The following is a 107215-nucleotide window of genomic DNA, read 5'->3' as shown; positions in this document are numbered from 1 at the left end:
GGGACATGAGGAGTCTGGTCACTAGAACCTCAGTCCCTCTGTCCTGTCCTTCCACCATTCCTCCTCCAGCACAGAACCATGCCCACTCCCTGCTATCTCTCTGGTCGGAGTGGCCATGGCTGGTGACCTCCAGATAAGCCCTCCCTCCATGACCTTGTGGGGACCCCCTACACCCTGGTGTCCTCTCTTTCTTCAGCCTGGAAACCTTGCTCTGGCCTGGAACCCCTCTGCTCCTGGCCCTCGCCCCCCGTATGCCCTCCTCCCCCCACCCCGCCCAGCTCAGCTTCTGCCCACCTTTACCCCCTCCCTGTCGCTCCCTCAGGCTAGACCACCCATGGGGTCCAGGACACCCCAGTAGCTCGGCTTCACAGGCTCTTGAATCTGGGATCCACTTCGATTCCTCACCAGATGGCAGGCTCAGAGATGTAAGAGGAATAGGAGGAAGCCAGGAAGGAAACTGTCACACAAAAGGCCTGCCAGGGGGGTTGGGCACCAGCAAAATAAGCTCTGAGCTCCCCAGGAACCAGTGCAAGGAGGGAAATAGGTGCCCCACAAGTTCTGTGGAAAGGACACCCTGCTGGAGGGAAACTGGTGTCTCAATGCTGAGGCCAGGCATCTTGTACCATAATAAAAAGTGGGGACCTGTTTCACCCGAGGCCTCCCCTTTGATGGGACTCGGGCTCTGACACACACACACGTAACCACCCGGCAGCCTCGGGATACGGCAATGACCATGAGGACGCTACCGCTGCTTCTGCACGGGGAGCCCCCCCACCCGGTGTTCCTGTCTCCGTTACCACCAGGTCACCATGGCCCCGCGGGGCGGGGGTGGCTACCTACTTACAGTCCCCTGATTTGGCCCAGTGCGGCCCAGCCAGGCAAGCTCCTGCCCCTGGATCCAGAATGGACCCTTGGCGCCAAGTCACAGCGCCCTGCACCCGCTGCACGTCCAGCCCACGCCCCCTCTGCCTGATGGCCCCTTGGGTATTCCAGGGCCCGTGCGCCACTGTCCCGCTCGTGCCCCAGCTCTGCCGAAGAAAGATGGGGAACTGTCTCAGATGTGTGGCTCAGAAAGTCACCTGCCATCTTCTGGCGGAGGGGAAGGCATCATTTATTCCGAATTCTCTCCACCCAACCCTGAAAGTCACTGGGAAAAGCAGGGTCAATCTGGGGACTTTCTGGGTGGCGCCGTGGGGCTCCGGGGGCCTGGGGTTCCGGCCGCTCTAGGACATAACGGGTCGCAACTGGACCGGGCCCCTGCGCCCTCAGCCCTTTGTGCTGGGCCGCTGGGCTCCCGCTCCCCGCTGCACTCTGGGGGGCTACAGGGGGTGGGCCAGATGTGTCACCACTCAGTGGCGGCCACACCAAATGTCCTGGGTAAGTCGCTCCCTTGGCTCCTTGCGTTCGTTCCCTGTGTCTGCTGTCACAAATCACCACAAACTTAGCTCCTGAAAACAACACACACTTATTCTCTTACAGATCTGGAGATCAGAAGTCTGAAATGGGTCCCGAAGGCAGAAATCAAGGTATCACAGGGCCACTCCTTCTGGGGGTTCCAGAGGAGGATCTGTGCCCACATTCCTGGGCTTGTGACACCTCCTTTCTTCTTGTCAAAGCTGTAGTGGCATATCTAAGTCTCTCCCTTTCTCTCTGACCTCCGCTTCCATGCCACCTCTCCTATCTCTCTCTGATCCCCCCCCACCCCACCGTATCCCTCTTCTCTTAGAAAGACCATACCTGGGGCCACCCGCATAATCCAGGATCACCTCCCCACCTCAAGGTCCTTAATTCCATCACATCTGCAAAATCTCTGTTGCCAGGTAAAAGAACAGGTTCTGGGGGTTAAGATGTGGACACCATTGGGGGCCTTATTCAGCTGACCACAACTCCATTACCCCATTCCCGGGCGCAGGGGGCTAGAAAATTTCTCCCATGTTCCTCTGCATCCTGGCCACTCCTGGGGCCTCCTCAGCCCAGGCTCACCTCCCTTTTTCCCTGGCCTCCTTCAGCCCCTTCTCTTCCTGGGGTCACAGGAAAGGAACTTTGATTTTAGCTATGGCTTTGAGGGCATTCTTTCCAGGTGGTCCCCAGCTAAATGCTCTCTAGGCCTTACCTATCACCATCTTCTGCACTTGGAGGAAGATCCTATTATGACCCTTGTCCTATATGGAAACACCAAGGCCCAGAGTGACTTGCCCAAGTGACTTGCTTAAAGTGAGTGACCTACCCAAGGTCACAGCAGGGAGTGAACCTGGACACCCCATCACCACCTACTCCAGATCTCAGCTCCTGACCCCGGGCCCCAGGCCACCATCAACACCCTGCCCATCCCAGCCAGGCCCTCCTGATTTGTCCAGCTACCTCCCTGGAGAGCTCTGAGCCCCCATGAACTCAGGTCCTTGTCCCAGGACCCACGGCCTAAGGGGATAGAGGTGTGGGGGCCAACGAGGGACTGAGGAGGACAGAGCCTCAAGTCAGAGTGTCTGGATTCCTCATGCCCCTTCACCTTCCTCTGGGTGAAAAATCAGGGGAGGGGCCAAGAGAGGGGCCAAGAGAGGTTTCCTCCTGGAGACCCCACCTCAGTCTCAGTTCTGGAAGGTGAGGGTCACAGCAGGGCTCACCCTTGGTTGCCCCAGCACCAAGAGAGTCAGTCCCTGGCAGTTGGCTTCTCCAGCTCGATCCCCCAACTCCCTCATCCCAGCTGCTCCCCCTCAGGATCCAGGGATTCTCTGTAACATCTTCAGTCAGGGGGATGATCTCCCGAGGGAAAAACACACTAAACTCTTGGCATGGGGGTCTGGGGGGAGGGGGTCCAGTGCCAAGCATAGCAGCTGCCAAATGGCGCCGTTGACTCAAGTGGCATGCTCCAGGTAGCAGGCCAGGACAGCACAGACCCGAACAGGTGAGGACACCGGGCCACTTTCCAATCTGTTCTTGACCCCCACCCCACCCCGTCCACTTCCACCCCTGCCCTTTCCTGCCGAGGACCTTCCGGGGTTTCCATTTCCTCCAGGATTGGTCTGCTGCCCTGAGATGTCACCAAAGCTCCAGGGGAAGGTGCAGAAGGGCATCCAGCAGAGGAGACGGGACTTCTGGAACCCTCGGACCCCAGGATGGACAGACACCCTGTGAGGAAGTATGGGGCCTTGGGGGGTGGAGGGGCAGGGAGCAGAATGCAAGGCTTTGCCCTCTGGGACCCACCTCCCGAAAACTCCCCTACGCATCCCCCCAGTGAAATGCCAGGGACACCCATTTCCCTGAGGTCACTACAATTGCATGCCACTCCAGTCCCCTCCCCCTGGCCCTGCCTGGTCCGGCTGCAGCAGTAAGTCAGGGCTGCCTCAGGGCCCCCGCTCCATCTCCATCACAGCGCAGTCTCTTAGGCCCAGCACCAGCTTTCAGGCCTCCACATCTCCACGTGAGGAGCCACTGTCCTTGCCAATGGCCACGACAGGACCACAGACATGATCCCGGGGGAAGAAGTAACCCCGGAAGTAAGGAAATGCCTGGACTCGGGGATAGCCCATCTATGACCCAACAGACTCTTGAGGATTCTATTTCCCAATCAGAAAATAATGGAGCATCTGGGTGTGGACCCATCCTCTAACAGATTGTGTGGGAAAGGCCCCCTAAAGCTAGGTCACTGGGCACTCCATCAGGGCCTCTGACCTCTGACCTCCCTCAGTTATTGGGCATCCCCAGTGGCTTCCAAGGCACTTGTTCACTCCAGAGTAGACCATCTGGAGCCCCAGTCTGCCCCTCCAGGCGCCCCTGCCCCATGCATGCTCTGACCCTCCAGGATGGCACATCCAGGCCAATCCACCTGCCAGTCACATTTTCCTGTCCTTCTGGCCATAAACCTACTCTTTCTCCCACCCTCAGAACTCATCTTGGATGCCACCTTCTCTCCTGTTGCCACCTACCTCTCCCCTGCGCCCTACTCCAGGGCTCCATTGTCCCCCTTTACCCTGTCTCAAACTAGGTGGTCTCCTGTCACCCCAGCTGTCCCCTGCATTTGCCAGGGCACCAATGGCCCTCAGGTGCCCTGATCCAACCGTCTCCTCACTCTCCTCCTCTCTGCCGACCTCTGGGCAGACTTGAGCACTGCACACCATTCTCCCCATCTTGAACTCCTCAGGCCCCCAAGGCCCAACTCCTGAGTCCTCTTTTCTGTCCTCTATCCTCCTCCACCCGCTTTGTTCTGGTGTCACCTGTCAGGGCCATGGGGAGCTGGCCCCATCGGCTACTCTTTCTTTCTCTTTGTAAGTCATAAACTGGATCTAAAAAGGTCTTGTTTTTTTACCAACCCAATCTCCCAGCCTGGCCTTGGGCTCAACAAGCCAACAGGCTGCTGACCTCACTCCGGATGGTGGCGCCCTGCTCTAGCAGAGCCCACCAACCCGAGTCAGCTTAACGCGGGACACCCTCCCTTCATCCCTTGGTCCGCACCTCCCTTCGTCCCACAGATGCTTGACTGGGGGCCGGGCCCCTCCATGACTGCTGCCCCATGGTGGGACTGTCCCCTGCTCCGCGGAGGTGTCATCCCACCGGCCATATGGACAGTGACCCACGCTTGGGACTGAAGCCTGACACTCTTGACCTGTGTGATTCCCAGACCACCCCAGCAGGCAAGTGCTAATACCCCCCTGCACACACACCTTAAGGATGAGGAGACACAGGTTCCCAGAGCTGATCAGGGTCACACAGATGGAAGATACCCAGGACTCCTGACCCAAGGTCACCACACCTCCCCCACGCCCACGCGAGACAGGAAGCTGTGCCTGCCTGGGTCCTGCTGGTGTTCAGGGATCCCCAACCTGAAGCCACTGTCCCTTGTGAGGAGGCCATGCCTGTGTCAGACCAGGAAAATGTGCTAAACATATAGAAGCCCACAACCTCCAGAAATCAGAGGCATCCTGAAGGCTCTGTAGGACCTGAGTTCCTCATTCTATATTGATTCAAGGTGGGCAGGAGGCAGGCAGGACGGTAGTCATGGGAGGACTCTCTGAATCCACAAAGCAAGGCAGGGACTGGTGTTGTATACCCATTTCACAGATGAGAGAATTGAGGCTCTGGCGGTGAGATGGGCAGGGGTACTGCCAGGGTCACATGGCTGGTTGCTGCTGACTTGCTCCCCAGACTCTTTCCACAGCAGCTCAGCCCAACATGACACATCATTCATTCATTCACTCACACAATGCTTCATTCAATAATCCCTCAAGCGAGCGCCGCTGTGGGCCAGGGCTAGGTGCAAGGGACAAGGACCACGTGCCCAGGAAGAGCTCATATGCTGCGAAGAAATGGCTGTGGAGACTGCCACTGACCCCCACCCTCATCCCTGAGCCCCCCACATCAGCTCCCAGCCCAGGGAGCATCTGATGCAGCAGATTCTGCTCACTTAAGATTGAACCAACAGAAACATCAGCAGAATGCCGTCACAGTCCCTCATGGACACTTGGAGTCCCAGTTAGGGCTGTCATAGCCCATTTCACTGAAGGTCACTGACTATGAGGATCGCACTGGGGCTGCCTTGCCCAGCTCAGAGCAGGGTCATCCCTCCCTGGAAGGAGTGATGGCCCCAGGGCACCAGGCAGGCAGGTGCACCCAGGATGGAGAAGAGTGACAGGTCCGGGGAGGAGGGCTTGACCTGGCCCCGCCCTGCCTAGCTACAGGACCCAGGGCAGCCTCTTTCGTTTCAGGAGGCCTCCTTTCTGCTGGAGGCCTCAGCTGAATGACTGGACTGGGACTGAGTCAGATGGGGGAGGGAGGCTGTGACTTCCTTCTCAACCCAAAAGACAGTGCCCAGAATAGCCTCAGGCAGGGGAGGGCCCAAGGGAGGGGAAGAGAGGTGTCAGCTCAGGGCCCTGGGGGAGGGTGGGAGAGGGAGGTGTCAGCTCTGGGCCCTGGGGGAGGGGAGGGAGGGGAGGGGGGGGAGGAGAGGTGACAGCTCAACAGTATGGGGGAAGCCTAGTGCTCCTACTGAGCTGAGCTAAGTGACTCCCCCATCTGCCCAGCCCCCATCTGAGCCTGCACAGGCACCAAGACCCTGCTTCCCAGCCAAACCTGGGCAGGAGGACACCCTAGTCCTTCACCCACTGGTATTCACTGAGCCCAGCAGAGGTGGGAATGGGGTCAGACCTCAGCCTGTGTCCTATGGCGATATAGACACTCACCAAGAAACGCTCATTTCCCAACACAAAGATCCAAACCTAGGTTTCCAGGCACCTGGAAAATACAGCTTCCAGGGGCGTCAGTCAGCTGCCCCCTGGAATGCCCATTGGCTTTAGCGAAACAGGACATAGCACAGTGACAAGTCCGTATCTCAGAGTGGGTTCCCCTTCACCCTCCCTCCCTTCCCACACAGCAGTGTCCTCTCCAGGGCCTCTGTGGCCCCCATCAGGTTCTGCATCTCCCTGTGTGATCCCACATCTAACCTCCCACGTGTGGCTCCTGAACAGGACATGCAGGAGGAAAGGTGGCCCTGACCGCATGCACAGGAGCGTCTCAAACCAGCATCCGCAGAGTTGGCCAGGTCTTTCCCAAACACACTGCTGTCCAACGTCCCCAGGGGCACCTCACACAGGACCCCTTCGTGAGGACTCACTCCCTCTAGGGTGATCTGGGAGAACCTCTGCTCCCATTCAGGCAGCTTGAGCAATTGCAGATGGACCGAGGGTTACAGATGTCACAGAGGGTAATGGGGTTGGGGCAGGGCCAGTTTTTCTAAAAAGCCGGTTGATCACTTGGGACTACAGCAAACCTTATTTGGCCAGGAACCCCATAAGTGCCAGTCACCCCAAGAACAGAACACCTGTGCCTAGAGCAGGGTGGGGGGGTTGCGGGGGACCTGTGTTCTGGATGTTCCTGGACATTCCCAGTTCGGGCCTGTGTCCCGGTGTAATTATTAATAGCACTCCTTCCACTCCCAGAAATGTCCCAGTTTGGATGGTAAATTTTGATCATCTGAGCCCATAACTGTTTGCTGAAAGAAATGATGCTCCTTATAATGAGTTATAATGGGGGGGCACTAAGGCCAGCCCCAGGCCCCATGGTCGCGCATGCCACACTCCCGCAGCACAGCCCCGTGCCTTGGCAGAGGCACCACGATGGGACCCACAGTCCCCCGGCTAACCTCACCAGGGGCCACACCTGGTGGTCACCATGGGGTTCCTGGTCTCCGTGGGCCCCACCCAGAGCCCCCGGGTGTGAGCTCACACCAGCCCAGGCCTGAGAGACCCGGGTGTGACCCGGACTCTATTTCCCACCCAGTGACAGTACAGCGTGTGTGGGGACCAACAAGGGGCGGGTCCTCTGGCAGCCCTGTCCCCAGGAATCCAGCAGGAATCAGGGAGAATGTCTTGAGGAACCAGAACAGGGCCCAGAGACAGGGCTGGGTGACTTCTATCACAGAGCTGGGGTCATCCGACGCCCCTGTGTCCACTCTAGGGACAGAGTAGCTGATGGTCAGTATGACCCACCAGGGCACACCTTTGTCATCACACCCTCTTCCTGTGGCCACATGAATGCCCTTGACTTGGCCCCAGGTCCCTCCTGCTCTTCAGCGTCCAGCCCAGGGACATCTGATGTCAGGGCTGATGGCTACTGAGGGACCACTGAGCATCCACTGTTCCCCTTTGCTTTGTGGTTGGAGCCTGGACAAGCCATGTGTCCTCACCAGGAGCCCATCCTTTGTGGGGAGATGTGGGGTCTCCCGACCACCCTGGGAGGAGAGAGGAAGCTGCGGCCAGACCCGGCCTGACTCCCAGCAGAGGACAGAAAGGCTGCCGTGGGCCAGGCGGTGGAGCGCGGCTCTCTGAGGAAGGGGTGCTGGGCCCAGGGCCGCAGGGCTGGAGAAGGTGGGACCCCAGACCAGCCAGGGGAGCCCCATCCTCAAGGGTCCCTAGTCAGACAGGGGCTCCAACTCAGTTCTAGTGTGGACCGAGGCCCAGCATGGATGTGGCCTCGGTGTAGACACGACCCAGAACAAAGTCACCTGCTCAGCATCTCTCCCCTGGGCACCTACTATGTGCAGGCCCATGGCAAGGGCAAGGCAGGCACAGCCCTGCTCACAGCACTCATGTTTGGGGGGGATGGAAACAGGCCTAGCAGGTACATGGACGGTATGGCACAGGAGATGGGATTTGCCCCTTGGAGAAAATAAAGTGGGGTGAAGGAGCCAGGCAGCATCAGGCCGGGGTCTCCCACCCACGCAGCTGGAGGAGGCCAGGGGCCAGGAGGAGCCCTGACTGGGGGCCGGGTCCCCATAGCTGGGATTGGCTGCTTGGGGCCTCAGTTTCTCTTCTGTGCAGCCTGGTTGACAATAATGAAACCTCACCCCCGGAGGGGGGGAGGGAAAATCAGATGGAAAATGGATGTTTTGTTTGTCTCTGTGGCTGTTGTTGTCATTATCGTTGGGCTGTTCCAACCCCAGCCAGCCTCAGGCCAGCACCCCGGCCCGCAGCTGGGCTCCCCGCAGGCCTGGCACCCTCACCCCAGTGCAGCTGGCCTGGTGAAACCAAAAGTCTCTGATGCCCAAAATAGCTGGGGAAACCCAGACCGGCCCCAGCCCCAGTAGCAGGTGCCTCTACCTCTCAGAGGGGCAGGGGTTCCAGCTCCAGAAGATTCCACAAGCCCAGCTGGAAAAGGGGCCTGCATCCCAGCATCAAGGCCGCCCAAGGCCCTGTGCCCAGGCCTGAGCCAGGCAGAGTTCAAGATCACGATCAACATCAGGAGCAGTATTCTGTCCCAGAATACTGTGTTCATGTCAATCCTGCCCCCTCCTTGGGATGCCCCATGAACCTTCCTAAGTGCCATGCATGGAGCTACAGATGATTGTGGGAGACGGCCAGACACTTGTTGCTCAGAGGGCCTGAGTGGGCATGGCTGGTCAGGGCTGGATGTGGGACACTGGGTCACACCTCACCTGCTGCTCCCAGACCTGAAACTCTGGGGATTGGGCCAGGGGCAGGGGCGGAGGGGTGGGGATGTAGACCCTCCCAATTGTTGCCCTGGGAGTCCAGGGTCTGGGTAGCCTGGAAGCACAGCTGTCCCTCAAGAGGCCTCATGGGGTCCTTCTTCAGTAGTCAGGACCTCGGATCGGTCAGTCACTCATCTATCTGTCCATACATCCATCTGCTCGTGTGTCCATCCATTCATCATCTATCCACCCATCCAACCACGAAAGCTTTCTGGGGGCCTGGCCTGTGAGGGGCTCTCAGGGGCCCATGTCCTAGGAGAGGTGGGACTGGTCTAGCCAAGGTCAAAGTGAGACCTGGAATGTACTTGCTTCACCTTTGGAAGAGGGGCTTCAGGTACCATTCACTGCCAAGTCTGGCCCTGTACTGGGAGCTAGGTCTAGATGCCAGGGGCAAAGGTGGCCAGCATGATGAGGTCCGATACGCCCCACTTAGTGGGTAACCAAACTCCCCAAGCTCCCTCCCACCCCCCATTATAGGCCTTCTTGATCCACCCTCCAGGCTGACCTCCCCTACTCTCCTCTCCACCACCACCCCCGCCCCCATCCTTCTCCAATCAGAGAGGCTCCCAGGACATTCCAGGGCTCTGAGGTCTTTGGTAGGAATGGAGGATGGGAACCCATTACCCAGCATAGTTACCCCCAAAGATGGTAAATCCCTTCCACCAGCTCATTCTTGGGGGGCACCACCAGTAACTCCCCCAGCCTGGGGAAGCCAGGAGCCAGGCCTACTGGCCTCAGCCATAACACCATGTCACCTGACACATGGGATGTGAAGTGTCCCATGGGCAGGCCTGGGGCAAGTGTCCCTGCTGATGAGCCCAGGGGAGTGTGGCCCTCACCCCAGCCATGGCCAATCAGCTCATCAACCACTGCTCACTCACACCACCCCTCACCTGCCCCACAATAGACACATACATGCCTGGCTCAGGCCTGGGGGTGAAGCTAAGACAGTGGACACTCATCCCCACCCAACCTGGAGCTCACAGTGCAGATGAGACTCTCCTTCCCAACAAACATTAGTGGAGAAGACAGGGACTGGGGTGTTCTGGGGGTCCTGCACAGTAAGCAAGGGTGGTCTGGCAGCAGCAGTGACTTCGATAACCTCAAAACAGAACCTGGGAGCCGGACCCCCAAGGCTGGAAGGACAGAGGTAGGGAGGGCATCCTGGGGGGAGGGCAGCATGAGCAAAGGCGCAGAGGGGGACCGTAGCACCCCTCAGCTGGTGCTCTCCAGCCCCACTGAAGCCCCCTGACTCCTCCACCTTGAAGACCCGAGACTCCTGTCTTCCATGCCGCCTGGCCCGCCATCCTGCTCACCACCCAGAAAGCCCTTGGATTCTGTGCCACGCGGCTGGGTCCTGCCCTGGGGAGGAAGGAGAATCAGACCCAGACAGTGACCACGGGGCAGGGGATGCTGGGAAGCCGGCCAGGGCAGGGTTGCAGGGGCATGCAGGAGTTCTCCGGGGTGGACGAGTGGTCAGTGCCGCACGTAGGGGACAGCAGGGCGAGGGCCTGAACGCGCATGCTGAGCCCAGCCGGCAGACTGGAGTGTGCAGAGCCCTGGAGCCTAGCAGAGGGCCAGGGGCAGGGCCTGAAGGCCTCAGCACTGACTAGATCCTTGATTCCAAAATCAACTGATCCCTGAGACCCTAGTGAGTGGCCTATTGTCCCTGTAGCACTTACAAAACATGGGGACACATGGTATTCAGCTGAGCCACTCAGGGATTCTGTGAGGCTAACAACCAGGATCATCATCCCATTTCACCGGTAGAGAAACTGAGGCTCAAAATGGTTAACCTCCCAGAGTGAGCTGGAGCAGTGCCTGCATGTCCTGACTCCCAGCCTGGGGCCTCCATCTGATGGAGGGGGAGACTGAGGCCAGCAGAGGACGGGGAGAGCTGCCCTCTGCCAGGGCCCAGACATGCTCACGGGGGGTGACCCCCCTCTATCATTCTGCGGCCCCAACTCCGTTTCAGGGGTGCAGAAAGGAGGCCCAAGAGTGGACATCAGGCGGAGCCAGGACTGCAGACCCCTGAGAGGAGAGAGGGCCAGCTGGCGAAGGGCCTCAGGGAGACTTCGCTGTGGGAGCCCAGACCCCGGGGTCCCCACCCACACACAACCCTTCTCCGTCCATGACCTTGGGTGATTTGTGTCCCCTCTGTGGGCCTCAGTTTCCTCATCTGTACAAGGGGGAGCTAATTCGTCTGTTCCCCACAGGGTGGGTGTGGGGATTCAAGCCTGTGACGTGCCTGACCCATGGTGACCCTCAGCAACCACCAGCTATTGCTGTCATCTCCTGGGCTCCTGCCCAGGGAACACCTCTGACATGCTCTGTGACCCTGGGCATTTCCCTTCCCCTCTCTGGGCCCCAACCTTCCTGTCTGCTCAAGGAGAGCTGGGCGAGGAGCCCCAAGGGCCAGAAACTGTGAAGAAACTAGGATTCCGGGATGAAGGGTTTGCTCAGGGAGGCCCCGGATCTACAGGGGCAGTGAGGCCCGGGGTGGGAGCTAGGTGGGGGAGGGGATTCAGGCAAGGGAGGCAGAGTGGTGGCCCTGCCTACAGCTGGCCACCCCTGGGAACCCCCAGGCTAAAGTTAACCCCACGTTGGCTGAAACCAGAACTCAGGGTAACCAAAAGAGAGAAGTAAGGGGAAGAGAAACCCAGCCTGCAGCCAGCAGGGCGTGGGACGTGTGACAAACAGGGCCAGGTGTGGTTGGGGACTAGGACAGGGGCAGTTTCAGGGCTATAACCGGATGTTTGTGCAGCTCACAGGTGGGGGCAGCAGAGCCCTCCAGCCCGGCCCCACTTGCAGCCCTGACCCGGTCACAGTGCTGCCCCCTGGCTGCCTCCCCGAGCTCCACCTTGAGTCCTGGAATCCTGGAGGGCCAGGCCCCAAGGGATCTCAGAACCAGCCAGTGGTGTCCTCCACTGCCCGTAGAGCCCCAAGGAAGGGATGACCAGGGTCACAGAGGGAATCAGCGCAGGAGGGAGGGCCTGGGCTCTGTCATTACCTCAGTGCCCCAGGTCCTCCTGGCAGCAGAATGAACAGATGAGGGGAGCAGTGGGTGAGCACAAGCATTCTGACTTCCCAAGACCCCATGATTCCCAGGGGACTCAGGGAGACACAGTCCAGCCTTTCCAGAGGAAATTCGTCCCCTGTGTCCATGGCCTGTTAAAGCACTTCCCTTTGATCCCAGAGTCCTGCTGGTAGAAATTCATCACCAGGATGGTGCACCCCGTGGTGTGTTTCTAACAGCCATATGTTCAGACAGCCTAAAGTTCACAGCTCCAAACAGCCTCAGATAAGAGCCATGGGCACTTCCACACTGGGGGACCATGGGACACAGGCAGATGATAAGAAAAGGTCCCATCTGAGCCCGTCTTTGTGAAAAGGACATGACTGTATGTCGAGGAAATCTGGAAGCATACACACCAACATACCAGCTGGAGTCCTCTCTGGTAGTGAGATCAGATGTTTGCTTTATTTTCCTCTTTATTCTTTTCTGTATTTTCTGATTCCTCAAAGAACATGTGTTACTTTCGTAATCAGAAAACAAAACTATAAACTGATTTAAGATCAATGATCTTCTGAAAATGGTGTCTTGGAAGACCTGAATGGCATCTAAAAGAGGCATCACAAGGAGGTTGCAAGACAAGATTGTGACGTATGTGAGCATGTGAGCCTGTCAAAGCACCCATATCTGTATCCCTGAGCTGGAGCTACCTGTGGCTGGAAATACAGGTAAGCTTGGTTTCCATTTTGCACATTTGACTTTTCTGATTTTTCTACAAAGATCATGCATTTATTGTGTAATTTTGAAAAATGAGCATATTTATTCCAATCACTTCACATCCAGCAAATATGTCCTGCTTATCTGCTACACCCATGATAGGCCAGGTGCAGGGTTTGGGATGACATTAATGGAGAGACAGAGAGCTGTCCCTCTTGGGCAGTGGTACAGTGGGCAGAATGTATATGGAGAGAGGTCATTTCAATACTAACATGGATTCTTATCCCCAAATCTCAGGCCCTGTCCACAGTCATGAAACTCTGTCCTAGCTCTGGCTCCCCACAGAGACAGGAAGCAGAAGGGAAGTTGCTGGACCATTAATAAAAGAAAGTATTCCGGGTGTGGAGAAGAATTAGCAGGAGGTATTTGGCAAGGAAGATTGGAGGAAAGCAATGTATTTCAAAGGCAGTTGAAGGGGCACGTGGGTGGCTCAGTTGCTGGCATCCGCCTTCGGCTCAGGTCATGGTCCCAGGGTCCTGGGATCGAGCCCCACATCGGGCTCCCTGCTCAGCGGGAAGCCTGCTTTTCCCTCTCCCACTCTCCCTGCTTGGGTTCCCTCTCTTGCTGTGTCTCTCTGTCAAATAAATAAATAAAATCTTAAAAAAATAAATAAAGGCAGTTGAAAACAGAAGAATGAGCAATCGCAAACCAACAGTTTAAGCAATTTCTGCAAATAGTAATAAAATAGTAATAAAAAGCTTCCTACAAATAAAACAGATTAGCATGGGACAAGGTTAGTCCAGAATTGGCAAATGTGAAGGAAAGAAGCACTCTCTGAAGCAGACCAGAATAAACTTCAAGAGTTTTCATCAGTTCCTTAGACAGGAAGGTCAGAGCTTGGTATGCACAGGTGGGAAGACCTAGGTTGACAAATTTCTCTGCCACACAGATGACAATTACTCCCTCTCCCCATATTCTGATCTAGTCCATATTGATCATACTAGTTGCTATCTCCTATGTCCATTGTGAGGAATGCACAAGAAAATGTGCACAAAATCCCTTCCCAGAAAGCCTGCTTCAATGAATCATTGAAACAGGTTAGAAATTGTTGCTGGAGCCTCACTCTACAGTACCCATAGTTGGTTAAATCTGATCTTGTTTATATTTAGTAATATAGTAAGTTGTATAGATGTCATTTCTCTTCTTACATTCTCAAAATCTCGAAAGAAACTCTCCACTTAAGGGGCCCCTGCATGGCTCAGTCTGTTAAGCATCTGACTCTTGGTTTCAGCTCAGGTCATGATCGTGGGGTCATGATCTCAGGGTTGTGAGATCAACCCCCACATCAGGCTTGCTGCTCAGCTCAGAGTCTATTTGAAATTCTCTCTCCCTCTCCCTCTGCCCCTCCTGCTTGTTCTCTCAAACAAACAAACAAACAAACAAATAAACAAATAAATAAATAAATAAATAAATAAATCTTTTTTTTAAAAACCTCTCCACTTAAGGTCACTGCAATCCATCTGTTCTATAAGTAACAATGAGGACAGCCACCATGACTTGGCTGTTCACTCCTCACTTTTTCCCTAGAAAAATACAAGTTTTTAGCCCATGTTTTAGTCAGGTGCTGTGGCCTAGGGCTCAAAAGAGCAGGAATTCAACAGCCACCACTCCAATTTGCCTGCCTCCTGCCTCAGCTGCTCCTTCCAGGACCCTCATTGACAAAGGGAAAGATGCTGCCCCCAAGAGATGTGGCTCCCTCCTGGGTCTGCAGGCCGTTCATTTTATCCCCAGCTCAGTGCCTGGGAACTGCAAGGCTCTCAACACACAATTTGAATGAAGGAAGAAGGAAAGAAGAGATGGATTGTGTACGGGGTGAATGATTGATGAATGGGTGGATGGGTGGATGGATAATTGATGGATGGGTAGATGAGTAGGCGAAGTGATGGGTCATGGATAGGTTGGTAATTAGATGGGTGAATGGATGGACAGATAGTTGGGTGGGTGGGTAGATCCTAACCGTGAGAAACACAGATCCTTGGTGCCTGGCAGCTCTGTGCAAAGCAACAACTGAACCCAACTCTTGGGTTCTGATGCTGATGCTGACTTGAGTATGACCTTGGGGCTGTCATTACCTCAGTGTCTCTAAGCCTTGTCCTCTCACAGGCAACGAAGATGTGGGTCAGTACCTGCCCTGCCCACCTCAACAGCTCAGCTGCTAGGAAATCAGCTAAAAGGATAGACAGGCATGAAGGTGCTTTAGGAACTCTAGAGGGCTTTCCAGGTGCGCTCTTGGTATGGAAGGACCTTGCAGGTCATCGAGCTGACTCCCCCCGGAGTTGGATCACAGCTTGTGGGAAGAGCCTGAGCTTGGAGCCCAGACAGACTCGGTTCTAGTCCTGACTCCACCACTCCCCAAGTACATGACCTTGAGTGTGACTGTCTTCTCCATGTCCTCCTCTGTGATGTGCAGGTGATGATAGTGACAGCCATCCCTCAGGGCTGTGTAAGGATTCAGGGGGATAGTTCTGCAAAGTGCTCAGCAGAGCACCTGGCAAGGATAAAATAATGGATCTAAGGTCTGCTGTCTGGAGTCACAAAAAAGAGGCTCAACTGCCCCCTCCCCACAGTAGGATGCCCTGGAGGCCCGAGATATTCTAGGATATCTAACTCAGGAGTTCACAAAACCCTGAAATGTATCTGTATAAATGTGCATTGTGGGGAGAGGTTCGGGCCTTTGTGCAGAAAGAGGCCATGACCCATTGAGGGTTAACCACACTGATCTAATCTATAACCTTCATTTAGGAAACTGAGACCAGAGACATGCCCAAGAGCACTTTGTGGGTCAGGGGACAGCAAAGCACACAGGAATTCAGTCCACTGTGAGGACTTTCCTGCCCAGGAGCAGGGCCTTGCCTTAAAACACAGCCCTGAGATCGTATTACCGCCACCTGGAAGCAACGTCCACCAGGCAGAGGCTTCCAGATCTAGGGGAAGTGGGGATAGAAACAGCAGGGACCACCATTTGGATGGAATTTCAACTTTCTTTTTAAATTTGTCTCTCAAGGTTGTTAGAAGAGGACTTGAACAACAAAGTAAAGTTGAGGGAGAAAGAGGTAGTGGCTTGTGGAAAAACAACTCGACCGGCCCCCCAGGGGACCTGCAGTTCTAGTTCATGAGCTCATGTTGACAAAAAACCAACAAAACCAGAGTCTGAAACAAAAAGAATTTCTCAAACACAAGCATGCCGGGGAGTCAGCCAGAGGACGTGGAGCAGAGAATCCAGGGAGGGGATTGCTGAGCCTGGAAGGGATTTCTCTCCTACTTCAGGGCCATCCTAGCAGACAGATTCGGGCACCTCGGGCGGCGGGGGGGGGGCGGGGGGGTGTCCAAACTCCGGGCTCAGGTGGAGGCAACAGGATGTAGACGAGCAACAGGAACACAGGTGTCAGCTCCACCTAAGGAAGAATCACCTTGTTTGTTTTCGGAGTTCCTCTGAAAATAGAGTTTATTGGTCTTGGTCTTTAGTTTTCAAATAATAAGTGCTCACTGTCAACAACATGAGAAATACAGAAAAACAAACCAGAGGACAAAAAACCAGCCCTCGTACTGCACCCAGAAGAGCCACTGCTGATATTTTGATGGAAGTCCTTCTATTTTAATCCTATTTTCATTGTAAACTGTAACAACCACAAAATAAATAAAGTGCATCTGTAAGTTTGATAAGTAACAACAATAATGGTGATAGCTGCACAACATGGTGAATGTACTAGGCGACCCAATTGCTCATTTTAAATGGTGAACTCTTTATGATGTGGACTGTTCATTAGTCAGCCTCGCGGGCTCTGAACATGCCCGGGACCTCAGCGGCCCCCGGCTTAACCGCCCCTTCACTCTTTCCCGTAGTTTCGGGGCTCTGTGTGCCCCTGAACCAACTACTGCTCAGCTTCGCCTGGTTTTGAACTTCCCGTAGAGCCAGTGAGACTGCGTGTGTTTTCTCTCCCGACGCCGCATCTGTGCTATCCGGCCCCGCGGACCCGACCAGGCTCCTCTGCTCGGCCGGCGCCCACGAGCCACCGCCCGGTCGCGCCCGGTCCTGGCGACACTGGGCAGCTCTGCCCCCCGGGGCCGGCCGCCGACACCTCTGCAGCCCGGAGCGAGGCTTTCTCCGGGGCCCTGGCCCCGGGCAGCGTGTTGTTTTCGTTTGTTCTCTTTTTAAAAATGGAGACAGCTTAGGTTTTTTCCTGATTACAAAAAGAAATTCAAAAATCCTTTTAAGAGAAAACAGAAAAAAAGTAGAAAGAAGTTGCCAGCGCAGCCTGGAGACTGTGCTGGTCGTATGTGGTGTATGTCCTTCCAGGCCTGACCTTGCATGTCACACGGACAACAAATAGATGACAGACGATAGACGACGGACAACCGACGATGGACAAGAGATGATAGACAAGAGCCAGGAGAGAGTCAGAGAGCTTCTTTTGTCACCGAACGGGACAGCCACACAGGGGTGGGGAAACCTGGGCGCGCGTCGCACTTGTGAGCCCGAGGTCCCAGTGACACTCAGGCAGCCTGTCCCGGGTCCCGCCAGCGCCACCGTTCCACACAAGACGCAGCCAACGCCCCGGCCTCCATCCCTGTGCATAAGTACCGCCACGGACTTCGGGCTGCCCGTCGCCGCATGGATCGAAGGTCACGCCTGTCCGAGGCTCTGGAAGCACGTTACAGGCCGACTTCCAGAAAGGCGGCACATCCCTCAGAGCCCAGAAGTCCCGCCCGGGTCCTAACAGCCGGGGCGTGGACAGAGAGGCACCCGAGGACACTGTCCTCCCAGCAGTCCCACTCTGACCTCAGCTCTACTCTGAGGCAGAGGGCACGGGGGCTCCGAGGACTCTTCCCAGCTCCTTGGCGCCCCGCCATGGGGTGGCCCCTCCTCAGGAGGACTCAGACCCCTCTCCGCAGTGGTTACTCTGTGTCTCCTTGGCAGCACCGAGCCCCGGGTGGGAGGAGAAGGCTCAGGGCTCTGAGCTCGGCCTCTGGCAGCTCTGAGGGGGCTGGGAGGGCGTGAGTGCTGGAATGGGGGGCTGTGGGCCAGCGGCTGTGAACCTACATGTGTGGGGCTCTGGGAAGGCACCAGAGGCCCTGCTGGTGGTCCCCACAGTCAGGGCCCCAGGAGGGGATTTAGTCCCCTCTGCCCCAGATAACACATGGCCCCTCTGTTTCTGAGGCCAGAGACCCATCTGGCCTTCTTGGGGCAGTTGCCCTTGATGTGGAGGTTGGAGGGGAGACCTCCAGCAGCAGGGCCTCGTGCCTCCACCCTGGCGGGGAGGGTCTCAGAGCCTGGGCTGTCAGGCCCATCAGGGGTCCCAGCTGCCCAATCCAGTTGCCCCAGGAGCCAGAGGGAGCTTGAGAGGGGTCGCTGGGGAAGAGCAGGGACCTTAGAGACTGGGCTCCACCCACTCAGCTTTCACAGGAGAAACTGAGGCCTGAAGGGGGCAAAGGAATTCCCTGGGTAACACTGTAAGCCTGGCCACCAGACTCAAGATCAGTGCTCTCTCCCACATGGCACTCACATGTCCTTGGCCCTGAGGGCCCCCCTTTCCACTGGGCTCCAGCTCTGTGACCTGTACCCTGAAACTCAGCATTAACTACTCTGGGCTGAAGATCCCTCAAAGTCCGCAGTCAAATCCAGAAAGTCAGCATTCCCCATTCCAGGCCTCCCAGACTCGGGCTCCTCTCTGGTCAATAGGCCCCAGCCTGGCTTAGCTCATGCAAACCCCATGCCTGCCTGCCTGCAGGTAACATGGAGCTCTGGCCCCTGACTCCCAGGCCAGTGTTCTCTCCCCACTTCCACGAGGCCTAGGTGCTCAGATTCCAGTTCATTCCAGTTCCCAGCGTCCTGCCAGAGCCCAGAGACTGGGTCTTCTTCTCCCAGGGGAGGGACAGGGGCAGAGGAGTTGAGGGTCTCATACCCGCACTTCCCTCACATGCAAGGTGCATGACCCACCATGAGGGAAGAAGGTACCTTGGGGAAGAGGAATTTCCAGACCAGAGGGTCCTGAGGAGTGGTCTCCTCTGTGCCAGATGGGGAGGAGTTGGGAGGGGAGGAGGCTGCACTTTACAGAAACACAAAAATACCAAGAACACTGAAATAGACCTGGCACACAGAAGCAACACGTGCTAACCTGTGGTCAACTAGCTCACATCTTTTATTGAGAGAAGAAAACCAACTGGTCATGCTGGACTCCCCTTGTTTCCACCCCCACCCCCCGAGTCCCATGCTTTCCCTACTTCCTGGAAAGAAACGAGCACTATTCATTCCCCAGGTAGAAACTGATCTGCTCCAAAGCCTGGCATTGCTTTATGCCCTGGGGACAGGACTGTGGCCTCAGAGACCAAGTCCTGGAGCAAAGTCCCAGTGGGTGACAGAGGCCAGAACAAACAATACGTTCTGCTGTAATATGTGGTGTGATGAGTTCCTTAGGGAAAGGAAGGGGTTAAGTGGGAGAAAGGTGACAACTGTGGGTTTAGATGGATGATCAGGAGAGGCCACCCATGAAGGAAGCGAGAGGAACAGCCCAGGTAGGTGACTAGAGAAGAGCGCTCCGTGCAGAAGGTACAGTAAGTGCAAAGGCCCTGGGGTGGGGTGTGCCTGACAACTTGCAGGAACAGCAAGGAGGCCAAGGAAGGGCGGGAGGCAGGAGAGGGAGCCAGCATGTCCCTGGGGCCTTGCAGCAAATGCTGAGCACCTTGCATTTTGTTCCAAGTTTTCAAATGCACCCGAACATCATGGCAACATACTGTTTTCCTTCTAACTTGCTACACAGATAACAACTGGGATCTAACCACTGAGCTGGATGCCTGTGTGTGTGAATAGACCGCACGGTACTGACCATCCCGGTAGATGGATGAACACTGGGGCAGTTCCGGTTCCTCCTTCACAAACACTGGGCCAGGGAACCCCGCGTCCCCGGTGCATACACCAGCGCTTTGGGGGGCGCACACCAGACCTGGAACCACAGGAACCCAGGGCGTCTGTATTCTTGCAACTGCGGGGACACGGGGCATCTATGGTCACTTTTATTCTGAGCATCACCCGGCTCTCCGGAGCAGCCAGACTCATTTGCAGCCCGGAGACAGGCTCTGTCTCCCATGTTCCCCCTTCCTTGGATTGTTGACGCTCGCAGGTTGCTGCCCCCGCGGTGCGCATCCCCCCGCGGCATTGAGAACCCCCGGCAAAGCCCCTAGGCGTCAATCGGCGGTCACTATGCCCCGCCATCCTGGTCTCCATTCTGCCCCGCCTAGTGTGACTCTGGACTCTCGAGCCTCAGTTTCCCCTGGCATCACTCGGAGTTCCCTGAGCCCACCCCACTGTTCTGTTCTCCGCTTGTTTAGGTCCGCGCGCGGAAGCCCCTCCCTGAGCTTCTATAGAGGGGACAGAGACCCCTGGTGGCCCATGAGGTGAGGCGGGTCCGGGAGCCCTGGCGAGATTGATGGAGGCTAGAGCCAGATGGGGCGAGGCGGCCCCGGGAGAGCGCAGGGAGCCTGAGAGCATCTCCCTGGGACCCACACTTTGAGCAGAAGCTGGGCCAGCGGTGTGCCCATAGCAGGGACCCCACCAGGTCCTGGGTTGGGGAAAGGAAGACCCAGGTTCTAGGTCCTCCAGGACAAAGAGGGAGAATTCTGAGTGGGCAATGGAGGGAACCACAGGTCAGGTCCTTGACTGTAACCTTGAAGTTGCCCAGATGACTGGGAAGAAAAACATTCATCTCAGGCAAGAGGGTCTGAGCTTCTCTTAATTAGAGTCAGCTTCCCTGACTTCTGCCCGCCTAAAAAAGGTACAGGTGTTTTGCACTTTGAACCAATTCTCAGGGGACTTAACCAATCAATTTGGGAAAAACTGACAGCTTACCACATTGAATCTCTCAATCCATCAATATCCTCTCCCTCTTCGATTAATAGGTTTTAATAATTCTCAATGAAGTTGTATGTAGACTTCCCCATAGACAAATGGCGTGGACATCTCTTTAGATTAAATCCCTAGTTAGCTGATATTTTTAATGCACTTGTAAATTGTATCCTTCTTAAATGTCATTTTCTATTCATTGGCTGATATACGGAGATATAATACATTTCTGTATTTGAAATTGGATCTGGTAAATTTGCTACACTTTTTGTAGGTTCTATTAATTTATCTGTACATTCTGTGGGACTTGCTACATACCTAAACATACCATCTGTGAATAACAACAATATTGTTACCGTTTTCTCAGTTCCTACACATTTCATTTCTTTGCCTTGCTTACTCCCTCTGCTGGTAACACAGGTGCAACAGCAGGAGAATAATGAGCATCCTTGTCTTGTCCCAAAGGGATGTTTTTAAACATTTCATTATGAAACATGACGCCTGGTAAAATTTTCTTTAAAGATTCTCTCATAGATCAAGAAAGTTCTAGGGGTGCCTGGGTGGCTTGGTCAGTTGAGCATCAAACCCTTGATTTCTGCTCAGGTCATGATCTCAGGGTCGTGAGATCGAGCCCCACATTGGACTCTGCACTCAGCTCAGCAGGGAGTCTACTTGAGATTCTCTTTCCCTCTGACCCTCCCCCAACTCAAGCATTCACTCACTCTCTGTCTCTCTCTAAAATGAATAAATAAATCTTAGAACAAAGTTCTGTTATATTCTTTGTATGATGGGTCTTTTAAAGTCATTTGTTGGATTTTATTCAAAAGAACAATGCTTTTTCTGCATTTTATTATATGGGGTTTTTTTAATGTTGGAAATCTGCATAGATTTTTCTAGTGTCGAACCAATCTTGCCTTCTTGGAATGCATGAACCAGACTTGTCCTTTATGTAGTATCCCACACTATAGCTGGAATTCAATGTGCTAATATTCTATTTAGAATGTTTGTATCTATATTCCTGAGTGAGAGAGAGCTGTAATCCTTCTTTTGCTGCCCTTGTCGGGTTTCACAATCAAGGTTTTGTCAGTTTTATAAAATGAGATATTGTTTATTCTGGAAAAGAATTGTTTTCTCCTCTGGAAGAATTTGTGTAAGGTTAGAACTGCTTATCAGTGAAGCTCTCTGAGCCAGTTTTCTTCGTGGGAAGATATTTGGCTACTGATTCAATACCTGTAGAAGAACTGAGATTTTCTATCCCTCCTTGAGTCAAATATATATGTTGGATTAGATTTTTCTAGGAATGTTCTCATTTCATGTTAAATGATCGACAGCATGCTGTTATAATAGACTGTCATTATCCACTTTGGGTATTCCATGTCTGGGAAAAAAAAGTCCCCTTTTTCATTCTTGATTTGGGTAACTTTTGCCTTCTTTCTATAGTTCTTGATAATTCACCAGGTCATTTTCAATTTCAGCCATATCATAAAGCAACCAACTCTCTGCTCTCTCATTTCATCATACCCACTGAATATTTATTATCCATTTCTTCAGTATTTGCTCTCCCCTTTCTGTCTGCCTTCATTCTATTCTTCTTTGAGATTATTTTATTCTGTTCTAGCTTTGCAGAATATATACTTGGCTCATTAATTTTCAGCCTTTTTACTTTCTATCAAATTTCAATATACATTTTAAGGTTATTCATTTCCCTCTGTGTACTACATTAGCTGTATCCCTTAAGGTTTTTATGTAGGGGTTTTATTATTGTTCAGTTCAAAATGTCATCTTAAATTTTGAGTTCTTTTCTAAACCACAGGGAGCATATTTATTTATTTCCTAACATAGGAGGATGTCTAAACATCATACTCAGTGGTGAAAAACTGAGAGCTTTTCCCCTAAAATCAGGAACAAGACAAGGATGTTCATTCAAACCACTTTCATTCAACATAGTACTAGAAGTCCTAGGTAAAGCAATCAGACAAGAAAAAGAAATAAAAGGCATCCAAACATATAAGGATACCTAGTATCTCGTTGTCATTTCTAGTATTTTGCTTAGAGAACATATGCTGAATGATTTCAGTCATTTAAAATTTATTTAGGCTTGCTTTATGACCCAGTATGTGGTCAGTTTTTGTCAACGTCCCTTTTCTGCTTGGAGGAAATATACATACTGTAATTTTAGATTCATGTCCTATAAATAAATCCATTAGTTCAAGTCATTCAAGTCTTCCAATCTGCTATCTTCTTCTTCAAGTTATTTCAGCTATTTCGAGTTATTACCTAGCCCACCATTCCTGGAAATGGAAGCTCTTCTCTAAATGACTTTCTTCATGCAACATTCATTTGTGAAATGTGTACCAAACATTCATGTTGTACAAGAGTAATGTCTGGGCTCCTTACATTTCCAACACTTTAGTTGCCTTTGTATGATGGAACTTCTTGGCCTTTCCCTGCAATATTTGAGGCTGGGGCAGAATTACTGGGCAGCTCTCCATGCTTCCAGAGCATGTGTGCAGACCTCTGTTATAGGTGGTGTCAGTCAGTGATCCTGTGGAGCGCATCAGAAAGTGGCCTCAAACAAGGAAAGAATTATTGGCTCACGTAACTGGGAATCCAGACATGGGACACTTAGGGCTGCCTGAGCGCAGAGGTCCTGGCCCTGTTCCTCGAGGATTCTCCCTGCTCTGCACTTGTCTCCCACATTGCCTGGCTTCCTTCATTATGGCAAAAAAGCTCCAGCATTGCAGTACTTCACCCCTGCATGTGACACATCCAAAGAAGGAGAGGTCTTAAGCTTGGTTTTTTGATGGGTCTGCACCATACGCTGGTACCATCTGAAAGTGGCCAGCTGCAGCACTACAGTCCCACTCAGGAGTGACCCTGAAAGATAGCAGTGAAGACAGCTTTCCCAGAAACAGAAGACTGGGAGGTACATTTCAGGTCTACTTGGCCTGGATTGAGAGATGGCAAGAAATATGTACCCACAGCAATTTACAGGAGTTACCAGTGGTTTGGTTGGATGGTCTGTGTTATGGGCTAAATGTCTGTGTCCACCCCCAATTCATATGTTAAAAGCCTAACAACCACCAATATGATAGTATATGGAGGTGGGCCTTTGGGAGTTAGGTTCCAGTGAAGTCATGAGGGGACACTTGTGATGGGATTATAAGAAGAGGAAGAGAGAGCTTGTGCTCTCTCTTTCTCCCTCTTCCTCCCTCTCTTTCTCTCTCCTCTTCTTTCCCTCCACACACACATGCACATATCAAGGAAAGGCCATGTGAGCATACAGTGAGAAGGCAGGTGTCTGCAAGCTAGAAAGAGGGTCCTCATCAGGACCTGAATCTGCCAGCGCCTTCATCTCAGGCTTTCCAGCATCCAGTAAGACATAAATGCCGGTTGTTTAAGCCACCCAGTCTATGGTATTATGTTATAGCAACCAAGCAGACTGAGACAGTCAGGGACTCAGAATGATCAAGAGTCACTATCTGAAAATTAATGAAAAGGAACGAGTAAGAAGAGGTATAGGAATAGGCCTCTTGGAGTGGATAGAATGTGAAGCCAGTCCCATCCCATATCACCAAGTGACATGTGAACGCTCTCTGCAGAGGAGAGCTCAATAATCGTGTGGACAAAATGGCACACTTCACAATGTCAGTCAGCTTCATTCCCAGCCATCTCAGTGTTTGCCCAATGGGCTCATGAACAAAAGGGCCATGGTGACAGGCTTGGAGGCTGGGCATGAGCTCTTCAGATATACGGTCTATCAAGGCTGACCTAGCTACTGCTGCCACCTAGTAGCTACTTTGCCAAGAGCAAAGACCAACACAGAGCCCCCATGATGCACCTTTCCTTGGGGAAGCAACCAGCCACCTGGTGGCAGGTTGATTCCATTGCACTTCTTCCCTCACGGAAGGCGCACAAATTTTGGATATGGATTTGCCTTCCCTGCCTGTAATCTTTCTTCCAGTAACACCATCCCTGGACTCTTGGGATGCCTTAACTACCGTCATGGCATTCCCCCAAAGCAGTGTCTAATCAAGGAAATTATCCCACGGCAAAAGAAGTGTAGCATGGAAATAACTGGTCTTAACTCATACTCTGTTACCCAGAAGTGGCTGGCCTATTTAAAAAGGGAGTTGTTTGGGGGTGCCTGGGTGCCTGGGCTGGGGGTGCTCAGTCGGTTAGGTGTCCAACTCAATTTTGGCTCAGGTCTCCATCTTAGGGTCATGAGTTCAGGCCCCACACTGGGCATGGAGCCTAAAAAAAAAGTGGAGTGGCTTACTAAAGACTCAGTTATGGCACAAGTTGAGAGATAACACCATGAAATATGGGCTTCTGTCTTATAGGATTCAGCTTATGCTTTGAATCAAAGGCCCTTATATGATGCAATCTCTCCCCAGAGCCAGAATACACGAGTCTGGGAATCAAGGGGTAGAAGTGAGAGTGGCCTCTCCCACAATTAATACTAATAATCTACTCAAAGAATGTTTTCTTCCTGTGCCGGCAGCTTTGAGCTCTGCTGCTTTGGAAAATTGAGTTCCCAAGAAAATAATGTTTCCACCAGGGCACACTACAATGCTTCCATTAAATTAAAACCCAACAGGCAGAAAAGGGGGCTACTCTACTAGTTGAACAGATTGGTCTGGATTTCTAAGGAGAGATCAGGTTGGTGCTACACAGTGGGGGCAGGGAGGGCTTTGTCTAGAACCCAAAGTACTAAGCATCTTAGTACTTCTTAGTATTCAGAGCCTTTAAGAATGAGGGTTTAGATCTTCCCCTCAACCACCAGGTGAAGATCCATCACCAGCTGAGGTTCTAGCTACAGACAAGAAAAATATCAAATTGGTAGAGGGAAAAAAGTCATAGATATCAACTATGGCCTCGGGACTAGGGTCACCAGACTTAGCAAATAATGTCAATGCCTGGTTAAATTTGAATTTCAAGTAAACAACAAATAAGCCTTTTAGTATAAGTATATCCTGTGCAATATTTGGGGCATACTTATGCTAAAAATTATTCAGTGCTATTCCTGTATTTTATCTGGCAACCCTATTCATGACCAATGGAAAAAACTTGCACTGTTTTTGTTTTTGTTTGTTTGTTTTGTTTTGTTTTGGTTTTTGCTTGTTATATGTATGTATTTGTATTAACCATTTTTTCTGCTTCTCATTAACATTTTATATATAAGTTGTGGAGGTTAGCAGAATATTATTTAGTGGAACTGTGATTGATTTTGAGGAGAAATTAATATAATTAGCTGTAGATACGATGTCTCTTGGGAGTATATGTCTCCTCGTTTGGGAGGGGGAGTATAGAGGTAGCTGCATCTTAATTTGTTAAGTTAGTTGTTTTGCCAGCTGGTGCAATGCTAAACATTGCCAATAGAGGGTGCTAGAGGAATGCTTCAAGGCCCTCGCAACAAAAGGGCACCTCATTCATTTTCCAGCTTTCCTTCCTTTTTATCGAGTACAGATGTCAGTGGGTAGATGTGTAGATGGCCCAGTTTCACCCCAGCAGCCCTGAAATGACCAGCTCCGGCCTCACACTTTCTGGCCAGGGTGGGCCATACACCTGCCCTGGCCTAGGCCCTCTGACAAGATTCTGGCTTGCATTGCCTGAGACCAGCTGATGTTACACAGCCTCCCCTCTCAGACTACATCTTTTCCTTTCCCTGAAATACTCATTCATTCATTCATTCACTCAAGTATTTAATGATTATTTACTATTCCAGGCAGTGTTCTAATAAACATTTGTGTATGAGTCTTTGTATAAACATATGTTGTCTTTTCTCTTGGGTATATCCCTAGGGATGGAATGAGTGGATAATACGGTAGATGTAGCTAGTTGCTTAACCCTTTTTTTAGGATGGGGGGGCAGAGGGAGAGAGAGAGAATCCCAAGCAGGCTCCACACCCAGCCCGTAGCCTGACGTGGGGCTCAATCTCACAACCCTGAGATCAGACCTGAGCCGAAATCAAGAGTTGTACACTTGGGGCGCCTGGGTGGCTCAGTCGTTAAGCATCTGCCTTCGGCTCAGGTCATGATCTCAGGGTCCTGGGATTGAGCCCCGCATCAGGCTCCCTGCTCACCAGGAAGCCTGCTTCTCCCTCTCCCACTCCCCCTGCTTGTGTTACTGCTCTCACGATCTCTCTCTCTGTCAAATAAATAAATAAAATCTTTAAAAAAAAAAAAAAAAGAGTTGTATACTTAACCAACTGAGCGCCCCAGTTGCTTAACTTTTTAAGCAACCACCAAACTGTTCTCCAAAGTAGATGTACAACTCGACATTTCCACGAACAGTGTGACAACAGACGTGGACACAGAAATGAACACAACAAAGTGCTTGCCTTACATTTAAAAGAGGGAGAGAGATCATACACAAATAAATTTATACATGTAAATAACAACAGGTCACGTTAAGCTGTGACAAGAAATTTGAATTTGTTTCCAAATCTTAAAATTTAAACGAATGGATTTATGTCATACATATTATTTATTTTTTTAAGGATTTTTTATTTATTTTACAGAGAGAGTGCACAAGTGGGGGGAGGGGCAGAGGGAAAGGGGGAGGGAATGCAGGCTCCCTGTTTAGCACAGAGCCCCATGCAGGGGCTCAATCCCACACCCTGAGATCACAACCTGAGCCGAAACCAAGAGTTGGACACTTAACCGACTGAGCCACCCGGGTGCCCCTGTACATGTTATTGAGCTACATTTTTTTTTACTTAACATTATGTTCTTGAGATCTAGCCATGATAGTAATATAAATACATCTAGTTTATACATCATATTAAAGTACCAATATATATATATACCTGTCCATATATACATATATATATATATTTTTTTTTTTTTTTACAAATGCACATACCTTTGGGGTGTGCTAAATAATAATATATTTATTATCACACAAACTAGAGCAACATGAGGCATTATTCTCCAGGTTGCATGACTGGAGGCTAGAAAAATTGTCACAAGCATCACCTGATATATATGTATCACTATATACATATACATATCCCCATATACATATACATATCACTATATACATATATACCACTATACACACATATATATCACTATACGCATATATACACATAGGTATATATACTATACTAGTATATAGGGTATACACTAGGCATTTAGGCTTCCAGCTTTTTGCTGCTACGAAGAATGCAGCAGTTAGCAAATAATGCTATTCCAAATATACCCAGAGGTGGAGCCACTGAGTAAAAAAAATGCATACTTATCAGGTTTACTGCTCCCCCTTGTGGCCACACTAATTTACACACCCACCAGCAGAGTGGGGGTCCTACTTCCCTAAGTCTTTGCAACACAAGATATTGCCAGGCTTTTTCGTTTTTACCCCTGTGCTCTTACAACAACCCTCCCTTACGGCTCTGAAATAATGCAGGCAAAATGTCACTTGTGTGTGAGATGCCAGGTAAGAACTCTACTCCAAGAACATGTCGAGTCTCCCTCTTCAGAACGGGCAAAGGTGAGGGACTCACCGACTCTTGTTTTCTCCAAGCACACCTAACGTGGTGCTTCACACACAGTAGGGTTCTTTTCCAGTTCTGCCCCTAATAAATTCCCCGAGCCTCAGTTTCCCAGTCCGTGTCTCTAAGCGGTCACTACACCCAGTGGTGTGCTGGTGAATGCTGACAACCAACACAGAGTGTGCATGTTGGCAGGGGGGACGGGGGAGCCCCAGTTTGTAGCATTTGCCATTTCCATGGTTGATTTTGAGCTACTAAGGTGCATCACAGAAGAAATATGTTCAATCAATAATTCTCACGAGCTGGTGCAAGCGGTCTCCGACACAGCACTAACTCTGCGGACGCCTGGTGCTTGGCTCTCTGGTCTGGGCGGCCAATAGTCGGGCTCCCTTTGCTGCTGTCCGAGTGGACAGCGACATCTACTGGTAGAGCCAAGCAAGCCCCAAACCACATAGAGAAGGGTCTAGAGCGTGCGGAAAGAAATAGGAAACGGCATCCCCACTCCACCTCCCAAAGGTTTCTCCCCTTTGTCTTGTTCAGCCTAGGGGTTGACCATCCATCTCCAGAAAAGACTCAGTGCCTGGGAGGAACCATGCTGTGGACCCCTGCAGGTCTTCCTCCCTCTTGGGTGGAAGTAGCTCCAAGGGTTGGAGTAAGAAGTGACCTTATAGGGCAGTAAGTTCCCACGTCATGCCAGCAGGTCACCACTGCAGATCAGCAACCTACCCCCGATGGAGAAGTACCAGAAGAGTGTATCGCCCGAAGCAGTCACCACAGCATCCCTAAATGAGAGTCACCCAGTTAGCATACCCGGAAGCATTTGTTCATGATGAGTCTTCCCTCCTGGGACCTAGAATTTGGCCCCGAAACTCAAGGCTTTTCTTTGGTCCAAGACTTCCCTGATTCCATGTGTCACCCTTGGCTCCCAGATCTCAGAGCCTTATATCCCCACCTGTGGTAGGATAGGTGGAGAAATGAGGGTAGCTTCTGGAAGAGGAAAACCATTATGCTTAACTCTTGACCATCCCAATCCCCAACAGATTGCTGACTCCTGAAGGTTTATATTTGAATCCCTTCAGTAGTGTACTCTTTTTTTTTTCAATAGCATATTCTAGAAAGCTTCTGCTTAGTCCAGGACTCCATTTTTTTTCCAGATCCCTGGAGGGCCAATGAGGGGGATTATTAATTCAAACATAAATCCCTGGCTGCTATTTCTACAGACCTGCTCTGGCTGCATCCTCAGGCAGCTGTCTCCCTACCCCAGGAGCTACTCCTGCAGACCTGTCCAGCCTGCACCCCACCCCACACACACACACCCTCTGCAATGGTGAACCACTTCTAGGGACCAGCTCTGGCCCACACCCTGTGACACATTTCTTTCCCTCTGGCAGGCTGTGTATCTCTGCAAAGTCATGCCCTCTTGGGAAAGGTCTGGATCTCAGCCCTGTATGGAGTCCTTCTCCTAAGCTCTTAGTTTATTCATTGTCCAGCCTCGATTCACCTAGAGGTAGTGGGTAGTAAGTACATGAGGGCACCTGTCAGCACCTTCTTTTACCCTTTTGATGAGTTAATTCTTTATAGTAAACATTTCCTGATCAAATTACTGGTGCGGTTTGTCTCCTGGCTTGGCTCTAATTGACGCAACAATAGAACATCAAAAGATGGCCTGAAAACAGAGTCATCTCCCAACCATTGTTATTGTTGATCTAAAAGCCAAAACCAAAATAAAAAACACCTTCTTCCAGAGGGAAGTGGGAGATGGGAAAGGGGAGGTACCATGAGGGAATTGGACCAGGGTATGTAGTGACCCCTCACTCACCTGTGACCCCGTGTAATCAGATAAAACCTAAAGGGGCCTGGGCATGGGGGAGTGGGAAAGATTATGAATTCAAACGTAACCCCCCCAGTACAGGTAGAAATCAATTACCATTAGCTAAAAAAAAGAAATCCACTTTGTAGGAGATAAGGCTGATCATTTTGGGGCTATCTTTATCAAAGACTTCTTGAGAAAACTGCCTTCCTACAGGATACAGTCCAATATTTTGCATCTGGCTTTCCAAAACTTCTGGGCTCATCCCCTCCACTCCATTCTATGTCCTCTGAGTTCTAACGGGTGCAGCCTCCAGGCACCGGGTCCTGCAGAATGCAGACAGCCAACTGCCACAGGGAACAGCAAAAGGCAAATGCGGTGACCGAAGAACCAAACTGCTGATCAGCCCAATCCAAACTGGGGTTAAACCAGACAGGACAGATCAGCCAGTGAGAACACAGGCAGCTTTCTTTGGGGCTGCCATTGAGGGGAGGGAACCAAGAATGGAGGCCTTGCCAATGAGCAATGTCAAGTGCAAGGTCTCCTAGGATTTGTGAGATTTAATCCCAGGACAGCTAAGTTAGAGCAGCCTGTCCAGGGGTATATAAGTCAGAAATTTCTGATGGACTCAGATTCTGTGACAGCTTGGAACCAAATATAAACACTCTTGCAAATGCCTGAGGCCTAGCTCTAGTTAAGGACGGTGGGCCGGGCATGTGTCCAAAAGCACATACAAGCTGTGTCACATATCAAAAAAGAGGGAACAAATTTTCTTTTACCCTTGCCCTTCCCAGAGGCTTCATACAATGAGACCAAGGCTAGATGTTCAGCTTTCTCTCTCTTTAAACATTTCCCTGTTTCCAAGTCTCATGGGTGGAGGAAATTATTCTGTCATCTCTCCATACTCTTAATGATGTCTCAGAGTGTAGAATTTCTGACTGCAGGGATGGCCTCATACAGGATGGCCCCCAGTGTCATGTTTTTATAAAAATGATTATTCCTCGATCAGTTGTAGGGCTTTTCATATGGGAAAGCTCATGGAAGGTGAGACGGCAGAAGAGGTTTGGCCTGTGACAATTAAAACCAACATTCCAGAATAAACTGCTACCAAAGAGGTTGGATTTTGTTTTTTCTAAATGATCTAAAGGAATAAAATAAGGAACCGGAGTCCCTGGACTGGTTGTCCAATTAAGCTAAACAGAGCACAGGTTGCGGGGCGCCTGGGTGGCTCAGTCAGTTAAGCGACCACCTTCAGCTCAGGTCATGATCCCAGGATCCTGGGATCGAGCCCCGCATCGGGCTCCCTACTCGGCGGGAAGCCTGCTTCTCCCTCTGCCCCTCCCCCTGCTTGTGTTCCCTCTCTTGCTGTGTCTGTCAAATAAATAAATTAAATTAAATTTAAAAATTAAAAAAAAAAACAAAACAGAGCACAGGTTGCAGCTCAGGAGTACAAGATCATAGCTTTGGAATGACCACAAGGACAACAGGCTTCTCAGCCGTGGGGTCACAGATTCAGGCAATTTGGCCTGACAACCGATAGAGAGTGGGCTGGGGTGGTAGGACACATGCAGTTAGATCAATCCCAATGGATGCCTTCTCTGCTGGAATAAAATGGATGGGAATAAGTGGTTCTCAACCATTAAGGTGATCCCCTACTGTTCTGTGGAATGGGGGAAAAAAAATCTGGAATCATAGGAACCCCAACAAAGGAGGGGCATGGTTGTGTTTTGTCCTTTGAAAGTCTAGGTGTAAAACAATAAGCCCCAGACCAGCCTCTCTTCTTCGTCTTTTCACCACTGGCCAGCAAAACTGGGAGGAGGACCATACTGGGACACTGCCATTATCCTTCGTAGTTACTGCAAAAATCTACTGAGCTAGCTGCCTGAGTCCAAAACCATAGGGTAACTCTGGACACTGACCTCAGGAATACTGGACTAGAGACTTAGGAAGCACATGTCTTAAATGTCCTCACAATGAGCCCAAACCCGACTCACGCCCACGGGAAATGACAGCCAGCAACCTGTGGACGTGCATACAGGTTGCTTACTTTGGCCCCTCAGCTAACTCCAAATTTGCTTCCTTGCTAAGGGTGATCATACTCACTGGGTCAAAAATCACTTCACCACAAATTAAACATGATCAAAACAACCAGAAATGACTGCGCTAACACGTTTTATCGCTGGAGGGCGCCAGAGACCGCTAAATCTAATCCAGGCTCAAGGTAGTCCATACAAAATTTGCCCACTAGGCGGCGAGCATGCTGGAAGAGGGCTGGCACCCTGAACAGGCTTGTTTCCCATGTGCCCCAGTCCCCCGCCAAGGCGGAGAGAATGAATCCAATCCTAAAAGAAGACTACCTTAGGAGCTAGCTAGATTATGAGTGCCCTTTCACACCAAAAGAGCTAGGAAAATTAAATTTCAAGATAACAAGAGTTTTACTCTACAAATTAATGTGTGCCTAGCAAAAAAATTTTAATTAAGAAAGAAGGTGGGAGGTTTGACTCACTGGGGCATCTATCCTCAAGTCTCCTCTGCAGTGGAAGTTGTGTAAGCATCCAGCTGAGCATCCATTTCCAGAGTTTCAAAAACCACTGGGGGAGAGGAAAGTTTCACTGACCCTGCCCCAGGCTCATAGCTATGGCTTAGAGATTTTGCCTCCGGAGAAAGGCAGGACAAAACAAAGATTTCTGAAGCCCTTCCCAAGCGAACTGGTTTTATTTGCAACAGTGTGAGGAAGCTCAAACCTAAAGGCACTCTCACAACAACGGGGCTTGTGGTGAAATGCAATTAAGAGAAGACTGCTAACTTTAGAGATATCACCTAAACATAAGTCAGCTAATTTACAGGGAAAATCAGGAAGACACAACTTAAGAAGAGGCCTCCTGGGGTCAGAACAAATCTCAAACAATGACCTCAAAAACTATCCTGGCAAATGAGCCTAAATTTAATTGGATCTGTGAAGCAATGTATGCCATGTTGAAAATGACAAAGCAATCAGCTGCAATTTGTGAAGTTTATCAGATGGGCATGGTCCAGGAAAGAGGTTCTAGCCAGGGCAATTAGGCAAGAAAAAGGGGGTGGGGGAGGCAGCCAGATTAAAAAAAAAAAAAAAAAAAAAAACAAGTAAACCTACCTCTATTCACAGATGACATGACCTTGTATATAGAAAATCCTAAGGAATCCACAAGAACACCACTAAAGCTAACAAGTTTGGCAAAGTTGCTGGATATAAGATCAATATACAAAAATCAGTTGTGAGATGTTGATCAAAGGGTACAGAGTTTCAGTTATTCAGGATGAATAAATTCTGGAGATCTAATATACAGCATGATAGCTATAGTATACTATATCATATACTTAAAATTTGCTAAGAAAACATATCTTAAATGTTCTCACCACACCCAAAAAAATTACAGCTATGTGAGGTGATGGGTATGTTAATTGGCTTGATTGTGGTTATCATTTCACAATGTATACATGTATTAAAACATCACATTACACACCACAAATATATACAACTTTTTAAAGATTTTATTAATTTATTTATTTTAGACAGAGAGTGCAAGCAAGGGGGGAGGTACAAATGGGGAGGGAAAGGAAGAGGGAAAGAATCCCAAGCATCTCACAACCCTGAGATCATGACCTGAGCCAAAACCAAGATTCAACACTTAACCAACTGACCCACCCAGATGCCCCAATTATATACAATTTTTATTTGTCAATTATCACACTAAAGCTGGGAAAACTCAATTGTATTTCTATTCACTAGCAATGAACAATCCAAAAATGAAAGTAAAAAATTAATTATATTTACAGTAAGATCAAAAAGAGTATATACTTAGGAATATATTTAACAAATGTAATAGAAAATGTATATTCTGAAAACCACTAAACATTGTGGGAAAAAATTAAAGAAGACCCAAATAAATGGAGATATATCCTATGTGCATGGATCAGAAGACTTAATATTGATAAGATGAAATGCTCTCCGAAGTCTACAGATTCTTATAAGAACCCCATCTGGTTTCTTTGTAGAAATTAGAAAGCTGATCCTAAAAATAACATGGAAACTCAAAGGACCCAAAATAGCCAAACAACTTGAAAAAAACAAGGATGAAGAACTCACAATTCCCTATTTTAAAACTTACTACACAGCAACCAATAATCAAGACAATGTGGTAGTGACAGAGGGATAGATATATAGATCAGTGTAACAGATTTAAGAGTCTAGAAATAAACCCATATTTCTATAGTCAGTTGATACTTAAGGTTGCCAAGAGTACTCAATGGGGAAAGAATAATCTTCTCAACAAATGGTGGTGGGAAAACTATATCCACATGTAAATGAATTACACTGGACCCCTACCTCACCCCATATATAAAAATTAATTCAAAATAAGTCAAAAGTCTAGATGTAGGAGCTAAAACTATAACACTCTTAAAAGAAAACATATCGGTAAATCTTTATGTAATCTTGGATTAGGCAATGATTTCTTAGATATAACACCAAAAGCATGAACAACAAATGAAAACAATACATAAATTGGACTTCATCAAAATTAAAAACTTTTGTGCTTCAAAGAAGCCATTAAGAAAATGAAAGACTACTCACAGAATAGGGAAAATATTCACAAATCATATATTTGATAAGAAACTTGGGTCCAGAATATATAGAGAACTCTTACAACTGAATAATAAAAAGACATCCCAACTAAAAAAATGTACAATGGACCCAAATAGACATCTCTCCACGAAAGATATACAAACAGCCAATAAGCAAATGAAAATATGTTCAACATAATTAATCATTTAATTTATATTAGATTAAAACTACAATGAGATACTACTTCAAACACATTAGGATGGTTATAATCAAAAAGACAATAACAAAAAGTGTTGGTGAGGATATGGAGTAATCAGAACTCTCAGACACCACTGGTGGGAATAACCCTGGTGCAGCAACATTGGAAAAGAGTCTGGAATTCCCTCAAAAAGGAAAACATAGAGTTACCATATGATCCAGCAATCCCACTCATAGGCATATACTGAAGAGAAAGGAAACCATGTGTCCACACAGAAACATATACATGAATGTTCAAAATAGTATTAGTGAGGTGCCTGGGTGGCTCAGATGGTTAAGCGTCTGCCTTCAGCTCAGGTCATGATCCCAGAGTCCTGGGATCAAGTCCCACATCAGGCTCCCTGCTCAGCGGGGAGCCTGCTTCTCCCTCTGCCTCTCTCTCTCTCATGAATAAATAAATAAAATCTTAAAAAAAAATAGTATTAGTTATAATAGCCCAAAGTTGTGAGTTTTATTTTTTTTAAAGATTTTATTTATTTGAGAGAGACAGAGACAGAGACAGAGCACAAGCAGAGGGAGCTGCAGGCAGAGGGAGAAGCAGGCTCCCCACTGAGCAGGGAGCCTGATGTGGGGCTCGATCCCAGGACCCTGGGATCATGACCTGAGCAGAAGGCAGACACTTAACCGACTGAACCACCCAGGCATCCTTTTTTTAAGATTTTATTTATTTATTTATTTATTTATTTATTTATTTATTTATTTATTTATTTGACAGAGAGAGAGCACAAGCAGGAGGAGAGGCAGAGGGAGAGGGAGAAGCCGGCTCCCCATTGAGCAGAGGGCCCAATGCAGGACTCAATCCCAAGACCCTGAGATCATGACCTGAGCTGAAGGCAGATGCTTAACCAACTGAGCCACCTAGGCATCCCCCAAAGTTGTGAATTTTAGAGCATTTTATCAATTTTAGAACATTTTCACAAACTTGAAAACATTATATTAAGTGAAAAAAATCCAGACACAAAAGGCTACATATTGTATGGTTCTATTTATATGAAATGTCCAGAACTACAACTCTAGGTCTGGGATGGTATGAGTGGATTAGGGGAGGTGGGGTAACTGCTAAAGGGTATGGGGTTTTTTGGGGGGGTGATAAAAATGATTGTGGTAACATTTGCACAACTCTGTGAATGTACTAAAAACCACTGAATTGCATACTTTAAATATTTGGAATGTATGATATGTGAATTATATCTCAATAAAGCTAGGTGTTTTTCCTAAAGAAAAGGACATTCTGGCCAATATATAGTAGTAGGAACCAGATTTACTCTCCTGCATGAAACAAGGAAAAAAAAACAACACAAAATATATGAAAAAAAATGGCTGTTGAGTCACTGGACATCAGGCAATGAAAGAAGATAGTCCATGAGGAATGAGAAACAAATAAGGTGAGCACTACAATTGTCCGAGACTACTCTATGGAGAGAGTTTCCAGGCTGAGGCTCAGAGTGGGGAGAATACAGGCAGAGCCCAGTGGTCTTCTGAGTTAAAGAGATAAAGGTGCTCAGGGATCCAAAAGAGCTGGAGTTCATAGGGCATAGTGTCAGAAAAGAGAGAGCTGAACAGAAATAAATTTGGCAAATCTTCAAAGGGTCACCCTCAAGTATTCAACTAAATAGTGATCAGTGCAAGCATTTGAGGAAATTACCTGAGGCCACGGAAAACCTACCCAAAACAATTACAGAGACCAATATCCAGAGAAAATGCAGGGCTGAAAATAATGCCTGTTCTCACCAGCGAGCAGGAAAAATCTCATAATTATAAAGCTTGGATGGAGTATTCAGATTTGCCTGAGTAGTAGGGAAAATTAACCTTAACTTCAATGCTCCTGTGGTCTCACCTAAAAAAAATATCTCAAGAGCAAGTCTGGAATTGATTAAGCTATTTCCAAGTAATTTAACCACATACCAGAACAAAACTCAAGAATGTTTGTAGGAATACAAAAATACCTAGCACCCAACAAGATAAAATTCACAATGTCTGGCATTCAACCACAAATGACCAGGCATGCAAAGAAGTAGGAAAACATGATCCGTAATAAGGAGAAAATCAACTAATCAAAACTGACCCAGATTGACACTGAAAATAAATGAATAAACAAGGACATTAGAGCAGTTGTTATAATGTTATTTCATATGTGCAAGAAGCTTGAGGAAAGATAAAATATGTTAGGTAAATACATGGAACTTATTTTTTTAAACAAACTTCAAGAACTACAATATCTGTGATGAAAAATATACTAGATGAGATTGATTACAGATTAGAAATCGCAGAAGAAAAGAGTTGAAATTTGTAATTGAATTGAATTTAGATTGAAAAAATAAATAAACAGAACATCAGTAACCTGGGGGATAACTTCAAGTGATCTAATATGCACATATTTGGTATCTCTGAAAGAGGGGAGGGGGAGCATTTTAAAAAAAAAAGGCAGAAAATTTTCTTAATTTGATAAAAACTATATACTAACACATGTAAGAAATTCAACAAACATAATCACAAAAACACGAAGAAAACCCTATCAAGGCACATCATAATCATCACATTTCTTAAACCAACTCATTTAAGAGAAAATCTTAAAAGTGACCAGAGGAAAAAATACATATTATGTACAGAGAAACAAAGATAAGGATGACAGCAAATTTCTCATCAGAATTAATAAATCTAGAAAACAGTGGGGCAAGATCTTAAACATATTGAAAGACAAAAGTGTCTTCCTGGAATTCACCTAGTAAAAATGTCTTTCAAAAAGAAAGCTAAGTAAAGATTTTTCAGACATATGAAAGCTTAAAGAATGTATCACCAGCAGACTGCACACAAGAAATGTTACAGGAAGTCACTCAAGCAGAAGAAAAATGACACAAGCTGGAAGTCTGGATCTACACAAAGGAATGAAGAGTGTGAGAAATGGTAACTTTGAGAGTAAAGATTTTTTAATTATTATTTAAATCTCTTTCAAGGATAATAAACTGTTTTTAAATGAAATAAGATGTATAAATTAAATTTTAAAATTTATAACAAATATAAAGTACAAAGTATGACAATATCACAAAGACTGGGGAGGAGAAATAGAAGCATACAATTATAAAGTTCTTATACCATATATGAAGTGAAATAATATCACTTGAAGGAAAACTGGGTTGAGTTAAAAATGTATATTATAAGCTCTGAAGCAACCACTGAAATAACACAACTAAGAGTTATAGCCAATAAACCAACAAAGGAGATAAGTATGCACATGCACACATGTGCACACACACGCACACACACACATTAATCCAAAAGAAGAAGAGAAAAAAGAACATATGAGATCCAGGCGCCTGGGTGGCTCAGTCGGTTAAGTGTCTGCCTTCGGCTCAGGTCATGATCCCAGCGTCCTGGGATCGAGTCCCACGTCGGGATCCCTGCTCCACAGGGAGTCTGCTTCTCCCTGTGCCCCTCCCCCAACTTGTTCTCTCAATCTCTCTCTCTCTCAAATAAAAAAAAAATTATATGAGATAAATAGAAAACAAAAGCATGATGGTATATTTAAACACAACCACATCAATGTTCACATTAAATGTAAGTGGCTTAAACATGCTAAGTAAAAGTAGAAATTATCTGATTAAATAAAAAAGCAGGACCCAATATATACTGGCTATAAGAAATCCACTTTGGGGCGTGTGGGTGGCTCAGCCATTAAGCGTCTGCCTTCGGCTCAGGTCATGATCCCAGGGTCCTGGGATCGAGCCCCGCATCGGGCTCCCTGCTCAGCGGGAAGCCTGCTTCTCCCTCTCCCACTCCCCCTGCTTGTGTTCCCTCTCTCGCTATATCTCTCTGTCAAATAAATAAATAAAATCTTTTAAAAAAGAAAAGAAATCCACTTTAAATATAGACACAAATATACTAAAAGTAAAAATGATAGAAAAAGATATACCATGCTAACACTAATCAAAGAACTTGAAGTGGTTATATTAACATAAAAATAGATTTCAGGGCAAATAATATTACCTGGCACAAAAGGGGTCATTGCATAACAACAAAGGGATCAATTCACCTCAAGGATATAATGTTTATGCATCATGCTATGGCAGAGCTATTTGTTGGGTATGTAAAAAATTTAAATAGAGTAAACAATATTAAGAGGAATTTTCAATAACTACACAGTGAATTTTATTTTTTTTAAAGTTTGCTTTCAATGGTTAAAACAAAAGTTATAACATTAGTTACCTGAAATCAGAAACAAATGTCCCAAAAAACTGCAATAGTTTTTAACAAAATTTGAGTTTGCAATTTTTGCCAACTTTGAAACAGCTTAGATTCTTGCCCTAGAAAGAAAAACATTTTAGATGGAAAGATGACAAAAGGAATTATTACTTTAGCTGTGGTAATTTGTTATAAAATTATGAAAAAATGTTTTAAAAATATATATTACAAAAAGTGAAAGATTTTTGGGGCGCCTGGGTGGCTCAGTTGGTTAAGCAGCTGCCTTCGGCTCAAGTCATGATCCCAGGGTCCTGGGATCGAGTCCCACGTCGGGCTCCCCGCTTGGCGGGAAGCCTGCTTCTCTCTCTCCCTCTGACTGCCACTCTGCCTACTTGTGCTCTCTATCTCTCTGTCAAATAAATAAAAACCTTAAAAAAAAAAAAGTGAAAGATTTTTCAATTAAGCCCTGAAACAATTGCCCATAGAAGGTCTTTCTAACAATGCCAAAAATGAATAGATTCAAATTCTGAAAATCTGCAAGTACCTTTCCTTAAGTCTAGTTGACCCATGTGATATGAGACCATGCTCAATTAATATTTTGCGTTTTGGGGTTTTTTGTTTTGTTTTGTTTTGTTTTTTAAGTAGGCTCCACACCCAGCATGGAGCCCAATGCAGGTCTTGAATTCATGACTCCAAGATCAAGACCTGAGCTGAAATCAAGAGTCAGACGCCTAACCAGCTGAGCCACCAAGGCACTCCTCAATTAATATTTTGAATACATTTTGTCTCAAAGGATATCCAAACCTATAAGAAATGTTGCTGGTTCACGACCCAAAAGATCAAACTTGAGACGTAGATATTTTTAACTTTTTACACTTATCAAAGAAGAATTTCAGCTAAATATGAAAAAAAAAAGTTGTTATTGTAACAGAAAGTGCTCCAGCTATGTTAGTTAGGTCAAACTCCAGATTTAATGGGATTTTTAAACAAGAGATTGATGTTTCCCTTATTGCTTTATTTCATGCTATGATACATATTAAAAATACTTGTGCTTAGTTTTTATAGCAGACTCTGTGGAAAGTATTGTGGTTGGATACAGTTGTTAAAATCATTCAATTTATATGTGCAAATAATATGAATAATCATTTTATAGAACTGTTGGAAGAAATAGAAAGAAATGAATTTAATGATGTGCTTTTGCCAATGCTCATTGGTTGAGTCTTGGAAATTTTACAAGAATTACTGTAATGTCAACTATAATTCGATTTTCTTGAAACAAAAGGAATGCTTATAGTCAATATCCAGTAATCGAAGACCAAAAAAATGGCTATCTGAACTTATACTTTTCACTAATATGTACAATGCATGAATTAGCTAAATTTGAATACTCAGAGAAAGGAAAAGCTTATTTGTAACCTAGCTAGCCAAATATTAGAATTTATGTTGAAACTGGAACTTTATGATACAAATCAGTAATAATGATCTTGGGGTGCCTGGGTGGCTAAGTCAGTTGAGCTTCCAACTCTTGGTTTTGGCTCAGGTCATGATCTTGGGGTTGTGAGATCAAGCCCTGTAGCAGGCTCCATGCTCAGCAGGGAGTCTGCTTGAGATTCTCTCTCCCTCTCCCTCTGCCCTCCCCCATCTAAAATAAATAAATCAATAAATCTTTAAAAATAATAATGATGATGATGATCTTATGCATTCTCCTAACATGAGTCAGTATGTCAAAGATTTTAATTGTAAATTGGCTATGTTATGTAATTGGCAGGCAAATCTACAAAAAATTTGAAGAATGCTTTGTGCTATTCATCAATTTAGAAATGTTTATCAAACTACGTAATGCCTCTTTGAATTCAATGTTAATAATACTGAGTTGAGGGGCGCCTGGGTGGCTCAGTCGTTAAGCGTCTGCCTTCGGCTCAGGTCATGATCCCGGGGTCCTGGGATCAAGCCCCACGTCGGGCTCCCTGCTCTGCGGGAAGCCTGCTTCTCCCTCTCCCTCTCCCCCTGCTTGTGTTCCCTCTCTCGCTGTATCTCTCTCTGTCAAATAAATAAAATCTTTAAAACATAATAATAATAATAATAATAATAATAATAATAATAATAATAATACTGAGTTGACAACAGAGTTAGTGAATTACTTAACTTGGACATATAATTTTGAAAATGATATGCTTTTGCTTCCAAGTCAAATAAATTCTTCTAAAAAGATGAACCACTTTTGTCATTAACTTAAAGGAAAATGAAATTTTGTACTTTAATTCAGTTACTGTAAAAATTTTAAGTAGGTTTAGAACAACTTGTTACATGAATCTACTTTTTCAACTGTAAATTTTATTAAATCTAAATACAGATCAAGTACTTCTGGTGAAAAGTTAACGTGTGAACTGAGATGTGCTATAAGTGTAAAATATATATCAGATGTTGAAGACCTAATGTGGAAAAAAAGAATATATAATGTCTCAACAATTTTGACATTGATTACATATTGAAATGGTAATATTTTAGACATAATGGGTTAAACAAAATATATTATTTAAGTTAATTTCATCTGTTTACTTTTTTTAATGTGGCAAATGGAATATTTAAAATTATATCTGGGATACACAGCAAAGGAAACAACAAAATGAAAAAGCAACCTACAGAACAGCAGAAAATATTTGCAAATCTTATACAAGCAGACCTCATTTTATTGCACTCCACTTTATTGCACTTCATAGACCCTGCATTTTTTGCATATTGAAGGTTTGTGGCAATCCTGAGTTGAACAGGTCTATCAACACCATTTTTCCAATAGTATTTGTGCACTTCATATCTCTCTGCCACATCTTGGTAATTCTCACAGTATTTCAAATTTTTCGTTATTATTATATTTGTTATGATGATGTGTGATTAGTAATTACGTTTTTGAATCTGAAAGCTCAGATGATGGTTAGCATTATTTAGCAATAAAATATGTTTTGATTAGGTTATTTGCATCTTTTTTAGATATAATGCTATTGCACACTTAATAGACTACGGTATGTTGCAAACATAACTTTCATATGCACTGGGGAACCAAACAATTCATTTGATTTGCTTCATTGCAATTTTCACTTTATTGCAGTGGTCTGGGGCTAAACCCTCAGTACCTCCAAAGGTATGCCTGTATCTGATAAGGGGTTAATATCCAAAATATATAAGGAATTCATCCAATTCAATATCACAAAAACAAATAACCCAATTAAATATTGGGCAAAGGCCCTGAATAGAGATTTTTCCAAAGAAGACGTACAAATGACCAACAGGCACATGAAAAGATGCTCAACATCACTAATCATCTAGGAAATATAAATCTTCTTCAATATTCCCTTGGCGATTTGGGGTCTTTTCTGGTTCCATACAAAGCTGGGGGCATCACGTTGCCTGACTTCATGTTATATTACAAAGCTGTGATCACCAAGACAACATGGTATTGGCACAAAAACAGACACATAGATCAGTGGAACAGAATAGAGACTCCAGAAGTGGACCCTCAACTCTATGGTCAACTAATCTTTGACAAATCAGAAAAAAATATTGGAAAAAAAGACAGTCTCTTCAACAAATGGTGCTGGGAAAATTGGACAGCTACACACAGAAGAATGAAACTGGACCATTCTCTTACACCATACCCAAAGATAAACTTTAAATGGATGAAAGACCTCAGTGTCAGACAGGAATCCATCAAAATCCTAGAGGAGAACATAGGCAGTAACCTCTTTGACATCGGCCACAGCAACTTCTTTCAAGACATGTCTCCAAAGGCAAGGGAAACAAAAGCAAAAATGAACTTTTGGGACTTCATCAAGATAAAAAGCTTTTGCACAGCAAAGGAAACAGTCAACAAAACTAAGGGGCAATCCACGGAATGGGAGGAGATATTTGCAAATGACACTACAGATAAAGGGCTGGTATCCAAGATCTATAAAGAACTTCTCAAACTCACCCCCCAAAAAAACAAATAATCCAGTCAAAAAATGGGCAGAAGACATGAACAGACACTTCTCCAAAGAAGACATACAAATGGCTAACAGACACATGAAAAATGTTCAACTTCACTAGCCATCAGGGAAATTCAAATCAAAACCACAATGAGATACCACCTTACACCAGTTAGAATGGCAAAAATTAACAAGGCAGGAAACAACAAATGTTGGCGAGGATGTGGAGAAAGGGGAACCCTCTTACACTGTTGGTGGGAATGCAAGTTGGTACAGCCACTCTGGAAAACAGTATGGAGGTTCCTCAAAAAGTTAAAAATAGAGCTACCTTACGAGCCAGGAATTGCACTACTAGGTATCCACTCTAAAGATACAGATGTAGTGAAAAGAAGGGGCACATGCACCCCAATGTTCATAGCAGCAATGTCCACAATAGCCAAACTGTGGAAGGAGCCGAGATGCCCTTCAACAAATGAATGGATAAAGAAGATGTGGTCCATATATACAATGGAATATTACTCAACCATCAGAAAGGATGAATACCCACCATTCTCATTGACATGGATGGAACCGGAGGGGATCATGCTAAGTGAAATAAGTCAATCAGAGAAAGGCAATTATCATATGGTTTCACTCATATATGGGACATAAGGAATAGCACAGAAGACCATAGGGGAAGGGAGAGAAAACTGAAGGGGGGGAATCAGTGAGGGAGACAAACCATGAGAGACTATGGACTCCAGGAAACACACTGAGGGTTCCAGAGGGGAGGGGGTGGGGAGATGGGGTAGCTGGGTGATGGGTATTAAGGAGGGCACGTGTGTGAGCACTGGGTGTTATATGCAACTAATGAATCATTGAACACTACATCGAAAACTAATGATGTACTATATGGTGGCTAACTGAACATAATAAAAAATAACAATAATAAAATAAATAAAACAAATAAAATGTTAGAAGCTTAAAAAAAAGAATATAGATCCCAAAATAAAAAAATAAAATGAAATAAAATAAAATTAATGTAAACAAAAATACATAAAGTATATATGTAAAATAAAAATTAAAAAATAATAAAAGATAAAAAGGAATTGGGAAATATAAGAAAATTAATGAAAAAATCATTAAAAATATAGAATAAAAGTGAAAAAAATAAAATGTCTTTTAAAAAAGGAAATATAAATCAAAACCACAATGAAATATTACTTCAAACTTGGTAGGATGGCTATTATCAAAAATACAGGAGATAACACGTTTTGGCTAGGATGTAGAGAAAAGGGAAAACACTACTGGTGAGAATGTAAATTGGCACAGCCTCTGTGGAAAACAGCATAGAGATTTTTCAAAACATTAAATATAGAACAATTACCTGATCTAGCAATTCCACTTCTGGGTATACATCCAAAGGAAATAAAGTCACTATCTCAAAGAGAAATCTGCACTCCCATGTTCAGTGCAGCATTATACAGTAGCCAAGATATGGAAGCAACCTAAGTGTCCGTGGACAGATGCATGGATAAAGAAAATGTGATATATATGTACACAATAGAAGATTATTCAGCCTTACAACAGAAGGAAACCATGGTATTTGCAACAACATGGATAAACCTGGAGGACATCATGCTAAGTGAAAAATACCGGGCACAAAAAGACATTATATGATCTCACTTATATGTGAAATCTAAAAAAGAGAGAGAGAGAGAGAGAGAGAGAGAGACAAGAAAAAAAGTCAAACTCATAGTAACAGAAAGTAGAATAGAATGGTGATTACCAGATTACCAGAAGCTAGGGCAGGCCTGGGGGGGGGGGGGGGGGGGAGGAGAGATATTGATCAAAAGGTACAAACTTTCAGTTATAAGATGAATAAATTCTAGAGACCTAGCATACAGCATGGTGGACTATAGTTCATTATAATGTATTGCGTACTTGAAATTTGCTAACAGAGTAGATCTCAAGTGTTCTTAATACACACACACAAAGTGGTAATGGTGATTAATATGTTAATTAGATCATGGTAATTATTTCAAATATATACATTTATCAAAATCATCTACACCTTAAATATCACTTACATCTTAAATATGTACAATTTTTGTCAATCGTACCTCAGTAAAGCTGGAATAAAATAAAATAACATCTGTGATTCATAGTACATTTCTTTTGGATAGCACTGAACTTAAACTAGAACTATACACTATATACGCTGTGATCACAGACCTGTGACTGGCTACCGGTAGGTACAAGCCTCCCCCTCCTTGTGTTCATAAATTCAATGTGCTAATTGCAAGAATCAAATGGGTTAACATGTGCAAAGTGCATAGAAGGGGGTATGGTACCTAGCAAGAACTATTAAGTTAGCTATTATTATTGTTATAAGCATTTTTTGGTGTTATTAGTATTATTAACCAAAATTTCTAAAAAGACAGTTTAGCAGAAAAACACCTTTCGCAGAGAAATCAAGTAGAGTAATGCTTGGCCCAGATGAAATAATGCTCACAGCACCAGTAAAAGACCAAACTGCAAAAGGCGGGGGCCCTCTGGAATCGGTCCAAGCAGGACCCTGACTAGGGTGAGGCGAGTGAGGCATTTCCCGTGGTGCAAAATTTAAGCGGGCACTGAAAAACTCAGGACTCAGGAGGAATAGTATTCCAATGTACTTGTTTCGCTAAATCCAAATTAACACAGGTCCACAGCGAACCAAATACGAAAATCGTAAATAAAGACCGAGGCAGGACCACTGGCTTCTCACTTCGCCCCAGGCTTCAAAGTGGCTCAGAAAGATACACTGTGAGCTGATCCTGCCTCTGTAGCCTCACGCTTGGCCCCACCTCAGCCCAACTCACAGTCTCCGCATAAAGGGAGCGCAGTCCACACAGCGGGGGCGTTGTGCCTGGAACAGCAGTGACGAAAGGCTTTCGGTTCTCTCACGCAATAGACCAACCGCTAAGGAAGCATCCGCAGCCTGGCGGGATCGGGCGCGTGCTGGGACCCGGGGCCTGCAGGGAACTCCCAGGCTGCCCTGCAGCCCTTACCGGGATGCTCGGCGGCGGCGGCGGCGGCGGCGGCGGCGGCGGCGGAGTCACAGCCAAAGCCAAGCCAAAGTCAAGGCCGTTGCCAACTCCTCTGACGGCCCGCAGTGCGCGTCTGGCAGAAGCGCCACCATGGGCTTTTCGTGGAATGACAACATCTCAAGCTGGAGTGCTTTGGGCTCCGCTGTCAGTGGCGCCCTGGACATCCTGGTGATGGTCTCGTCCTTCCTGTTGGTCCTGGGCATCGGGCTGTGGGTACGTCGGGGCCCGGAGGGGAGGGCAGGGCCCTGGACACCAGGCTGGGTGTGACCCGCTCCGTGCCAGTCACCTGGCCCCCACCTCGCGTCCCGCCCCACCCCAGTACCCCCCCCATCCCTGTCCTGGCCTGTGCATAGCCCACCGAGGAGACCTCTCCCCGCTCCCTCTGCCCAGCTCCTCCCCTCCCTTACAGCCAAGAGTAAATAAAGGCAGGTCCTCAGAAACGGAGCCATCCTCTACTAACCCCACGTTTCCTCACCGCCTCCCGAATAAACAAGCAGGCCCAAATCCCCCTGTGCCTGCTGCCTGGAACCTAAGCGGTGTTTGGCAAGCAGTCACTGTTAGGGTGGTAATAATGACAGCTAATGCTGATTAGGCCCTTAAGTGCCAGGTCTGTCCTGAGTGCTTTAAGTTCATCGCATCCTCACAACCGTGCTGTGAATAACATACTGTCATTCCCTCCAGTTTCACAGTTGAAGAATCTGAGGTTCAAAGAGGTTCAGGAGCAACCAAGGAATGATTGTGTTCAGGTTCAACCCTAGAGTTGCCTGATCTGACTCATGAGCTTAACCCCTTTGCCTTGCTAGCAAAATCTCAAAGGTCACATGTAACTTAGGGCTCTAAGCATTCCCTCTAAATTTGAATGAAAAGTTGTTGTTGTTGTTGTTTCTTCCTACAGGGTTCTCTTAAGAGGGCGGAGAGCATGTCTCCTTTACTGCCATATGCCCACTAGGGCTTAGCATATAAGCACTCAGGGCTTTTAACCATACTACCCAGAGACAGGCCCTGCCTAGGAGGGGCCTGCCTGTGTTCCAGTTAAAGCTCGGATGGATATGAAAGCTTTGGCTGGTGTCATGATGTCACCCCTCGGGTAAGCTGTTAGCAGTCAGAAGCTTCTGCCGGGCCTGCTTCACCAAGCAGGAGTGTCTGGTGACTGCCACCATTCACTAACCAGTGGGAAAGTCCTCATTCTGGGTGGCCCCCACCCAGCTGAAGCTTTTCATGCCCATGTGACCTTCACTTTGAGACATTTCACCAGATCATGAACAGGATCTTACTGTGCGGAGTCTGGCCTTTCAAAGTGCAATCATTGGACCCTCCTTTTGAGGGCTTACAGTAAGTCATTATGCTGCTAGTAAGCAGATAAAGGAATGAAGGTCTCCATCCTATTAAGAGAATTTTATACCAGGAGAGAAAATATAGGCCCTTTATTCCAAACATAAAGGAGAAATCCGGGGTATTTATCCAGATCATTCGAACAAAAGATTTTTTAAAAATTGGCCTCAATTATGAGAAACATATTTAAGTGGCCTATGGACACAGGGGCTCTGAGTAATGGGTACTTGTTTTGGGATCCTTCCCCTAGTGTTCGTATTGAATGAGGAAGCCCCCACCCAGCTTTCTTCCAGGCCTAGTTGGGGCCTAAGTCTGGTCAAGGTCAGAGGACTAGTAAGCCATCTGGTCATTTCCAAAAGAAACCTCCTGTTCCCTTCTGTTCTTCTGGGAGCCATAAAACATGCACAGTTATCCAGAATGCTTCAGTCTTTTTCCCTCTTTATATTAGTATCTTTCCATTTGTTCTTTTTGAAAATCATATATTGTTTTTAATTAGGAAAGTATTACATGCTTACTGTAAGACGTAAAAAGATGCATAAATAAGGAATGTTACTATTCTTCCCCCAGCCATGCCCATCCTTCTGAGGTAACCATGGGTCGTGTATCCTTCCTCCCCTTTCTTGATGCGTATGCAAGCATGCAGATACATACATAGAGTTTTTGTCTTTTGTCTTTACAGAAGATGTGATCATATCATACACATCACACTGCAGCTCACTTTTTTCCCCACTTACTATATATGGAGAGAGTCCTATAGGTCAACAGATAGAGATTCAGCTTATGTTTTTATTAGCTGCCTAGCAGTCCTACAAACATGTGTACTCTTAACCTCTTCCCTACTGAGACTTAGATTGTCGCTGGGTGTTGTTTCTGATGTACTGGTGCTTTTAATCTGTGTAGCGTGGGTTCCCGAAATTAGAACTGCTGGATCAAAAGTATACGTTTACCTGAAATTTAGTAGATATTACTAAATGCCAACCCCCAAAGCTTATTGAGATTTACTTTACTTTTCTCACAAGCAGGATATGATCATGCTCTTTTCCCCAAGATTCGCTTATTACTGCTTGTGTGTGTGTGTCTGTGTGTGTGTGTGTGTTGCCAGCCTGATGGGTGAATAGTGGTTTGTCGTTGTAGCTTTGATTTGCACTTCCTAGACTCCTGTTGAGGTTGAGCATCTTTTTCTTTTTTATTCTTATGTTAATCCCCTACATTACATCATTAGTTTTAGATGTAGTGTTCCATGATTCATTGTTTGTGCATAACACCCAGTGCTCCATGCAGAATGTGCCCTCCTCAATACCCACCACCAGGCTAACCCATCCTCCCACCCCCCTCCCCTCTAGAACCCTCAGTTTGTTTTTCAGAGTCCATTGTCTCTCATGGTTCGTCTACCCCTCCGATTTCCCCTGCTTCATTCTTCCCCTCCTGCTACCTTCTTCTTCTTCTTCTTTTTTTTCTTAACATATATTGCATTATTTGTTTCAGAGGTACAGATCTGAGATTCAACAGTCTTGCACAATTCACAGCGCTTACCAGAGCACATACCCTCCCCAGTGTCTATCACCCAGTCACCCCATCCCTCCCACCCCACCCCCCACTCCAGCAACCCTCAGTTTGTTTCCTGCGATTAAGAATTCCTCATATCAGTGAGATCATATGATACATGTCTTTCTCTGTTTGACTTATTTCAGAGGTTGAGCATCTTTTTATGAGTTTATTGTCCATGGATTTTCTTCTCCTGTGAGTAGCCAGTTTATTTGTCATTTTGTATTTGGGTTGTTTGACTTTGCTTTTATCAACTTCTCTGTCATTTCACTTGCTCATATGTTTTCCCCAAGCTATCATTTGTCCAGACCAGTGTCTACCACTGATATTTGGGACCAGATAATTCATTGTGGGCATCTGTCCTATATGTTACAGGATGCTTGGAAGTATCCTCGACCTCTACCCATTCGCAACCAAAAATGTCTCCAAATATTGCCAAACATTCCCTGGGTGGATGGGGCAAAAATCACCTCTGATTGAGAACAGTGGTCTGAACTGTTAATGGTGTCTTTCTGTCATTTGAGGTTTTGTTAACTTTGAGGAAGCAACTATCTCTCTTTTCCTTTGTATCTTGTAGATTTCCTGCCTTGCCTAGGAAATTTTTCTCCCATTCCAAAGTCATACAAATATTATCCTAAATTTCTTCTAATATTTTATAGTTTTTTTCATATTTAAGTCTCTAGGACATCTGAAATTTATTTTTATGTATGATGTGATGGATGAGTCTAGCTTTCTTTTCTTCCAGTTATTAAACCACCCTTTTCTCACTGAACTGATTGCCCACATTGGCACAGATGGGACTCCTTTCTGAAAGCATTCATCAATTCCTGTCTGCTGAGGCCCCAGGGAACTGAGAAATCTTAGTCTTTGCTGCTGGTGCCTTGGCTCTTACAGGATGGTCAAGGGGGAAAAACTTACACTTTTTTTGGTTTGTTTTCTCTTTTATCAGTGTCAGCCCAGAGATCTTTGAGAAAGTGTTGGCAGTATCTTCTTCCCCACCAACCTGGCTACTGTGGTTATGTTTTTTTTTTTTTAAGATTTTTATTTATTTATTTGACAGAGAGATAGAGAGAGAGCACAAGTAGGCAGAGTGGCAGGCAGAGGGAGAGGGAGAAGCAGGCTCTCCGCCGAGCAGGGAGCCGGACATGGGGCTCGATCCTAGGACCCTGGGATCATGACCTGAGCCAGAGGCAGCCGCTTAATCGACTGAGCCACCCAGGTGCCCCTGTGGTTGTGTTATTATTCCAGAAAGAGAGCACGGAGGAAGGAGGAGGCAGGGACAGATGCCTAAGCCACCTTCTTCCCAGGATCTCCTCTTCTTACTGTCTGGTCCTCTCTTTCCATAAAGAGAGGATACTTTTATTCATGGAAACTCCTTTTAAAAGTTTTACTGCTGATACCTTCCTTAGAAAAGTTCAGCTCTGCACATAACAAGCCTTTGATAAATATTTAGTGAATAGATGAAGTGAGACTAACTTAAAGCGTCTGATTTGGAGGGTTGTTTCTGTGGCTTAAGGCTTTATGATGCAAGGGGACCCTACTATAATGCAGATACCTCAGATGGCAGTTTTTAAGTTCACTCTTCCCATGGAAACACTGTCAACTAGCTGTCATCCTTAGGTCGTGCTGGTTCTACCCAATCCAGGAAATCCGCAGGATTGTCTTTTGACCACATCGGAGTCTGGGAATCAGAGCTGGGAGCCTGAGTAAAGAGGACATGGATGTGTTGGAAGGACACCGTAGTAATGGCAGAGTGACTCCTTTCCTGGGAGAAGCTAGGCACATGTTCAGATTTGCCATTCCTGACTGATCCAGACATTTGCTAACCACTTATCTCCCAGACTCCGCTGGAGACTATGGCACTGGTTAACTAGTTGGGAAAGACTAAAGCAATATTATTTTCCCAAGAGTGTAGAGAAATGGAAACGTCCATGCAATCAAACCTGAAAGAGACTGTAACCTCCAGCTAGGCAGCCATGAGCCTTCGCTTTAACTCAGTGGGTAGGGGCTTCTATTCCTAAAAAGGAAGAAGGGGAGAATGGATTTGGGGATCTCTGCTAAAGAGAAGTGAAGGTGATGGTTTGAGAGATCGGTGTCTTTGGAGCAGTTTGTTTCTTGTATTCCTTTGTTTGTTTTTAAGGCTATCCTGTCAAGCAATCGCGGGACAGTAGAAGACTTCTTCCTGGCTGGCCACAATCTAGCATGGTGGCCGGTGAGTAAGCCTCGAGTGTGGCAATCCACGTGGGGGTGCCGCACGTGAATTTGTCTGTTACTTTAATGTAGATGTCTCATACCCAAAATAATTTGAAGTTGCTCAATCGGGAAAGTCATTCCATTAGAGTTTGCATAACTCTGAAGAAGTTTCTTACCAACCTGTTTCCATTCGATTCAGTTTAATTTACTAACCATTTATGAGGTACCTCATACGTACAAAGCATTGTTCTAGGTTCCAGGATACAGGTTGGAAATAGACAGCCTTGCCCTCTGGAAACAAACACTCTGGAATGGGAGTTGGGTGTGTATCCAGCAAATCATAGCAGGTTACAGTGCAGTACAGTGAGTCTGGTGGGAAGTGCGCAGGCCAGGTACGGATGACAGGTAAACTGAGGCTTGCTGGGCGGCAATGGTGCAAGACAGGAAAGGCCTTACAGAGGTCGGGTTGTTCGAGCAGGATGTGGAGGTGGAGTGGGTGTTTGGCAGGTAGAGTGTGAGGGTATTCCAGGCAGAGGGAACAGCATATGCCAAAGCTTGGAGGTGTGGAACTGCATGATGCTGGATGGAGGGATGTGGAGTAGAAACATTTTTTGTCTTTTATGTATTAAATAATGTATTCATTATTCTGAGTGATTCTATCCAAGAGGAGTGCCTCAAAACTCCCCCAGCAGCAGAGGCAGCTGCCTGTCCATGACCCTGTGCCCATGATGGAGTGGGTAGGGGTGCCCCAGGGAGGAGGAGGATGTGGGTAACTAGCCGGGCCCAGAGTTGAGGACCCTAGTCAAGCCTGAGCCAGGACTGTTTTATAGCTTATTATGTAAAAAATGTGCATGCATTTCCTACACAGGAGTGTAAGCTACATTTAGAGCATTGTGTAAGAATTGGGCCCTTACTCATTAATATTCTTTGCCCCCAAATGTTAACCAGTCTTATGGCAAAGATTTGGTTTTTCACACTAGGGTAATGCTTCAAAGAGAGAAGTCTTGTCTCAGGAGGAGAAGGTGCCTTTATTCAAAGGGACGAGGAAAGTACACTTATTAACTCTGATGGATCCAACAACCTAGCAGAAATGGCTTCGCCTCTTAGCTGGGAGATTTGGGGAAAAGTGGTTTCCTGAACTCTCTGAATTATACTTGAATCTTCTTTTTTTATATATAAACCTGGTTTAGAAGGAGATTGAATGCAGCAAAGAAATATTTGCAATGGGCCTCCTGCCTTAGTTTATTTTTCTGTGGAGGATTCTAGCAACACAGTCTCTTCCTGGGCTGTAAGGCCCCAGTCTTTTGCCTGAGCCTCCCTTAGACCTGAAATCATGTTTTCTGTACCCAGAGAAACAGCAGTCTGCTTCCCACATTATTTTGTGTAACTGACGCTTGTAATGGTTTTCAGGAGACGCTAACATGCTTTGGCCTCCCAATGTTTATGTATGTTATGATTTATTAATTTCTTTGCTGTGGGTTCTCTTTTCATTGTTAGGATTATTGCTTAATGAGCAAAATATATTATGGTATTATTAAAGGAAATTGAATTAGAAGAATGATTTTTGCCACTCTGGCTTTCTTTTTTGTTTTATATTCTCCTTCAATTAGCAGATATCTGATGGGTATCAATTGCTCTTGTCAAGGCCCGCCACATGACTTTTCTTTTCTTTCTTTCCTTTTTTTTTTTTTTTTCAACTGTACATGGCTTATTCTTGTGCCCGGTTCCCAGTCCTCATCTCAGCTGGTTTGGCAGTGGTGAAACTCTGAGACTCTCCGTCCTCCCTCCCTCCCTATTTTGTCGCCTTACTCTCCTCTTTTCCAGCTGCCTCCCCAGCTGCTCATGGTCAGTCTCCCTGGCTGGCTCTCCCCCATCTCTCTTGCTTCTTAACACTGGTGGTCCCCAGGGCTCACGCCTGACCACTTCTCTCCAATTACACTCACACACTTGGCAACTCCTCTAGCTCATGGCATTGAATACCAGTTACATGTTAACAAATCCCAGGTCCCTCCCATGAATTCCAGACTTGCTTGTGACTCCTGCACTATTCAGGACCTGCACTCAAGAAGTCTATCAGGTATCCCAAACTGAACAAGCCCCAAAGGGAGCTTTGGACCTTCCTCCACAAATCTGCTCCTGCCACCATCTTCCCTGTCTCCTGAATAGCAAGTCCATCCTTCTGGTTGCTCGGGTTGACAAACATGGAGTCTTGTTAGACGCTTTAGTCTCTCTTATACCCAATATCCCATCCATCAGGAAATCCTCTGACTCAGTCTAAAAGATAAATTTCAAATCTGACCACTTCCCATCAACTCTGCCTCCAGGTCTGTGCTGCTACTGTCTCTCACCTGGATTCATTATAACAGCCTCTTGGACCCCCTCTTTCTACCTCAGCTCTTGTATATCCAATCTCAGCAGAGCAGCTAAAGGGAGCCTATTAAAACTCAAGTCAAACCATGTCACTTCTCTGCTTAAAACCGTCTTGGGGCTCCCATGTCACCCAGAAAGAAAGCCCCACTGCTTACAATGGCATATAGTAGGGCACAGATGATCTGCACCTCGTTAACTCTCTGAGCTTGCCTCTCAGGACGCCTGTCCCCAGCTCTATCCAGTGTCCTTGAACAACCCAGCTTCTGCCTCAGGGCCTTTGCCCCTGCTGCTCTATTCAGCTGGTGCGCTCTCCCCAGAATCCCCATGGCTTGCTCCCCACCTCTTCTGATCTTCCTCAGCTCTTCTCTCAGACAGTCTACCCTGACCACCCTATTTCCCAGTACTTCCTATCCACTTCCCCACCTTTTTTTTTTCTTTTTAACTCTGTAGTACTTATCACTGTCTATCATGCTATAAAATAATCCTTGGAGTTCTTGGGTGGTTCATTCAGTTAAGTGTCCAATTCTTGGTTTCAGCTCAGGTCATGCATGATCTCAGGGTTCTGGGATTGAGCCCTAAGTTGGGCTCCGTACTCAGCATGGAGTCTGCTTGAGATTCTTTTCTTTCCTCTCTCTCCTCTTCCCTCTCCCTTCCCCCTCTCCCTCCCCCTTTCCTCCTCCCCGCCCCCCCCCCACTCAGGTGCATGTGCATGCTCTCTCTCTCAAATAAATAAATTAATTAATTAATTAATAGCTTTAAAATAATCCTCTAATTTATTTTGTTTATTCTCTTTTTCCCAAAAGAATGTTAGCTTCATGAGGGCAGGGATTTTTTTTTAATTTTATTTATTTTTGAGAGAGAGAATGACAGAGAGAGAGAATGAGAGGGGTGAGGGTCAGAGGGAGAAGCAGACTCCCTGCTAGGCGGTACTCGATCGCGGGACCCCAGGATCATGACCTGAGCCGAAGGCAGTCGCTTAACCAACTGAGCCACACAGGCGCCCCGAGGGCAGGGATTTTGTCTACTTTACTCACTAGTGTATCCCTAATATCTAGAAAAGTGCCTGGACATAGTTGGCAATGAACATTTATTAGTAGTTATTGAATTAATGAATGGTGCCTTTTGAACCTACCTTTTAATTTAATCATGTGCTAGTATCTTCCAACATCTATAAAGCATAGATAGGTGGATTTATTTTATATTTATATGCAGTGGCATAGTGTTACATCATATGAACATTCCATCATTTATACACTATCTTGTTGGGCAATTTAGATTGTATATAACTTTTCACTGTTATGGTAAACGTAGTGAACTTTTTTTTTAGATTTTATTTATTTATTTGAGAGAGAGAGAGAGAGAGCAAGAGAGAGCACAAGCAGGGCGAAGAGGGAGAAGCAGGCTCCCCGCTGAGCAGAGAGCCCAATGTGGGGCTCAATCTCAGGACCCCAGGATCATGACCCAAGCCGAAGGCAGATGCTTAACCAACTGAGCCATCCAGGCGCCCCTGTAGTGAACATTCTTAATAACAAAATAACTAGTATTACTTGAGTACTTACATGTGCCACTTCTAAGACTTTTTTTTTTCCTTACAATTGTCGCTGTTAAGGTATTTGGTGTCTGTATGTTCTCAATTATGTCTTATTAGTGCATTTTACCTTTTATAGTTATAAAAAAAAAAACCCTCTTTGTCTGTTTAATGCTTTTGGTCTTGAATGTTACTTTTTCTTATGTCAATATTGTCAATGCTGGGGTGTCTGTTTGTTTTTACCTAAAAGGTTTTGTTATTTGCAGCCTCTCTTGATAATTTGGTTTTAAATCTATCTCATGTCAACAGCATAATTGTTGGATTTTGATTTTGAACGGAGTGGCTATCTCTACTCAACTAAAAAGCTGTTATTGGTTAGGAGAGATTTTGCTCATTTAAATACCTCTAGGATTTTTTCTTTTGAAAGTAACAGATGTTGATTGTAAAAAACCCAAAAGTTACAGTCTAAGTATAGAACTTGAAATTTTCTTCTCATTCCATCTCTATAACCATAATTCCAGAAATATTTTGTTATATGTCTATATATATATATATATATATAGCCAGAATCACTCCCATGCATATTTTGCACACGTGTAAGATGCACACATAAAATTTTAATGAGATTATATCATACATACTGCTTACCTTATTGTTTAATGAAAATTCCTTTATTCTTTCCGTATGCTACATTGTATTTCTTTTTTTTTTTTAAGATTTTATTTATTTATTTATTTGTCAGAGAGAGAGAGAGCACAAGCAGGGGGGGTGGCAGGCAGAGGGAGAAGCAGGCTCCACACTGAGCAGGGAGCCCGATGCAGTACTCGATCCCAGGACCCTGGGATCATGACCTGAGCCGAGCCACCCAGGCATCCCGCTACATTGTATTTCATCATATTAATGTACCTTAGTATTTTAACCAGTCTCATACAGCTAATCAATTAAATTGTTGATATTTTTAAATTATTTGAAACAATGATGAAATCACACTCTGCTAATATTTCTGCAGTAGGGAACCGCAAGGAAGCTGTTAGGGCAGGTGAAGGGTGATTCCATAAGAATGGCCATCCTTCTCTTTTCACTTTCTCCCTCCTCACTGGGCTTCTAATTTATGGTTAGGGTTTGAGTAGAAGAAACACAAAGGGGAATTCTGCCCAGGGAATAGTCCCTCTTGAGAAAGTGGAAAATTCAGTTTGAGTTTACATTTGTGAAAATGATTTCTTGGAGTTGGACTGAGAGTTCTGATAGGTGATCGCCTTTTGATTTTCAGATAGATGCTTCTCTTTTTGCCCTGAATATTGGCAGCAGCCACTTTATGGGCCTGGCTGGAATAGGAGCAACTTCAGGGATTGCTACTGGGGCCTTTGAGTGGAACGTAAGTAATACCTTGTACAGCCACTAACCTCCCTCTTTACCGTTGTCCAAATAAAACTCACATGCTTTCAACCTCCAGTAAATATTGAAGACTTCTGGAGAAGACATGGAAGAAAGGAACCAAGTCTTTGATTTCTCGAAAAGACTGTGTAATTATTAAAGTTAATGAAGAGACAGAGAATGTTTACATTCCAAGGGTCATAGCAACACAGTGAACAAAGAGCTATTAGGAGACTAATCAAATATGGAAAAGAGAAAAGATCATATTAACATTTAAGTATATGTATACATATACATTTGTGCTTAGATATACATACAGATATATATGTGTATATGTGTGTGGATATAGACACACAGCTCTATGTAATGTATGTGTGTATGCATATGCATGTGTACATATATGTATGTCTATATTTGCAGTATATATTGAGAATAGGCTTAACTGAGCTCTTCGAGATATTCAACTAATTATGGCAAAACTCCTAACTGACCTCCTAAGAATACCAGGTTTCAACTATAAAACTTATGAATGGATTAGTTATTTAATCTGTGGGATATGTTTGTTGTAGGACATAGAATTTGTTCACTATATAAGTTCAATATAAGTGAATTTATAAGTCTTGGGCTTATTAATTTATCTCTATATAAGTCATCTGACTTTTCTGGATAAATCAGAAATTTCCCTACTTTCTGAGTCTCATCTTTCTACAAAAATAAAGGATACTTCTAGCAGAGTCGATTTCAAACCTAGCAAGAAGCCCTGATTTTTACCACAATTTACCTCTCAGAATTTACTAGCATCTGCTTTATATATTCAGCTTACCTTCCCCTGTCTTTGTAAGAAAGCCAGAGCCAAATTTATCACTTAATTTCAGTAACTTATGTGAAATTTTGGTAGAGCTTCTCCCCCATTTCTCTGAATGGTTTCTAATTTTTTTTCTTTTTCTTTTTTTTTTTTTAACTATCCTTATATATATAAGCCACCTTTAGTCCGATTTGGAAGTAGGCAAGCAATAAATTAAAAATAAATCCACTGAAAACTGGTTCAGTTAACCCCCCAAAATTAAGAATGCACTCTTTCATAGGCAAAGATCAAGTGCCTGTAAGTAGTTTGTTATACTGGAAGGTGTGCACTTGGGCTTTTGTTTGTAAGTTTCCCCAGTACTGATACATTTGTTAGTCTCAAAACAGATAGTCACTGAGATTGCATCTCATTTAAGAGCTTGGCCTAGATGAGACCCTGATGTAATTCTTCTTGGTTTCAGGCTCCGTTTCTGCTCTGTATTCTCGGTTAGGTATTTTCTCCTATTTACATTAAAGCTGGGGTAAGTGTCCATTATCAGTTAATCTGTTCTCTATAATATTTTTTCTTACAAATACTGCCTGTGTACATAAAAACATCCTGGAGGACAAGTTAAATTTCTCAGCCTTTTGATCCTTGTACTGATTTCCCTAAATCCTGAGAAATGCCTGAAATAACATCATTCTGCCTTGGGTACACAGATACCAGTAATTGTCCACTGCTTCACTCCGGGCCTTATTCAAGGGTCCACTTTTCAGGACTTTTATAGAAAACGTTTTAAAACTTTATCTAAAAATAAGACCCAAATAAATGAAGAGAACAAATATGTTAATGACTGGAAGACAATATCCTAAAAATGTTAGTTCTTTCCAAATCGGTCTGTACTTGGAATGAAATTCCAAACAAAATCCAAACAGAATTTTTTAGGAACTTGACATGATTCTAAAATGTATGTAGGAAATAAGGGGATAAAGGCATGTCAGTGTCCAGCTGAGAGAGACAGAGACCATCTAGGCTGCACATCTGTGAAGACATGTGGACTGACATCATCAACATGGTGGAATAAGAGCTTTCTACTGTCTTCCCTCAAAGAACACCAATTTAGACAATCACCCATAGATAAGAGGGCCTTTGTAGAAGTCCAGAAGTCCACTGGAGAAGTTCTAGCACACTGCTGGAGAAAAAGAAAATCCAAGATTAGACATATTAAAGAAAGTGAGAGGAACAATTTCAGTGTACCTATGTCACCCCTCCCCCAAGATGGCACAGCTTACTGCCAAGAGAGACCTTCTCAGCCTGAGATTTCTCCCACAGGGGAAATTGAGAGCATGGGAGTAAATGTCCAGCTATCCAGTTGTGCAGGAATCTGCCAAGAAGACCCACTTCTTTCTCACCCCATCCAGAATATAGAGGTGTGCTACACATCTGGGGGAGCAGAGTAGGGAGTGGCTGAGAGAACAGCAGCCAGGGCTCTCAGATGGCATCAGAGGAACACAGATCCTACTAACCACTTTGCAGAGTTATCAGGAAGCCTGCCAGTGAGCTACTGGGGTCTCCTCACCTACAGATGCCCCCAGTTGGCCCAAGGGCACCCTGACATGCCACACACCTCACCCACATACACCTCCATCCTGTGGCCAGCTCCTTTTGTGCACCCCTGATGGTGGAAAGAACAAGTCTTTTATTTGCAGAAAGTTAGTGAGCATTCACAGAAAACCAGACTGTGTGAAATTGGGAGAAAGCACAGAAACTTGAGCATTCAGCATTGCCTTAGGGAAAGCAAGCAAAGGAGAAGCTGTCAGAACTTGGCCTGGCTTTGCAGGATCAAGAGAAGATATATAATCTTAAAATCCCCCCCCCCCCCAAAAAAGAAGCAAGAAGTGTGGAGTAGGTGTATCCATAGAAAAGGTCTGAGAAACCTTCAGAATTTCTAGCAAGGCTTACAGAAGGTATTTCTCTCCAAAACCAGTCAGTAAAGACAAGGAGGTGACTGCTTCCTCAAATGCAAAGACAGTAATACAAAATTTGAGGAACATGAAAAATCAAGGAAACATGACACCACCAGAGGAATAGTTTTCTGGTAACCAACTCCAAAGAAACAGAGATCTGAAATCTCTTTGACAAATAATACAAAATAGTTGTTTGAAGGAAGCTTGGTGACTATAAGAAAACACAGAAAGACAATAAAATAAGGAAAACAATATGTGACGGAAATGAGTAGTTTAACAGAGAGATAGAAATCATGAAAATAAACAAATTCTGGGGTGGGAGAATACAATGGATAAAATGAAAAGTGCAATACAGAGCATAAGTAGCAGACTGGATCAAGCAGAAGAATCTATGAAGTAGAAGACAGGTCATTTGAAATTATTCAGTCAAGGGGACAATGAAAAAGAGTTATGAAAGCCTATGAGACTATGGGATACCATTAAGAGAAACAACCCACACATTATAGGGCTCCCAGAAGAAGAAGAGGAGAAAGGGACAGAAAGTTTATTTAAAGAAATAACTTCTAAAATCAAGGGAGAGATTTGGATATCCAAGATCATAAAGATCATAAGTCCCCCAATTTCAACCCAAAACTATATTCTCCAAAACACATTATAATAAAATTGTCTAAAATCAAAGAGAAAAAATTAAAAACAACAAGAGAAAAAAATCCTCACATACAAGGGAACCCCCCCATAATGCTATTAGCAGATTTCTTAGCAGGAGCCTTGCAGACCAGGAGAGAGTGGGATGATATATTCAAAGTGATTAAAAAAAAAAAAAAACTACCAACCAGGTATACCTTATGTGATAAAGTTGTCCTTCAGAAATGAAGGAGAAATAAAGACCTTCCCAAACATACAGTAGCTGACGGAGTTCATCACCATTAAAGCTGTCTTATAAAAAGTGCTGAAAGGAGTTCTTCAAGCTGAAATGGAAGGGTGCTAATTAGTAACATGAAAATAAACCTGATACCTGATACATGAAAATACCCTGATAAAGGTAAGTATATAGTCAATTTCAGAGTAGTAAATATTATAAAATGATGGTATGTTAATCACTTAACTCCAGCTTAAAGGTTAAAATACAAAAGTATTAAAAATAACTATAGGGCGCCTGGGTGGCTCAGTTGGTTAAGCGACTGCCTTCGGCTCAGGTCATGATCCTGGAGTCCCAGGATCGAGTCCCGCATCGGGCTCCCTGCTCAGCAGGGAGTCTGCTTCTCCCTCTGACCCTCCCCCTCTCATGCTCTCTCTATCTCATTCTCTCTCTCAAATAAATAAATAAAATCTTTAAAAAAAATAAAAAATAAAAATAAATAAAAATAACTATAGCTACAATTATTTGTTAATAGATACATAATATAAAAAGAAGTAAATGGTGACATCAAAAACATAAACTGTTGCAGCGGGGAGTAAAAGGGTACAGGTTTTGTATGTGATCAAAGTTACCACCTTAAAATAGACTGTTATATCTATGAGAAGTTTTATGTAAACCCCATAGTAACCAAAAAGCAAAAAGTTACAAAAGATAAATAGGGGGAAATGAAAGCATACTGCTAAGGAAAATCATCAGTTCACAAAGGAAAACAGCAAGCGAGGAAGAAAATAAGGGAATTACAAAACTACCAGAAAACAATAAGATGGCATTAGTAAGCCCTTATGTGTCAATAATTACTTTAAATATAAATGAATTAAATTCTTCAATCAAAAGTCAGAGTGGCTAAATGGAACTGAAAATTAACATGGTGACTATCATTGACAATACTGTATTATATACTTAAAAGTTGCTAAGAGAGTAAATCTTGAAAGTTCTCAGTATTAAAAAAAAAAAGATAATTACATGAGGTGTTGGATATATTAACTAACCTTACTGTGATAATCATTTCACGAGTATATGTATATCAAATCATGTTGTACACCTTAAATTTACACAGTGTTATATGTCATTATATATCCATAAAGCTGGAAAAAAGAAATAAAATGTATGCAAAAATGCAAAAGCATAAGAATAGCAAAGATACTCCTATCAAAGAAAAATAAGGATTGCCTTACCAAATATCAAGACTTACTATAAAGCTGTAGTAATTAAGACAGTATGATATTGATAAAAGGATAAAAACATTAACAAGTGAAAGAGGAAAATAACCCACAGAGACTCATATATATGGACATTTGATTTATGATATCAGTGGTACTGCAGATCACTGAGGAAAGGAGGGTCAATTGACTATCATATGAAAAAGATCAAACTGGATGCCTATTCCACACAAAAATAATTTTAGATTGATCAAAGACTTAAATAGGAAAGGTAAAAGATTTTAAACTTCATAAGGAACTATAGGATGTCTTTATGTCTTTGAGATAGAGAAAGATTTTAAAGTGAGATGGAAAAAGCTTAAATCTCTGGCTGACCACCAATGTATGCATGCATGCATGAGAACCCAGGGAACCAAAAAAAAAAAAACAGAAACTAGAGGGAGCTCTACCCTGCAGAGACAGAGCTGCACCTGTGAGATCTGTGACTTTATAGTGCCTAGGACTGGGTACATTCCCCAGCCCACACAATGTAGGCAGTGGATAGCAGAAGTCTTGCTCATAACAGAGGACTGACAAAACAACATGAAATTTATGTGGGAGCTCTAAATACAAAGGTACCAAAGAGAAGCTTAACCTCCAAATATGCATATAAATTCTGCACAAAACCCTGACTGACTGCCAGACTACTCAAGTGCAGGGAAAACCTCTAGACCAGGCTAAATTAGCAGCAGCTAAAAGCTTAAAAAAAAAAAAAAAAACAGAGACATCAGCTGCTACACACTGCAGGATGGGGGTGGGAGGTGGGATGGCATGAAAGATGTTGCAGTTTGAATCCAGGCAGATTAATTGCCTACAAAAACAAGAAACAGCAATCCTCAGAACAAAACAGATTCTAGAATGCAATATCATATGATTGATGATGGCCAGTATGCAACCAAGAATAATTAGACATATAAAGAAATGGAATTATAAATGTGACCCAGATTTCAAGAGAAAAAGCAATAAATAGAAACTGACTCTGACCAGGCCCAGATGTTGATTTAACAAAGACTTCAAACCTACAATTATAAATACGTTCAAAGAAGTAAAAGAAAGTGTGATACCAATGAATAAGCAAATAGGGCCTCTCAACAGAGAAACTGAAACTATAGAAAAGAACCAAATGGAAATTCTAGAGTTGAAAAGCACAGTAGCTGAAATGAAAAATTCACAAGAGGAGCTCAACAGCACAAACAAGATGGCAAATGAGAGAAATCAGTGAACTTGAGGATAATAGGAATTACCCAGGAGAAAGAACAGAAGGGAAAATATTTGAAGAAAAAGGAAGAAAACCACAGAGACCTATGATAAAATATCAAACAGTCCAACATGCATGTACTTGGTATCCCAGAAAGAAAAGAGAGAGAAAGAGGCAGGAAAAAAATTTTTTGAAGAAATAATAACTGAAAATATTCCAAGTTTGGAATTTACTGATATAAAAAGTTTAACAAACACCAATAAACACACAAAAAGCTACACTTAGGTTTACATCATAGTCAAACTGCTAAAAGCAAAGATAAAGAAGAAATTTTGAAAGAAGTAAAAGAAAAAGAACACATTACATGCAGGGGAGAAATGGTATGGTTAATGGATAAGATATAGATGGAAGATATAATGGGTATCAGGTATAATGGAAGCCAGGAAATATTTGAATGACATATTCAAATGCTGAAAGGAAGAAAAATCTGTCCACCAAGAATTCCATTTCCAGCAAAAGTACTCTTCAAAAATGTAGATGAAATGTATATAAATAGCAAATTGTTATTTGTATACCTAAAACTAATATTTATATGTCAATTTTACCTTAATTTTTAAAAACTTAGTGAAAAAAAAAAGAGGGTGACTAAGTAGGGAAAGATTTCTCAACTAGGACACAAAAAGCATAAACCACACACAGAGGAAGAAATTGATGTGTAGGACTTCAAAATAAAATTTTAAACTTTAACTCTTTGAAAGATATTTTTAAGAAAATGAAAAGTCAAGCTAGAGATTGGGGGAAATATTTTTAGAACATATTTACAATAAAAGACTTACATCCACAATATGTATTTTGTCTATAAAAAAAACTCTTAAAACTCAGTAAAAAAATTTTTTTTGAATAGCTGTTTCACCAAAGAAAATAGACAAATGGCAAATAATCACATGAAAAGATGCTCACTACAACTGATCATTCGGAAAACACTACGTAAGATAAGATACCACTGTACCAGAATGGCTAAGAGGAGAAAGACTGACACTAGCAAGAGCTGGAAAGGGTGTGGGGCAACTGGGATTCATACATTTGTCGAGGAAATGCAGAATGGCACAGCCACGTCTGGGAGGACAGTTTGGCAGTTTGCTCACAAATTAAACCTGATCATCCAGCCAATATTTCCCTAGATCTAGAGCTTTACATACCCCAGAGAAATGAAAACACATGTCCACACACAAATTTGTACGTGAAGCTTCATAGCAGTCATGTTCCTACTAGCCAAATCTAGAAATAATCTAGATTGCTGCAGGAGAGTGGACAAACAGCACACAACGTGGTATACCCAGCAGCACTAGAAAGGCATTCTGCAACCATGTGGCTGAGTCTCAAGAACATCAGGCCAGTGAAAGAAGCAGGACATTAAAAAGTACATAGTATATGATTTTGTTTATTTAAAATTCTAGAAAAAGCAAATCAGTGGGGACAGCTGATACTGGTTGTCTGGGACCAAGGGTGGGGTGGAGGCCTTGACTGCAAATCCTAGGGGGCTTTGGGGGGGCTGTTAAGAACGCTTAATATTTCGAGTATGGTGGTGATTACATAACTGTGTACATTTTCCCAAACGCATCAAACTTTACGCTTAAAATGGGAGAATTTTACTGAATAGAGCTATCCTGAGACCCAGCAATTGCACTACTAGGTATTTACCCAAAGGATACAAACATGATCTGAAGGGGCACCTACATCCCAATGTTTATAGCAGCAATGTCCACAATAGCCAAACTATGGAAAGAGACCAGATGTCCATCGACAGATGAATGGATGAAGAAGATGTGGCATATATACACAAAGGAATATTACTCAGCCAACAAAAAGGATGAAATCTTACCATTTACATCAACGTGGATGGAACTGGAGGGTATTACGCTGAGTGAAATAAGTTAATCAGAGAAAGACAATTATCATATGGTTTCATTCATATGTGGAATTTAAGGAACAAAACAGAATCATAGGGGAAGGGAGGAAAAAATAAAATAAGACGAAATCAGAGAGGGAAACAAACCATGGGAGACTCTTAACTATAGGAAACAAACTGAGGGTTGTTGGAGGGGAGGGGGGGGGAAGGATGGGGATAATTGGGTCATGGGCATTAAGAAGGGCATGTGATGTAATGAGGACTGGGTGTTAAATGCAACTGATGAATTACTGAGCCCTACATCTGAAGCTAAAGATACACTAAAAGTTAACTAATTTAAATAAAATAAGTTAAAATAAGTTGAAAAAAAATTTTTTGTTAAAGATTTTATTTATTTATTTGAGAGAGAGAGAATGAGGGAGAGAAAGTGCACAAGAAGGGGTAGGGTCAGAGGGAGAAGCAGACTCCCCACTGAGCAGGGAGCCTGATGTGGGACTCGATCCTGGGACTCCAGGATCATGACCTGAGCCGAAGGCAGTCGCTTAACCAACTGAGCCACCCAAGTACCCCAAGTTGAAAATTTTTAAATATTTGTAGAGAGGCATTAAAAATGTGGAAGGCTTACTTGCCCTACAGCCTAGCATCTGCAGTGGTGAAACCATAAGCCCAGGAAAATTACCTCAGATTGGGACTGCATATTGGGATAAGGTCTTTAAAGAAGTAATTAAGTTAAAATCAGATCATTAAGGTGGGCCCTAATCTAGTAAGACCTTATAGGAAGAGAAAATTTGGACAGAGACATATACAGAGGACAGAGGGAAGGAAGACACAGGAGATGACAGCCATCAACAAGCCAAGGACAGAGGCCTGGAATGGCTCCTTCCCTCATGGGCCCCAGAAGGAAACAAGCCTGCTGACGCCTTGAACTTCCAGCCTCCAGAACTGTGAGACAGTAACATTTCTATTGCTTAAGCCCTCGGTCTGTCACACTCTGGGACGGCAGCTCTAGCAAATGAATTCAAGCCGCAAGTGTAAAACAGCTTAGAACATCACTGAAAAAGAGGCATATTTGGCAGTATATGATTAAGAACCAAACAGAAGGTGAAAATATTAAAGTCCTAGGTGTTTAGGAGAGGACACGTGGTCCCTGTGAAGCCCACAGGTAAGTTTTCATAAAGCAGATGGAATTTGAGGTAGAACTTAAAATAGACACATGTGAGCAGGTGGACGTGAGGATACTCAGGACAGGCGGTGGAACAGTATACATTTAACTATTATTCATTCACCTACCATGAGCCAGGCACTGTGCCTGGGTCCAGGAACCTAATGAACAAAGAGGCACACTCCCTGCCATGGGGTGCCACAGCCCGAGACAATGGAAGTTAAAATGAACAGGATTGTTGCGGACAGCCAGCACGTGCACGAGAGCATGGGCACAGAGGACCTGGTCCAAGAGCTGTTGAGTCAAGTTCTGTCTCTCCTGAGCACTTGTTACCTTTGTAGTATGTGATAAGGCATTTACTTTTGCTCTGCGGATTATTTCATAAAAGTGATTTGTCATCATTAGACCTGTTCAGTTAGCTGGATTTCCTTCTGCATTCAGGAGATTACACAGAAAGCTAGACTCCAGGCTTCTTGAAGACAGTACTATTGCTTCTCCTTTCTTATTTCCCCCATCCTAACACGTGCCATGCAGTATGAAGCCAGAGTGGATGACCCTGCCCCATCTTCTATTCCTGGGCTGCTCCTACCATCAGCTGTGTCTCGGTGATGACCAGCATATTGTGAGCAAGGCACATCCTTGTGGGTCCGCCTCTTCTGGCACTCTACCTGGTGGTGACTTCTCTTGTTGCTTGTACAGGTGATGACAATGCCAGAATATTTGAGGAAGAGGTTTGGTGGCTTTCGGATCCAGCTCCTCCTCGCTATTCTGTACTTATTCCTCTATATCTTCAATAAGATCTCGATGAGTTGTGTAAAAGCCAGCCCAAGAAACGAAACAAAAGTAAACAAAAATTCAGTGGGCGGGACAGTACTAGATTGGTCTCAGCAGTTCACCCTGGGGCCCCATAAGTTACTTATGGCCTCTGCTGTGTAAGCAAGAGGAGAGAAAAAAATAGCTTAATAATACTTGCAAAAAATAAAGGCAGAGGCGTCTTGTTTTGTCCCAAGCCTAGGTTATAGGTCCCTCCTTTGTATTTCTAGAGAACCTTGGGCTTACCTGTGTCATGTCATTAGGTGATGTCATTCCTCGCTTAAAACAATCCAGGAGTTTTCCACCACCCTTACAAGAAAACCTAAACCCCTTGTTATGATCTGTAGAGATGTCCTGTTCTTGTCCCTGCTCTCGGCCTTGTCTCCTAGTCTCCTCCCTTGTTCTCACCAGGCTCTGGCCACACTGCCTGCCTTATTGTTTCTCAAACCCAGCAAGGTTATTCCCTTTTGAAGCCCTTAACACTTGCCCTACATTGTGTCTGGAATGTTCTCCCAGATTTTTTAAATATCACTTCCTTGGAGAGGCCTTCCATGAGTGTGTCCAGTCAATCTCTACTCCATTACTGGGTTTTTATTTTCTTTGTAATACTTGTTACCAAGTGAGAGTAATTTATCCATTTCCTTGCTTTTTATCTGTCTCCTCCACTTCAGTGCAAGCTTCTCGAGGCCCAGGGCCTTGCCTGGCTTGTTCACTACATTACCCACTGTGCTGAGAAAATGATTAACACTTAAGGTACTTGACACATGTTTTGGGGTTTGGTTTGGTTTGGTTTGGTTTGGTTTGGTGACCGAATGAGTGTCACTTACCACACTCTGCATAGAAATTGCCTATTTAGTCTCTGTCACTAAATATAAGGTCCCTGAGGACAGCAGTTGAGTCTTAGTAACTCTTGTGTCTTCTGAACCCTATTGAGTATCTACTATGTTGGTGCTCAGTAAACATTTGGTTAATAAATGAATAGATGAATGTTGGGAGGATCTCTGCCCATTATATCCCTAGTTTGGAGACCACAATAACAAAGTTAGAGATTAGCCAGTTAAATGATGTGCACATGCTTTAAAATCAGTGCCAGGTAAGCCAAGGATCAACAAATCTGTCCTGCAGGCCAATCAGCCTAGTGTTCTCCTTTGTACAGTCCTTGAGCTAAGAATGGTTTTTTACAGTTTTAAATGGTTGTGGAAAACAGGGACAGTATGTGGCCTGCAAAGCCTACAGTATTTACCATCTGGTCTTTTAGAGAAAAAGCTTGCCAGCCCCTGATGCATGAGCTGTCCCCTTTGCCATTTCCCAATGGCAGAACTGTAGGAACGGCTCTCTCTGGGCACACTCCCTGCTCCAAATCTCCAGGAAGGAAGAGGCTAAGTTTCGTCTGAACTGAATTAATTGGATTAACCCAAGCCCTAAAGGTGCTGACCTTGCTGAACTCATGGAGTACAAGCCTTTTTGCCCAACAGAACTTGGGTAGACCTCAGCCCATGTCCATTAGTGATGGAGTGGATGTGCTAACCATAGACCACTTCCTGCAGATGGCTTCTAGGGTCTTTATGATATTGCTGTTGAATGAGCTGGAAATGAAAATGCAGCCTGTTGCCTTTGTACTCATTTCAGGTGGAGATCTGTACTGGTGCCAAGGTCATGAGACTGGTTTGGGGTTAGATGTCTACCTGGCCACCATAGTCTTGCTGACAATTACTGGCATTTATACCATCGCAGGTGAGGTTACTGTAACCACACACATATTTCTATTGACACAAAAGCTCTCCTTCTTATAGTGGAGTGCTAGTAGACATTGAGGCGGGGGGTCTCCAGCTTTTGCATTTTCTCTAAGTCTGTAGATCACATTGCTAGGCCCCAGGAGGTGGAACAGTGAAAATAATTGTGGTGGGGTGCCTAAGTGGTGTCCTACCTCTAGAAATCAGGTCAGGCCTGTGGGGGCTTTCCAAGGGCACTGGCAAGGATAGAAGTGATCATGTTTGGGGTGGGCCACAGCCTGACACTACAGGCTGCCAGGTAATGGAGTAGAAACAGAAAGGGAATGAGGGAGAGGCAGCAGCTAGAGGCATCCTGGTAACCTGGTCAGGCCATCAGATGGGATCTTTTATGTAGGCGGTTCTGTCCCAGAGTCTCTGCCTAAGGTTTTGAGAGTGGAGCTCTCATCAATTGTTTTTTCCAGCCACAATGCAAATCTTGGGTGCTGGTGAGTGTCCCTGGTAGTTCACCACTGTCTGAGGGGGGGAGAAACAGGGTGGGGAATGGAATGCACTCAGTCAATGGCTGTCAGTGCACAGGGGAGTGGAAGCTGGGCGTCTCTTCCCAGGGGACATTTGGTAATGTCTGGAGACATTTTTAGTTTTCACAACTGGGGGGGTTCTACTGGCATCTAGCAGGTAGAAGCCAGGGATGCTAGTAACCGTGGCTTCCAAACGGAGATTTTATGATTAAAGATGTACTTTTTTCTTTAGGAAAACTACCAGCTTTTCATCCATCCAAAAAAGGGGAAGTAAAGGGAAATTGGGACATAGAAGGGCAAGATAAGAATCCAACAAAAGATCGTGAGGGATATTAAAGAGAGAAAACAGGACGTATAAAGATTAAACATTGTATTGTAAGACCTACAGACTTAAAGGTACAAAAGATGTGAATGGAGCAATCTGAGAGGAAGCAAGGATGTAGAATAGGGACACAGAAGTGACTTTCAGCAGAGAGTCTCAAATGTGGCTTTTGTTTCTTTTTCTCCTACCTATTCAGGTGGTTTTGCAGCTGTGGTTTATACTGATACCTTCCCTGCTGCTGTTATGGTTCTGGGATCACTCTTGTTAATGGGCTTTGGTAAGTCAATCTTGGAAGACTGGGCACCATGAGTGGAACCTTTGAATCTGATTGTTGCCGAGGGCCACTCCAGCACCTTCATCTCACAGATGATGAGGCTGAAGCCCTCAGAACCCAAGAGCATTGTCTCACATCACCCAAAAAGTTGGGGATGGGCAGTGGGGGGGAACTTCTGCTCACTTCAGAAGACAGAAGAGTCGAGAAATAGGAGTGACAATGAAAAACTCTAGTGCTTTGGGACAGTGTCAAGAGGCCCACCCCACTCACCCCACCTCTGTGCCTCTGTCCATGCTCTTCCTCTCTAGTTAGAAGCCCCTCTCCTCTTCATCCATGTGGTTAAATCCACCCAGCAAGGTCAACAGAAGATCCACCTCCCCCCCAAAGGTGTGATTCTATGATTATTCTATCTACATGTCTTTTTTCCTGTGGACTCACATCACTACCACATACCACTTAATATTTTTGTGATACATATCTTGATTGTTCATTGATTGTGTCACATAAGAAATTATACCTCTTAGCTCCAAAACTTCTTAAGAACCAAAACCATTGTATCCTGCACATAATGTGCAGTCTGAGGCACATAGTAGGTGCTTATTAAGTAGTAAGAATGAAAATTATAGGGGGGAAAGATGGCGGAGGAGTAGGGGACCCTATTTCAACTGGTCCCCGGAATTGAGCTGGGTATCTACCAGACCACTCGGAGCACCCACAAAACCAGCCTGAGATGTAAGAAGATCTGGATCTCTACAAACAGAATATCGCAAGCAGCTGGTTTTCAGGTACGAAGCGGAGAGCTGTGATTCCGCGGGCAGATATCAGAGGATAAATGGCAGCGGGAGGGTGCCTGGACGTGGGGATCCTGCACCACTGGTGAGTGACAGCCTCGTGTGCTGCGGACGGGCACAGACTCGCACAGGCACAGACTCACAGACCGGTAGCGTTGGGAAGGACCTTTAGGGCAGCCCCCGGGGTGGAGGACCAGACCTGCGGGGTCGTGCACACGCAAACTGCAGCCTCCGAGATGGAACCCCGGTGCGCCGGGGTCCCGCTGGTGAACTGCAACCCCCAGGGTGGAAACCCCAAGCGGCAGAGTCACACACACACAAACTGGGAGCGGCTGGCGGTTTTAGAAGCACAAAGGGCAGAGATGTGCCCCGACCTGGAGGCAGGACTGGGAGCGCTGCGGAGGGGTGCACAACCCAGGATGCTGAAGTTTATAGCAGCACGGACAGAAACGGAGACAGTGTGGCCTGGCTAGCTCACTGAAGAACAGACTGCTGTCTCTCTGCTCTGAGGCAGAGGGTTGGAAATGGTCTCTTCTGCTCTGACTCGCGGAAGAGATGCGGAAAGCCGCCAGGGAAAGGCACCAGAGAACAAAAGCCCCAAAGACTGATTCCCACTGAGCCCATCCCCCACCACAGGGGGGCAGGGCAACTCCGCCCAAACAGGGTTGCCTGAGTAACAGCGCGGCAGGCCCCTCCCGCAGAAGACAGGCTGGGAAAACAATAGGCCAGCAACCCTAAGGTCCCAAGAAAACAGGTGCATCTTGCTTGGGTTCTGGTCAATAATTTGGACTCTATACATTCCCTCAAACACCCATCAACAGAATGACTAGGAGGAGGAGCCCCCAAAACAGAAAAGACTCAGAGATTATGACTTATGCTGCAGATTTACAAATGGATGCAGATATAACCAAGATGTTGGAGATGGAATTCAGGCTAGCCATTGTGAAGACAATGGCTAGAATGGAGAAATCAATTAATGGCAACATAGAGTCTCTAAGGGCAGAAATAAAAGGGGAATTGGCAGAACTTACAAATGCTATCAATGAGATCCAATCCAATCTAGATAATCTAACAGCTAGGGTAACTGAGACAGAAGAGAGAATAAGCGACCTGGAAGACAATATAATAGATAAAAAGGGAAAAGAGGAGGACAGGGAAAAACAACTCAGGATCCATGAAAATAGAATCAGAGAAATAAGTGACACCATGAGGCGTTCCAATGTCAGAATAATTGGAATCCCGGAGGGAGTGGAGAGAAAGAGAGGACTAGAAGATGTATTTGAGCAAATCGTAGCTGAGAACTTCCCTAATCTGGGGAATGAAACAAACATTCGAGTCCTAGAGGCAGAGAGGACCCCCTCCTAAGACCAAGGAAAACAGGCCAACACCCCGGCATGTAATAGTAAAACTTGCAAATCTTAGAACCAAGGAAACCATCTTAAGGGCAGTTAGGGGGAAGAGATTCCTTACATACAGAGGGAGGAACATCAGAATAACATCAGACCTATCCACAGAGACCTGGCAAGCCAGAAAGGCCTGGCAAGACATATTCAGGGTACTAAAGGAGAAGAACATGCAGCCAAGAATACTTTATCTGGCAAGGCTTTCATTTAGAATGGATGGAGAGATGCAGAGCTTCCACGACCGGCAGAAGTTGAAAGAATATGTGACCACTAAGCCGGCCCTGCAAGAAATATTAAGGGGGGTTCTATAAAAGGAGAAAGACCTCAAGAGTGATCTACAGCAGAAATTTACAGGGACAATCTATAAAAACAACATCTTCACAGGCAACATGATGACAATTAATTCATATCTTTCAATAATCACTCTCAACGTGAATGGCCTAAACGCTCCCATAAAATGGCACAGGGTTGCAGATTGGATAAAAAGACAGGACCCATCCATATGCTGTCTACAAGAGACTCATTTTGAACCTAAAGATACATCCAGACTGAAAGTGAAGGGATGAAGATCCATCTTCCATGTCAGCGGACCTCAAAAGAAAGCTGGGGTAGCAATTCTTATATCAGACAAATGAGATTTTAAACTGAAGTCTGTCATAAGAGACACAGAAGGACACTATATCATTCTTAAAGGGTCTATCCAACAAGATCTAACAATTGTAAATATCTATGCCCCCAACATGGGAGCAGCCATCTACATAAGCCAACTGTTAACCAAAATAGTCATATTGATAACAATACGTTAATTGTAGGAGACCTCAATACTCCACTCTCAGCAATGGACAGATCATCTAAGCAGAAAATCAACAAGGAAACAAGAGCTTTGAATGATACATTGGACCAGATGGACCTCATAGATATTTACAGAATATTCCACCCTAAAACAACAGAATACTCATTCTTCTCGAGTGCACATGGAACTTTCTCCAGAATAGACCATATACTGGGTCACAAATCAGGTCTCAACCGATACCAAAAGATTGAGATGATTCCCTGCATATTCTCAGACCACAATGCTCTAAAACTGGAACTCAATCACAAGAAAAAATTTGGCAGAAATTCAAACACTTGGAAGCTAAAGACCACTCTGCTCAAGAATGTTTGGATCAGGGCGCCTGGGTGGCTCAGTTGGTTAAGCGACTGCCTGCCTTCGGCTCAGGTCATGATCCTGGAGTCCTGGGATCGAGTCCCGCATCGGGTTCCCTACTCAGCAGGGAGTCTGCTTCTCCCTCTGACCCTCCTCCCTCTCATGCTCTCTGTCTTTCATTCCCTCTCTCTCAAATAAATAAATAAAATCTTTAAAAAAAAAAAAGAATGTTTGGATCAACCAAGAAATCAAAGAAGAACTTAAACAATTCATGGAAATCAATGAGAACAAAAACACATCTGTCCAAAACCTATGGGATACTGCAAAGGCGGTCCTAAGGGGGAAATACATAGCCATCCAAGCCTCACTCAAAAAAATAGAAAAATCCCGAATTCACCAACTAACTCTACACCTTAGAGAACTAGAGAAAAGGCAACAAATGACACCTAAGCCATGCATTAGAAGAGAAATAATTAAAATTAGAGCAGAAATCAATGAATTAAAAACCATAAATACAGTAGATCAGATCAACGAAACTAGAAGTTGGTTCTTTGAAAGAATTAATAAGATTGATAAACCACTGGCCAGACTTATCCAAAAGAAGAGAGAAAGGACCCAAATTAATAAAATTATGAATGAAAGGGGAGAGATCACGACTAACACCAAGGAAATAGAAACAATTATTAGAAATTATTATCAACAACTATATGCCAATAAAGTGAGCAATCTGGATGAAATGGAGGCCTTCCTGGAAACCTATAAGCTGCCAAGACTGAAACAGGAAGACATTGACAACCTGAATAGGCCAATAACCAGTAACGAGATTGAAGCAGTGATCAACAACCTCCCAAAAAACAAGAGTCCAGGGCCTGATAGATTCCCTGGGGAATTCTACCAAACTTCAAAGAAGAAATAATATCTATTCTACTGAAGCTGTTTCAAAAAATAGAAACAGAAGGAAAACTTCCAAACTCATTCTATGAGGCCAGCATTACCTTAATCCCCAAACCAGGCAAAGACCGCATCAAAAAGGAAAATTTCAGACCGATATCCCTGATGAATATGGATTCCAAAATCCTCAACAAAATCCTAGCTAATAGGATCCAACAATACATTAAAAGGATCATCCACCACGACCAAGTGAGATTTATCCCTGGGATGCAAGGGTGGTTCAACATTCGCAAATCAATCAATGTGATAGAACACATTAATAAGAGGAGGGAGAAGAACCATATGGTCCTCTCAATTGATGCAGAAAAAGCATTTGACAAAATACAACGTCCTTTCCTGATTAAAACTCTCCAGAGTATAGGGATAGAGGGAACATTCCTCAAGCTCATAAAATCCATCTATGAAAAACCCACAGCGAATATCATCCTCAATGGGGAAAAGCTGAGAGCCTTTCCCTTAAGATCAGGAACACGTCAAGGGTGCCCACTCTCACCACTGTTGTTCAACATAGTACTAGAAGTCCTAGCAACAGCAATCAGACAACAAAAAGAAATAAAAGGTATTCAAATTGGCAAAGAAGAAGTCAAACTCTCTCTTTTCGCAGACGACATGATACTTTATGTGGAAAACCCAAAAGACTCCACGCCCAAACTACTAGCACTCATCCAACAATTCAGTAATGTGGCAGGATACAAAATCAATGCACAGAAATCAGTTGCTTTCTTATACACTAACAAAGCAAATGTAAAAAGAGAAATTAAAGAAACGATTCCATTTACAATAGCACCACGAACCATAAGATACCTCGGAATAAACCTAACCAAAGAGGTAAAGGATCTATACTCTAGGAACTACAAAACACTCATGAAAGAAATTGAAGAAGACACAAAAAGATGGAAAAATAGTCCATGCTCATGGATCGGAAGAATAAACATTGTTAAAATGTCTATGCTACCCAGAGCAATCTATACCTTCAATGCCATCCCGATCAAAATTCCAATGACATTTTTCAAAGTGCTGGAACAAACAATCCTAAAATTTGTATGGAATCAGAAAAGACCCCGAATCGCCAAGGAGATGTTGAAAAAGAAAAACAAAGCTGGGGGCATCACGTTGCCCGATTTCAAGCTATATTACAAAGCAGTGATCACCAAGACAGCATGGTACTGGCACAAAAACAGACATACAGACCAATGGAACAGAATAGAGAACCCAGATATGGACCCTCAACTCTATGGTCAAATAATCTTTGACAAAGCAGGAAAAAACATGCAATGGAAAAAAGACAGTCTCTTCAATAAATGGTGCTGGGAAAATTGGACAGCCACATGCAGAAGAATGAAACTCGACCATTCTCTAACACCATTCACAAAGATAAACTCAAAGTGGATGAAAGACCTCAATGTGAGACAGGAATCCATCCAAATCCTAGAGGAGAACATAGGCAGTAACCTCTTTGACATCGGCCACAGCAACTTCTTTCAAGATACATCTCCAAAAGCTAGTGAAACAAAAGCAAAAATGAACTTTTGGGACTTCATCAAGATAAAAAGCTTCTGCACAGCAAAGGAAACAGTCAACAAAACAAAGAGGCAACCCACAGAATGGGAGAAGATATTTGCAAATGACACTACAGATAAAGGGCTGGTATCCAAAATCTATAAAGACCTTCTCAAACTCAACACCCAAAAAACAAATAATCAAGTCAAAAAGTGGGCAGAAGAGATAAACAGACACTTCTCTGAAGAAGACATACAAATGGCTAACAGACACATGAAAAAATGTTCATCATCATTAGCCATCAGGGAAATCCAAATCAAAACCACACTGAGATACCACCTTACACCAGTTAGAATGGCAAAAATAGACAGGGAAAGAAACAACAAATGTTGGAGAGGTTGTGGAGAAAGGGGAACCCTCTTACACTGTTGGTGGGAATGCAAGTTGGTATGGCCACTTTGGAAAACAGTGTGGAGGTTCCTCAAAAATTTAAAAATAGAGCTACCCTATGACCCAGCAATTGCACTCCTGGGTATTTACCCCAAAGACACAGATATAGTGAAAAGAAGGGCCATATGCACCCCAATGTTCATAGCAGCAATGTCCACAATAGCCAAACAGTGGAAAGAGCCGAGATGCCCTTCAACAGATGAATAGATAAAGAAGATGTGGTCCATATATACAATGGAATATTACTCAGCCATCAGAAAAGATGAATACCCAACTTTTACATCAACATGGATGGGACTGGAGGAGATTATGCTAAGTGAAATAAGTCAAGCAGAGAAAGTCAATTATCATATGGTTTCACTTATTTGTGGAACATAAGGAATAACATGGAGGACATTAGGAGAAGGAAGGGAAAAATGGGCGGGGGAAATTGGAGGGAGAGATGAACCATGAGAGACTATGGACCTGAGAAACAAACAGGGTTTTAGAGGGGAGGGGGGAGGGGGGATTGGCTAGCCCGGTGATGGGTATTAAGGAGGGCACGTACTGCATGGAGCACTGGGTGTTATATGAAAACAATGGATCGTGGATCACTACATCAAAAACTAATGATGTATTGTATGGTGACTAACATAACATAATACAATTTAAAACTACCAAAAAAAAAAAGAATGAAAATTATACCTAATATGAATCAAGTATCAGGTACTACTAGATAGCCATTTATCCATATTGCCTCATTTAATCACCACAGCCACCATGATGCATAACTGCTATCGTTATCCCCATTTTACAGATGAGGAAACTAAGTTATTCAGTTAAGTAACTTGCTCATGAGACACACCAAGAGCAGAACTCATAGCTGGGTCTCTAAACACCAAAGCCCAGTATGTCAACTAATATATTACAGTATCTGTAATGGCAGGTGCACTTACCTTAAAATGGAAGTTTCCTTCCACTAGCTAAGATAATGACCTTAGTGAGGTTGGTGTTAGACACTGCTCCATGGGTCAGAGATTGGTCTTACATAAATCTAGAAGGAAAAACTCTTGGCTCAGGTATTGAAAAATTATTGAAATGGTATGTGAATACAGTTGAAGGACTATGGCTCCATAGAGCATATTGTTGAACCCCATTAAATGAGAAATGATAGAATCAGAGTCTCATAATCCTCAGTTTAGTAAGCATTAGTGTGCAGTTACAGGGTAACTGGGGGGTTACTCAGGGGTACTCAATGCTTTATTGCTGGAACACAAAATACATGTCAGGCATGAGCCAAGGAATTTTTTAATAAGCTGGGAAGCAATGACTAATTTGAGTGACAAAACTCTCTAAACTATAAAACACACTAAGCCATTGTGTTTAATTGTGTACTATTATTAAATATTAACACTTTTTAAACCTACCAAGTTCACCCCAATAGTTGAAAATGACATCCAATTAAACTTTAAGAGCAGGTAGAATATTCTATTTGATGTTAGCAATTATATCTCTAAATAATTATATATTCTTTACTGTTATAGACTGAATGTTTGTCTCCCCCCGCCAAAAATTCATATGTTGATATCCTAACTCTCAATTGTGATGGGAGGTGGGACCTTTGGGAAGTGATTAGGTCTTGAGGGCAGAGCACTCATGAATGGCATTAGTACTCTTATAAAAGAGGCCCCAGAGAACCCCCTCACTTTTCCACCATTTGTGGACACATTAAGAAGATGGCCATCTGTGAGCAAAGAAGCAGATCCTCATTAGACATCCAATCAGCCAGCACTCGATCTCAGACTTCCTAGCCTCCAGAACTGTGGGAAGTAAATATTCGTAGTTTATAAGTCACCCGATCTATGACATTTTGTTATAGCAGCCCAAACAGACTGACATTTTCTGAGAAATGTAATGGGATTTTTAAAATTGGGGCATTCATGTTAGTTCTTTTGGTAAGTAAGCAGTTTTAAAGTAGTGGAATAATTGTTTTTCTTTTTAAAATATGTAAGAATTTATACATCCAGGGTGCCTGGGTGGCTCAGTTGGTTAAGTGACTGCCTTCGGCTCAGGTCATGATCCTGGAGTTCCAGGATCGAGTCCCACATCGGGCTCCCTGCTCGGCAGGGAGTCTGCTTCTCCCTCTGACCCTCCCCCCTCTCCTGCTCTCTCTCTCTCATTCTCTCTCTCAAATAAATAAATAAAAAATCTTAAAAAAAAAAAAAGAATTTATACATCCAAATGAGTGTTGTTCAAACTAGTCACCATAAAACCCCATGTATATACAATTGCAATTTTTAATTTTTAACTAATACACACAGAGGTAAACAAAACAAAAAGGTACCCGGTGAAATACTCATTGCCCTCAGTTTCTCAGTTCAGCTCCCCAGAGACAACCAGTATTATAGTTTTGTGCATATCCTTCCAGAGATATCCTTCATATATACAATCATTGTTTTATCTATGAAATGGATACATAGGTAGAATCAAAACAAAATTTTATGGCCTGCTTTTCCACCACTGGTACTATATCTGGGGCAAATTTCTATGTCTGTGAATAGAGATCTACTACATCGTTTTGGTTTTGTATTTGTAATAAACTTTATTGAAAAGTACCCAAGTCAAAGTTGTAGCTAGATGAAATATCACAAAGTGAACACATTCTGGTAACCAGCATCCAGGTCAAGAATTAACTTTTTGGTTCCTTGCTTTCCAAACTTAGTTTTTGTTTCTTTTTCTTGCCTTATTACAGAGGCCTGTGTATTCAACACAGTGTTGAATAGAGGCAGAGACAACAGGCATCCTTGTCTCATTCCCAATTTAGAGGGAAAGCTTTGGATATTTTACCATTAAATAAATTATTTGCTGTCAATTTTTTGTAGATACTCTGCCAGACTAACAAGTTATCTTCTGTTCCTAGTTTGCTACAATTGTTTATCATGAACAGGTTTTGAATTGTAGCAAGTGTTTTTTCCACTTCTGCTGAGAAGATTATATTATTTTTCTCCTCTATTCTGTTAACACAGTGAATTGTTTTGAATGTTAACTCAATCTTGCATTCTTGGAATAAACCCAGCTTATTGAGGCATACCCCAAATTCCTCTCTAGAGGGGCTGTATTAACTTTTGTTCTCAGCAATATATGTGCGAATATGTGTTCCCTAGCCTTTCATGGTTGTTCATGGTGTTTAAGACTTTTTAAAAATTTGCCAAATAGGTGAAGAAGAAAAAGTATATCATTCTTGTTTTAATTGGAAGTTCCCAGATACTGGTGAGGTTGAACATCATTTCATATACTTAGTGGCCATTTGTAGTTCCTCTTTCATGAATTACCCATTCGTATTCTCTACCATATTTCTTCTGAGTAGTTTCCCTTGGCTGTCAGTGTATAGGAGTTCTTTATACATGACACAAATTTCTTCTTTAAGTCTAATTTTTAACTTGATTTCAGTCATATAAATTTTAAATTTTGAGGTCAAATTTATCAACCTTCCTTTTCTTTTTTGTATCTTGTCTAAGAATATACTCCCTAACTCATAAAGATACTCTGTTTTTGGGCGCCTGGGTGGCTCAGTTGGTTAAGCGACTGCCTTCGGCTCAGGTCATGATCCCAGGGTCCTGGGATCGAGTCCCACATCGGGCTCCTGGCTCAGCGGGGAGCCTGCTTCTCCCTCTGACCCTCTTGTCTCTCATGTTGTTTCTCTCTCGCTCGCTCTCTAATAAATAAATAAATAAAATCTTTAAAAAAAAAAGATACTCTGTTTTTTTCTAATAACTTTGTACTTTTGTATTTTACCTTTTTTTAATCCACATGGAATTCATTTGTAGAAGTGCCATGAGGTATCTTATTGATTTTATAGTCAGTCAGTATTCTTTCATTGACTAGTTTTGACTCCAAATGATTCTGAACACATTTCAAAACTCAAGTTTGTATCAAAGGAGCATGGTTTAATATGCCAAAATAAAAGGGTTTTTTTTTAGTTAGGTAAATGGAATTATGGGTGTTTTTGTGCCTTTTAAAAAATATTTTTCTTTAGGGCACCTGGGTGGCTCAGTCGGTTGAATGGCCAACTCTTGATTTCAGCTCAGGTCATGATCGCAGGGTCCTGGGATTGAGCCCTGTGTCAGGCTCTGGCACTCAGCAGGAAGTCTGCTTAAGGATTCTCTCTCTCCTTCTGACTCCCCCACTCACTCTTTCTCTCTCTCTCTAAAACAAGTAAATCTTTAAAAAATATTTTTTTCTTTAATGTTAAGCTTGTATAACACTTAGGATATTGAGAGATAAATGCCATAGACTATGAAGAAATTTTCAAGTATGACATTTTATAAATATTTTGTTGGCATTGTAGGAAAATGAATATTAATTTGTTTTAATCAAGATTCTTAAGAGAGCTTGTGATAGAACTTTAGTTCAAAACTAGTATAAGCAAATAAGTACCTTCTTGGCTCATGTAAGTAAAAATTCCAGGGGCACACTACCTTCAGTGATGGCTAGATCCAGGGTTCTGAATGAACCAGGTAGACAAGAGAGCTTCAAACTGTTAAACTAGCTTAGAGCCCTAAAGAACAGAAGCAGACAATTCTGGTTCCTTAAGCAGAGGACTCCTGGGACAGATTCCAGTAAGCCCAGTTTGGGTCTCATATCTATTCCTGACACATCAGTTGTTGCCCATGGGACAGAGAGCATTGGCCAGGCCTGGGGCATGTGCCAGATTGGAATGGTGGACGGTTTGATGAGGCCCACCTAAGCCACACAGGATGGAATGCAACTGGGAAGAGGGGTTCTGCTACCAGAAGTGGGAGGTGGGGTGTGGGCACACAACCATGATTGTCCACTATACTCATTTCTCTTTGGAAGAGGTGATGTCTTTTCTTAGGCACATATAGTCTTGACTATTTTTCAGTCCATTGTGCTTTTTATACTAGGTACATTCAATGAAACTAGGTCTCACTTTGTAATCTTGGGTCTTCAAACATGCATTACTGTATAGTTTAAGGTACTGATTAATTTTATGGTGTTTTAAGCCTTTCAGAAAGTGGGAGGATACCAGGAGCTATTGCAGAAATACCCAGACAGTAAGGCAAACCTAATCCATGAAGGAAATTGGACTGCCAAGCCGGAATGTTTTATTCCTCACCTGGATTTTTTCCATATCTTCCAAGATCCCATCACTGGAGACCTCCCATGGCCTGGAATCATCTTTGCCATCTCCACCCTCTCCTTATACTACTGGTGCACTGATCAGGTAACTACACGTGGTGCAGCTAAAGTGACTGCATTGGAGGCTGGTGGTCCTCAGTGCATTCCAGGCTTTCCCAGTCTCTACAACAACAGGCAACAGTTGGCCTGTCTGCACTCAGTGATCAGGGGTCCCTTCCAGTCTTTATTTATTGCCTAAAGAACTTGATAAGAAATTCTGTTTAAAAGGAATTTCACAGCCCCATCTATAACACATCAACTATTTTCATTTTTTTCTTCTTCTTCACTATCATTATCTAAAAAGCACAGTCTTTTTGGAATGTAAAATATGTCAGTTCTCCCCAACTGCATCCATAAATTAAATGCAACCAATCAGTATTTCAGTTGGATTTTTTAAGGACTCAAACTTCTTCTAAAAAAAATATGGCTCACTATCAATGGTAGATCATTAAATATACTGTGAAATATTCATATAGTGCAAAGGCAATAAAGAAATAAAAAGGAAGTACAGCTACACACAATAATATGGATGATCTTCAAGCTTGATGCCAAATAAAAGAAGCGAGACACAGATGCCTAGGCACTGCATGATTACATTTTTATAAAGTTTACCACAGGCAGTGCTAACTTATGTCATTTAGGAATACACAGTAAGTGGCAAAAAAAAATTATAAAGAAAAGCCAGGAAGAAATAAAGTCATGAAAGCAGTCATTTCTGGAGCAAGGGAAGGGGTTGAGATGAAAAAATAAGTCACATGCGGCAGCATTATTTATAATTACCACAAGGTGGGAAACAACCCAGATGTTCACTCATGAATGAATAAATAGAATGTGTATCCATTCATTGGAATATTATTCAGCCATAAAAAGGAATGAAGTACTACACATGCTATAGCTTGAATGGGTCTCGAAAACATTATTCTAAGTGGAAGAAGCCAGACACAAATGATCATCTATTGTATGATTCCCTTTATACAAAATGTCCAGAGTAGGCAAATCCATAGAGACAGAAATCCAATTAGTGCTTGCCAGGGGCTGGGAGAGGAGAAATGGAGGGGGGCAGCTTAATGAATATGGGTGTTCTTCCGAGGTGATGAAAAGTTTTGAAACTAGAGAGAAGTGGTGATTACGTAAGATTGGGAATGCAATGAAGGCTACTGAATTCTTTAAAATGGTTATTTATATAGTACATGAATTTAACCTCAATTTTTGCAAAAAAAAAAAAAAGAAGAAGAAGAAGAAGAACCACAGAAAGGCTTCTGGGGTACCTGCAATGTTCCATCTGATTTTGGATAGTTGTTATAGTATATGCTCTTAATGTGCTACAGTGTGCTTTCATGTGTTATATAATGATTTTTTTAAAAAAATGATTTAAACATTTTATGGAAGAAGAAAATGCCACAAATCACTAGCTCAAGTTTGAAACTGAAGAACAAAGGGGGAGAACTTGCCAAACCAGATTTTAAACATCTACAAAGTAGCAGCAATAAATACAGTTTGAAACATCCAAGAATAGACACACAGACTCCTGGAACAGAATAAAGAGGTCAGGCAGATTCTTGTACTTATAGGAATTTAGTATGTATCCAAGAAGGCTTTAGAAATCAATGGGGGGAGATACATACTCTTTGATGTTGTTAGAAGACCTGACTGACTATTAGGAGTAACAACACTTCTCCCCCACCTAACACTTAGTACAAAGGTGGACTTTGGATGGGTTAAAGACTTAAATGTGGAAAGTAAAGCTAGATATTTAAGGGAGGATAACAGAATATTTTTGAGACAGAGTGGGGGGAGTACAAATCATATTGATTTGATCACATTACATATAAGTACTTTTTAATAAAGTACTATAGACAAAATTGACAGATGACAGATTAGAGAAGATTATTAGAAATGTTTATTATGAACAAGAGACTAATAGCAAATCCACAAAAAAAAAAAAGGAGCTCCAGGAGATATGTGGACAAAAGATAATGACAGGCAATTTATTAAAAAGGAAATTCAAACAAGCATATAACCCAGTTATAAGGGAAGTGCAACTTAAAACCACAAGAAGACTGACAAAAATTAGGAAGATTGATAATGCCAAGTTTGGAGAGATTGTGGATGTTTAAGAATCCTCGTGTACTCCTGGTGGAAGTATAGACTGGTGCAATGTATTCTGGAAGGTAATCCAGCAGTATTTGATAAAAGTAAGTATATTGTATTCTCGGCTAGCAGTGGTGTTCCTTGGAAGCTACCTAAAATATCCTCATGCAAGTTCATGATGGACTATATATGAGGCATTGATCACAGTGTTGATTGTGCTTGTTACTCCAAAGTGGGTAGATAAAATGGTGGGGGGGGGCAGTAATACTGTGGAATACTATGCAGTCATAGGAGCAATGGACTAGATGATACATAGCAACACTGATAGGTCTTTAAAATGTAGTGAATGGATGGACAAGAAACAAGATGATATCCAGAGCAGTAGCTCTGGGTTTTTTTAATTTGTATTCCTGCCCATCTATTTATTATATGTTTAATGATGCTACTTTACCTAGAAGATAAGAAAAATCTTTCTATATTTTTCTTTTCAATTTCTTCTACAACTTTAAAAGTTGCCCCTGGCCTTCCACATCTGACAGTGGGTAAACTAGATTTCCTGAACTACCTCCCAAAACAAAATGTTCTAGTTATACTGGGTAAAATGTAACAAACATCTTTTTATAGTCATAGCAAAGCTCATAAGAAATGAAGAAAATCTCCGGAGACTGAAAAAAACAAAGAACTGAACTTAAGAGAGTTAAGCTGGCGGGAACACTGATGGTGCCCTGACAGCATTTACCAAGCTGGGATTTCCAAAGCTTAGATTTAACTGGCCAGGTGAGAACAGGAGAAAGGCCTTGAGTTCATGAGTATTGAATAGTGAAGGCTGTAACCTCAGTGAAAAGATAGACCAGGAAAATATCTGCCCACTAGCAAGGAGAAACAAAATGCCCCAACCTGAGTCCCAGGAGGAGGAAAGAAGTCTCCCCTGAAGATTCACAAGGTCAAGTTGGCCTTCCTATACATTTGGGGTTTTAATTTAAAGTTTTAACTTAACTTAATTCCCTGTATGGTCAGGGAAACCCCATGGGAAGAAATGAACATAAACTCATCGAAAATTTTTACATACCAACCTGGCTAGAGTAACGGTGGAATTTCCCTGGAGGGATGCACCCTCAACCAAGGTCTTGCAGGATTCCCATAAATAAATGCCTGCTCAACATGAGCCTCTAAACCAAAATTAGAAAATATAGAAGAATCAAACCACCTTGAGCAAGAAACAGCTGAATTAGTACCCCCAAATTTCAGAAAATCAAGGTATTAGATACCAAAAACAAACAAACAAACAAAAAGCATGTTTAAAGAAATAAAAGGAATGCCTTGGTGGCTCAGTTGGTGAAACATCTGCCTTTAGCTCAGGTCATGATCCCAGGGTCCTGGGATCAAGCCCCACGTTGGGATCCTTGCTCAGCGGGGATCCTCCTTCTCCCTCTGCCTGCTGTTCTCTCTCCCTCTCTCTCTCTGTCTCTCTCTATCCCTCTGAAAAATAAATAAATAAAATCTTTTTTAAAATAAAGAAATAAAAATGGAACTGAAAACCTTAACGCCATTCTATCAAAAACAGATATGAAAACTCAAACTTCTAAAAATGAAAACTATGCTCATTGAAATGTGAAACTTAGTAACTGTTAAAATAGCAGATTAAAGGGATGCCTGACTGGCTCGGTGGGAGGAGCACATGACTCTTGATCTCCATCATGAGTCTGAACCCCACATTGGGTGTAGAGATTACTTAAATAAATAAATAAACTTTTAAAAAATAACAGATTAAACACAGCTGAAGGGAAAAAATAGTCATCTGAAAGCAAGAACTGAAAAAATAGCACAAAACTGGAAAGTGTGAAAGAGAAACAAAGTGACATGGAAGAGAGAATCAGGATTAAAATACACCTCATTGGAGTTCCAGAAGAAAAGGAGAGAGAAGCAATATTTTAAGAGAAAGTGGCAGAGAATTTTTACAATTGCTGAAAGAGCAGGAAGCATCAGATTCCAGAATCACAGTGAATCAAGCAGAAATAATTTACAAATCCACACAAAGAAATGGAATGAAACCATAATGAAAGTTCAGAACATCAAAGACGAGGAGAAGACTTTGAAAGGCACCTGAGAGGAAAGATTACTGATAAAAAGAAGACAGTTATGCCAGCAATAAACTTCTCAGCTTCAACAATGTAACCCAAAGGTAGGGGAGTAAAATTTTCAAAGTCATTGAGGAAAATGTCACCTCTAAAGTAAATGCCCAGCTGAGGTCTTATTCATGACCAAGGGCAAAATCAAGACACAACCTTCCCTAAAAAAGGACTGAAAGATGTAAATAAAGAAAAAGGAAATACTCATGAGCAAGAAGGAATAGTTAGCAAAGATGTTAACAGGTACATGAGCAAATGGGCTGAAAAATAATAATTACAAATACAAGAAGTGAAAAACAGGACAAAACTAAAATATTGTACCACTGTTTGGAGTTAAATCTGTCTGTGGACTCTAAATTGTTCAGAAGGGTGAGGATGTTGATTTACTTTAGACTCGAAATTGTGTCTATGTGAAAATTTTAAGGGTCATTATTAAAAACACAGAAGTAGTCAGGTGCCTGGGTGGCTCAGTCGGTTAAGCGTCCAACTCTTGATTTCGGCTCAGGTCATGATGTCAGGGTCATGAGATCGAGGCCCGCGTTGAGCTCCACACTCAGCGTGGAGTCTGCTTGAGATTCTCTCTCTCCCTCCCCTCTCTGCCCTCCCCCACCTCAACTAACTAAATAAATAAATCTTTTAAAAAAAACACAGAAGTGGAATATATAACTTCTAACTAGTACAGAAAATGACTTAAGAAAAATTATTAATTAAAAGAGAGGCAAACAAACTGATGAAAGGAAAATTGTTAACTTTCGCCCACTACCATTTTAAACAATAATCCTCTCCTTGCCCCACTTTGTAATATATGACAATATACAACAGTGCTTAGAGCTTTCTACATGGGATTTCTACATTGCCTTTATAATCACCCTTCCCTCAGAACGAGAGTCACATTTCTGCCCTTGCCCTACTCCTTCATCCCCTCCCTTGAGAGACCATCTCTTATGTGCATGGGACTAAGCAAAGACCAGGAAGTGCAGCCTGGCTGCCCACCCCTACCTGCTCTGCAGAAGCCCAAGTACACTGAGCCATTAGCAACAGGATGCCAGTGGACCTCTCAAGAAGCAGTACCTAGTGCTTGAGGAGAACCACTTTGGGGTTCTTCCTCCTGGTATTAAAATGATGCACTTGAAAAATAAAGAAAACCTAAAGAGGAAAATGACAGTCCTGCCTGTTAATTTCACCATGCCAGCGTGAATCCCTATTATGTCAGTTTATTCCTGTGCACTTTTTTCTCAGTGTAGAGTCTCGGTGTATAGGCTGCTGTTGTATCCTGTATGCCTCTTAGTTACTATCACACTGTGAGCACTTTTCCCATTATCTAAATTTTCTTCAGAAACATACTTTTAGTACATACATAATATTGCATTGTTGTGATGCACTGGACCATGTCTTTATGCACTTTCTTAAATGCTTCTCCACCTGCCAGCTATACCGTTCTCTTCGGCCTGAGCGCACACTGCTTATGGTAGGAGCACCATGAAATGGGTTGTGAAACATCTCCTAGGAGATTTTGCATTTGAAATGTCTATACTAGTTCATTTCAATTTAGATGAATGAAGTCAGTCCCAGTTCTAAAAACTCTTTATGGGCCAGGGACCCACCTTTGCTTTGATTGATGTCACAAGGACCCTCTTCCTTCTGCCTGGCAGGGGCAGTCTCTGGCCTCTAGGAGGGAGTCTTGTCCTTGCCAGGGGACAGCTTGTAAGCACTGTGCCTCCGTAATTGGTGTGCAGTGCTAACAATGAGGCCAAGGTCATGCACACCATTCCCATCCCCTCAGGCAACTGTGCACTGAGCAAAACATGCTCATTGGTCACATGTGCCTCCCCTGGCCCTGGATGCCCTGGAGATGCCTGGATGATTGGGGTGAGCAGCTCAGCAAAAACCCACCAGAGGGCACATCCTGCTGCCGCAGCAGGTCACAACTGTCCTGTCACTGTGCTGAGGTGGCCCAGGCTTGATGCACTCTGCTAGAGCCATCACCCCCTCCCTCACCCATCTGTGTTTCCTTGGCAGATTTTTGTCCACGATGCCTGGCAGGGAAGAACATGTCTCACGTGAAAGGCGGCTGCGTCCTTTGTGGGTGCCTGAAGCTGCTGCCCATGTTCAGCATAGTGATGCTGGGAATGATCAGCCATGTCTTGTTCCTGGGTAAATCCTTAATTCTGATGTGTTCACACTGATCAACTTCTCTTTTCTTAAGAGAGACCTTAGAGAGTATTTGGGGTCATCAGGCCTCCCACAGTATGGGGATTGAGATGCCCCAGATTGCTTTCAAGGGAGCTAAAGGGTTCAGATTAAGAGTGCAGCCAAACAGAAGTCTGGCAGAGACCGTGGATGTAGGTGGCAAGACAGAAATTCCATGAGAGAAGTTCAGATAGGGAAGAGCCGACCAATGTTCCATGCAGCCAGAGCCCAGTCTCTGCCAGGGCTTGGAGGCACAATCTGCAGGAAGGTTACTTGCTCCCCTTGAATTGTGTGCATCAGCATGGCACACGTGCCAGGCACTGTGCTGGGGACCTGACAGATGCTGTCACTGCTCACTCAGACCTTGAGGTGGGCTTTTGTAGCCTCATTGAACAGATGAGGAATGTCAGAGGGGGAGCTCAATGTAAACCCCCAAAGTGGGTCTGACTCAGGCCCATGTTCCTTCCATTAACTGCTAGCAAAATATCTCTGTTTCCCTTAATGAGCTATCATAACTCTGTGGATATATCTCATTCCCATTTCAACCTAGTTTTACTAGCTGTACTGTCTCTCAGGGTATCTGGTTTGTTTATTCATTAAACCTACATGGAGCACTTTTTCTGATAGGTGCAGCCACGGGGACAAAGCAGGTGGCTTCCATGGGAGTCTTCTGCTGCTGAACTTTGACAAGGCCAAACAGAATGTAAAACACTGGTTACTGCTAAGTAATATGTGTAGGAGACATCTCTAAGCCTAATTCATCCTTCAGTCTGCCCCAAGACATGCCTCTTTTTTTTTTTTAAAGATTTTATTTATTTATTTGACAGAGAGAGACACAGCGAAAGAGGAACACAAGCAGGGGGAGTGGGAGAGGGAGAAGCAGGCTTCCCACCGAGCAGGGAGCCCGATGCGGGGCTCGATCCCAGGACTCTAGGATCGTGACCTGAGCCGAAGGCAGACGCTTAACGACTGAGCCACCCAGGCGCCCCCATGCCTCTTTTTTTAATCCTAACTCCCTTCCAGCTTTAACAGAGAGAAAGGCTTTGTTTCAACATTCCCAGATTTGGTCTTTGGCTGCCAGGTGGCATTTTGGGATGCCTCCTCATAGGTTAGGAAATATGCTATTGTGCTCTCTAGGACCCCCAGAGTGCCCTGGGCTTTGCAGACCTGCCTCCCCACCCCACCCTACCGCACTCCACAGCACGGATCGCCCTACTCACTGAGGAAGGAGACCCGACAGAATCATATGTACCTTGGACTCTAGAGAGGAAGCTGCTAAGGGAGGGGGGAAAGAAAGAGTGGGTTTCAAGAACCCAGACTCTCTCCAGCCTTCTGACCAAGGGGTGAACAGAGTTGATGGAATGCACTGATGGGGAGCCCTTAGGGTGAGAAGAACCTGGAACCACTTGTCTCTAACCCTCAGAAATGGCCAGACTCACATATCCATTTGCACATGCCAGGTGTATAAAGCCAGAAAGCCATTTATCACGGAAGCTTGGCACCTGTCCATGTTCCTGGAAGAGTATGCTTTTCCAATAACCAAAATGCTCTTGGCCCTAGATTCTGGGTCTCTCCCCTGGCCAGAGCTGGGGGCCAGACACTGCCAACTGCCAACGTGTGATTCTCAAAATCTGGTTTTCCATGTAGGCCACTGTATTATTTGGGGTTCTTGGTTGAACATGATATGTACCTTTTTAGCTCCTCTTCCTTCAGAGCTAGTGTTACCCTCAGGCCATCTGGTGGCAAGGTGGTTGCCAGCAGCACCAGGCCTCTATCCCACAAGCTCAACAACTCCCACCAAGTGTTTCCTTCCCCAGCTGTTCCAGCAAAAATTCCAGATGAGTCTTAGTGAACTCACTTGAGTGATAGGGACCGGTCATTGTGGCCAAGGAGAAGGAATTTCCAGAATGGCCAGGCCTGGTTCCTGGGCCCTTCTTACACTACCCCAAGTGTCACAGAGGTTCTGTTACCCAAAGTAGGAGGAAAGGAGAGTGGGCAGATGTAAATGGATGCAGCTGCCCCTGAGTTTTTAGTCTTCCTCAAAATGTTTGGTAACCAGTGCTTAAGCTGGAGAACTGTCCCCAGTCAAATAGCTTGCTCTACCCATAAACCAGGGCAATATCCTGCTTTTTCGTCATCTAAGTTGATTTGTCGTTTTGGGGTTTTTTTCTCAGATGGTAACTTTATATCCCTAATTTAAGCTCCTGAAGGACATATCACATTCACTCCCTTTACATCCCTTTGTCCAGAATTTCTTCCCAAATACTCTAAAGTAACACCCCTATGAAGGCTAAGCAAGTAAGGTTATGGGTTGCTCACACATTAATAGGGGATGAATAATCTGTCTGCTTTCCTGATACCCAGTGGCGGTCCCTGAAAGGCTTGTCTAGGTCACATTGACATGCTTGGGGTCAAGCAGTAAATTGGTAGAAGCACTGATTCATCTGGCTCCTAGGCACCTAATTCCCAGCCCCGAGCTCTTGAGGAGTGTGTAGGATCATGAATTGGAGCAGTCACCAGTAGATCAAGAATCTGACATCCACACAGGATTGCCCACTTTGCTTCCCTTTCCCTCCACTCAGATTTTAGAGCTCTAAGGCTGACACATTGGTATGACTGTGATCTCTCTTACAGATAAAGTGGCATGTGTTGTACCTTCAATATGTGAGAAGTACTGCGGCATCAGAACTGGGTGCAGCTCCATCGCCTACCCAGTGCTAGTGGTAGAGCTGCTGCCTGAACCATCTCTTACCTTCTCTTACCCCACGATCTGTGTCCCCATTGGAGCCTGTGCCCTCAGTCTTTAAGTGGATGGTTAGGAGCAAAGGAGCTGAGGGTGGCTTATCTACCAGGCAGCTCATCTTTCTGGGTAGAAATGTTGGCTGTGCAGTAGGGGGGATATCAGTGATGTAAAGGGAGTCTCGCTTGCCCTAAGGGAAGGAGCCGGGCCTCCTCCCTCTTCATTTCTCACACACTCACACAAGGTGCACATGCTCTCACACAGCCTGTGCCCACGATTTGCATTGTTCACTTCCCAGGCTTAGCTCGTGCCTTTGCACATTCATTCCACTGGAGGGCTCCACTCTGTGCTAGACATGGTCCTAAGCCATGAGAATGCATTGATGAGCAAGACGTAGTCCCGCTCTCACAGAGCTCATGTCCAGTGGGGGCCTCGAGAGATGGGTAGCTCACCACCAGGGAGATGGCTTTCACTGCAGATTGACAGTGAGCCCATGCATTCATCTCAGCTGTTTCCCCAAATCCCAGAGAAAAGGCCAAACAAAGAGTATCATTTTTTTTAATCCCGCATTAACTCTGAAGACCAATAGGAGCTCTAGAGATCAAAGTTGAAACATTTCCATAAAAATCCAGTAGAGATGGGAATCTGACCCAAGGAAATGCCCACGGTTCAGAAAGGAAGTTGTCCACGTTCTGCAGCTAAGCCTGTCCTTGAGCACCCTGGGCTTTGAGTGAGGGTAGGCTGCAGGGCACTTGAAAGGAAGTAGATGCAAGGACACCAGCCTTTGCCTGGCCAAGTAGCCCACCGAATACAGTGGGGGGCCTTGCTGCTGTGGGCCTCCAGCTCGGGCCCCAGTTACCCTCTACCCTTAGGCTCAACCATCAATACATAGAAATCTCTCTGTGGAGCAAAGTCTCTGCAGTATGGCAGCCTTTCAGGTGAAAATACTAGATTGTTATGTTTATAGTTCACACTTCACGAGTGCTTGCTCTCTGTTAAGCATTATGTTAACCCATCTGCTTAATTTATCTTAATCTTAATAACAGCCCTGTGTGGGAGGTACCTTTATGCCCACTTTACAGATGAGGACACTGAGGCACAAGGAGTCACATCCCTTGCCTCCATTCCAAACCTTCTCTGAACCTCTGACTTCTCGTGTGTACAAGTGGGGGCAGCAATGGTGCCCATCTCACAGGGCTGTAGGGAGGATCCTACAGGCTAATGCCTAAGGAAATAATGTGGCACAAAGTAACCACTCAAGAGATATCAGCTCTCCTTATTACATAAAGACACAGCAGGAAACTAGCAAGTCTCATCAAGAAGCAAGGACAAATGTAATGCTTTAATCTATCTTAGATGGAATGCCACTCCAAATAAAATTTGAATGTTTTGTAGTATGTAGAAAAGTGCCTTAGGAGGCCTAAGGCATCTCCTGGCATAGCCAGAGAGCTGGAGGTCCAGAAAATGTCCCTTCTCTTCCAGACATACGAGGCTTGATGCTGTCCGCACTATGGGCCTCTCTCATGTCCTCCTTGACTTCTATTTTCAACTGTGCCAGAGCCCTGTTCACAATGGACATCTATAACCAGATTCGGCCTATGGCCACTGAAAAGGAGCTCATGGTAACAGGAAGGTGAAGGACTCCTCTAACCGCACTAGTTACTGCTGTCAATGAAAACAATGCCCACCAGAAGGGATTATGTGAAAAATTTAGGCTATCATACTGTATGTAGAATTATCTTGTTTAAATACGGTATGGTTGTACTTTTTTCCCGCGGTTCTGCAATGAAGATGTGTTGTTTTTATAATCACAAAGAAACATGTTTCCATTTGGGAAAAAAATAAGTAATAATCACAATGATTTAAAAAATGCTAGCATTTTTTAATATACCCCCCAAAATAGTCCTGTGGGGAAATTTACATAATTATCTCATTGTCTCATTTAGTCCTCATGACAACCTTTAAAGGTAAGTTTCACTGTTCTTATTCTCATTGTACCAATGTGGGGGAAGTTGCTCAGAGGAGGAAATTGGTCTACCTGAGATCACATAGTATAAGTAGGAGAACGTGTCCATGTCAGGGCCATGCTGTTAACCATGATGCCACATGGCACCATGCTAGCATGGAGTGGGGGGTGTATATGTATAAAACATGGTTCCTGGCTTTATTCCATAGGGTTTCACATTGGCTGCCCACAGACCACATCTGGCACACACACATTTAACTTGGCCTACATTATATCTGAGATACTTCTTTTATCTCACATCAGGGTGCATATTGTTCATTTATTTAATCTGTCTAACCCCTGCATTTGTGTTTGTTTTACATGTGATTAGCACTCCATAGTTTAAAATCACTTTTCTGGGGCGCCTGGGTGGCTCAGTTGGTTAAGCAACTGCCTTCGGCTCAGGTCATGATCCTGGAGTCCCGAGATCGAGTCCCGCATCGGGCTCCCTGCTCGGCAGGGAGTCTGCTTCTCCCTCTCCCACTCCCCGTTTGTGTTCCCTCTCTCACTGTGTCTTTCTCTGTCAAATAAATAAATAAAATCTTTAAAAAAAAATCACTTTTCTGAGAAATTTTAAGAAACAGGTACCAGTTTTATTTAAATTGTTATAACATGGGGAGAAAAAAAGAAGACTTAAATTCATTTTATGAGACTCAAGAAATTTATGCAGCCAAGCCTAACAAAAATAGCACCAAAAATTACAACTAAAGACTAATCTCACTTTTATATACCAATGCAAAAATTGTAAATAAGATATTAGACACAGATCTAACAATATATCAGAAGAATGTTAAAAGAATGGTATCACATTACCAATTGGGACTTTCTTCCAGAAATACAAGATTGTTCAATATTAGGAAATGTAGTAATATAACTCACCATATTAATAATCAAAAGTAAAATCATGTGTATCTATTCCCAGATGATGAAAAAGTATTTGGTAAAATAGATAACTTTCAATATGATAAAACATGTCTAGATCACCCTAAAACCCAATATCATGCCTAATGAAGGAACTAGAAAGGAAGAGGCAAGAATGCCCTCCCTTACCACTATGTTTATACTAATAATATATATAAGAAAATCAACAGGTGAAGTTAGCTGACTAGGTCTTTAAAATAACCATGACTGGGTGCCTGCGTGGCTCAGTTGGTTAAGCGACTGCCTTTGGCTCAGGTGATGATCCCGGAATCCCAGGATTGAGTCCCACGTCAGGCTCCCTGCTCAGCAGGGAGTCTGCTTCTCCCTCTGACCCTACCCCCTCTTGGGCTCTCTCTCTCACTCTGTTTCTCTCTCAAATAAATAAAATATTTTTTAAAAATAAATAAATAAAAATAAATAAAATAACCATGACTAACATATACAAGAAAATAGAGGGGAAAGTGTACAAAACAGATGAAAAACTTGAGAATTTTGCCAGATAATTAAAATTTATAAAAATGAACAGGTTTTTCTAGAATTGAAAAGTAAATAATCTGAAACTAAGAACTCAATGGATGGGTTAACAACTGATTGGATATAGCAGATGACATGATTAATGGATTGGCACTGGATCGAATGACAATATCAAAACCGAACCACACACACAGAAAGAAGATATATGTGGAATGCAATCAGAATAATAATATATACGACATTGGAATCACAGAAAGAGAGGAACAGTTTGGGTAGAAGCAATTTTGAAAAGATAATGGCCAAGAATTTTCCAAAACTGATGGATAGTTATTCAGAGATTCAACAAGTTCCACAAATTATGAGTAGGATAAGTAAAAAGGAAACCATACCTGAACTACATTATAGTGAAACTGCTGAAAATTGAAAATAAAGAGAAAACCTGTAGAGCAGTGAGAGGAAAATAAATCACACTACCTTCAAGAGAGCACTGAAGAGACTGATAGCAGAATTTCCAACAGAAACTATAAAAGCCAGAAGACAATGGAATGACACGTTCAAGTGCTACGGGGGAAAAAAACCTGCCAATGTAGAATCCAACACCCATCAAAAATATTCTCCAAAATGAAAATGAAGTAATATATTTTCAGATAAACACAAGTTGTGAGAATTTATTACATTAGATTTTCAGTGTAAGAAATACCAAAGGGAGTTCTTCCAGCTGAAGGAAGATAATCCAGATAAAAGAATTGAACTTCAGAGAAGAATGAAGAACACCAGAAAGAGTAAATATGTGGGAAATATAAATGCATATTAGCTGTTGAAAACATCAAAAGGAAAAAAAATGTCTATGGAATTTATAACATATGGAAGCAAAATGTAATAAGAATAGCAGAGAAAATGAGCAGAGGCTAAATGGAACTTAAATATTCTCAGGTTCTAGAATTATTTGGGATGTGGTAAAAAATAAAACTTGTACCAGACTATGATATAACAAGGGTGCATGTAATCTAATCTCTAGACTGAGCAATAAAAGAATAGTTCAAAAATGTTTAACTGACAACTTGTTTAAAGAAAAATATGAAATAACTCATAAAATATTTGATTAGCCCTCAAGAAATCAAAAGGATTAAAAGAATAAAAGAACATAAAAGGTAGGTCAAATAAAAAAAACAAATAAGAGGATGGCATATATAAACCCGATTATATCAGTAATTTCATGAAAAGTAAGTAGACTAAACACCTGAGTTAAAATGTTGAGATTATCAGACTATTAAAAAAAAAAACAAAACTATATCCTGCTTAGAAGAGACACCTTTTCTCCAGTTTTATTGAGATATAATTGACATATAATATTGTATTAAGTTTAAGCTGTATAACATACTTTGGTATATACATAGATTGTGAAATGATCACCACAATACGTTTAGTTAATATGCATCACCACACATAGTTACAAACTTTTTTCTGGTGATGAGAATTTTTTAAATCCACCGTCTTAGCAACTTCCAAATATACAATATAGTGTTGCTAACTATAATCACCATTCTGTACATTACATCCCCAGAAGTTATTTTTCTTAAAATTGGAAGCTTGAACTTTTTAACCTCCTTTATCCATATCCTCTCTGCCTCTGCAGTGTCCAATCTGCTGTCTGTTTCTAGGAGTTTTTTTTTTTTTATTCCACATATAATTGAGATCATACAGTATTTGTCTTCCTCTGTCTGATTGATTTTACTTAGCATAATGCCCTCAAGGTCCATCCATGTTTCTTTCTTTTTTGTGGTTGAATAATATTCCACTGTATATACATATCACAGTTTATTTATCCAGACATCCGCCAGTGGACACTTAGATTGTTTCCATGGTTTGGCTATTGTAAATAATGCTGCAGTGAGCCTGGGGGTACAAATATCTTTTCATACCAGTGATTCTGTTTCCTTTGCATATATACCCAAAGGCAGTATTGCTATATTATATGGTAATTCTATTTGTAATTTTTTGAGGAACCTCCATACTGTTTGGCAGAATGACTGCAACAATTTACATTCCCACCAACAGTATATCCTGTTCCTCTACATTCTCATCAGTACTCAATATTTGTTATCTCTTGCCTTTTTGGTAATAGCTATCAAGTATGAGATGATAGCCCCCTGTGGTATTGATTTGCATTTCCCTGACGATTAGTGAGGTTGAGCACTGTTTCATGTACCTATGGGCCATTTGAATAACTTCTGTGGAAAAATGTCTATTCAGATCTTTGCCCAGTTTTTAATTGGATTATTTGGTATTTTGTTTTGTTTTGCTCTTAAGTTGTGTATTAGTTCCTTATATATTTTGGATATAAACCCCTTATCAGATGTATGGTTTGCAAATGTTTCTCCCATTCTGTGGTTGCCTTTTGATTTTGTTGTTTCTTTTGTTGCACAGAAGCTTTTTAGTTTGATGTAGTCCCACTTGTTTATTTTTGCTTTTGTTGCTTGAGACTTTGGAGACATATCCAAAAACCCATTGCCAAGACCCACATCAAAGAGCTTATCCCCTATGTTTTCTTCTAAGAGTTTTATGGTTTCAGGTCTCGTATTTAAGTCTTTAATCCATTTTGAGTTAATTTTTGTGAGTGGTGTAAGATAGGAGTCTAGTTTCATTCTTTTGCATGTGAATATCCTATTTTCCCAGGACCGTTTATTGAAGAGACTGTCTTTTCTTCATTGAGTATTCTTGGCTCCTTTGTCTGACATTAGTTAACCATATATGCATAGGTTTATTTCTGGGCTTTAAATTCTGTTCTTTTGGTTTATGTATCTGTTTTTATGCCAGTGCCAAACTGTTTTGATTACTATAGCTTTGTGATAGAGTTTGAAATCAAAAAGTGTGATACCTCCAGCTTTGTTCTTCTTTCTGAGGATTGCTTTGGCTACTTAGGGTCTTTTGTCATTCCAAACAAATTTTAGGATTTTTTTTTTAGATTTATTTATTTATTTATTTATTTATTTATTTATTTATTTATTTGAGAGAGAGAAACAGCATGAGAGGGGAGAGGGTCAGAGGGAGAAGCAGGCTCCCCACTGAGCTGGGAGCCTGATGTGGGACTCGATCCCAGGACTCTGGGATCATGACCTGAGCTGAAGGCAGTTGCTTAACCAACTGAGCCACCCAGGTGCCCTAGGATTATTTTTTCTAAGTCTGTAAAAAATGCCATTGGAATCTTGATAAGGAGTGCATTGAATCCATAAATGGCTTTGGGTAGTATAGACATTTCCACAATATTGATTTGTCTAGTCCATGAACACAAGATATCCTTCTGTTTATTTGTGTCTTTTTCAATTTCTTTCATCAATGGCTTACAGTTTTCTGTGTAGAAATCTTTCACCTTCTTCCTTAAATTTATTCCTAAGTATTTTATTGTTTTTGATGCTATTGTAAATGGGATTATTTTCTTTATTTCTTTTTCAGGTAACTTACTGTTAGTGTATAGAAACACTACTGATTTCTTTCACTACTGTATGTTGATTTTGTATCCTGAAACTTCATTGAAGAGAGACATCTTTAAAATAAGATTGAGGAAAGCATAAAGAAATCATGGTAAAATACATACCATGCCAATAGAAACATAGATGCAGAAATTTTAAACAAAATATTAGCAGGTCCAGCAACATATAAAAAGAAAAATACACCTTGACCATCTGGGGCTTATTCCAGGAATGCAAGAATAGATTTTTTTTATTCAAAAGTCATCAATGTACTTGACCACATTAACTGAAAACAGGAGAAAATCATATAGTTGTGCAATAGATGAATTTAGAATTTAGAATGTTTAATACCTATTTATTTTTTAAATCTTAGAAAATTTAAAAGAATTTCTTTACACTGGCTTTTAAATATATATACATATTTAAAAACTTATAGCATGTGTCATACTTAATGTTTACATTTTCCCCTGAGATTGGGAACTAGACACATATGTCCACTATAAGTGCTTTTATTCAACATTGTGCTGGAGGTGCTATTCTGCACAAAAAGGTACAAAAAGGAGACAAATGGCATGAGGATAGAAATAAAATTATCATAAAAGACTTTATAGACAAATCATCAATATGATTGGAAATAGTTTTTAATATTCCATTTTAATTTCTTTTGGTTGCTCTAGGCATTATAATAGGCATGATTAACCTATCTTTGTCTCCTTAGAGTTAATACTGTATCATTTTATCTAAAACATGAATACCTTAGAACAGTATTATTTTCCCCTTCCATCTTTTGTGTTATGGCTATCATCTATTTTATACCTATGTGCGAATAAACCCCATAATACAGTGATAGCAATATAATTTTTGCTGTAAGAAGTCAATTGCCTTTATTTTATTTTTTTTAAGATTTTATTTATTTGACAGGGAGAGACACAGTGAGAGAGGGAACACAAGCAGGGGGAGTGGGAGAGGGAGAAGCAGGCTTCCCGCAGAGCAGGGAGCCCAATGTAGGGCTCGATCCCAGGACCCTGGGATCATGACCTGAGCTAAAGGCAGACACTTAATGACCAAGCCACCCAGGCACCCCAGAAGTCAATTGCCTTTAAAATAAATTTATATATATATGTAGCATTTTATATTTACCCATATATTTTATTTTTTGGTGCTCATCATTCCAATTTTTAGGTTCGAGTTTCCAATATGTGTCATTTCCCCTCACTCTGAAGAATTTTCTTCAGCATGTCTTATAATGCAGCTCTGCTGGTGACAGATTCTCTCCGTTTTTGGTTATTGGAAAATGTTTTTATTTTGCCTTTATTTTTTTGAAGGATATTTTTGCTGGGTATAGAATTCTGGGTTGACAGTATTTTTTCCTACCCCGTTAAAGATGCTCTTTCATTCTCTCTTCTGTCCTCTTCTTTCTTTTTTTTTTTTTAAACTCAATGAGATTCAAACTCCCAATTTCTTTCTCTCCCACTGTAGGCAGCCACTGAAGTCTTTGCTCAACTTTTTCTACCTTCCAACAGTTGCTAGTTGGTAGATTATTTGGAGATTTTCCCACACATGCATAGTTCAGGGATCAGCCAAGGGCATAAGGGAAGTTCATATACAGATTGGATCTCCTTGCTCTGTGGCTCCCTCCTTTCTAGAATTTTTCCCCCAACATTTTCAACCACTCTGAATATTCAACCTCCATCTTCTGACACCCCAGCCTAGTAAGAATGAGGCTCTCTGCCTAACTTCTAGTCACCCATATCATGCAGACTAGGGAGGGCCCTCAGAAGAAAAGCCAGGTAATGTAGATAGCACCCAGTATGATTTTATTCTTTTCAGGGATTAAAACCTCTCCTATTTCTGCCTGCTTTTGGCTCCCTTCAGTGTTGTTGCTTTATATTTGGCCCTCAATTTATCACTGTTATCTGTAGGAGGGTTAGTCCCTGGCAAAATATCCCATCATTACTAAGGTGGGAATTCACATCCTCTCTCTTCTTTGACTATCAAGGAATTAGTCCTTTATAGCTTAGAGTCATTCACTCTAAATAATAATTTTTAAGCCCTGTTGACACAAAACTAAGATTTATTCATCTTTGGGATGACATTTGATCCAGTGTAATTTTATATATGAACACATATTTTTAAATCTTTTACTTAGAAAAAGCAATGAACATTTGGAGCCTCTACTTAGTTTTGTAAAATTTTCAGCAAAATTTAAATAAGTTTCTGAACTTGTTGAAATCTTCAAAATCATGCACTGTACTAATCGGTCTAGAATTTCTTAAAATGTGTTACCCTCAAGAAATTAATTTTTCCATGTAATTTTAAGCATGACTGCCCAAACACACCCTCCAAATGTGAAAATCGATCCATGATCCAGTAACATGCAAATGGACACTTGGTTTTATTTATTCAGAAGTTAAAGGATTTTTATCTGCAGCCCTATGTGGCTGTCTCCTCTGTCCCACTTATGAATGGGTATCTGAATTTAACCTAAGGAATAATTGAACTAATAGCATGGCTTGTAATATTTTATTGGCGGGGGGGAGCTCATCAAATTTCTATTGACTATTGGTTTAATTTACAGGTTTTTTGTTATAATATTACTTGCTGTCATCATCATCTGGGTCCCTTTTATACAAACAGAATACAGTGAGCAACTGTTTGAATACACATATGCAGTTATGAGTTACCTGACCCCACCCATTGCTGCCATCTTCGGGCTTGCCGTATTTTGCAAGAAAGTCACTGAACAGGTAAGTAGGTGTTGGCATGCCCACTGCATGACACAGTGTGAGGGCTTGCCTTCACATCATAGTTGTCTTTGCAAGAGCTGCCCTAGAAGGGTCTCTTGTGCTTCAAGAGTTCACACCATTGTATCATTTGCTTTCTGCCCCTCCTGGGCAGATTTGGTCTGAGCTCCCTCATGCATGCAGGGAAAAGGCAAGCTCTGATTTGTTTTCCTCCCTTTGAAATGTAATCCACTCAACTATGCCATAGATGATGCAGTGTGCATGCTCTTCCCTCACACATATCTGGGTGTAAGAAAATATTATTCTGTTGCCTCTGTACATGGATGTGTCATACTCAGAGATTTCATACTCACAGGGAGATGTACAGTCATGAATTCCTTTTACCTTTCCTGCAGTGAAGACCATCTCTCCAACCACACTTAAAACTAAAGATCCCAGAGCACCCGGGTGGCTCAGTCAGTTAAGCGTCTGCCTTTGGCTTGGGTCATGATCTCGGTTTCCTGGGATGGAGCCCCGTGTTGGGCTCCCTGCTCAGCGGGGAATCTGCTTGAGATTCTCTCTCTCCCTCTGCCCCTCCCACCCCATTTGTGCTTTCCACTCTGTATGTCTCTCAAATAAATAAATAAATGAATAAATAAATATTTTTTAAAAACAAACTAAAGATCCCAATTAATGATTCAATCATTTTATCCATAAGACTTTTTTTTTAGAGAGAGGGAGGTGTATGGGGAGGGGGGCACAGAGAGAGGGAGAGAGAGAATCTTAAGCAGGCTCCATACTCAGTGCAGTGCCCTACATGGGGTTCAGTCTCACAATCCTAAGATCATGACCTGAGCCGAAATCAAGAGTTGGACACTTAACCAACTGAGCCACCCAGGTACCCCTCTCCGTAAGACTTTGAAAGCATAATTTGCCAGAATATTTTCATTTGTTATTTGAATCATATCTTAACTTGTTTCCCCTAACAGCACTGAGTAACTGGGCCTTGTACAAGTTCCTGAGCACAGTGTATGAGGTGCTGTGTGATTTGTCCCCTGCCTAACTCTTGGCCCTTGCCCTCCCCATGCACAGCCCCTGGGCCCCAGCCATTCCTAACCATTTGCAGTGTTAATTGCCTTACTGCCCTGTGCCTTCTCTGGCCTCCCTTCACTTGCATAGGCTGTTCATTTTACCAAGAATATCTTTTTCCTCTTCCACCTGGCTGGTGCTTCCTATAGGCCCATCTCAAGTATCCAGTCCTCTAGACCAACCTGCTAGTGCTGCCTGCTCTGCTCAGGTCACCAAGACTCAATTTAGCACCAAGAATGTGGGAGGAGGGTGGCTGGGCTCTGCAGATGCCAAAGCTGCTTCCCTCTGCTCTGCTGGGAAGGGCAGGGGCAAGAGAGGCAGGCTGTCATGAGACTCTGCTTCCCATCAATGATACCAACATTAAGGTATTGGAGCCTACTGCCAAGGAGACCTGGGGATCTGGTCAGTGATTCCCTGCTACCCCTGGTCCAAGGTTACAAGGACATTGCAGGTACCCTCTTTGACCTAGAGAGTTTCTCTAGGCCCTCTCTCCCACTCTGTTTCAGATTGCATGCTCATCTGGCTTCTGCTGCCCATCTGTTTCTAAATCTTCCCGTTCTGCACATCTCCTTCAATAAATGGTTCCTGTGGATCATCCACATGGCTTTTGGTTTCAGGTCTTTCTCCAAGATGCTTGCCCATATACCGTATCTTTTGTCTCCTCTGACATCCATCCGCATCTAAGTCAGGCTCCAGACACAGCTCCAGAGCCAAGGTGAAGTTCTTACTCTTTAAGAGTGGACAGTCTGGTTGGAGGAGACAGATGATATCCAATAAGCAGATAAAGATTTCTGATAGTGATGCAGTGCTGTTTAAAAGGTAAAAAAGGGTTGTGGAGGGTGTCAAGGCAGGTTCTGGGGGCAGGGCATATACAAGGACCTTAGCCAAGGTAGTAGAAGAATTCTAAGAAAATGACCTTGAATCTGAACCCTGCAGGATGATCCAGAAGTACCAAATCTAGGCAGAGACCCAAGCAGAGAGAAGGGCAAGCACAAAGGCCTGAGCCAAGAGAAAAATGGGCAGATTCAACATGCAGGAGGAAGGTTGCACACAGGCTAAAGTGGAATGACCAAGGGGAGAGTGGCAGAGCCAGATGAGGTCAACTGAAGGGCAGGATTGAGATTTGACTCTGATGGTGGGCCATGAGAAGCCATTGGAGAGTTTAGGCAGAGGCATGGCATTCTCTAATGCATGCTTTGAAGAGCTCACTCTGGCTTCTGTGGAGACAGTGGGCAAGCAGGAGGCCAGGTAGGAAGGCTACCTATGTGAGAGAAGATGGCGGTTCAGGATTAGGGTGGTAGCCATAGGGTAGTGGGATGCTGACACACATTGGAGGCAGAGCCAACAGGATTTGCTGATGGGTTGGTGGAAGGGCAAGATGGAAGGAAGGAGGGGAGGGATGACTCCTGGGGTTTCAACCTGAGCAATCAGGGAGATAGAGGTGTCACCCACAGCCATGGAGAAGACTGGGGTCCTTTTGGACATATGACATTTGAGATACCTATTTATTATCTTACATAAAAGTGTTTCTAATGTTTCTTAAGTTCTCTGATTGACCTAAGAGAGAGTGCAGGTGTCTCAGGTCTTTGTTCAGCACAAGAAGGTATGGCCTCCTCACTGGTGCTTACATTCTGCTTCCTCCCACAAGGTATTTAAAGCCTTTGTTGTGACGAGTTTAACTTCAGAACTCAACTAGTGGGGAGGTGAGGCTGAAGGTTTGTCTCACCGCCCATCTCCCTCCAGGTGACTCCCTTGGGGCTCCTCCTTTGGCAGGGTGCCTTCTGGGGGCTGACTGGAGGACTTCTGATTGGCTTCTCTTGAATGTTGTCCGAGTTTGCCTATGGACCCTGGAGCTGTGAGGCAAACAGCAAGTGCCCCCTGATCATCTGCAGCATGCACTACCTCTACTTTGGGGTAATTCTCTTCATAATCAGTCTTTTCACCATCCTGGGGATCTCCCTATTCACAGACCCAATTCCGGATAAACATGTAAGTGCTGCCCTGAGGGTGTTCTGGAACCAACCTTCAGTCCTAGCATCCCGGGGAGCAGTAACTTGGCTCCGCTTGTTTTAGAGAGAGTGATTGAATTCCTGCATTCTTTTTGAAAGTGGGAGGGCTGGGGGCTGAGAGTGGGGGATGGGTCAGAAATAGGCAAATAACAGAGGAAGGGCCCTGCCTCAAAAACAAAACTAAACTGAAAAGCTTTTCAACAATCCACCATTTGGGTATTCACTTAGAATGAGAAGTTTGGCTTTTAAAATGCAAATTTTCCTTAGAAGTGTTAAGTTCCCTAACCTCAGTATGAATTAATGTAATCAGGGCAGTCCCAGCTGCCACCTACCCTCAGGGAATTAAGTCAGCAGGAGGGGGAGGGGACAGGAATATTGGCAGCTGTGGCCGGCTCAGGGCTGGGTGACTCTCAGCCTTCTCCTGGCGCGGCCATTCCCACCTCCCAGGACGCAGGGATCAGTCACCCCAGTTGGAATATAGGAAGTCTGGGCTCAGAGAAATTAAGTCACTTGTCCAAGATACCAAGTGGCAGGCCTGGGCCCCAACCTGGCTCCACTACATCACCTCCATCAGCATGGCCAGCAGGCTTTGCACTACAGGGACTTGGCCAAGCCAGAAAGCCCCATAGCGTCCGAAGTTTAGGGGCAAGCTCAGAAGGGAGATGGGTCTGTGAGACCTACATGCCTATCTTGCAGCTTTTCCTGGGGTCTAGGTAAAAGCCATAAACTTGGAAGACTGCCTCCAGGTACCCCCCCTCAACCTTGGGCTTTCCCTCTGGCGACGCTTCCTGCTCCATAGTTGCTGTTTGATTCATTCCTCTCCTGTGCACAGAGCCCAGTTGGAAAAGGGACGGAGCACATGGGGAGGACAGCCAGGATTGTCTGGGATGTGCACGCCCACTGCATCAGTGACAGCAGGGAGACTTCCCTGCTCCCAGCACCTTGAGAAACTGGCGGTGGGTGGTGAACTTGATTTCCTGTTGCTTGGGGTCTTAATTGTTTAGCTTGTCTTCGTTCTTTTTCTGCTGTTCTCTTCCTCTCAATTTTTTGGTTGTGCCCACTTCTCAGGCAGCCAAGTACTTGTTGAGTGTTTCCCACCTGCCTCCCAGTATGCCAGGCGCTCTGAAGAACACACAGCAGCTGCCAGTAGGGGAGGGAGAGATGAACAGGAAAATTGGAGCTTCTGGATCGGTGTTGGCAGGCCAGGCCCTCTGCTCACCACCTACCAGAGGAGGCAGAACAGCAGGGACAGCACACTAAGCCAGGCTCTTCCAGCGCACCCAGCACCTCTTCCATAGGGACTGATAGTGTCGTTGGGAAGGCAAATGCATACATATGGCATCATCAGGAAGCAATTAAAGGCTCTGTCATTAGCACAACAGAATTTTAGTTCTGACATTTTAGTCTGAGAGGTGGGGCTCCAGCAGGTCTTGAAGTGGGCTGGCTGGGGAGGGGCCAGCCCAGCCCATTCACATCCCAGACATATGTTGGGGGTGAGGGTGCTGGGATTCAAATATAATGAGGCTAGTATAATGGATCAAAATCTATTCCAGGATAGGTTTGGTGGAAATGTTCACTTGTTGACCCTTAAGAAACAAGCAACAACAATTGGCTGGATTTTGTTACTTCCCAAAGTTTCCATATGTGTTTTCAGAACGGGAACAAAATTACAGAGCAGAATGGAAGGGAGCTCCCTACTGCATCTGCAAATGCCTTGCTGAGTTTGAGCAACTCAGCTCAGTGGGGGGCCGGGTAAACCAGGTAAAGCCTCTTCTGGCCTGGGTTAGTGCTCAACTCTGACAGCTAGGAGGGGATTCTGGAAGGAAAGTGGCTCCCCAGTCTGTCCGGTCCACTCATCTGGTCAGAGGACCTCCTCCTCCACCAGAAGAAGCAGACCAGGGGGGATGGGCAGCCACTCCCACCCTGAAGGGCACGGTTCCTGGACACTCAGGACTGGAAGGAGCCCTGAGCACATTGCCTCCCACCCCTTACTATACGCTGAAGGACACTGAGGCCCAGGCAAGTTGCATCACCCTGTGCCAAAGCCACACAAGCACATGGTACCAGAGCCAGAACTGAAATCCAGGGTCCCCAAGTGCCATGCTTTTCCCACCCCACGTTCCTTCTGTCTCTTGTTGAAATTGAACCACCAGGACTGGTCTCAGTCCTTGGAGACCCTGGTGCCCAGCTGCTGGCCGTGGCTGGGTCCGGTCTGTGTGACAGGGCCCTGGGTGGTGATGTGCCCCTGCTCTTGCCACAGCTCCACCGGCTCTGTTGGAGTTTACGAGACAGCCAACAGGAAAGGGTAGATCTGGATGAGGAAATACAAGTGAAGAAACACATGAACCAAGAACAGCCAGGTGAGAAGGAAGATCCAAACCCTGCAGGGGATCCTGTTTAGAGTGTTCTAGGTGTGTGTGGCCTGTGCTGCCTCCCTGGCACCCCTGCCCCACAGTCTCCCCTCCCAGAAATGCTCTTCCAGGCAGAGGCCCCCTCTGGGGTGCCTGTGAGGTTGAGAGGTCTCTGGATATCTGTGTGCAGCCTTCTGGGCTGGGGAGAAGCAGCAGATGCAGTGAGACACCCTTAGAGGGGCAGGGTAGAGGGAGGAGACAAGGGGTCTGGCTTGGGGCTTGGGAACAGGCACAAAGTAAAAGGCACTCCAGGAGATGAGGAGGACCCAGCAGAGGGAAGACAAACACTGATGGGCAAAGAAAGATGAGGCCTTAGGACTGGCCACTGGATTAGCCACACAGAGATGATGCTGTACCTCAACAAGAGCAGTCTGGGGGAGGAGAGGGAGAGAGGGCTCCGAGGAAAGAAGTCTGAGGACAGTAAGATTTCAGTCCCAGCAAGCAGAGGGAGAATGTTCCTGGGAGGGGCTTCAGAAGGCCTAGAGGAAGGTTTATGGCAGATGGGGTCAGAAAGGGAGTGTTGGGGCCACGGGGGTGAGGGGAGGGTGACCTGAGCTTCTTGCAGCCCTGACGCAAACAGGGATAAAGGCCTAATGAGATTAGTCCTGAGTCTCAGGCAGAGAGTGCCTGGGGAGGCTGTGAGTTTAGGGGAGGAGGCAACAATCCAGGGACGCCCTCCACCCCTGCTAGGGAAGTTTAGAGCCCAAGGAGGCCCTGGGCTCCCTCCTGACATCTGCAGAGGAGGCCTTGGGCAGGTGCAGAGCAGGGGAGTAGCCTCTCCCAAGCATGGCAGCCCCACACCCCTGGCAGGTGCAGGGCTCCCTGGGAATTTCTCTTCTCTGAGTGGGGGAAACGAGCCCATGGGGGGCCCACAGTGTGCCAGGGGCTTGTTCTGGGTGCACCTCCCAGTTCCTCTTTTCCCTCCACAGTCGTGGGGGGATGATGACGACGAAGATAATGACAGTGGCTAATATTTACTGCCCACCTGGGATGTGCCAGGCAGTGTCAAAATTATACCCCCGTGTGATAGTTACAATTAACATCCCCATTTAGAGATGGGAAAATTGACGCACTGAACAGTTAACTAACTTGCCCCAGGCTCCACAGATAACCAGGTAGTGGTGGAGCTGGGACTTGAACACAGGCAAGTCTTAACTCTAAAATGTGTGCTCTTGGCCAACAGCCATCCCACCCCCCATCATACAGCCAGTGGGCTGTCATCAAATCATCAGTTGCCTTTTACATACAGCAGCCTCTTTGGGTCTGGCAGCTGCATGATGATATAACATGGGTGTTCAGAGTGTGACACGCAGGACTTCTCAGCACTGGCAGCAGAGATCTGTGTCCCTGGCTTTGGGGTCCTCTGGCTGCAGCCACACACACACACACACCCCTTGTAACAGAGGCTTCTCTGTCCCTGGCTGATGGGTTCCGTTATCGCTGGGGCCGCCTCAGCCTTGGGACACAGCTGGCATGGAGGCTGCCCAACAGAATGAGACAGAGAACACGTCACAGCAAGCACTGCTGGGATGCCCGCTCTCGGACCGAAACTCGCTCATCTTGTCAAGGAGGAAACTTCCCAGGCTGCGCGGGACCTACTTTGGTGTGCCGGAGCTGGCCGTGGTGCTGACCTGAGCCTGAGCGGGCCCAAGGAGCGGCCCACAGGAGCTGTACCGACGGACCCGGAGCAACATTTAAGCCACAGAAGGCGTTTTCACTAATTTGAATGGAAACATTCCTATAATTCCCAGACTTCCCTCCTTTGGCTCCTGGAAAACATCAGTGATTTCCCATTCAAGTGCCCAGAGTGCCTTATTTTGGGCCAGGCTGCTAGACTGATACCTGCCTGAGGGAGACATTCCCTGAGAGCTTGCCGAGGACAGCAGTGTCTGATTCCAGAAATCAGGGGATTTCTTCCATCCTCTGGAGAGTAGTGACTGGGGAGGCAGATTCAGAGGAGCAGTCACTCGCTCTAGACATATCCAGCTGTGTTCGGCCATGTGCCTAAGAGAAGGGTGGTCACTCCAGGATCTGCACCCAGTTGAAGGCTCTGCCAGTGGAAGGCAAGCATGACCCCAGGTAGTTCCCACCCCCGCCCCCACTGCATTCCCTGAGCCCCTTATCCCATGCTCCCATGTCTCTGAGGATGGTGGTAGGTATTCTATAGCAGGGACTGAGGACTGATCTTCATTTCAGAGAGTCTTTTGGTCTTTCTGTGGGACTGACCGCTGAGATGCTACACCATAGAAGGTCGTCCTTCTTGTGTCCTCCTGATGTTTGCCTGTTCCCTCTGTTCCAGATGTATTCAAGGAGGCCCAGGGCTGCCTGTGATGTGTTCTGTGGACTGGAGCCACAGCCGGGCCCCAAACTGGCCCCAGAAGAGGTAGCCAAGGAGAGTATGGGGCGTGCTGCCATATCTGAAAG

The 107215-nt window shown here is 44.3% G+C and overlaps 1 protein-coding gene across 1 annotated transcript; it reads left to right on the top strand.

Annotated features, from left to right (window-relative positions):
* Positions 1-46069: 46069 nt before the first annotated feature.
* On the top strand, positions 46070-106426 carry LOC117999758 (sodium/glucose cotransporter 1-like). Its single transcript, XM_034989096.1, is given in 15 exon segments — positions 46070-46192; positions 50997-51068; positions 56218-56322; positions 57587-57646; positions 66159-66267; positions 67902-68006; positions 69042-69122; positions 80365-80598; positions 86779-86913; positions 89584-89694; positions 91175-91322; positions 99138-99306; positions 102145-102360; positions 104641-104740; positions 106260-106426. Coding segments are annotated over 15 exon segments (1935 nt in total).
* The last annotated feature ends 789 nt before the right edge of the window (positions 106427-107215 follow it).

Source organism: Mirounga leonina, unplaced genomic scaffold, assembly GCF_011800145.1.
Source record: "Mirounga leonina isolate KUSES-001 unplaced genomic scaffold, KU_Mleo_1.0 Mir_481, whole genome shotgun sequence".
In the NCBI taxonomy this organism is placed as follows: domain Eukaryota; kingdom Metazoa; phylum Chordata; class Mammalia; order Carnivora; family Phocidae; genus Mirounga; species Mirounga leonina.
Note: the sequence above shows the minus strand (reverse complement) of the source record. Positions and strands in the feature narration are given on the sequence as shown.